At 42.0% G+C, this 142,478-nt stretch overlaps 9 protein-coding genes across 15 annotated transcripts in view; 7 read left to right on the plus strand and 2 right to left on the minus strand.

Annotated features, from left to right (window-relative positions):
- The first annotated feature begins 2,072 nt into the window (after window positions 1–2,072).
- LOC139639343 (solute carrier family 28 member 3-like) lies at window positions 2,073–30,852 on the plus strand. Its single transcript, XM_071513431.1, is given in 17 exon segments — window positions 2,073–2,134; window positions 2,859–2,950; window positions 5,643–5,832; window positions 7,451–7,595; window positions 7,695–7,808; window positions 8,073–8,150; window positions 8,262–8,272; window positions 8,274–8,340; window positions 8,761–8,841; window positions 9,012–9,137; window positions 9,390–9,520; window positions 10,454–10,622; window positions 10,849–11,046; window positions 11,997–12,078; window positions 13,442–13,540; window positions 15,606–15,720; window positions 30,822–30,852. Coding segments are annotated over 17 exon segments (1,791 nt in total).
- Window positions 30,853–34,836: 3,984 nt separating this feature from the next.
- On the minus strand, window positions 34,837–44,026 carry rmi1 (RMI1, RecQ mediated genome instability 1, homolog (S. cerevisiae)). The gene is made up of 8 exons (XM_071513496.1): window positions 43,673–44,026; window positions 41,962–42,072; window positions 40,674–40,823; window positions 39,568–39,638; window positions 38,974–39,097; window positions 38,536–38,617; window positions 37,581–37,770; window positions 34,837–37,237 (listed from the first exon to the last, which is right to left on the minus strand). The coding sequence occupies exons 1-8, from the start codon at window positions 43,832–43,834 to the stop codon at window positions 35,851–35,853; spliced, it is 2,277 nt and encodes a 758-aa protein (XP_071369597.1). The 5' UTR covers window positions 43,835–44,026; the 3' UTR covers window positions 34,837–35,850.
- Window positions 44,027–45,078: 1,052 nt separating this feature from the next.
- Window positions 45,079–60,801, plus strand: hnrnpk (heterogeneous nuclear ribonucleoprotein K). Of its 5 annotated transcripts, none has more exons than XM_071513340.1 (16): window positions 45,079–45,114; window positions 46,353–46,503; window positions 47,045–47,142; window positions 47,512–47,568; window positions 48,589–48,632; window positions 50,299–50,371; window positions 50,899–51,012; window positions 51,531–51,659; window positions 52,772–53,103; window positions 53,943–53,990; window positions 55,752–55,794; window positions 56,611–56,626; window positions 57,232–57,264; window positions 57,460–57,527; window positions 58,200–58,369; window positions 59,481–60,801. In XM_071513340.1, the coding sequence occupies exons 2-16, from the start codon at window positions 46,446–46,448 to the stop codon at window positions 59,509–59,511; spliced, it is 1,314 nt and encodes a 437-aa protein (XP_071369441.1). In that variant the 5' UTR covers window positions 45,079–45,114; window positions 46,353–46,445; the 3' UTR covers window positions 59,512–60,801. The 5 variants fall into 5 exon arrangements, with proteins under 5 accessions (XP_071369441.1, XP_071369434.1, XP_071369466.1 ...); XM_071513333.1 differs by having other exon boundaries at window positions 59,822–60,801; XM_071513365.1 differs by having other exon boundaries at window positions 55,755–55,794.
- A 642-nt stretch (window positions 60,802–61,443) lies between these two features.
- On the plus strand, window positions 61,444–71,514 carry qng1 (Q-nucleotide N-glycosylase 1). Its single transcript, XM_071513504.1, has 7 exons — window positions 61,444–61,510; window positions 64,205–64,431; window positions 65,840–65,987; window positions 67,491–67,603; window positions 68,433–68,576; window positions 69,488–69,683; window positions 70,748–71,514. Exons 2-7 carry the CDS (start codon window positions 64,213–64,215, stop codon window positions 70,975–70,977), a joined length of 1,050 nt encoding a protein of 349 aa, XP_071369605.1. The 5' UTR covers window positions 61,444–61,510; window positions 64,205–64,212; the 3' UTR covers window positions 70,978–71,514.
- Window positions 71,515–72,477: 963 nt separating this feature from the next.
- LOC139639429 (kinesin-like protein KIF27) lies at window positions 72,478–85,242 on the plus strand. The gene is made up of 15 exons (XM_071513523.1): window positions 72,478–72,775; window positions 73,538–73,738; window positions 74,275–75,305; window positions 75,438–75,581; window positions 77,158–77,334; window positions 77,861–78,054; window positions 78,428–78,527; window positions 79,275–79,401; window positions 79,929–80,143; window positions 80,462–80,524; window positions 80,769–80,939; window positions 81,574–81,765; window positions 82,120–82,347; window positions 83,792–83,990; window positions 84,611–85,242. The coding sequence occupies exons 1-15, from the start codon at window positions 72,478–72,480 to the stop codon at window positions 85,240–85,242; spliced, it is 3,972 nt and encodes a 1,323-aa protein (XP_071369624.1).
- A 1,910-nt stretch (window positions 85,243–87,152) lies between these two features.
- On the plus strand, window positions 87,153–94,099 carry gkap1 (G kinase anchoring protein 1). Of its 2 annotated transcripts, none has more exons than XM_071513408.1 (12): window positions 87,153–87,225; window positions 87,696–87,955; window positions 88,364–88,522; window positions 89,086–89,163; window positions 89,388–89,523; window positions 89,746–89,774; window positions 89,982–90,143; window positions 90,990–91,076; window positions 91,472–91,535; window positions 91,657–91,727; window positions 91,828–91,905; window positions 93,557–94,099. In XM_071513408.1, the coding sequence occupies exons 2-12, from the start codon at window positions 87,710–87,712 to the stop codon at window positions 93,596–93,598; spliced, it is 1,152 nt and encodes a 383-aa protein (XP_071369509.1). In that variant the 5' UTR covers window positions 87,153–87,225; window positions 87,696–87,709; the 3' UTR covers window positions 93,599–94,099. The 2 variants fall into 2 exon arrangements, with proteins under 2 accessions (XP_071369509.1, XP_071369504.1); XM_071513403.1 differs by having other exon boundaries at window positions 87,182–87,231.
- A 1,177-nt stretch (window positions 94,100–95,276) lies between these two features.
- On the plus strand, window positions 95,277–103,738 carry LOC139639460 (ubiquilin-1-like). Its single transcript, XM_071513561.1, has 11 exons — window positions 95,277–95,408; window positions 95,720–95,862; window positions 96,130–96,248; window positions 96,829–97,091; window positions 98,377–98,550; window positions 98,804–98,834; window positions 99,543–99,664; window positions 99,964–100,047; window positions 100,544–100,659; window positions 100,868–101,036; window positions 101,775–103,738. The coding sequence occupies exons 1-11, from the start codon at window positions 95,277–95,279 to the stop codon at window positions 101,916–101,918; spliced, it is 1,497 nt and encodes a 498-aa protein (XP_071369662.1). The 3' UTR covers window positions 101,919–103,738.
- A 2,975-nt stretch (window positions 103,739–106,713) lies between these two features.
- LOC139639234 (probable gluconokinase) lies at window positions 106,714–111,527 on the minus strand. Of its 2 annotated transcripts, XM_071513316.1 has the most exons (5): window positions 110,887–111,527; window positions 110,277–110,307; window positions 110,051–110,137; window positions 108,463–108,506; window positions 106,714–107,792 (listed from the first exon to the last, which is right to left on the minus strand). In XM_071513316.1, the coding sequence occupies exons 1-5, from the start codon at window positions 110,922–110,924 to the stop codon at window positions 107,420–107,422; spliced, it is 573 nt and encodes a 190-aa protein (XP_071369417.1). In that variant the 5' UTR covers window positions 110,925–111,527; the 3' UTR covers window positions 106,714–107,419. The 2 variants fall into 2 exon arrangements, with proteins under 2 accessions (XP_071369417.1, XP_071369424.1); XM_071513323.1 differs by lacking the exon at window positions 110,051–110,137.
- Window positions 111,528–112,576: 1,049 nt separating this feature from the next.
- The window catches only part of frmd3 (FERM domain containing 3), a 62,338-nt gene continuing 32,436 nt past the window's right edge, over window positions 112,577–142,478 (plus strand). Inside the window, exons 1-4 of the mRNA XM_071513307.1 lie at window positions 112,577–112,681; window positions 130,005–130,109; window positions 133,183–133,225; window positions 140,659–140,740. Of these exons, the coding sequence (XP_071369408.1) occupies window positions 112,577–112,681; window positions 130,005–130,109; window positions 133,183–133,225; window positions 140,659–140,740 (335 nt within the window). The remainder of the gene's footprint in view (window positions 112,682–130,004; window positions 130,110–133,182; window positions 133,226–140,658; window positions 140,741–142,478) is intronic.

Below are 142,478 nucleotides of genomic sequence, written 5' to 3' on the forward strand. Positions count from 1 at the left end.
GCGTGCGTGTGTGTGTTGTGCGTGCGCGTGTGTGTGTGTGTGTGTGTGTGTGTGTGTGTGTGCATTTAGCAGAAAGCATCACTCTTGCTCAGCCTGCATACACACAATGTTTTTCCTCTGCTACAAAACTGTGAGAGTTTTTGGCAGGTGTTCTATGGAAAAACAAAACTCAGTCAGACGGAACCGTTTCCTCGTCCCTCTTCCGTCCTTGTTTTCTTGAACTTCTTGGCTTCGGCTTGATTAACGATTTTAACATGTGGAACAGGCTACATCAAATAGACAGTAGATCTCAGAGTGGGTCTTCAGGGGCCCAGGGAGTCCCTGATATATGGTTTGATTTCATTATTTAGAACGATGGCTGAATCTGGGGTCTTAGTTTTTCATAGCTCATTAATTGTCCAGCCAACAAGCCAGCCAACTGCACAGCTTTGAAGACAGATACTTTTGAGGGCTGATGTCCCACTCAGCTGTCTGAACTGGGACACAATTGTTGCTCCACCCCCTCAAGAAAAGGCTTGAGAAGTCCTGCAGTACAAATGCAGGGCAGATGCAGGTATGGAGGGCAGGAAAAGATAACTCGTACAATACAGTGACTCCCACCGCTAGTAAAGATCAAACTAAATGTAAAAGTAAAAAGTCTTATCCTCAGATGAGGCCTGTAACAGATGAGCTGTGGGCCTTTCCCATTTGAAAACGTGAATGATTTTAAGTTGTTGTTTCTTTTCTTAGGAGTTCTGAATGACAGCTTCACCTACAGCCTGTCACCCCTGTAAAATTTAATATTGTTGTCATGTGAACGTCAACCTACTCCGGCCTCTAGATACCTGCCACGTGAGTCGTGGCTCTGAGAAATGATCCACTAGCACTCTCTAGTGGCTGCAAGAAAACAAATTTCACCCAGAACTGGCACACTGACCCAAAAATAAGTAATTTAACAAAGCAGATAAAGTGGACCATGTTGGAAACATAGTGTATGTTTCAGTGAAAATTAATTTCATTTAGACACCATCAGTGTCTTGTAACATTCCCAGCTAGGTGCATGAACACATTCATACATTTAAAAACAAAACAATACAAAGTAGAACAAAAAACAACAACAACAGCAGATTTGAGGAGTTCATCCCAAAGATATCTACGATGTGAAAAAAGAGTCTAATTGCATTGATTTCTAACAAAACAGCACTACATTTTACTGTGTAATCATAGATATTTTTGAAATATTGAGAAATGGATATAAAGAATGGATATAAACTTCTGGATCTACTAAACATTGACATTGAAGCTAATCCATTTACACACTGCAAAATGAAAGATTCGCTAACCATGCAAACAAACATATGGCTTCTGGTAGATAAACTGAGACATTGGTTATAGACACAGATTGGTTTGAGTTCTCTTGTCATGCTGACTTCTATTTGCTATCATTTTGGAATTTTCTCATTTTGGAAAATCATCATCATAATTTGTAATTAACTATTTTGAGCAGGCTGGTCCAATACATCACCCCAGTTCAGATCACTGTAACCCAGTAACCCACAAGTGCCCACAAGTATAATGACACAAGTGTGTGTGTGTGTGTGTGTGTGTAGGTGTGTGTGTGTGTGTGTGTGTGTGTGTGTGTGTGTGCATGCTGAACTAATCCCTTAATGACCTTTGACCATTTAACCTGGTGACAGATCGACGAAGCATCAGCAAGCGAAACAGAGACCTTACTCATAATGTGTGTGTGCCTGTCTGTGAGTGAACATTCCTGTAGACAGAAAGAAAGAAAGAAAGAAAGAAAGAAAGAAAGAAAGAAAGGCAAAAAGGCAGAAAGAAAGAAAGAAATGTGTGCAAATAAGCACATAAAAGTGCACACACACTCCTCATTTCTAGTAAAGATTACCTAAGGTGTCACAGAGCAAAAGAGAGAGAGAGAGAGAGAGAGAGAGAGAGAGAGAGAGAGAGAGAGAGAGAGAGAGAGAGAGAGAGAGAGGAGGAGAGAGGAGGGAAAGAGGAAATTCTGGACAGGTGTGCTGTAACAAGGCTCCCAGCAGGTATCTAGCCAGAGCTTTAACATAAACAGCAAGAGAATGGAGCCGAATGGACGAGCAGAGCAGAGCCGAAAGAAGGGAAAGGACAACAAAGCCATTGAGTTGGAGGTAGGCTAAATATCTGAATGCAGGCCAGTGTTTCTCAAGCTGTGGTTTGGGACCCAAAACACATTGCCGTTTCTTGTTGGTCCCTACAAAACATGAGTAGTAATAGATTTCAATGGACTAAAAACATTGGAGAGCCTCCGCAGTACATCATGAGTAATGTTATGAAAAAGTCTTTAATTGGTAAAACCAGCATCTTTCTGCTGCATGAGGCGTTTGCTACACCAGTTTGGTGAGATGGATTTAGGAGCTTCAGCAGTGTTTTTTGATAGTTTCAGGCAAAGAAACTTTTCTGCTGTATAAATACAATGCTACAACCTAACAGGCTAACCTAACCTGTGATGTCTTCAAATCATCGGTTTGCCTTTGCGCTCTAAGTAAATATGAGTCTTTGTGCAAACAGCCTTGTGTAAACATATGCCTAATATCAATGATCTTAAAACTGTGTGTGTGTGCGTGTGTGTGTGCGTGCGTGTGCGTGCATGACAGGAGCAGGATCAGATATACATTGATCTTGACAATGCTGCTGAGGATGCATACGAAGAGGCAGACAACCCCAAAAAAAGGTTGTTTTTTTTGCACACAATATCTTTTCATGTCAGATATTCCCTCAGTGTTTTCTACAGTAAATTACTAGCCTTTCTGTTATCTCTTTGGTGTAACATTTATTTGCTCTCTCTTTGTCTATCTCCCTTATCTTTCTCCCTTTTGTGTGCCTAGATTCTTGGAAAAGAAAGTGGAGACATTCCAGGAGTATTTGAGAGCACACAGAGACCAGATCAAGCTGATTATACTCCTGGTTTTAGCAGCAGGTAAATAGTCTTTGTATTTAGCCGTGGAGGTGAAACAGTATTGGGGGTTTTTACAGGCTATTATTATTAAACACACCTGTCTTGTTAGAATTACGTCCCGCTACTATTATGTTTTGGCATGGAGACTTGGAGAATCCATTATGTTGTTCATTCTTGACCAACTATAGTCTACTGTATACCCACAGTATTTGGCACCAGTGTGCGTCCTTTCAGCACCATGGAGGCCTGGAGAGCAGAAAGGAGAGTGAGAGACAGAGAGGAGGGGCAAGAGGGAGGCGCTGTTTAATAAACATAAATTAGACTTACTCATGTGTGATCAATCAAGCTATTATGGCTCACAATATGTAGTGGTGCATAATCGCCGTGCGTAATGATGCAATGGCTGCTTTGGCGCTGTTAGCAGACATTGCCAATGCAACATAAGGAGTGAACAAGTCTGATTTTGTGTGTGTGTGTGTGTGGAGAGAGATTCTCAGCCATTATTTATTTTTAGGCTAGTTCTTAATTCAATTCAATTCAATTCAATTCAATTCAATTCAATTCAATGTGCTTTTTTTTTTATCTGTGTGAATCTCAGCTATGTAACTGATATAAAACAACTATTACAATCTTTTGAACTGCTCTGCAAGGTAGGAAGTGAATTTCAGGTCATTCCTGGTAAACACCCACCCTCGGTTCAGGATAAACTGAGACACTAACAACTGATTACACAGTCTAATTGTCTTGGGTGTGAGTAAACTGATCACATGACAGTATTTACTTGCCTAAAGTTGGTAGCAGCAGCCACAATGCACAGGTGAGCTTTTCATGTCAATTTCAAATGCCTACCTATGGCAAGTTCATATCACACTATATTGTTACACACCTACAAGCACCACTGCATACAATGTCCAATGTAACATACACAAACATTTTTGAAATGTAACTGTTACTTTCAGAATAAGGTTTCATTATAGGCCTACTACTTGTCCACAAATGGCCATGTGTTAGGGAGAGGTAAAGTAAATGGAATCACAGTATGACTATGACTTATGACTTAATTGCTTTGGAAAAACTGCCACTAGCATAGTCAGTAAAACATTTCAGAAAGGCCAAGGAGAAAAAATATCTGATTGCCTTGCAGCATATAGCAGTTAGAAACTCAATTATGCAGCCTTTATACTTCTAAAGTAACCAAAGAACAAAATACTGCAGTAAAAAGGCATGAAGAATAAAATAGGCAGCGATGCAGAGATAATATTTTATTTATTCCGGGTAATTGCTGGAATTCCTTATCTTAAAAGCATTTCAGCTGTGGATACAGCACACAGGCTGTTGTGACTGTGTTTGCATGCATGTCTCATATTTTGAATGTGCATGTGCATGCATTGTGTGTTCTGACTGTTGAGCCATGGCTTTTGGTTTAATATTTCAGTGTAGCCATGAGAAAACATCTCGTTTGGATTATAGAGTTTCGACTTGAGTTTTTTGGTCCCAACTGGGAATCATGAAATGGGTTCCAACATTATTCTGAAGAAACTGGTGCATTAAACTATTGGCTATGTTATGTTGCCAAAGACTTCCCACTTCCCTGAAAGCAAATGTAGGCTGAATAAAATAAATAAATATATTAATATACTGAATAAGTTAATATCCAGACATGATGCATGACATGTATGAGATTTAAGTGATACCCAAACATCATATAGTATGTCCCAAAGACATATTTCAGTCAGGAACACTTTAGTCACAAGATAAACCATTAATTGCAACTAATGGTAATACAGTTGTGTTTGGTGGATATGGCTCTGCTCTAGCAGCTCTCTGCTTAGCCAGCAAGGGTGCTGAAGGTATATATCTGAGTGCTATCTCTGAATTCTTCTTTTTCTATGATCTATTTTGTATCCAAGGATATGTCCTAAAGATGTATATTTAGTCCATATTTTACAAGATATGGTATGTCAACAAAACCCCAAAATACGCACTGGAAATGGTCCATATTCTCTAGAGATTCCGGATTAATGAAATGACTCTCAGTCATATATGAACAATATAAAACTGTATCTGTTTGTGCAATGAAACATACAGATATGCCATAGATACAATTTGTATTCTAGAAGAGAATTTAGCTCAGATATTTCCAGACATGACATAAGGTCATATTCGGAACACATACATGACATATACAGTATAAGATATATGTGGTATCTTAGTATAATATACAGTATGTCCTCCTGAAGATGTATACTGACTCCATATTTGACTAGATATGGCACATATAAACAAAACTCTGAATATACATCAGAATTGGACCGTATTCTCCAAAGAATCTCAGATAGCCAATCCCACTACTTCCAGATTTTGGCCCTTTTTGCGCAGTGAGATCAGATCTCATCCTGTCTGCTGAAGCTGGGAGAATCTGCAGGGAAGCAGTCTAGACATCCAAGAAAACATTTAATCTGCGCCTTAAATGTTTAAATATCATATTTTCTGGTCTTTTGTAGAGGTTGATGCGGCTAGTGTTGAGGGTGTGGGAGTGTGTGTCTGTGTAATTTATGTACCTGCGGTGGATATAATTTGAAAACATGTTCTGCTCAGTTCTTTCTCTTTTGTACTGTTCAATTCTGTCTAATTCAAATGTATTCTTTTTCAATCTATTCTCAGCACTGTGGGATGTAATGCATGTTTTATATCAATTCCAAATTTGTTTCAGGTTCCGTTGCCATGGTGATAGCGGCGTGCGTTTTGAACTTCCATCGGGCGCTCGGGCTGCTGGTCATCTCCTTGGTAACTGCATTCTTCCTGGTCTGGGATTGGATGATGGAGCGCTATGGCGACCGGGTGTGGGAGGAGCTTTCTCCTGTCAGGGAGCTCCTCAACAGAAACTGGTTTTGGATCAGATGGTGAGAAGTGAGACACAAATAGTGTTAACCGTACACAAAATCCAGTCCCAGGTCTAAAAACCATACCGGAAATTGCAGCATGCACATGAAAACACCAAAGTGCTGAATTAAATCTTCAACAAACAACATTCAAACCTCACTGAGGCCCAAACACTGATATTGAGGGTCATGCTGTTGTTTTCCAGGCTAAATTATTTTGCTGTCGCTCACATCACACATCATTGTGGGTAGTTTTGCAGGTTTTTATTCTGTTATTTTCTGGTTAGTATTTTATCTATATCTACTCAATCAAACACAGAAGAGAGAATAACTTACTGGTCCTTTCACTAGATTGATATTGGAGAAATTTACCTGCTAAACCGTCAAGATACTAAAAAAAGCCTACTTAATAGCAGGCACGATACAATGTGCGAGACATTTCATACAAATTGAGTGTCTCCTGGAAACAGAAAGAGAAGGACTAGACAACAACATAATCAGACTGAGGACAGATTGTTCATGGAATCAGCATGGGGAAATGAATTCAAACAGAGCAGGATAAAGGAAAGAAAGCAACTAATGGCAAACTATGGCAACAGCTGTCACCTAGAGTACAGGTCACAGGTCAACTCCTTCAGATAATACAATACAACATAATATAGCAGCTTCACTCCAATGTAAATAAGACGTACATGTGTGTTTTACGCCTGTTCACGTAGCACCATCCAATTGGTGGCCTACATGTGCACACTGACCGTTTTTCTACTTAAATCCTAACACGTATGCACAATTTAGATATTAGATATTTATACAATGTGCTGATTTGGATTTGTGCATTGCTAGATATTCCTCTATCAAAAACTCTAGATGGAGGCTCCCTTGCGTACAGAAATAAAGCACAAAACGTATATGCATTATTGTGTATTCCCAGTATTACTATTTCAGAACATGTTATGGAAGGAGGTTGCATATATACAGAAAATGTGTCATATGTGCTGACTCATATGCACAGAATGTACGCTGCAGCATATGTACAGATCAGAAACTGTGCAGGCAAATGTTATATGGATTAGTTCACAGCATGGGAATACAAAAGCAATCCAGGGTAGTTTATAGACAGTGCCAGCACCCTCCCAGTTGGCTGAGCCCGGGGCCGTTTGGGCAGGAAGCATGGCGGACAAAACCATTTTGTCCATCGGAAAATAGATAATACTTAAAAATATCCTTGCAATGCCAATATTCCCACGAGTCCCGACCAATGCAAAATACAATAGATGGTGTGAATGTCCTCGCTCTCTCCTTCACCTCCGTCCCCGCTCTCCTCCCTCCCAGATGTACCAGCAGCTCAGTCAGTACAGACTCTGCGGACCGGGTCGGCTGCCAGCCTCGGGGCCAACAGCTGCTCCCAAGTGAAGGACAACAACATAGTGTATAGTCATAGTCCAGTAGTGCCTAGTCCAGTAGTGGTAAAAGAAGGTGAAGAATTACTAAAAATAGGGTGAAATGTGAAAGGAAATTATCCAATAGATTGGATTAGTTGCTGACTGAGTTATTTCTCCACTTCCCTCCTTTCCTCTTTCCTGCTTTACCTGTCTCACTCTCCCTCCATCTCCTCGACCCCCCACCCCCCCCACCCCAGGGTGGTGTATGTGTTGCTCCTGGTTGCGCTGGTGTCCTGGCTGGTATTGGACACGGCCAAGCAGGGGACCAGACAGCTGGTGTCCTTTGCTGGTCTGCTGGTCTTCATCTTCTTAATAGTGCTGTTCTCCAAAAACCCACTCAGGGTAAGGGATACACATGCAAGCACATGCACACACACACACACACACACACACACACACACACACACACACGATTATTTGATCTGTGTGTGTGTGTTGCAGGGATCTTTGCGAACTCTACTATGGGGCATTGGGCTACAGTTTGCCTTTGGTCTGTTCATCCTCAGGACCAATGTTGGCTTAATCGCAGTGCAATGGCTTGGACAACAAGTAGAGGTATACACACACACACGCACACGCACACACGCACACACACACACACACACACACACACATACACATACTATGCTGGTAATTTCTTCCTGTTTGTTTACTCTGCCAGCCTACTAGTCTTCTATTTTATACTAAAAAGTCTATTTGGCTGATAAAATATTCACACACACAAGCTCCACCTGAAGATTTAATTCTTTTTTCTTCTTTTTTAAGATTCAAAGAGTTATGTTTCAAAGAATTAAATATTTTAAAATCTCCTCCACACAGATCTTTCTGTCTTACACAAACGAAGGATCTAAGTTTGTCTTTGGGGAGAGTTACACAGACCACCTCTTTGCCTTCAAGGTATGACACACACCAGCACACGGCACGCATACATGAATGATGGTGATAGTGATGATGATGATGATTATGATGATGATGATGATGATGATGATGATAGTGGTCTCTCTCCAGGTGCTGCCTATCGATTTTTTTCAGCACAGTCATCTCCATCCTCTACTGTGTTGGCTTCATGCCCTGGCTCATTCTTAAGGTGAGAAAGTGTGAAGGAGGAATACATGGAGGGAGTGAGGTGTTTTGTTGTTGTTGTTGTTTTTTTTTTTTCTTGTTTTCTTTTTTTTGGCATTTTGGAAATTTGAGGGTAAAAAGGATGAGGCAAAAGACACATTTTGTCAGTCGTCACTTTGCGAAGGGAAAATTTTAGAGTCATGGGTTAGTGAGGTATGGTAAGGGTTACAATTCGGTTAAAGTAAGGGTAAGAGCTAAGGTTAGGCATTTATTGATTATGGTAAAGGTAATTGTTTGAGAATGAACATGACAGTGGAATGAGCACCTGAATTTAATGAGATTACTGCAGATTATTACATTCTATTGCATATAGTGTAAATTAAATGTTCAGTGATGTTCCTTTGATTTTCTCTGTCACATGTTTTGTTTTGTTTTTTTCATCTAGGTTGGATTTCTAATGCAGGTAACCATGGGAACGTCTCCAGCAGAATCAATGGCTGCCGCTGGAAACATATTCTTGGGACAGGTGTGTGATGCTTTATCAGGACTTCCCTCTTAATATAGACCTCAAATCAGTGACCTAAACAAGTTTTTCAAAGATTTCAAACAAGCAAATCACTGATGCAAGTATCAATATTATCCCCCTCACCCCCCCCCCCCCCCCCCTCCCTCCCTCCCTCCCTCCCTCTCTCTCAGATAGAGTCACCTCTCCTGATTCGTCCATACATGAGTCAGCTAACCCAGTCTGAGATCCATGCTGTGATGACGGGAGGCTTTGCCAGCATCTCCGGTTCTGTCATGGGAGCCTTCATCTACTTTGGGGTGAGGAGGAGGTTAGAGGGGCTGAGGAAGAGGATGTAAAACTTTAACTGCTCTGTCCGCAAGTGAATGATTGACCACTGAAGCTACAGTATCTCTTTCTTTCTCTATCTCTCTCTGTCTCACTCTGTCCTGCCTTGACCTTTTTTATAACTTCCCATAACATGAGGTCACACACACACACTTTCAAGAACATGTGCACATAAGGAAGCTCATTCTCTTTGTCCCCTCACTGCCTCCCCTCCAACTCTACAGATTGAGGCGACCCACCTGTTGACAGCATCAATGATGTCAGCTCCAGCCTCCTTGGCCATCGCTAAGATCTTCTGGCCAGAAACCGAGACGCCCATTATAACAACTGCTAGTGGCATCAAGCTGGACAAAGGGTAAGAGAAGACAGAATAAATAGATATATGTACGTACAAACATAATCTTCTGTTGTCTTTCTCATGAAAACCTAAATTTATAAATTTATCTTTTTGGGTTTATTTAACTGAAAGTACACAGGGTCCTTTATGTACTAAGTCCATGACCCTTCTGCCCCCAACATTTTAAATCAATTTTCTCGCTTCAAAAATGTGTTGTCGTCGACTGGGAAAGTAGCCATTTTTCCTAAAAGGACTGATTTGTATTTGTAAATTTGAAAGTTGCATTATTCAAGTGAAGGCAGAGATACATACTACAAAATGCCCCACAGTTTACTCACCCATCCCTTCCTCCATCCTTCCTTCCCTCCTTTCATTCCTCCTCCATACCTCTCTCCCTGTCTGCATCCATCCGTGGAGCTATCTATCTATCCATCTATCCAGCGGTCCCTTCTCCTCTTCTTTCACCCAATTCTGCCTCCTGCTTCACCCATCCCTCCCTTCCATGTAGACCCTACAAATTTGCAATTTGCACACTATAATGGATGTGAAATGTGGCAAAGTATATAATACTGAACAATAGATTGAAACACACACCAGTATTAGTGGGGTGCTGGCTCACAGGAACAAAGATTCAAAGTAAAAGATTGTAGCCGCACTCCCATAGCTCCGATGCAGAATTCTTTATTGTCTTAATTGTCTTTTTGTCTTAATTGTCTATTGTCTTTTTAAGACAATAAAGAACTCTGCATGGGAGTGTGGCTACAATCATTTACTTTGAAAGTATAAAGTATAAAAAGTGACTCTATTACAGTAACCAGGATAATTGATATTTGTTACAATGTCCACCCTTGGAAAGTAGGGGCAAAGATATCTCTCTTCTTGCTCCTATGTGATACTGTTCAGAAGGCTGAATGTAATGTGAACATTCAGACGGGGCCTGTGTCTCCTCAGAGAGAGTAAGAACGTGCTGGAAGCGGCGTCCTACGGAGCGTCTTGTGCTGTGGCTCTGGTGGCCAACATTGCCGCCAACCTCATCGCCTTCCTGGCGCTGGCGGCCTTTCTTAACGCTGCCCTCTCCTGGCTGGGAGGGATGTTCGACTATCCACAGCTCAGCTTCTCGGTGATGGACATGAACACACACACACAAGCACGCACTCACAAATTTAACCCAAGCTCTAACCTTAAAAATATGTTTCCCTAATGAGGTGCAGCAACCAGTGCTCAAAGTTGACTACTTTCTATTGCTACGGGGATATTTTGTCCCCCAACCACCCCACATACACATAAATATACATCAACATCCACACACACACACTAACACTCCCTCCTTTCTCTCTCTATTTTAGCTCATCTGCTCTTACCTGTTCATGCCTTTCTCCTTCCTGATGGGCGTGTCCTGGGAAGACAGTTTCATTTTGGGTGAGATGATTGGCTTAAAGACGATTTTCAATGAGTTTGTGGCCTATGAGAGGCTGTCTGAGCTCATTAGGAATCGGAAGGCAGGGGGGCCAGAATATGTGGACAACGTAAAGCAATATATTTCTGTGAGTCTCATTCATTGTATCTTGTCTCGTTTTTGTTTTCATTTTCGTTGTCGGTCTTGTGCCTTGTTCAGTTTTCAACTCTTTACTTATCTGTCTGTCTCTTTCTCCCTCTGTCTCTGTCATTCTTATTGTTAATTACTACTACTACAAACACCTAGTAACACCCTAACAATCACTATTAAATCACCTAGCTACCACCCAGTAACACCCTACCAACCACACACACATACACACACAGAAAATGTACTTAGTCTAGTTTTTCTTTTATTGCTGCCAGTGCATTTTGTTCTTGGGTCAATTAACTTGCTTAACTAATTAAGGACAAACTAAACCTTCAATTCAAATTAATACATATTGGAGGATGTTGTCACCAGTTGGAGTTACCAGGTTTTCACGCAACAGCAATGAAAAGCAACATTCATCAAGAGTCATGAATGCGTGGAGATTAAACTGTTTTATGTCTATGTGTGAATGCCTTGACCATTGGCTGAGGTGTTCCATACTGGAAATAATCACTGGATGGCCACTGGATATTGACAGAGAGGAAAGTTAGTCATGTCAAATGTGGACAAAAGAGGCATTTCCTTCAGCAACACCATGGGATACAATTCTAACCACATCACATCTCAACACACGCTTCAACAAGTGCCTGCTCACCACATCAAGCTGATTGCTAGGGTCTGTGTGTGATTGATGCCGACAGTTGGGGTTAGCTTGATTTGTAAGATTGTTGTTCTCAATAATTGTAATTTCTACATTGTATTTTTTTTTATATTTCAGGTTATCTGGTTTTCTATTCTCAGTCTCTTACACACTACATGTTGCCTCCAACAGTTTACATATGTTTATGACACATATATGTAAAACGTAATTTGTTAGAGGCAGCATGGTCTAAGAGACTAATTGTATTCACTCAAAACTTTTGACAAAAGCTGTTTCCTCCTCCTCAGGTCCACTCTGAAACCATAGCAACCTACGCTTTGTGTGGTTTTGCCAACTTTTCCTCCCTGGGGATGACGGTTGGAGCAATGTGTGAGTTCCACCTGATAAGCTGTTTCCAAGGCTCGGTCTTAATGTCAAACAGACAAACAGGAAAATGAAAGTTCAGAAAGTCCAAAGCCCTTGACTGTTTTCATGTGCTCCAAAATTCTAAAATTTAGAAAAGTATCCCCGGTCGAGTAAATATGTTTGAGTTCAAATTCAATACTTTATTGTCCCAAATGTAAACCTTTGGCTTGAAACAAGGCACACAACACTAGACATTATCACAATTTAAAATAATTTTCCAGATGGAAAATGATAAATGGCAAGAGTACTTGATTATATGAGTGGCACAAGTGGGAGCAGGGGTGAGGAGTCTGTTACAGTTAAGCAAGTTTACAATGTGGGATGAACAAGAACTTCAGTCTATTTGATTTAGCCTGTGGTTTCCTTAACCTAGGACCCGTAAGTAGCTCAAATATCCCCCACAAAGTCTCAGGATTTTTAACAGACTTACAATAACAGTAAAATCAGCAGATTTCCAAATCTCTCCTTCCTTAACAACTACTGTTGATGTGTACAGCGACAGCTCCCAGGTGTGAATGTGTAGGCTAACTGTATGAATCTGAGCTTGCATGCTCAGAAAAACCTTTCCCTGGATAAATAAAGTTGTAAAAACAAGTGTCCACCCTACACCGCAAAATCCCATTGAAAGGTAATGAAGGGTCGAGATTTGCAAATAATAGAGGTAAAATTAGACCTATTTTAAAAGGAAAATATAGTACAACATAGAATGTGATACAATGTAACAGAAAGTAATACAAGATGAAGCCAGTGGAGTAATGTAATCCAGTCCAGTGAAGCAAAGAGATTAAAAAGTTTAGAAATTAGATTTTTCTGTAATAGGCCCTTTTCACATCGTCATGGTAACAGCTTCTGCATTGAGAAACAGGTGCATTACAACTTCCTGTTGCCAGCTCTGGCCTTCACTAAATCACTCCATAACCTGCCCAAAATTAACATTGGTGAAGTACAAAGACTCAACTAAAGAAAGGCTACAAGTTCTTCGCCTCAAGTTCCCTCTTCGCAAAAATAAAATTGCCACAGGAAGTGGAATGCACTGGTTTCTGACGGCGTGAAAAGGGCCTATTACAAACTGAAAACTCACAAAATATTTTTGAGTATCCTTTAGATTTCTATTGAATAGAAAGTCCTTGATAAATGCATTTTGAAATGAAATCCCTTTTTAGTGCAAGAAGCTGTGCATGCATTAAGCTTTTGAGGGGCATTGCTGATTGTTGTTGTTGTGCAACAGAGAGGAGGTTTGACATCTCCAGCTTGTACAATACTGCTGCTATATATACTGTATATATATATATGTATTAGCATTGTAATATAGTTGCTCTATTCCCAGCGGCCATGGTTCCAGAGAGAAGGACTGAGATCTCCAGTTGTGGCCCCAGGGCTTTGATCTCAGGCAGCGTCGCCTGCTTCATGACTGCATGCATCGCAGGTGACTGTTCATTCACTCCCCTCCCTCCCTCCCTCCCATCTTTGTCTTCATCTCTCTTTCTTTCTTTCTTTCTTTCTTTCTTTCTCTGTCTCACTGACTATATATAATGACACTAGGAACACAGAATGATGATGACCTTGTCACTGTGTATTCCTAGGGATGATTTAAATGGGGACAGCATTGTCAGTCTGTCTGTGTGTAGCTATGTGCCGTTTTATAATAACATCATTATTTTGTGTTCCTATGTGTGGAAGAAAGCACTCCCATTATTTTAAATGTTATATGGAGCAAGATGTCCTTCCTCAGTGTGTCTCCGGCCAATGTGACAAACATACCTGTGTGACACAGCTGAGGTTAATATACACAGTATGTACAGTATAGGTACAGCACATGAGAACAGATCATAGAAAACATGTTAATGGCAATTCCTCATTCAGCCTCTTCTCTTGTCCCTATCTCTTCCCCTATGGGACGTCCTAATTGCTTTAATACCCATGTGTCTTAACTCAAGCTGTGGTTATGGCTATTGAAATGCGTAGCTACAGATGATTTCTCATCCTGATTGTGAATAGAATACAACATATTTAAGTAATTCTCCCCCTGACCTTTATGTCAACCCCAATTCCGGGATGGGTGCAGTCATTCCCCTTTATCATAGAGTGACATTTGCCATTTGCCATTTGCCAAGGAAAATTGGAATTTTTGACAGAAAATGAGTCGGCCTCTTGGGCCAAACTGAGCTCGCCAAATAATCACAGAAATTGGCAGACATCTAGGTGGCGTTTCGAAAGACCTGCCAGTTCAGTTTTTTGTATATACCTTTGTTTGTTCACTACTAGCTTAAAGGAGAATACTGGTGTCATATTGGGTTACAGCTCATTTACTTCTGTCTGCATCTAGTTTACATTTCACCCGGTCATTTTGCAATGCATGGCTTCTGGAATTGGAACATTTTGGAACACAAACTTTATGGTTTCAAACCTAACTTGAAATCCATTGCTGTCCCTGCCAACAAAGACTAAAAAATAAAAAGTCACGGATATGACAATACAGTTTGTAACGTATTTACCAACAAAGAAAAGGATCTCTCTCAAAAATGATTTTCTCTCCCTGATGAAGGCTAGGATGCCGAAACGCATCAGTTTTTCATTTGAGTTCATTTGAACATGCCGTTTAAATAAAGGTATTTTTAATGTACTTTTGTAGAGTGCTTTGGATCCTTTTCGTTGTTGGTAAATGCAGTTTATCCCAACCAAAGAGCACTTTTTATTTATTTTATCTACATTTTATTTCTTTCACTGCCAAAAGGCGCTCCTACCTTCTCCTCCTACTTTTTTCCGCAGCTTGTAAGGCGACATGTTTTTGAGGGAACATTTCTTGGTGGAGACTTCCATTTCCTCCTGTGGGTGTCATGTGATTGACAGTAAACAGAGCGTGACGTAATCAAGATCCAATGTTAACACTGTGACACACATCCAGTCAAAGAGCCTGAGATATCCTCGGGTCTAATGAGAGGTTTCTGAATGTGCACACTGATACCAAAACACTCAACTCAGGCACAGTAAAACAGAGAAACTCTGGCAAAAACTAAATCAAAGCTTCGCATTTACTGTGACGAATTATATACTGTATAGCTGGGCAATTTTCAAGTCTGTGGAAGTTGTTTTTCATATCATACAAAAATGAATGCCAGAAAATGGTTTCTTCTGAAGGGAGGGAAACGAGCCCTGATATCTCCGACTGCGCAGTGTGCAGTCTCCACCAGGATTAATGGAAAGGGGAGGGGCAAGCCTGAAGATTGGCACAAACTTAAAAAGACACCGGTATTATCCTTTAACCTCCTTGGATGTAGAGCTGTAAGTGGAAACTAATGTGGCACCCTGAGAGGATAAATCTGCCGCTTTGTCTGAGTCTCAATAAATCACTCCTCTGAACTTGACATACCCTTTTATGAGCGTCCTCCAATCATTCATCATCATCATCATCATCATCATTTTGAAACTTTCACAAAGAGCGTTAATGTAACTCAAAACCTGGTTTGACGATGACATCATTGTTCTCCTAGGTATGCTGTACATCCCAGATCCTCCGTGCCAGCTTTTCCTGGACACATGGTTCAACGGTACTCATGTGGCCAACAGCACACAACTAGTCACCTGCTGCACACAACTATACAACAGGTGTGTGTGTGTGTGTGTGTGTGTGTGTGTGTGTGTGTGTGTGTGTGTGTGTGTGTGTGTGTGTGTGTGTGTGTGTGTGTGTGTGTGTGTTTGCATGTTTTGGGGGATGTACGGCCTGCATCTGTGTCTGTCTGGTGTGTGTATTTAACTGTTTTCTCATAGGCTATTTTGTGTTCACATTACCTTATAGACAAAACTGTCTGCTTCAAAGTGATGTTCACGAGCATCAACAGAATGCAATTTGAACGTTTATTCAATGATTATGTTAGGTTTTCAGTTAGGACAGTTTGTAGCGTTTGGCCATAGATGATGGCTTCTTCTCGGATATGTATGACATGTTGGCTGCGGTGTGGGGAAGGCTTCGGAGAAGAAACCGCTGTAGCTCTCGGGCTCAGCAGACCCCTTGCGGACCCCTATGAGAGGATAGAGAGAGAGAGGGAGAGAGAAGAGAGGGAGGGTGGGAGGGGCACGGAAGAACAAGGACAAACAGGGGTGCAGGGCAGGAAGGCATATAATAGGTTAAGGCCGGAATGGGTGGAGTTGAGGCGTGGCCCTGCTCCTGAACCTCAGCTAGTAATGCTGCATTTCATTGGAAGTCGATCTGAGTTGGAACTACCGACCTAAATGCCTTCCAGTGCGTCTTCTCGGGAAAACATGGACGCAACAGCCTTTACCCATTAACGTTAATGGCAGCTATCTGGCAGCTCTAGTTACGTTAGCAGGCGAGTTCATACAGGAAAGACTTCTACCTAGTAACGAAGCACAAGTCAACTGAATTACGTTACACATGGAAACTACAAAGTTATTACAACACGTTTTCATAACACAAAAACTACATATCAAGTAAAATCAAGTTTTATTCAGTACAGATTGATGCTGTGACGTCAGCTGTGTTTATGTCGGACAACTCGGGCGGAAATAATTTTGTCCGACTTTCCGACTGGGAACTCCCGACTTGAACGACCGTTCCTTTGCATTTTTCCGTGTTGGAAGTCTTTTTCTCTGAGTTCCGAGTACAATGGAATGCAGCATTAGCTCCAGTTGAACTTTGGTGGTAGGCTACCTTGAGTTGTGTACTATTTTCTTTGTTCCATTGGAATAAGTTTCCTCTGACTGGATTTTGGTGTTACACTTGTTCAGACTGAAAGGTTTAATGAACATAAAGAAAGTGATTCCATTTTTTTATATATATTGTCAGAATCAGATTTGTTCGTGTTTATTTATGTGCTAGAAGTGTGATTTTGAGACCTGTTCCTCCATACAATGGCAGTGAATGGAAAGAGAAAAAAAACACAATTCTCCAATAGCCTCTGCCGTGTTTTGGGGTTATGTCATGTCCAGGAAGCTACACAACCCAAGGTCCTACCAAAGTTCAACATCACTTTAATGTCCTGATACGTCACCCCTGGCTTTCCCTGCTGCAGAATGAATACAACTGATGTGGAAGCGAGATGCGCTGATACAGTATGTGGGTGTGTGTGTGTGTGTGTGTGTGTGTGTGTGTGTGTGTGTGTGTCGTTGCAGTGTGACGGTGTCTGAGTCCTGGAACGTGATGGTTGGGGAAGGATTCAGTCAGAGCAATCTGCTACGCTGCTGCAACGTCACGCCCCCTACACACTTCAACTGCAGCCTGGTGCCTTGAACTCCACTCCACACACACACACACACACACACACACACACACACACACACACACACAACAACAACAACAACTGTACCCTCACTAAAATGGGTCAAGTGTTCTGCCTCAGTGTTTTCTCAGTATGAAGGCAACCTTTTCAAAGACATATTTCATATTTTTTGGATGAAGAAACTGGTTTTCGACTAAGAATGGCATATTAAATTAAAGGATTAATACCTCTGTTTGTTTGTTTGAGTTGTGCCTGTCTTCTAGGTTGCCTCTCTCTCTCTCTGCTTTCCATTATTCCTTATGCAGTCTGCACACAGTCAGGATAGCTGCAGATATCGGCGCTCGTTTTCCTCCCTTCAGAAGGAGCCGTTTGCTGTCATTCATTCTTGTACAGTATGAAAAACAACTTCCACAGACTTGAAAATTGCCCTAGATAATCCATCACAATAAACACGAAGCCCTGATTTGGTTTTATCAAAGTTTCTCTGTTTTATTGTTATTTCATTGTGTGTGTGAGTGACTCTTTACATATAAATGCATGCATTACATTACACTCTGCTTACTGTCAATCACCTGACACCCACAGGAAGAAATGGAAGCCCCATGTCGTCTTATTTGTGGCATTGTTGGGATGTTATTAGTTGGGACAGCAGTTAATTTCAAGCTAGGTTTGACGCCATAAATTATGTATTTTAAAAATATGTAAATGTTAAAAAATGCAGGCTAATTACATACAGCATGTATTACGAAATAATTGGGGAAATCGCAAACTAGACGTAGACAATAGTAATGGGGTTATAACTCTAAATGACACCTATATTCTCCTTTAGGCGTTGACTATTTAAGTTGACTATGTTGACGTTGCACTTTATCGCCCCCCCCCCCCCCCCCCCCCCCACACACACACACACACACACACACACACACACACACACACGAGAGAGGAGAAGGAGAAAGACAGGATAGCAGGATGTTGCTCTGTCATAGAATTGATTTTAAAATTTTGCTGCTTGTCTATAAAGCGCTAAATGGCTTAGCTCCAAAATACATTTCTGACCTGCTCCTAGGATATGAGCCACCCAGACCTCTGAGGTCATCTGGGACCGGTCTGTTAGTTGTTCCCAGGGTGAAAACTAAATCAGGTGAAGTTGCTTTTAGTAATTATTACGCTCCCAGTTACTGGAATAAACTTCCAGAAGCACTGAGATGTGCTCCCACTGTCAGCTCTTTTAAAAGTCGGCTCAAAACATTCCTTTTCTCTGTGGCCTTCTGCTAAATCATCTGTATGTAGATGTAACAGGTGTTATCTTTATTTATTTATTTTATTTATTTTCTTTGAGTAGTTTATCTGCTCTGAGGGGATCCTCAAACCTGTATTGAAAATTGAAGGATTTCTTGAAGTTTGTAATTGTAATTGTTTAGATGATCTGTGTATTGTTCGACAGGAACATTTACAAGTCCTATAGGGGCTGTGGGGCCTGCCTATAGGGTGGGGTGAGACCACTGGAAAGACTCTAGGCTCCTTCGAAGAATCCTTCAAAGAATCCTTCAAAGAATCCTTCAACATCTCATCTAAATTGATTTCCTTTTGAGAGGAAAAATTGAGGGAGTCACTCTCAGAGAAGTTATACTGGCTGACCAGAGGTGTCACCAGTGTGAAAGTTACTGCTCAATATCTTTCTTTCTTTAGTTTTTAATGTCATTTTATGTATTTTTTCTGTTTTATGTGAAGCATATTGTATTTGCCTTGCCTTGTCTTGCCTTGCCTTGCCTTGCCTTGCCTTGCCTTGCTTTGCCTTGCCTTGCCTTGCCTTGTTTGTGCAACACTCCCCTGTGGCCTTAACACACTCACTTAACATGTTTGCCAGCCCAAAATGGATGGATTAGCACTGATAAACAGTTTACAATCAGGCTCAGGGGAGCAGAGATGCAAAAAGAGGAAAGTGCGGGAAGCAATTTTATGTAATTTCTGCCTACGTATATTTTGACATCAATGAAAAAAAAGAAAGCTGGTAAAGCCCCATCTGCCTACAGCTGTCATCCCTTCTGAAAGATCGTCATAGATATTTGCGTCAGTGCAGTTTTAGTGTCACATGGTGCAGATGCTGCGTTAGAAGCCTTTCCACTCCACCAAGCAACAACAACATAAATAATTCTGCCAGAAATATTTGTTGTCCCTGCATATTTGATATACATATATGGCAGTTTTCCCCTGCCATGCCCAAAGGAACCTGTTGACAAGTAGAAGCATTACATGACTTGGCCACTGGATGTCACTGGTGTCTTTTGGTTCTCCATCTGAAACATCTAGTCTAGTGCATGCTGGATTCAAAGGGCCACCACAGCTAGTCAGTCAGTCATTTTGGCTGGACTGCAGACTGATTGTCCAAATAACTGACTCATTAATACTGACAGAAATGACTGACTGCCCAAGGAACAGCGAGGAGGGTGTCAAGAGGGGTGGGGGTGGGGTGGGGGGGGGCACTTTTACATCTGCATGTGTGAGACATGGGCGGATGCAGCATGCAATCACAGAGACGGCAAATGACAGTCTCTTCATTAAATCCGCCACAAGTAAAAGGTCAGATGGCTCTCTTCTCGGCGGGCAGGAGGTGGTATTCACATGTGTGAATTTCGCACACCCACAGAGAGAGAACATTAGACTCAGCCATCAGACACTGACACATAGGGCATTTTTAGGCATGGCGGTAGCATGTGTCCGCCATAAAAAAGCACAGTGAGCTCGTTTTCTTGTTTGTCAGCACCGTCAAGACAAACAGGGTCCCTCCGACATTGACCTGTCAGATCAGAAGCGTGAAGCATATACTGCACTCTCAGGCAATATTATGCACTCAAATAGTGTTTTGCCTATATTGCAAGTCATCTGTTTCTGTCCCTCTCTCTCTGTATATAATAGGCAGAGGTGGAAAGTAACAAAGTACATTTACTCAAGTACTGTACTTACTACTGTACAATTTTGAGGTACTTGCAGAGGGAAATATTGTACTTTTTACTCCACTACATTTATTTGATGGCTATAGTTACTGCAAAACATACAATAAGCTCATAGAATATGATGCATATATGATGAGTTTAAACTACCAGTATAACAGTATATGGAGTAGCGCCACTTAGACCACCTACAACATTAAAATACTTCTTACAGGATAATGCATCCATCTGAAAGAGACCGTTCTTCAGAACGAGTACTTCTACTTTTGATACTTATGTACATTTTACTGCTAATACTTCTATACTTTTACTTGGTATTGCTACTTTTACCTAGTAAAGGATTTTGTGCTTTTTCCAACACTAATAGGGCAGCAATACTTTGAGGGAAAGTTTAAAAAAAAGTCATTGTTGTTGTAAGTTATGATCTTCATTCTAAGGTGTTTTTGGAGCTGGTTGGCAACATCCTCAGAATATTGCTATATGCCCAATCAAATCCCTGTTCATGAATGGGAGTTTTGCTGGTAAAAAAAAAAAAAAAATGTATTCTAATGAACCTTTGGCCTCTATATTTTATTGTTGATATTTGTCATGAAAATAAACAGAGATTAACCTGGCAAAGGAATAATTTGTCTGAACATTGAAATATCATCAAATACTGTATGCCATGCTGTTCCAAATTCTAAAATATTACCGTCACCTTGGGTGTGTCAAGGATAATTATCCCGGTACAGCAGGAAGTGCCCTTTCATATTGCTGTAACTGTGCGGGGTGAACAGTGATCTAAACCAGTGCGTCCCAGGCACAGATCAGCGCCACAGCAGGAAAACATCCAAAGTGATTGTTAATTTTTTTCATGAGGACACCAAGATTAGGCTGCCGCTACTCTGCTGCTTTCTCTGGCAGCACAGAAAAGAGAAAAGGATGGAAGGAAAAGGAAAAGCGGGGAGGGAGGAAAAGCAAGAGAGAAAGACAGAAGAGCGTGAATATTAGGGGGCTGGAGGCTGGTGGATATTGGATTGTCATGTAGCACCACTCCAACAGAAGGAGAGGGGGATGGAGAGGAGGAGAGAGAAGCTGAAGGATGGAGATGGAGTTGTCATCCACCACCACTCCAAAGAACACACACAGGGTGCAGGATGGAGGGAGGGAGCGAGGCCGCTGGGACGAAGGGAGGGACGTCACCGAGGATGGAGAAACATATAGAGGTGGATGGAGGAGGATAGAAGATAGAGACAGAGGGCTTGAATGATTGAAACAGGGGTTATGAAGGATTCACAGAGGCACTTGGAATGCTGATTAGAAAAGCAAGAGACGGTAAGAACGCGGAAAAAGGTTCAAAAAGGGGCCGGACCGGAGGAGGGGAGGATGGTAAAGGGCTGGAGATGGAGCGAGGGACTGAAAAATCAGCTGAAATGTTGATTATAGTGCTGCAAGCATAACAAAATGCAAGAAAAGTATAGCCACAAAAAAGGAAAAACGATGCTGTATTTTCTCTTTTCTGTATTTTTCTGTGCAATTATCAAGAGACAATCAGGCTGTCATTCCTTCTTTATATTATATAAAACTAAAATAGATATATGTAGATAGACATTTAGATAGATAGATACATACTGTAGATATATAGACAGACACACAGACAGAGAGATAGATGATAGATACAGTAGATAGAGAGATGGATAGTTAGATAGATAGATAGATAGATAGATAGATAGATAGATAGATAGATTTTCTCCGCCCATTATCACTTCAGTATTATTGCCGCAGCAGCTCTGGAGCAAGGCATTTGTCCTCTTTGTCCAAACAGATAATCAACCTATTGACAAACACATCAAGCTGCACAAACACTGATGAGAGGTTTGCGCCTAATCAGTGTTCTCCATGATATGCCCTTTGCTTAACAAACCTTAATTGATGCTTTAATTGCTCATTGACACATAATTGCGTGGACGTGTCTTGGCGCCGGGTGAGAAATTAAAAAGGAGAATCCCTGACAAATGCGTGCAGACGGATGGAGGTAGCGGCACATTAATTGCGGTGGATAGTCAAGAGGGATGTTTCTCATCAGAATATTACCCACACAAGTAATTAGCACATTGTGGGACTACTGTTTGGCCATGTGAACATATTTTACACACAAGACATACATGCAACAACAATTCTGCTTTTATTTTAAATGGAATGAAAGTAAGGTTTACATCATGCTTTGTGATACGTCCATTCTGGAAATTCATACTTATAATTTCTGCATCTACATCTGTATGTGGGTGTGCTACTCTCCTCATCATGGATTCCTCCAGGATTTTTTGGGGGATGGACAGCTCAAACAACAATCAGACTGAAATTCTAGAAGTGGCAAAAAAACATCAAGGCACTCTCTGGTCAAGTTTAATTGCCTTTAGTTTTTGGGGCTTGTTCACTGAAACACTGTCATGTTTTAGACATGATACATTATCCTCCATCATGAAGCACCATGTTCTTGAAAGTAAGCAACGTTTAAAGACTTTTTTCAGCTGAAATTCAACATATTAGATTCTATCCTGTTCAAAATCCTGATATCAATGGGCGTTATATTCCTAATTTTTACTGCATTAGAAAAGAGCAGCACAGCTTGCTTCTACCCAGTAACTGAAAGATCCCTTTAGAAATGTGATGTAATTGTTGATATCCTTGTGGTGGGGGGGTTCAGACTGATGTCATCGATGTTCGAGTTACCATCTTTGCTCTTGTCTCCACTAACAGCCCCTTGCATCCCACTGAGGCAAATGGTGAACTGTTCAATCTTCCAAAATGGAAAAAAAGGGGTCAGAGAGCAGCAGCTGAGGGTGGCGTTACACTTTAGTAAAAATTGCCTTGGATGTCTGTTATTTTCTACTACTACTAACACTGAACCAAGGAACTCCGCATCTCAACACTATCTGTTGTCAATATCTAGACTGGTTGGTCCAGTCCAGGGGAACACCACACCCAGTCCAGTTCACACTTAAACTACACAACATGACAAACTTCTACTCAACAGATTACTTCTCCCCATGCAACCTGAAAATATCAACACTACCAGTCAAAGGTTTGTTTTTCATTATCTTAAAGCCATTTTGATCTAAAGGCTTATGCTTAAATGCTTGAAATTTGTTTCTTAGACAAATATAAATAGTGAAGTTGATGCCTGTGTATGAATTTCTTTCCAAAGCCTTTGCCTTTCCATCAAGGCAAAGGACGGCTACTTTAAAGAATCTAAAATATAAGATAGTTTTGATTTGTTTGACACTTTTTTGGTCCCTGCATTATTCCATTTGTGTCATTTCATGGTTTTGGTGTCTTTACTATTATTCCAAAATGTGGAAAATAGTAAAAAAATAATGAAAAATATGGTGTGTCCAAACTTTTGACTGGTAGTGTATTCAGTAATATGTTTAATTTACTGTAAGCTGAATCACTGAACCACTGAACCCCGACGAAGGCTTCACTGAAACATGTGGAATGAATATCTATATTTTATAGAGTGCAAATCTGTTTCTTATGGATCTACCCTGATGTTTGTGATGTGTGTGTGATTTTACTAACTAGCAAACTATTCTGAGTATGAGGCCGACAGCATTACATGGCCCCATTAAGTCTCTGATAAAAAAAAAAAAGATGTTCCTATCTCTTCTTTCTCCTTTGGATAGTCGTCCTTTGAATTAGGCTTGGTAAGAAGACTTTTTAGTCTGCAAGGACAGAGTTGAAAATCTGTGGTCCTTTTTATTCTTTTTTTTTTTTAAGCTAGGCAGAAGCGACAAGCGTTGTTGTTTAGATCAAGCTGCAGTCGGGAGTGTTGGTGATTCACAGGTCAAGGGTGTTTCCAGTTTGTTGTTCGTTCTGAGAAATAATGCAGCCCCTCTTCCCTTAACTATGCACATTCCTGGTAGCTTCTGAGAAAACCTCTGCCGCGCTCGCTATACAGTTTTATCACTAAATGTGTGTGTAGTCGCATGTGCCCTTCATCCCGTGTGCTTTCATCCCTCCTGTGAGAGCTCACACACACACACACACACACACACACGCACGCACACAAGCATGCACAAACACACTCTGGCATACATACGCTTGCTGACCCACGCAAGCTCTTTCTCTCTCCCCCTCTCTCTCTCTCTCGCTCTCAGTCACACAAACACACACACACACACAGACACACACACACACACAAACACACACACACACACACAAGTTCCCTGGAGGCGAGGCAGGGGGTCTAGCTGGGACAGAGACGGACACATGCTGGGATCAGAGCGGCAGTGTGTGATTCACACCTCTCTCTCTCTCTAGCTTTCTCTCTCTCTCTCTCTCTCTTTCTTTCCATCTATCTCCCACTCCCCTCTTTCTTCATCTTATCACCCACACTCCACCCGCACCTCTCCCCTCTTTCTGTTTACCCCCCTCTCCCTTTGAACACCTGAGTGTTTCAAATGTATTCTGCACACAAACCTGTCAGAGAACTGTTGGTATAGAGGCAATTAGATGTTTGTGGGGTATTTTTTTGCTCTCTCCCCCCTATATTTTGAATCTTTCCACCTCCCTCTCTCTCTCTCTCTCTCTCTCTCTCTCGCATTGAATCATGTTTTCTTTCTTTTTCCTCACACACTTTTTCCTCTTCCCTGCCTCACTCTCTTTTCCTTCTATCCCTTTTTTTATGTGACCTGGCTGAGTTCCAAACACCTCATTACTCCAATTTAGAGAACCTGCCTCTCTCCTAATGGCCTCAGGGGCCTGATGAATATCAAGTACTATTTAATTCTTTAATTCTGAATCTTTATTCAGTCTTTACATTTATACCATCCTTCCGCCAGCCCTTCCATCCATCCCTCCATCAATTCTGATCCCATTTAGTTTCCCACTCCACAAATAGCACCTAGAGAGATGGTCCCAACCTTTTGCTTGAGTGGAGGAGGAGAAGGATGGAGTTTTAAAAGCATATCAAAGCATCACATGTCTCGCCCCTCTATTCGATGCAGCCCGTTGTTCCAGGCATCCAACAAGTGTTTACTTGTTTTGCTGCTCTTCAGGCTCGACTGAATGCGTACTTATTAAACCCTATCGTTCGCTGAATTACTCCGATCTCCATGGCGACCAAGGTAGCGGAGAGCAGGTGGAGGGCTCTTGAGGATGCATTAGGACCTTCCTGCAACGACGGGCTGCATCTTACCTGCGAGCTGAACTGTGCATCAGGCCCATTTCAAGGGTCTATACAGTGTTCATTGGGCCAGTTTGCCCTCGCTCTCCGCTCGCTGTGCACCTCTATATGAGCTGCCTTGAGAGCAGCTTGGATGAGACCGGCTAATGAGTGTGCATATAGAAATATAATGAAAAAGTGTAAGATGGAGGTTCAATGAGCAAGAAAACTCGGCTAAAGAATAAGTATAGAGTGGACTGTTTTTCTCTTGCAACATTTCAAGAGTGGAAATTATTTATGCCCTTTGTTGTGGAAAATCTACAGAAATCCGCAGAAAAGCTTGGAAATCCATTCAAAAAAAATTTCCTAAAAACTTACATCTCTTATAAGGTAATCCTCAAAAAAAGGCACTTGGTGCTGAATAATGTATTATCATCATCATGAATTTTCTGAAATGATGAAAGCTAAAAATTGACTTTATGTAATTTCTAGACAAATGAGACTGTTAAAGCAACATTTCACTTTTGCAAAACATTCATAATTTTCAGTATTTACTTCATATCCTCATATAGTCCTTCCAGAGCATTCACTCAGTCCTGGTAACCAGTGTCATTCACTAACTTTTCATTCCTTCCGGCTGGTGGTCTGAAAATCATATTGGAGCACAGAGACCTATTAATATTATTTTATTGCTTGTTTGGAACCAAGAAAGTCATAAAAAGTCACGCTAAAGTGTGATGTACTTTAAACTAGTCCTAAGCTTTCTGGCCCACCAAGACTGAAACTGCACAAAATGTCCATTTTAACAACTGGATTTTAGGTTTAAGCTTAGTTAATTTGCACTTACAAATGATACTGAAAAGGACAGATGATAAAAGAAAAACTAAGTGTGCAGGTAAGACCGAGAAAACCCAAGGGGCCTATGAAATATCTCAACAAAAAAATCAATATAACAAACCAGAGACATAAGTGATGTGGGCAGGAGGAAATATGTGCAAAAACAACAAAATAGATAGCTAAATGACAGGTAAACTAAGCTAAAATGGCCTTGATGCAGATACAGTATTGATGAAATCACAAAATAGGTTTCTTTGAATCAAAGCAAAAATACAGTAATTAGCTACAAAAAAGAAAAAAAACTACAGTACTGTAAAACGTCAACTGCAGTGTTCCTCACCTGGCTTACTGTAAAAAGCAAAACAAAGGATTGATTACTGTACTTCTATATTTCCATCAACCCTGTCTTGTGGATTTGGCCACAGTTTCTCATCCACATCACAATGGATGTTTTCATTAGCCAAACATCTTGGGAAGAATCTTCTGAAATCTGAAAACATGGTCTGGGAAAGTGGAACATGGGACCATAGAAACAGTGTCCGATAAAGAATGATGATAAAATATTACATCCATAGATAATGTAGTCCAATTGGTTCATGTTCCATGGTAATTGGTGTCAATGGATCTCGTTATCCTGAAACTTTCAAGATCTAAACATGGAATATTGTTCGTCAGTTTCCATAAAACTATGCATTAAGAGTAATGCAACAGTTACTTATCATTTTGAGCAGTTGTATCAACTGATAGTTAGATCATTGTAATGAAATGAATACACAGTCATCTCAGATGTAATGTGTGAATTTCATTTTGAAATGGTAATGCTTTGATGTTAAGTTGTGTCATTTTGAACAGGTGATTTTAGTTCAATGAACAAATGATTTTAGGTTTATGTGTATTGTATCCAAGCAATTGGAAGAAGTGTTAGAGTTTTGAAAAATGTGCATTTTGATCATCGGTTGTGAGTTTTGTGTCTAGAGTTTTGAAAAATGACATCAAGGTTCTGAAATTAGTGGCAAAGTGATTGTAAAAAACTGTAATATAATAAAAGTAGTGAGAGTATAGTTGTGAGTGGGATGGTGTGTGTGTGTGTGTGTGTTTGTGTGTGTGTGTGTGTGTGTGTGTCTAAACAGAGAAAGGAGCAAATACACATTGTGTCACTGTGTGTGTGAGTGTGTGTGTGAGAGAGAAAGAGAGGAGAGGAGTGTGTATTGTGTTGTTTAGGGATGAACTTTAAGCAGTTTGTTTAATCAGACAGGTTGTAACTCTGTTTGAAACTGTTCTGAGATTCAATAGCAAAATGAAAGCAATTATTCCAAGGTTGAGATCCTCTATATCTAGGAAGGTGCAGGTTGATGTCTGGTGTTGTAAGAACTTGTGAATTCAATTGAAAATGCACTTGATGTATGAATCTATGAGTATAAATGCTGAAGATACAGTATATTTATGTCAAAGATGGGCATAATATTTAGATGACAAGAGTGGAGCTGAATGTTCAGTCCGGCCGTTGAAAGTCCAAAAAATCTCTTGTTGGATCTTGGTGGTAAATGTTGAAGCCCAAGCAAAGTTGCAAAGTGGGAGATATGCATAAAGAAAACTAAAATAAAGTGTTATGTGTCATGAATCAAACTACTGATCTCTCTGATACTGAGAGACTTTGTTGCAAACAAGGCAAATATATTTTTTCCAGCTCAGTGTTTCATCAATTACGACTCTGACAAATCTGGTTGATGAAACTTGTTAAATTTGTCTCATATCTTCCATCCATTTGCAACTACAAGAGTGAAAATTTGTATAGCAGAATATCATGAATAATCCATAAATCCATACTGGTTATCATACAAAATTGTCTTAAGTCTTGTCTTAACAAATTTAGTCTTAAAAAAGATTACATAATTTTTTTTCCCCTTAAAAAATCTGATAAATCTGCTAGTGGGATGACAATTTAAATTTTTTGTTTAATTTTTCAACACAATCCAACTTATTTCAGGACTTTTCTTGTAACAAGTGACATTATCTTGAGTCACATGCCTTTTATAAGATAATTTTTTCTTCTTCAAGAAAAATCTTGACACATTTGTCTGCACTGACATCTCAACCTTAGTGTCAGTGATTTTTTACATGTACTCACTGACATACATGTACAGACACACACACACACACACACACAGGCCTTCATGGCCTCTGCTCTATAGAAACGTGTACAAGAGAACATTTCAGTTAAGACCTCTTCTCATCTCCTTTGTCTCTCCACCTGTCCTCTCCCTTCTCCTCTCATCCCCACTCATCCCCTCTCCTGTCACCAAACACCTCTTCTCTCTCCCTCCTCATCCGTCCCTCCTTTATCACTCGGCCTCTCCTCCGCTTCGTCCGCAGCCTCTCCTCCTTCTGTCCCCCCCTCGTTGTGTCTTCTTATAATTTCCTCCTCCCCCTCCACCGCTTCCCTCTTCGTTCTCCCCGTACACTCCTCTTCCCCATCCACAGTTGCATTTAGGCTCATCAAATTGGATTTCAGAGTAAGAGGCATCTCAGTTTTCTCCAATAAGAGATGATTGAATCGAGTGGCTTGAGAGCAGTAGTATTCAACATGAGGTTCAGCACACCCCGGGGGACTGTGAGATGACTTTAGGGGGTTGCATAAAAGGAATGCAAATAAACACAGAGTTCAGACTTACACATCTCTTCTAAATATTGAGTTTTTATAGGGTTTGCAAGCCTAAAAGACTGAGAATTAATATGCTAGAGAGCATACAGTGTTGCTGCATGGATGTGTGATTTTGTCCAGGCCTGTGGAAATCAAGATAGAACATTTTGCTTGGGACCTTGGGACAAAGACGCAATCAACCATTTGGCCAAATAGGCTGCCATGTTGATACAAGCAGGGGTGATTAACGACAAATATTAACCTGCATCCTCCTCGTTAACTATTGGTTTAAAGGGGAAATGAGCAGAACAAAAATTTACCTGCCCACTACCCCCCTCTTGTTAAATTTGAATAAATCATCCACTGGATACAAGATTCATGGCGTCAGTAGAGAAACAAACATGGTTATGGTGCAAGACATTTGCAAGGGTGTGATAATGCATTCTAATGGATGAGCAACAGTTAGCAGCCAGCTGGTCCATTTCTGATCAGGTCCATTAATAAGACTTGATAATGTCCCCACAGACATCCAAGACTCTGTTTCTCATGACCATGTGTGTGTGCGTGTGCATAAATGAGCTACTAATTCTGATTATGTTTGTATAATTTCGCCTCTGCAGGCAACATAACCTTGCTCTTCCACAAGCGGTGTAGCTTATTTAGCGCAATTTTGTGCGTGTGTGTGTGTGTGTGTGTGTGTGTGTGTGTGTGTGAGAAAGAAAGAGAGAGAATATCAGAGAGCGCTCCGGTGGCACACTGTGCAGTGTAGTAAGAGCAAACACAATGTACCCAGCAGCCTCTCTGACTCTGCCTTGTTTATAACTGCTAAGAAACTAAGCTAAGTAAAGCTGAGATGACCACAAGTTAGAAGAACACAACAAACAAACTTACAGTAAACATGTTGTTGCCCAATACTGACCCAAGTCTTAATTTCTTTTTGAGAACGTAATGGGAGAAGGTCTTCAGGAGAAGCTTAATTCCCACAATGACAGTAGCTCAGGATATAGGCTGGTTCAGAATTTTCAGTTTGCCTAATTCCTATAGCACGCACCTAAGCCAATTAGTTTTGACTGTAATTTTGTAAATGCTATATCTCAGTATTAAGACACATCACTGACCCAAGTTTCATGATAGTCTGGCATGTATTTTCCCAGAAATTGCATGTAAGGCGAGGGCGGGGCGACAGGTGGGGGACAACATCAGACAAATGTGTGAAGAACAAATCACCTCCAAATGTATTTGGACAATGATTCTTTGAGAATATTTCATTCTGATCTACGCTAACACAATGGATATGAATAATTCACTCTCTATGAGGTTAACAGTCAGATAAGGAGCATTAATTTAACAGATGAACAGTTTGTTTACAGTCCTTTTGTAAATGGCCCCCAATTTCTAGGTGCAAAAAAGAATATTGTTCTCTCTAAAGTTTATTCATAATTTTCCCAGTTATAGCTCTGTGAAAAAAACAAAAACAAAACAAAACACTCTTGTTCAAGAATAGCGTACAGAATGCAAAGAACATCAGTTTCATTGATTATCTAGACATAATGGAAAGAGACAGAGAGATAGAGAGAAAGAAGAAGAATAGAGCATAAGGAAAGGAGGGAGGAGAGGAACAAAAGAGAGAGAGAGGGAGAGAGAGAAAGAGAGAGAGACTGGGGGTTAAGAGGAGAGGAAAACAGAGAGTAACAATAGACTAAAATGGGAGGAAAGGCTGGATGATGGGTTGTGATATACTGTACAGCCTTCAGCGGTGAATACTGTCCTTTTTACAAGACAGCGGCTGTCTGGAGGCTTATTCCTGTTTTGCCCATCACTACGGCAACAACACAGACAATCGGCAAACAGCCTTTCAGTCTCTGGGTGTATTGTGTTTGTGTGTATGTGTGCAGATACTCAGGGATGAGGAGTCATTTGGATTGACGCTGATGAGAGGTCTGTCACTTCAACCTTTACATGCCTTTTCTGTCTCTGTACAAACACACACACGCACGCACACACACACACACACACACACACAATAACACAAACTCAAGCATGCTCTCAGACACAAGCTGAAACTTAACTTTCTGACAATGTTTAGAAATTCTTTCTTACAGACTACAAGGACTCTCTCTGTCTCTCTCTCTCTCTCTCTCTCACACACACACACACACACACGCGTGCGCGCACACACACTTAATTTCTTCTAGGGGGGATCTCATTTCCTTTAATTCTTTCTTGTCCCAATGGTTTCCTGATGGTGACCTTTTATTTCATATCCTGCCTCATGTATTAAAGGCATTAACTCTACCGATAAACAAACACACACACACACACACACACAAACACACACACACACACACACACACACACACACACAGGTGCATACACCAATAAATTAACACCCTAATGGTATACGTGACGTCGATGCCTTCACCTAATAATGTGACCAGCTCACCAAAAGATCAACTTACGATTGTCTCCCAGATGGATAACACATAACAGGAATTCACTGACAGTTTGCGAGCCATGAACATCTGGCTTGACTGACTTTGACTCACTTTGACTGCCGGCGGCGAGTTCAACAAACCACGCTGAACCGCGAAGACCTGTATGTTAGACACACCGGCTGTCATTCCCCTCCCTCGCCAGTCTTGTGCAGCCTTTCGTATTCTCTCATCATTAACCGGGGGTACAGAACAAGGCTTCAAGATGTTCAAGAGGTGTAAGGGCACAGCGAAAACACTCAGCACAGCTTGTCAAATTACCTTCCTAATGGCGAGCTTGTCAGGCCGCCTCGTCTCATTGGAGAGAAAGGACAAGCGGGGGGAGTGAGCCATTCTCTTCCCTGTCACGGAGAAATCACTCACTCATTCGGCTCTCTTTATAGTTCCTTTTGGGGTTTTTTTTTTCTTTCTTTCTTTTTTTTAACCCCTGTTTCTAAAGTACATCTTGTGCATATTCAAATGGTGGTAATGACCGGAAGAGAGAGAGAGAGAGAGAGAGAGAGAGAGAGAGAGAGAGAGGGCCAGGTGTTGTTCTAATCCTGGCTGTATTGTGGGCTTGTCAATCGTCTGTCTCCACTCTTTCAGAGCTGTCTCACTGAGCTTTAATAGGCTTTTCCATTAAGTGTAGTTAACCACCATTCACCTGAGTCGTCAATAAAAGGCCAAAGACCATATTAATTATCTTTCCGTAATTGCATGGATTTCTTCTACTGTATAAAATCATTACAGCCTTTTCTCGCCTTCTACTCACATTGTTTCTGCCAGCTGTAATTCTGGATTTTTGTGTCATAACATCAGAGAAAAGTACAGATGATGTGCTTCAAATTACCATTTTATTGACTTTGAGAAAGTTTCTTACCTGTGTCTCCAAACTTTTGTACACTTTTCAGCACTTTGTTGTGTTGGTTTATTGATTATAGTAAATCTATATGTTGAAACATTGCATTAATGGCCTTAAAAAAAAAACATGACACCAAATATGAATCAAACTTTGTGGCATGAAAACATCTCCAACGTTTGATATGGGCACAAAATAAAAAGGAAGGTTGAAACTTGGTTCACTCTCTCCCTTCTTCACCAAAACCATGTTAATAATCCCCTCCATCCAGATGAACCAAAAGAAAGTGGAACCAAAAGGAAAGTACTTTACTTTTTTTACTATTGTTTCCTAAGTCCAATTTCCTCATATTTTTCAATTCCTTTAATGACTCACATCCTCAAGCCTCAGCAGGCATGCGCGCACACACACGCGCACACACACACACACACACACACACACACACACACACACACACGCACACGCACACGCACACACACACACACACACACACAGGTATGTTTTTGCCATGGAGCGAAACCATTTGCTCATCTTGGTCGAGGCCTAACAGAGAGGTCGAGCTGCCTAAGTGGATTTTTCATTAATAGCTCTAATAGGGCAAAGAAAATTACAGCTGCTACAGCAGGAGGGTATTAGTCAGGATTGCTCGTGTACTTTTTACCTCGATATTTGTGATGACCAAAGAGGTACAGTGCAGCTGTAGTATGAGCATTAGAGAAATTAGCACAATGCTCTCTCCCACATGTGCATTCTCTTCCCCTATGTCTCACTCTCCTGCACTCGCCTGCTATATGCAATTTGGAAAGGTACGTCCAAACTCACAGGGGAATGAAAAAGCTTCTTTTATCTCTAACTACCTCTCTAGACTGAGACAGAAGCGGAAGACTAACATAATCAAGGAAATAACATTGCAAATGGAAAGCTATTAGTGCGGTTGAACATTTTCTCATGCCTCCTCCCCATATCATTTATCATTTGCCAATACATGGCAAACCTTTGATGTGTGCAAAATTGTGTGATTTCCTCACAAGACTGTGCAGTCCAGCCTTTAAATGCTGCCGGAACCACAGTGCAGATGTAATAACGTAAGGAAATGATGAAGGTCATGGCTTAGTATACCATTTACCTTTCAGAAAAGGATTAATGTTATGAAAGTTGTGTTTTGGGTCGTCTGTATTTGTCCCCCTGCCTACTTCTTCTTCTACTCCTGATCATTTTCAGCCTAGGACCCAAATAAGAAACAGTTTAGCCCTGGGACCCGGGGCCTAATTTATGAAAATATTGCTTGACTTTATCCTAGATTACATTGTATAATGCTTTCAGAGAATGATAAACACAAATGTAAAGTGTGGTTAATGATAGAAACTAATTTTAGCTTATGATGCATCATAGAAGATTGGAGAAAATGAATGCAAGCAGCTAATTTTTGACATCAAAGACACAAAATTTGACTTTGATAAATGGACCTAAATGGACATAAATGTTCACCTATAGTTAAGTGAGGATGTCTAAGTGTCTAAGGATTTTCTGTCCTTCCCTCTGCAAATAGGCTTTATTTGCATGAAATACAAAGGTGCTTATTGCCAAAGTAAATTCACACCAAGAAATTCAGATAGCAATGGATCTAGCAAATCCTTGAATGGTAATCATAACCTTACCAGTTAGTCATATCAGTTTATAAACCAATCAATAATTTTGTCTTGCTTTCACCTTTACCATCCCTTCTCCCATCTTATTCTCCTTTAGCCCCACCCATGTCCCCTGGTTTATTCGCCCTTCTCTCAGTAATACAGTCAAAGGTAAACACAGGTACACAGAGTATACCCACTTATCAGCCTAATTACCACTGAAATATATAGGCTGGGTGGGTTGCAATACAACAACTGCCTTATCTACTGCTACAGCACTCCCTTCTTCTTTTATCTTCTCTATCACCCTATATTTTCTCCCTATGGGTTGCCTCTCTTCTCCTCCTCCCCCATCCCTCCGTCGTAGCGGCCTCATTAGCACATAACAGGCTAACGACATGCGTAGCAGGGCCCTGATTTAGATGTTCAACCTGATTAGGTCTTAATGAACCGAGACCAGCCATCTGAATGGAAGAGCACACTGTGGCATAGCAATAAGACACATGCATGTGCCTTCCTGAACGCAACCACACACACACACACACACACACACAAGTAAGCATGCATGCATACATACACACAAACATACCTTCCCTATATGGCACCTTTATTAGCCTGTGCTTTGCTCATTATCACACTGAAAAAAGCCTTTGTCCCTGTACTGAGGTACGACTAAGACTTATAATACATACTCCTAAAAATCTAATAACGTGACGGCAGAGAAGTTGCATTGGGCTTTATTTATCTAACAAGATACAAATTAATTGTAATGCATGTTGTAGAAACACTCCAACTTCAAATTAGTTTGTAGAGTTGATATGCATGTTTTATGATTTGATAGAATGAAGTAAATTATGATGCTGCAGGGAATGGGAATACTCATTTGACAAGCAGAAATGGAAAAGGTAAAATTAGTCGCGCGTTTATTTCAAGCAAGTTTTATTAAGTGTGTGAAAGACATTGTAAAACCTTGGCAACGGTTATATTCCAACATATGTACAGGCAAAGCATCAAATTTGTGGTATACTATCTCTGTGGTGCTGTGTTAGAAATATATTCATCACAGACAAAACACAGATGAGCTCTTTAATGAACGGAAATAATCAAAGCTCATGGCCTCTCCTTTATCGTCCTTTCCTCTCATTCTCTTCTGTGGGAGTTTATTAAAGACCCACACTGCCCTTGGACATTCAATAATTTTTCAATCGGGAGAAATGGATGTATTGAATGAATGCAAAGGCTGGCAATTCATTACAACAATCAGAGTATGAATTCTATTTTTTTTCTCCCTCTGCTCACCGTATCCCTTTTCTCATCTCAAATCGTTCACTCTTTTCCCCCCTTTATACCTCACTCTTTCCTTCAGATAGTTCAAAATGTTCCACCTCTACATATAACTAGGGATGCTCCACTCTGGGTTCTTTGAGCTGATATGATCACCATTTTTTCTTTTTTTAGAAGATCATTGGACACCAACAGAATACTGATTTATCAATATATAGTATGTTTAAATGTTTAATTTTGTTTACTTTGCTTGAACAGGTTGCAGTGCATTTCAAACAGAAACAAATAAGTTGATATGAATGATGAATGAAATCCTTTACTGACAAATGACAGAATGTTACGTTCTTCACATATAGCAGATGGGGCGCATTGCAACACGCTGCTTGGTGATCATCAGACAAGCAGTTCACACATTCTGCTCTCCAAAACCGGAGCAGAAGGGCAGGTTGATCACTCATCTCATATGCAGTTTATATCTGCTGATAGAGGTCAGCGGCCAATCAGCTGACAATACCTTAGGGTCATTATATATGGGCTAACTTTTTAAAGGCACTGCTGATGTGCGATCTTATATTGGCCACAATCCTGTCCCATTTGCACATTTTTATCCCTGCTTCCCTGCCTCTAATATTCTCATCACTCTTCCCTTGAACTCTCTCCCTTCTTGACCTCTCCTCTATTTCTATTTTCTCCTGTCTCTCACCCTCTGCTCCAGCGCCTGAAGCACTTTCTCGGTGATGGGATCTGCCTTGGTCACCACAGCTTTCCTCCCGTGTGGTTCAACCACGATGGTCATCACGCAGCACATGTCCACCAGCTCTTCCTGACACCTCTTCATCCCGGCGTCCAGCTCACCTCTCCGGGTCGGGTCACGCTTCAGAACCCCCTTCTCTGCGACCGAGAACCCCAGCAGACCCGTCAAAACCTCATCTGACAGCTCCACATCCAAGTAGCCGGTGCCGTCCGATATGGTGGCGCAGATCCGCCAAACGCCGCTGCTGCCGGTCAATTTCCCCAAGAGAGTGACGATGAAGGCTTTGACGCAGATCTCCGTGGTGTGGGGGTGTGGTTTGGAGATCAACTCTTGAAGGAGGCACAGGTAACTGAACGGCGGGGAGGTCAGGGTGAGAGTGGGAGCAGCGCTGTCACACTGTGGATCTTTTTTAGCAGATGTTCTATCCAATTCTGCAGCGCCTGAGGAGTATCTTAGCCCCTGAGGTGTGGTGTGTGTGCTCTCAAACGCAGGCTCCGTCTTACTAGGAAATGTATCCGTTACACTTCTTGATGACTGGCTGGTAAGTCTAGAATTGGGCTGACAAAGGCTTTTAGGTGTCTGATACACCTTCTCCAATCTAAGCCCTTCTTTAGCTTGGAGTCTATCTTCCCCTACAGCCCTCGAAGCTCCGGCAATTTCCTGAGCTGTATTGCGTGTGCTCTGGAGCCCAGTTTGCGCTCCATACGTTTCCATCTCTTTGAGAAAGCAGGAATCCATGTCTTCATCCATGAAATCCCCCTCATCATCTGTTAGGAAATGGCCACCGTCGTGTGATGGGGGTGAAGCTGAGGGCAAGTCGGGTTTGGAAGTCATTGCCGCTAACTGCCCTCTAGCTGCTCTAACACAGCTTTGATTGTCTCTTTCTTCGTCTTGCCCGGTAAATCTGGAGTTGCCAGAGCCCAGCCGTGATCCAGAGCCGTTCAAAGTCTGCTGTTGTGGCTCTCTGTCAAACTGATCAGTCTGCGGTTTTGTTGTTCTGTCAAAGCTGTTGGGATTTGCTGTTATTCTGTTGTTGCTTCTGTGACTGCTGTCAGACTGTTGAGTGACGTTTGTACTTTCCTGAAAAATTACACTGTCCAACTCATCCAGCGGGAGGTCATCAAAGTCTTCGTCGGGAAAGTCTTCATCTGCCATGTTGTGATCTGTGACGTCTCGGTGAGTCGAGTGGGTGGAAGATAAGGGGGCAACAAGGTCAGAGTCTTCCAGCTCGTTACCCCAGCGATGACCTTGGACTGAACCACTTCTGTTGTTTTGGATCGAACCACTTCTGTAAGACGGTGTGGAGGCTTCACTTCTGGAGGACAATAATGTTGGACTGAGTTAATATAGCTTTTAAACCAGCTATTATTTCAGTAGTGTCTATTGGTTCATCATGGCAATGGAAATACTACGCTAAGAAGCTAGATTATAGGTTTCGAGTGACGGGATGGCACTAAATTGCATTAATTAAAATATCTTCATAAAACTGTTACAACAAGAATGGATGTGTTTCATCATAAAATTGCCCTGAACACTGATTAACAGCTCAAAAAAGTGAGTTTAGGGTTTCATTTCCCCTTTAAGTGTATGTGTCCGAGAATAGAGACTGGGGAGTTCTAGAGTCAAAATGTCAAGGTATCATATTATCAACCGCCCACCTGGATGAGGCAGTGGAGACGTGGCTCCTGACAGAGGAGCTTCTGGACGATCGAGCGGAGGCCTCACTGAGCGTCCCATAGCCACTCTCCACACTATGCCCCCCCTGAACCCTTTCCACCTCCTCCTGGGCCTCCAGGCTGGCCAACAACTCCTGGTCATCTAGGTCCAAGTCCTCCATTTCCTGGTTCCCTAAGGAGAAAACAAAAACAGGTACAAAGACATGAATGTGTTCAATTATACAATGGGTAGTTCTGGTCAAGCAATGTGATCGATAAGTAGGGATGGGACGATATGCTAATCTCACGATACGATTCGATACGTGATATGGGGTTCACGATACAATACAACCAAGATGCGATGTAATAAATAAAAAGTTCAATGACAGCAAAGTATGACTGTGCAGATTTCTTTATTTTTGAGACACAAATCTTTCTACCAATGGGATTGGCTTGCTAGAATGTAAATTGTAATTTACAAATGTAATTACAAAGTGCAAATGGTGATGGGCAAGCCATCTCATTTGTGATTACTACAGCAGAATAAAATGTAGCTAATATCGTGATTCATTTTTCTGCCCCACAATATGTACTGCCACATTTTGCACTGTGATATACTTGAATTGAAAGCATGCCAGCCAAAACAATAAAGAACATCCTCAGAGATAATACTGCCATATTTCAGTGAGGAGAAACGCATGCAGTCAGTTGTTGTGCTGTTCATAACAAGGGGAGAGATGTGGAGTTAATTTGTTTTTGTTTTTTTTATATATATAAAATGGCATGCATTTCATCTTCTGTGTTAAGAAAGGGGACGCGATACCCTCATCCTTCATCTTCAAACTGCCCTTGTTTCATTTAGTACATATTCCATACTATCAATGACCATTACAGAATGTGATCTACCAACAAAGCCACACAAGCCCTCATGGATACCCCAATATGTCCATAGATATACCTTGTTGTGGTGCAGGTGGACCCTCTTCCCCCTCCTGCTGCTCCTCTTCAGGAAGTCCCAGCGCCCTACACAGCATCCTGCCCTGGTTAGAATAACACAGAAATTACCTTTCCTATTGTATACATTTTTGTATGATATTCACTATAACCAAGGCTGGAATAATGTCTTTATCCTTGCTTCAGATGCAGTACAAACATATATAAAAACAATTACTGGTCCTATACACCTCCATGCAGTGTTGAATGTACTATAAACTGGTATCATCAAATGATTAGGTGCATATAACATTTACACCAAATCTGCACAGGTGTACCTAAAATTACAGAGGCAGAGCACACAAATAAGCATTGCTCTAAGTTTGCTTTTGCGTCCCCAATTGAAACAAACTAATTTGGTCTTCCCTGAGAGGGATGCAAAAATCAAAGAAACCGAGTTTACCTGGTTGTTCCTGTCCACCAAGTCTTCTACCTCTCCACCCAGGACCTTGACGTTGGCCGGCCCCATTAGCAGCACACCCAGCCTGCAAACCATCTGCCCCTGCAACTGCAGCTTCACACCAGGCCTGGAGAGAGGGGGTTAAGGGAGATATGAAACACATTTACTGTACATACTGTATCATTTTGAAAATGCATAGCTGTCAGAGAACCAGGCTGTTAGGCGCTTAATGCTTGAAAAACTGCCAGTGAAATAGCAGTGACATGGTTGTTTATTAACATTTATTTTGATTCGATGCTTGAAAAACTGCCAATGAAATAGCAGTGACGTGGTTGTTTATTAATGTTTATTTTGACTCAATGCTTGAAAAACTGCCAAAAAGTAAACCTTAAGTAAAATAGTACGATTCTACAATAGTCTTCCCATTTCCCTAAAAGTGGCTTGATGATAGCATCCTTCATTTTAAAACTAGAGGCACAGCTACCTGCAAGATAAATAAATCACTAAAATATTACATTTCAAGGTTCCCCTGTCAAAGTAGGTTGCAGCCAAAAGACGTCTCAATGCAGTTAAGTATTGCACAGACTTATCCTTCACCTGAGAGCTGTGCTGAGTGCCGGGATAGGCTGATACTCCATGGCTTCCAAGCTCTGGACTCCATCTGTCACCTGTTCAACAGATAGAGATTGAGATAGAGATAGAGATCTTACATATTACACAGAAAATGACACATTATCACCTTGTTTCTCTAAAATTCTTTTAAGGTTTCAGGAAATGCCCCATTGATGCCACAGTGCATTTTTAAACTGCCATGGGTCTTTGCATCTCATGGGTACTAGAACTGTGGAACCTACTCAAAAGGGCTAAGTAACAGTAAAAAATAAAACCCAAAAAATTTGAATTGCAACGTTTCCAAGCAACACCAGCACTATGCTTGAGTAACCATGTGGGGCAGTGAACAAGTGCATTACTTAAGGTGAAAATTATACAGTCTGTGTATTATATTCCAGGAATATACTCTTTCTCTCTCATGCCCTCACTGACTGTACTTGACAGCTCTGATTCAGCTGGGAAGAGCAGAGCAGAGACAAAAATGAAGCCTAGTCCAACACTAGTGCTGGACAACTAATTGCTTATAATTGTACACCAGGATTTTAGTTTCTACAGTTTATAATATTAGAATATTGGCATATCGGCAATACTGAAACATTTTAGAATAGAATAGAATGTCCACTATAGTTGAAAATAGTCAAGATGTTAATATATTATGCAAAAAAAGCCATAAAAAATGTGTTCCTGAGATCATCAAGACTAATAATCATGACTAATAATTGTAAACAAATACAGCAAAATAACCAGGGCTATCATTTTAGCCATAATCATGCAGCTTTGTCTTGCACTAAACTTTAGTCTAGCAGTAAGCTCAATACATGACTTGAAAACCAGTCCACTGCGTGACATCTGTCATGAGAGAATGAATGGGAGGGAACATAATTTTTCCACAGCTGAGTAATAGACCTTATTTCCACTGTCTAGCAAAAATGACAAGGCATACTGAGAATAAAACCACTATGCCACAAAATACAACAGGCTGTAATAGTTGAGAGGCTGACATAGGCCTCTGAATCCTCCATTTCAGGAGCATAACATGGATATTCTGTGGATTATTTCCTAATTTGCTCTACTTTATAAATGCCTCTGACCTGCAGCAGCAGCATGCGAGTTGGCTTGGCCTCCCAGGGCCTCTGGGTAGCCTGTGTGACAGCAGACACTTCTTCATTGGTGCGGTCTGTGCCCCTCCATTTCTGCAGCTGACCATAGGCCGGCTGGCTGATGTCCAGTAATGAATCAACCTAAAACAGAGTGGGCGAGACCTTTGATTATATTTCTTTGTCTCTGCGTATAAAATTCTTGCAAAACACTGTACTTTAGAACATGTTGTGAAACACTTGATATACGGAACCTAATGGCATTGGCGACATGCATATTTTCATGAATTTAGATACACAATACACTACAATTGTTAATTATAGGCTTAATACCCTTTAATCATTTGCTACGAGTTCCATATATGAGTGGTGTGCGCTTGTGCATACACACATCCTATGGCTATCCTCATAGTATAATTGGCCCCTACTACCATCAAAGTGACCCATCCCAATCTTAGGGTCCAGTTAGGTGCTTTTTCTGACCATCTAAAGGAAAACTGGAATCCCATGTGTTTTTGGCATAATTTGGTTTCTGACCTTATTCCTTGAATATTCTTTTCCTTGAATTGTTGCCCTTCAATTGCTTCCAATAGCATTATTTTTGCTAAAAAAAAAAAAAGACTGCTGTGTGATTTTGTCAACAAGACATCATCCACCCCACCAAACCTGCACAAAACCCTCCCCATTTACGACTTTCCACCTAAGCCTCTCCAAAGGCCAGGGAAAAGGCCAACCTTAATTTTCTCTCAGTCTGTGGTTTTCACCTAGTTAGGTTTCATTATTGGTTGGATTGTGATAATCTGTATTACATAAGACAACGCAGACCCCACCATGAACAAACCAGTGTTGAAACGGGGAAAGGGAAAGGTCTTCTATTCCCTCTGCTTATGATACACTGTCAACGGCACATTGACGCCTGGGGGGGGGATTACTACCATCAACCAAATATTATTCAAGTATTCAGGTGGCATTTGATGGTCCAAGTTATATTTCAGGATTCGACATAATGTCCGATGAAGGTCTCTGAACAAAATGTCACATTTTTAATGTAGTGCCAAAATAAAACGTCTTTTTAATGGAGAGAGTGTCGTGCCTAGTCGTCGTCAAGGATTCGACACAATGAAATACGATAAGACCGCTAACCGATAAAATGATAGCACCATCAACCAAATGCAATAGGAATGTTCTGGTGGCACAGGCTCGAGGTCGGGATATGACATGATATTGGCCGATATGATGCATATACTGTATATGTATGATGCAATACGATATTAGTCTCCACCTGGACACAGAACGTGCCGCTGAGCTCAGTCTTCTGGGCCTGGGAGAGTCCATCAGGGAGAACAGGGTGGTCCAGGTCCCTCAGGTCTGTCAGCAGCCACTGGTCCAGCACCTAAAATGATGATGGGTTGGTTTCAAATTTGTCATACAATGCCATTGAGGCACATGAGTTTTTAGGCTGCTTGCAATTTTCTCTACTGTTACACTTATTTTAAGTCATTCTTGGTATGAACTATCAGTTAAATGCCTAAATTGTGATAGTTGTAAGATTCTGTGACATAACCTGAGATTTTTATTTTCTTTTTTTTCATGATATATGAATGGTCATCAATCCATGATACAATAAATTAAGTAAGCGTATGAGATCTACAGTGGCCACCTTAGGTATACCTAACTAGTACCGGGTCAGACTTCCCTTTAGCCTTCAGAACAGCCTGAATTCAACAAGGTGCTGGAAAAGCTCCACAGAGATCTTGGTCCATACTGACTCGATAGCGTCACACAGTTCCTGCAGATTCTTTGGTGGGACATTCATGCTACAAACATCCCGTTCCACCTCATCCCAAAAGTGTTCTGTTCGGTTGAGATCTGGGGATTGTTTAGACATGGCGCATTTACCTCCTGGAAGTATCCATTTGATTGACGTCATGACGGACGCACCTTTTCAGCAACAATGTTTAGGTACACTGTGGCATTCAAATGATGCTCCAATGTAGCAAAACATTCCCCACACCATGACAGCAGCACCACCAGTCTGTACTGTTGACACCAGGCAGGACAGGTCCATGGATTCATGTTGTTTACACCAAATTCTGACCCTGACTTCAGCATGTCGCAACAGAACCTGGGATATGTCAGACCAGATGATGTTCTGTCACTCTTCAATTATCCAATTTTGGTGATCATGTGCCCATTGTAGCCTCATCTTCTTGTTTTTAGCTGACAGGAGTGGAACGGCATGGCAGCTTCAAGGTTCAACTAGTTGTGCTTTCTGAGATGCCCTTCTACACCATGTTTGTAGTGAGCTGTTATAAATATTTACATATTTGTAGCCTGCCTGTTAGTTTCAGCAAGTCTTGCCATTTTCCTGACCTCTCTCATCAACGAGGCATTTTTGCCCTAAGGACTGCAGCTGACAGGATTTGTTTATTTATCGCACCATTCTCGGTAACCTCTACTGTAGTACATGAAAATCCCAGGAGATAAGCCGCTTCTGAGATGTTGAAACTAGCGTGTCTGGCACCAACGATCGCACCACGTTCAAAGCTGCTTAAATCATGCGTCTTGCCCGTTCTAACGTTTAGTCAAACAGTAACTGAACCTCTCAACCCTGTCTATATGCTTTATACATATGCTATATACTGTATACATGCTTTATACATATGGGCAAACTGTAAACGTTTGTGTACGTGTGTGTTTTCATATGCAACAACACCAGATTTCCCTCCATACCACAGGAAGAAACTATAAAGCTTTTAGTGGCTGTTGACAAATACTTCTCCTTTCAAAATAAAAGTTAAAGTAAATGCCAAAGTAAGGCAATATACTTTACCGTTTTCACACACTGAAGAGATACACAAAACCAGACTTCCTAACTTATTGATTATTCTGCTGCTGTGTCAATGGGGCTAATCACTTCAACCTGGGTTATGTATCCACCTAGAGTCATTGTTTTGTATTAAACTGCAGAAGTAGACAGTCAGACTTCCTACCTGTTGGTTGATGTGCTGCTGTGGCAGACGGCCTGCTCCTCCTCCCTCCTCCTGTAGCCACTGTACGCAGGCCTCCAGCCAGGCGAAGGGCACCTGGACGTGCCAGGAGGACTGCAGCCAGGCCTGGGCGGCACGCACCGCTCCCTGGGTCTCAGGAGCCATCCACCTCCTCTATATGTGATCTCAACCTGGGTCACTTTATGCTATTTTCTACTCTACTGTTATCTACTACCATGTAAGGTGTGCAGTGTGCACAACTCCAGCTTCCAGTAGTTGATTATTGTGCAGCTGCTGCAACCTAATGATTATTCTGTGTTTATCGACATTAATAACTCAACTCTAAATTATAGACATATGTTTTATTTGTAGACTAATCAGTTTATTCTGCTTTTTCCCCAGTAAAATATATATATTTTTTTTAGCTTAGCAAGAACTCTAAAAGACATATCAGCTTTCAAATTTTAATTTTAAAGTCAACAGTGATACTCTCACTTAAAAAAAAATGATTGTAAACCACTGTTTTAACACTCAGTCTACTGAAAGTGTAACTTACAAGCAGTGGTTCAAATGCTACATTCCATCTAATTCAAGACAAAGCATCCAGCACTCCCTGTGGGCTTGGAAGGTCATTCTCTATCTGTATCTCCTGAACCTCTGAACACCAAAGCCAGGGCAGTTTTATCAACAAGACAGATATAATACAAGAAGATAGAGTATTGCCTTCACCTATCTTTCTGTGGTCATATCAATCTGAACAAGCTATATCTTTGAACAGCTGATCACATCTGGGAATAATAAGGGAGGAGAGAAAGAGATAGGTGAAGTGAGTTGGGGTTTCTAACAGCTACTGAGGCAGACAGACAGAACTACACAAACTGGAGGCTTTTACGTTCAGTTATTTCTTCCTTATAACGGTTACCTGAGAAACGTGGAAGCAAGCTCTTCAACAAAGCATTTCTTTCATACATAAGTGAACTGGTACTCTCTAACGTTACAGTGCTGATTGGTAAACATCCAAGGCGCCAAAGTTGACTACCCCAACTTATTTAGCAGTATTAATGCTAGCTTTAAGCTTAGCTTTGTTTCCATATACTTTGACCATGGGGGAAATGGAAAATACAAGAACACTTGCTAAACAGACACTCGTGCCTCCACAAGTTATTAGAAAGACGCAAATAAACGTTACCCATGCAGATCATAACTGAAATAGTTGAGTATCTTGAAAGGCAAGACTGAAACCTACGGGTATATTTCAACCAAACTAGTGGGGCGTACAGCTTTGGAAACGCCTTATCTGTCTGATTGCTCTGTGTTCTAGCCAATGGATGCACTCAGTTGTTGATTAGCCTTTACTTCCACCAATCAACGCGCTTTGTCTGACGTTGACCATTTCCAGGTTTGGTAGAGGAGGAAAGGGGAACGAGCGAGGTGTTGCATCGCAGGTTTGTGTTTTCAGCATTTCTTTTTTCATTCTCCGGGACGCATTCATCTTATACAGTTCAGATACGCAGGTACTATACAAATACATACGCCTGTACTGTTTAGATAGGAACTCGGTGTTCGGAGCTAGATAACCAGTTAGCTCTGGTGTGCTAAAGTTACCTAATTAGCTGACTTGGCTAGCTCCGGTTGTGCTTTGGTGATCGCAATATGGCGAAATTAGCTAGCCGCTAGCTTGTGCTGTAGCTTAGCGAGCGTTTGACGTTAGCAGGCCTGTCTTTGTACTGCTCACTTGATAATGACTGTAAGCTAATTGTAACACTCGATATTCACGCCAGCTGGGTGGAAAGTGGTCGCATATTACTTATTGTGTCTTCGGTGGGTTATTTTGCAAGAGTCTCGTCGATCATGAAATCGCAAACTCGAATCTATTCGATGAAGCTCGCATTTCTTTCTAGGCGAGTTAGCTAGCTACTTTGCTAGTTACAGTAACGTTAACATTAGCTAACGTTAGCTACTTCCAGTAGGGCCCATACAGGCTTTGTGAGGGTGTAACTAGCAAGCCCCTCTAACGTCATTTCATCGATTGGCCAAAACATAGACCATTATTCTTTTCACATTATACTTTATTAACGTTGTCCACCATTAGTCATTGCACTGTTTCTTTACATTTCGAATTCACACTCAAATCGTTTGCCAAAGATAACTAGCAACGTAATGAGTGAGACCAATCCGTTGTCGTTGGATGGTTATCTTGACTGTATGTCCTCAGAAACCGTGTACATCGTGTTTTGATCTTTCCACTCAAATTTCTATAACTAAATGAATTTGTTGTGTGTGCTTAGTCAAAATCTCTACTGCTCGCTGGATGTCCGTTCTGACCAGTTGACCATCTGTTGTTCTTATCCACCGATGCACATACAAGAATGAATATATAATTTTGAACATGGACAGAATTGGCGCGTTGCAAATTTTGCTGTCAATGAAATGCTCTTTTATATTATATTCCAACTAGTCTCTCCCTCCACCGAGAGGTTGCAACAGCTGTTTGGTCCTTGCTTATTTACATTAGTTCCGCCTATCATCACGCCCTTGTCCTTACAATAAATATCGGTGAGTGCCAGTCTTCTGCCAGTCTCTTACTCGTTTTCTTACTCTGTTGTTTCAGTCTGATCTCCAAAACACTACTCGAATTTCTCCATTTTTTTCCCCCTCTTACAATGCTGACCGACTACCGCAGCTCATCAGACCCAGTTTGTCGCTTCTCTCTCCTGGCTGCTGCCTGTTCCCTGGACCGAGGTGCCCACCCTATCCTGCCCGCTGTCAGCCGACAATGGAGACAGAAATTGAACAGCAAGAAGAGACCTCATTCAGCAACACAGAGACAAACGGTATTGATATTTTTATATCACTCTGCTGCTTTACCTTGTAGGTTATCCTTTTAAATAATGTATTATTCAATATTAAATTTGACAAATGTATATGTATAGTAGGCACTGTTTCGTGTTTAATAAAGGCTAGCAGTGGCAGTGTTATTGCGGCTGATTATGTACAGCTCGGCTTTTAGAAATTAGTGTAAGCCAGCCAGTAGGAAATCTTGCCACTTAGTATTCCTGTCAGAGGCAGATGTCAGTAAACGCTTCTGTGCAACAGTTAGGCTACATAGCCACATAATGTCATTGCTCTCTTTTCTCTATTGGTTGTGCAATCCAGGAAAAATCTTTTTACTTTCTAAATTGGCATACAGCAGTGAAATTGTGTAGATTTGGCCTGTAATATGAAAACAAAATCTGAACAACATCAGTCTTATGGTGATTCTCTGCTCCACTGTGGTTTCTGTGCTTTTTGTGAGTGTTGTAGTTTTCCCGTGGAAGGTTGTGCGTGCAGGTTTCTAGTGTGTGTGTTAAGTGTGTATTTATCTCCTTATGCCAGGAAAGCGCCCGGCCGAGGACGCAGACGAACAGAAATCGTTCAAGCGCTCCAGGAACTCAGACGAGATGGTGGAGCTTCGCATTCTCCTGCAGAGCAAAGTAAATCAGCTCTCCTCATCTATTTTTTTTCTGTCATTGGTTTGTGTCATCTTTTTATGTGCCTCTATTCTTATTTGAGAGGCCGTTTTATTCAGGATTTCAGGCTGTTTGATTGCTGATTTCCTGCGCTTCCCACAAAATTAGTTGTTTTTTTTTTGTCTTGCCCTGATCACATCCCTGCCTTTTCAATCTTTAATTTCCACATGTTATTCCACGGTTATTCATTCAGTCATTACTTTCATCCTGATCTTGTCAGGTGAAATCTTCTGTTCTACCGTCAAAAATGTGTGTGTTAATCACAATGTCATAGTTCCCAGTTTCTATTTTCATTTGTTTGGTTGTACGATTTCAATTTCTGTCTCTCTTTAGAATGCAGGAGCTGTGATTGGGAAGGGTGGCAAAAACATCAAAGCCCTTCGCACAGACGTGAGTACATCTATTTCGTACACCCATAATAATTTTTTTATTTCTTTTTTTCCCCACTGGTGCGCAGCCTGCCAACAACTACACAAACTGCCTCTATAGGACCACAATTTTGTTTTAGTACATTTATACTGGATAACTGGATAAATATCATTATGGTATGTAGCAGTGGGTCTCTTGATCTGTGTAAACAAGGGGTGTGGTTAGCTGATAGCTGTGTTGATATTAGCCTACTGTTCATGAGATCTTCTGACAGACCCTTCGGGGTTGGTTCTATCTTTTGCTTGTCACATGAACATCATCTGATTGTCTCAGCTAAAGTGGCCCTAGGCGCAAATGTCCAATTTCAAGTCCATTTCCTTCTCCATAATATTTATTGTAATGAGTTTGTCGTGGCAACACTGATGCTCTTTTTAATTTTACAATGAGCTCAGTACAGTGTGGATGAGGTTACTTGTAGCGCCAAACTGCCATTTATCACTATTCTAGAAATGTTTAAGCAACCTGGCCAATTCTCAATTCATTCAATGTCATTACCTCTCTTTCTCTGCCCCTCTACACTTTTTTCTTCCCCTCTCTCTCTCTCTCTCTCTCTCTCTCCAACTGCTGTCCCTCTCTCTCACTGTCTCTGGTCTCTCCCCCAACATTGACCCCCCCTCTTAATCTCAATATGCCATTACCCATTTTCCAATCTCACCCTCTCTTCTCTCTTTGACAAACCAATCTCTGAGAGAAAAACAAATAAAATCACATTTGACCAGTGTAGAGCCTGTATATTAAAAATGTATTCCTCTTCCCCCCCCCCCCCTCCCTCTTCCCTCTCCCTTGTTTATTATTTTACTGTTGACTTTTTTGCCCACTTCCTCCTCTGTTGCCCATGTTCTGGATGGCCCCTCCTGCGCCCGCCCACCTGACACCCCGGTTGGCCCTGCCCATAATCGTGCCCTGTCCCTAAATGGGCGCCTTACTTGATTGACATCTGTGTGCTCGAATGGCCCTGGCCCCTGCCCATGCCACGCCCAGTACAATGCCAGTGTGTCAGTCCCAGACAGCAGTGGGCCTGAGCGGTATGTCCCTAAGCTCCTCCCTCTCACTGCCTGACTACAGGACAAACAAACAAGCAAAGATGAATAATAAATAGTCATCCTGCCTCTATCAAGTCACTGTATTTTAACCTACCTGTTCTCACAGTATTTTAGCCTGAAACAAAATGCCTAAATGCGTTCATGTCCAAATCTGCCTCTTCAGCCTGTAAAAGCCATGTCAACATCCTTTATATGCCTCCATTTTAAAGTCACGTCAGCATTGAGCCTTAGGCAGGTGTTGTCAGGGTTTTTCCACAATCTTCCACAGTCTGTTCAAATCTACACTATGATATGTTCCAGTGCCAGTGTTTGCAATATGTCTGTGTTTTTATATTATTTTCAGTGATGATTATCTATCCTCTATCTTCCGCGTTCCTCACCTCCCTCCCCCTCTCAAAATGGATATACTGGTGGTTGTTTTTTTTTTTGTTTCGTTTTGTTAGTTTCACAAACATGCTCACATGCTTCTCGCACCATCCCATTCTTTCCTTGTGATGCCCTCATTATTTTGCTAGACCAAGATTGTGCGTTCAGTCTGCAATGCAAAAGGCCAGCTAGGATTCAAGTGTTGTGTGTATTTTTCCTTTCCTGTCTTCCGCTTCATCTGAGCTTGGTTATTGACTGTTGGAGCTGTTGAAAGATCTCTCTCTCTATCTCACTCATCTCATCGCGCCGTGGTTTTATGTTTGTCGCTTCTCCCATTCCCTTAAAAACCATTGATTCCAGTGGTGGAACGCCTCATTTTCCATGGTATAACCTGCTCTGTTACTCTTCCTCGGCTGTCTGCCATTCTTCTCCCATCTACAAACTGCACTTAAGTTCTCTTGATCAGGGAATTCATTATACATTTCTTTTATTAATTGAGTCTCACTAGTTTTCAACCCCCAGTTTTTTACCCATGTCTTGCTACCTTAGGGTGGATGCAAACAACAAGATTATTTTTTTAATGAATTAAGCCTTATTGAGCACCAAAATTGTTGTCCCAGCCAAATTTTTAAGACTAGGATGCCTCGAGAAGGATAAATCTAGATGGATTTATACCACGATCTTTGAAATTTGTGTGGGGCAGCCTAGTTGGGGCGGAATCTAGTCAAAATCTTTGTAGTATGCATCCACCCCATTTGGCTTCAGGTTTTTAGAGCTCTCTCTGGCACCATTGGTGCTTATTACTGCCAGATCCTCCTCAAACTCCCCCCCCCTCCTCCCTCCCCCGCCTTGCCCCTTCAATGGTCACCAAACACAATCACTTTTCTTTGGGTTCCTTTCATTTTGTCTTCTATTTTCTTCCTTTCTCTGGACAACAGACAGAATTTTTTAATATATATATTATTGTTTATGTAATGGTTATTTACCAGTTACAGTGTTGGATTACCATTGACCTCGAGTCTACTGCCATGTTAGGGTTAGAAAATGTAGGATTTCAGCTGTTGCTTTAGCCTGGTTAGTCTCAGTGGTGAATGGGTTAAATGGGGTTTGGTTTGTTCTCTAAGGTTAAGACTCTACTTAGGGGGTGTTCTGAATTCTCTGATCTGAAATGCTATTCCCTCCCTCCTCGGGATGGCACCACCTGACTGGTCCCCCCTTGGCTTGTCTCTGGCGGCTCTGCGTGGCTGTGCTCTGGCCTGTGATTGGTGGGTGTAATGTGAAGCATCCTGAGCATCAGCGCCGACATCGAGACAGTCGGAGAGATCCTGCTGAAGATTATCCCAACCCTGGAAGAGGTGAGAACTTGAGCTATTTATTTATATTTTAAGCTCTTGTCTTTTTCTTTCTCTTGCCCCTCTTTTCCCCTGCACCATCTTAAACACCATGGACTGAGTTGATTTTTAAAGTCTGTGTTGAATGTTAACCCCTTTACAGTGTTCTCTACGCATTACCTGCAGTACAGTAAAATATCCCGACCCCTTTTTACCTAATATGTTGCCATTTGGTGGATGCTTCGACATGAATTGCCTTTCAGTACCATGAATGCAAAGATTTGTAACACGGTGGCTCCAGTGGGAATCAAACGCTCAGCTTTAGCAGTGCTGGTGCCATTCTCTACTCACTGACCTACAGAACCACTATCAGTACATACCACAGTTATTGTCATAACACCATAAAAGAGCTTGAGAGGAAACTTGGTACCAGAATGGAAACATTAGTCCTGGGCAGGTTTGAGCCTTTTTCTGAAATGTCTTTTGGTATTGATTTACAGGATGCATGTCTGAGCTGTACCATAGTATTAATAAATTGTTTACCCCGCCAGTACCAGCAGTACAATGGGATGGATTTTGACTGTGAACTGCGTCTGCTGATCCACCAGAGCCTGGCTGGCTCAATCATCGGGGTGAAGGGAGCCAAGATCAAGGAGCTCAGAGAGGTATGTGGATACCAGGGTTGGGGTCAGTTTGCTTGCAATTAAATTTGTTACAAAAGAACTACACACTGCAATTTGTATGCTAACTGTAGAACACTCATTCTCAGATATTTCTTAATAGGGCAGATATGACAATCTTCTTTTGCTGCCAGTTTTTCAGTTTTAACTGAATGCACTCCCTGATTTGACTGAATTGAATCCAATCGGAGATGCCTAGGCAGGATACAATTTTTCCTGCTCTTCCTCTTCTGTTCGTTCTCTTCTGTTTCACTAATGTTTGTCATTGAATTGATTTCTGAACTGTTCCACTCGACTGAGTTTCCATCTTCTGTGTCCTGCAATACTTACCACCAAGATGGGGATGTCATTCCCATAGCAATATCCGTTAAATGACAGATTTGTGACTTCATGCGGAAAATGCTCAGAGGTTTTTTTCAATTAATATTCAGTCGCTGCATCCATGTAATAGCCTTCTGTGTTTCTGTGCATGCTCATGTGTGCCTGTGTGCATGTGTCTCCAGAACACCCAGACCAGCATCAAGCTGTTTCAGGAGTGTTGTCCTCAGTCGACAGACCGGGTGGTGCTGGTCGGGGGGAAGTCGGAGAGGGTGGTGGAGTGCATCAAGACAATGCTGGAGCTCATCGCTGAAGTAAGTTGTGTTTTCTCATGGATGAGAGGTGTTTTTTGAGATATGCCAGGCATTAAACACACAACTCTGAATAATAATGCTAATAATATAGTGGGGTTGGGCAGTTGGACAAATACAGCAAGGATCAGCGATGGACTGAATCCATGGAAAGTGGCTTTTTTTTCTGATTTAAAATACCTTGATCTTTGGTGATTTAAAATGTAGCCTAGTGTAAGACACTCAAATGAAGGAAGACACACAGGGACAAAAAAATATGTTCACGTATATTTAAAAATGTAGTATTTGGAGCCTGCACAGAAGGCATCCTAAACACACCCAACATTTCATAAAGCCTTCCTCATGGTATTTTTGTTCCTCCATGTGCTTCTCCATTTGACTGTCTTGTGATACTGCTTCCTATTGGGAATGCACTGCGACTTGGTACTTGTTCAGTGGTTTTTTGTTGACTTGCAAGTGCGACTGCAAGGACTACATGGGTGCTTATGCTATAATTTAAAGAATAATAATGCTCCTGCGCTGGGCATTCAAGAGCTGTTTTCATTTGTCATCACCTACGACACCTACAACCCGCACTCTGTTCGTCTGCATTGGGGATCAGCGACGTATGCAATTACAATTTGATTGACAGGAGGATGGACTCACCCAACCCTAAAATATAGCAATAACAATAATAGGTGTTATTTGTAGTGAACACACCACTCTAGTTCTTTTCTGATCATGATTCCTGCCGTATCCCAGAATCACTTATTTTTTCTGTGTCTTGTGTCTTTTACCTTTCCATTTCGGTTGAAAGGCTGTCATTGCACTTAAGAATTTGTTCTTAATTGCCGTGCCAAACTACTGCTTTTGTCTCAAAAATAGACATTTACTAAAGAGGCGCATAATGGTATTTTATTGTTCAGTCTTCAATTCTACACATTTGGATGCCCATTTGTTTTGTTTTTTTTCAGCAGGATTTAAATTTTGTTCTTTTTATTTCAGAAATATTGTACTGTTGTTGTGTATTACACTTTGGAGACTATACACATTTAATACACATGTATTCTTGATAACTTTGCAAGCCAAATGCTCTTTGCTAGGCTAAAATGTGTCTTCCTGTTTTCCTTCATCAGGCTCCCATAAAGGGACGTGCGCAGCCCTACGACCCTAACTTCTATGACGAAACCTATGACTACGGCGGTTTCACCATGATGTTCGAAGAGAGGGGGGGCGGCCGCAGGCCCATGGGAGGGTTCCCCATGCGCGGGGGCAGGGGTGGAGGTGGTGACCGCGGGTTTGACCGAATGCCCTCTGGCAGAGGGGGGCGGGGGCCCATGCCTCCCTCCCGCCGGGACTACGATGAGATGAGCCCCCGCAGAGGTCCCCCTCCACCCCACCCTGGTAGGGGGGGCAGGGGGGGTGGCCGTGGACGCAACATGCCCATGGGACCTCCACACAGAGGAGGGTAAGGGATATATACATACAAACGATGTACAATATATTGCTGTCTCTCTCCCATCCTTAGCTTTTTCTGTCCAAGTACCTTCTACTCTCACTGTCAGACATGCATAAATTGGAGCCCTGTCTCTGGGCACGACAGCTCAATTGTGTTGTTTGTTTAAGATTTATTTATTTAAACCACCAGTCTTGCATAAAACGGGGCATGCTATCTATCTAATCCGTAAACTGAAATTGAGTGTGGGAACATCCTTTGTTTTACTGGAGCCTGTAGGTCCCAAATGTCTGCATGGTCCTACTCATCACCGCGTGTGAGAGAGCCATACTCGGTTTTATTTTTAACACCTACTGCTTTCCTCTTGAATTTTAAGTGTTGGACATTTGAGACATATTGGATTCTATTCTGTGATGTGGTCTCCTTTTCTAGAGCACTGTTTTATTAAAATGAGACCATCCATTTTTTTTGTCACAGTTTGCTTCCATCCTTGATTAAAAAAAATGTTTCTTTGTATTGCCGCAAATTTGTGTCGGCATAGGTAAAGCCTACCGCCCCTCCATCTGCTTACTTGTGCATTCTGAACATGGATTCACCGAACTTGCTTTCCATTTTGTCATTCATAGGATGAATTAGATCCAATATTCTGCATGTAATCTAATGTCATACTATGCACGCCTCCGGAAGAATCATTGATATTCCATGCATAGAGGAGTTAAGAAGTCATTGTACTCCCATTCCATAAAGTGTATGTGCTCATATGTGTGTGTGTGTGTGTGTGTGTGTGTGTGTGTGTGTCTCTGCGTGTGTGCGTGTGTGTGTCTGTGTTTCCATCTCCACCTTGCCCACAGAGATGATCGTTACTATGACTCGTACCGCGGCTCAGATGACAGGTCAAAGTAAGTCTCTGCCCCCAAACCTCTGCTCTCCTCCTACCTGGGTTTGCAGCCCAGTGCACTGTCTTAACAGGGATACTTTGACATTTTGATATTCTGTCTGTTATTTGATATTATCATGCACTTGTCACAATGGGGGCGGACGCTCTGTATTGGTACCTCTCTTCAGCAGAAGATGGCTCATTGTCATTGAAACCATCTTCCTGCAAGCTAGCTTGTTACCATTGGTCTTCAAGAGGAACCATAGTAAGAATTGAGAGCTGACAGGTGCTCAGTTTACTTTCCCATCATGAATGTGACAATTGCTTGGCCAAGACAGATAGCAAACTTAAATTCAAAGTGTTGAGGTATCCCTATGAATCCCATATTGCCTTACCCTATCTTATCAGATGTTCTGCTGTGCCTGTTATTCATCACTTCCCACAGTTGATGGAAAATAACTCTGTTCTCTTTGTGAACCTGTTCCCACTCGTATCTTTAAATCTAATACTAATGCCCACCTTGCAAGCATCCATTACTCTCCCACCCGGTCCCTTCGCCCGTAATACCCTGGCTTGCAAAAGTCCCTTAGCCTGACACCATCCACCTGTTCACAGTCTCTTTATTTGGAGTGTTTTGGAGGGACCCTGAATTAAATAGCGTGGCCTCCTCTGCCCTGTGTAATCTCATTTAGTCAGCTATTCACTCCCCAAATCCAGAATAATGTTATTAGTGTGTTATTAGTGATGCCAAACCTGCCCTGGTTTGGCATCCCTTGTCCACATCCAAATAGTTTGCGCAGCCAAATTTCTCTGTCAGCTAGTCTGGCCATATGCTGATCCCCCATACGCTGATCCTCTGGTCATTTCCTTATCACCAATTTAAAGTCAGTTGTTAATAAGGCTGTCACTGTTATGCTCAGAATTATTATTAAAACTATCGAGGCTAGCTGGAATACTCAGTAGTCCATTGTGGGACATGGGGTTTCAGTACTAAATGTACAGTATTGTGCAATACTGAGTGATCCATTATTGTTACTGAAAAATAGATATTTTCAAGTCTAGCCTGGGGTTACTGTAGAAAAATGATCAAGATGGAATTCATGTTTTTTCTATTGAAGAAATCTAAAGTCAATATGCAAAATTTGTCCTTTTTTAGATTTTTCAAATGAGGTGAATTTCAATTACTGATACCCCTCTTTAGCCTGGCATCAACCTCATGTCCAGTGCCAGTATGACTGTCAAGGCATCCTTCATGGGACACTGTGCTGTAATGGGTTGGTTTTGGTCAATGCCGACCAGGCGGGATGCAAAATGGCTGCAGAGGGAGACTGCCAAGCAAAAGCAACGGATAACATATTGAGTTATATCGTGGCTATAGTCAGACACGGCAGTGACACCCAAGTATGTTCTTTTTGGAACTGCAGGAGTATCAAATAAGCCTAAACACATTTCTTCCACTAAAGGCTTCATTTGAGCTCAGTTTTGGGGAAAAAGCAGCAGCCCTAGGCTTTCATCATCATCACCACCTGTCACTCCTCTCACCATAACACTGTCAGAGCTGTTCCTGTTACTGTGTGGGTGGATGGTTGGGAGGAAATGTGTTTATACTGTAATCTTGCTCAGCGTGTGTGTGCAGTTTGACCTAGACCAGAGATTTTCTTTGGAATATTGTCAAGCATTTTATTCTAAGCATTTTGTCTTGTCTCGTTCTACCCCTCCTCCCCCACTATCTCTCTCTCTCTCTCTCTTTCTCTTTCCCCCTCTCCTCCCCCTTCTTCGTCAGCAGTGACAGAAGAGGCAGACCGGATCGCTATGGCGATAACATGGTTAGTGACCCTTGGCTAAATGCATGCAGCTCTGTCTCTGGCATCTCATTGGGCGCCGGCATCCTCAGGCTGGCATGCTGATTGGTCCCAACACCAGACAATAGCTATGATTGTCCGATGTGGTTTAATGACAATAGTGGTTTATTGACAGTATTGCCATGGATGGCCACTCGTGCGCATGCATGTGCACACACTCATCCAAGCCCTGACCATGCATACAAGCTCGCTCTGGCTTGGCGTAAGCCATCCCACCAAATGACCATAATCACCACAGCCGGAGACACCCCATAATAATCAGCCATAATTGCCCTCTACCGTGTACTTTCACGACCAGCCTGTTTTTCCTGCAAGGAGAGGGAGGATGTGGGGGGTGGGGAGGGTGGGGGTGGCCGTGGCTGGTTGCTAGGCAATAATAACGCTTTGTTGACAGACTGGAAGGTCTCTCTCTCTCTCCCTCTCTCTCGCTCTCTGAGAGCTGGCAGGATACTGCCTGCCGTTGCTCAGCAACAGCTTTTTGAATCGCCTGTTGCCCTGGTGACAGCAGCAGCTGAATAGCAGGTGAAAATGGGGGCTGATGGAGATGCAAGGAGAGACAGGAAGGGGGGATGGAGGGAGGGAAGGAGAGAGAGGAGGAGTCTGGCTTATGGATGAAAACTGGGTGGCTTTCAGTTGAGTCTACTCCATGGAGGAGGCTGCTGCATCACCCATACATTTATCCTTCCAGTCTTCTATGCATTCATCAGTGATGTATAGAAAGATGAAAAGAGATGGGTTAGCTCTGTGTAACCCTTCTGTCTTTGTCTTTTTTTTCTACAGGGTGGAGGAGGATATGGTAAGTGTTAAGCTTTCTATCTTTTGTGTGGCATTATATGGATATGTGGTTGTAATACTGTTAGCGTCTTTGTTAATTTGCCTATGAGTGCGCAGGTGCCCGTGTTTTTTCTACCACACTGTGGTGTCCGGCAGCTGAATGTTCATTTCACACTGTTGGCACTACAGCCACCAAATACTGTCATAACAGAGCTGCAGTCAGTGAGGCATTTTGTTTATGAACGTAATCCAACATCGTGGAAAAAAACATTTCTAATGTTGGCTGAGCCAGGTGTGACATTTTTGCAGTTGCAAAGGTTGCAGTTGACATAAGATGTTTTGGCTATTTGCAGTGATATTGTACTTCAAATAAATGTTAAACTAGCTAAATGACATTTTATTTTAGAATAAAATTGGTATGATTGTGAGGGCTGCTGCGGACGCATTGAATGTTTATTATATATCATTCAACAGTTCAAAAGGCATTTTTGAATGCAAGTGAGATTAATTATATTTTTATGTCTGAGCTCAGTATTGTGAGGAATAGTTTACTGATGTGTTGTTTCACAAATGTCAGAAATAACTTGTATTCTGTTTCACTGAGTCAGTGCTTGCTTTCTCTCTCAGATAACAGTTCCTCCTGGGACAACTACCAGTCTGGTGAGTCTCTACTGTTTTAAATCATTTGATGTGATAAGAAAAAAAAATTGAGGCATGTACCTCCCCCTTTCCCCTCTAACTGTACTTTCTTTATATCGACAGCCAGATAAATATAGATATTTTTTGCCTTTCTCTCCCCTCTCCTCTCCTCTCTCCCTTTTTCTCTTCAACTCTCTTTTCCTTCCCTCTTACCAGGTGGACGTGGCTCCTATAATGACATGGGTGGCCCAGTCATCACCACACAAGTGACCATCCCTAAAGATGTGAGTAAGCAACACCACCACATACACACACATATGCACACCAAAGGAGGATCCATCTACTTCACCCACTGTCCTCTCATGAGACATGAATGACTTTCAGTCAGATTGAGTAAAAGCCCCAAACTGCCATGTGTGTGTTCATGTCATCTGCACCCCCTCATATCTTAGCAGCCATAAATCATAACATTTTGTCATGTACATCGTATTCCAACATTTTGACATTCATTCATTATACATGCAGTGACTAAAATGTCTGTTGGGTGGTGCATTAATGATGTAGCGATCAATAAATCATGTTGTCTCCCACACGCCAACTTTATTCCTGATATGCACACACACCAGACAAGGGCATAGTAGTAGTTTAATGTTTGACATAAAAATACAACTTGAGGAGCACTTGAGCTCATATTGTAAGTAATGTTTCCACCTAAAAGACTATTGAAGTGTCACAGCGTAGTCAGGTGTACCTGAAGTAGTTGAAATTGTTTTCAAATATATTCGAGCATATCTGACACTCATGCTTTACTCTATTGTTTTTGTGTCAGTTTGCCCTTTTGTTGTCCATGTATTTTTTAAAAAAAGCTTTATACAGAGATTCCCCATTGCTAAAATGTTTGTTTTCCCTCTTTTCCCCACCCCACCCCTCCTCTCTCCTCAATACCCAACCTATAGCTGGCCGGCTCTATCATTGGTAAGGGAGGCCAGCGGATCAAGCAGATCCGCCATGAGTCAGGAGCCTCCATCAAGATCGACGAGCCTCTGGAAGGTTCTGAGGACCGCATCATCACCATCAGCGGCACCCAGGACCAGATCCAGAACGCCCAGTACCTTCTGCAGAACAGGCAAGTCCTGAAACTGGCTCTGTCACTGGACTAACTTGCACCACATCACATTTACCTGGGTCTTAATGGATTTAGAAATCCTTGGATTTGATTTGAAGTACTTGATTGAGATTGAGCAACCAAGCTTACCTTGTTGCAATTGAACCATTTGTAATCCATTCAGATTGCTCTGTGAGTTTACTAGCTTGCCTTGGTAGGGTGGAACCCTTTGAAAACCCCATGAAATCATTCTGTGAGCTGTTAACCCTGCCTGAGCTTACATGTGATCTGTTGGCTAGCATCGTACAAAGTCAGTTAAATGCTTATCCCCATCTCCAGGCAAGCTAAAAGAACCATGACAAAATTTTCAAAGGATTTGATCTGGCTCTTAAAAAATAGATGCTTTTGTCTTTACCTCTCTGCACATCCTCTGACTCCACTCATTCATAGATTTGATTTCTTGTCTTAAGATTGGAAATATATATAGATATATTTTTATATGATAATGCATCCTGATCCTAGTTAACCCACTTCTTGTTGGGCCATGCATTTCTGTTGCCTGCTGTCTCTTCTATTCACTAACCCCTTCCTTTCCTCCCCATGCAACCTGCAACTAGTTCAAACCTTCCTCTTACATGAAATGGCTATGAATGAGTAGGCAAACAAAATATTTGTACATATATTTACATTTTTCTCAATTGATTTAAAAACAACGGGTCAGTATCATTGACATATGTTTCTTAAACTGTCATATTTGTCCAATAAATATGATCGGTAGAAGGAAACAACCAGAATGTGTAATTCTTTTGCCATCCAAGCCGTTTCACTGTGAAGCAGGGAGTGGATTGATTCTTCCCCTGGCTGCTGCTGTGTGGAAGACTAGTGATTTTGTTGTTTTTAGTTAGATCAACCGACAACAAATCACAGTCTGCCAAATAGCACAGGCTCCTCCTCTTCTGTCTCCCTTGGCAACCAGTAGGCACGTATAATATACACTACTTCCTTGTTGATGCTATCCAGCTTAGCCCAAATGCTAATACAGCTGTAGAACTGCCGCCGCTGTCTCATAAGTAGTGTAGTGTTGCCATGGTAACTAACCCTGCCTCCCTCTTCCTTCCTCTCCTCCCCCCAGTGCGCTGCACCTGCTTGGACACAAGGACTAACCACACCCCTCCTCCTCCTACTCCTTCTCCTCCTCTCTCCTCTCCCGCCATCGATGCCACACATCCCCCCCAACCTCTCTCTCTCTCTATCTATCTGTCTCTCTCTGTCTCTCTCTCTCGTTCTCTCTCAGTTATCCCCCCCACCCACCCACCCCACCGTCCCCACCGTCCCCATCCTTTTTGTCCAAGATTGACATCTCCCAACAGTTGCCTAAATGTACTATACATAAATATATATTTTCACTGACTCATGTGAATTATATTTTTATTCTCCTGTATTTTGTTTCTTTTTTTACTCTTTATATTTCAGTGTGAAGCAGTACTCTGGTCAATTCCTCTAGACCCAGGAGACTCAGATTGAAGCAGACTCAGATTGCCCCCCAACCCCTCTGTCCCTCTCCAACACAGCCCCCTCAGACTATTATCCTGGATTGTGGGTTTCTTTTTGAATTTTATTTTTGTATTTTTTAAATGAAATAAGGTCCAACATTCCTGTGCGTAAAAGAAAATGTAGATGTTCTGCATTTTTTTTTTTAAAGAGTGTAGTCCATTACTTATCTCACACACTCTGTGACTGTTTTTTTTTTTTTTTTTTTTTGGTTTTGTTTTTCAACACTCACATGTCTATCAAAATATTCTTCAGAGTCTCCTGACAGACAAAAATAAACATAACCTTTATTTTTGGATGGATTTCATTTTTTTTTATGAATTGTAAGTGTATGTTTGTGTCTCTTGAGTGAATCTGTCCTGTGTGTGTGTGCATGTGTGTGGGTGGGCGTGCTTTCTCTCGTTGTCTGTATTGGTCTCTCTCACACAGTTGTACCCCATTACCACTCAGTGCAACGTGCAGAATGTAAGCTACTTTTCTTTTTTATATGGAACATTTTATGATTATTATTTTTAAGAGATGTAGGAAATTGTAGTCTTCTTTCAAGTGGTTTCAGTTTTGGGGTGTTGTGAGTTCAGGGCTCTGAATTTTGTGGAAAATAATAACCCTGACAAGCTACTCAGTTGTAAAACTTTAAGATACAGGACAGTCTGACTGTTTTCTAAGCATATTCATGGTAGTTATTCGAGATCAATCTGAATTGTTTGAGTAACCTTCAGAAATGGAAACATGTAGCTTGTAATTTGTTATGACGACATTGTATGGGAGACTTGGCAATGATGTGGAAGTGGTCTGTTTTGTCCCTACAGTTTCCTGTGTTCTACACTTGTTTGCTCTCCATGCTGTAGACTTCACACTGTCAAATTGTAAAATGAATAAAGATAATGCCACTTTTTACTGAACCGACTTGCGTTGTTTTAATAAGCTTGCTGATTGAAACTCCCTTTGGCATTTTTTGCAACTGTTTTTTATGAATTCTGTGCGGAGGAAACATTTTGTTAAAAGCAACTAGAGGGAAGTGATTGTTTTTGGAGAATGCCTTGCTGCCATCATGTGGGTGTGTACCAAGACAGTTATGGCTGCAAGGCTGAAAGTACAAAGTGACTTCCACATGACAAGTTAATCACTGTCTTGCTTATAAATTAGAAACACTCAGACCTCATAGGACCTTTTGATCATCTTTTTTTTTTATCCACAATGCATTTTTATCTCTGAATTATGCTTGGAATTTGCACACTTGAGATTTAAGTATAATATTTTAATCATTTAATCATTAAGGAGATGTATAGACACATGGATGTGATATATGCGGGTATGTGTATTTGATTTATTATCGTTACACTGTAAAGAAACGAAATAAAATTTTGATCACAAAAAATATTTTAATCATGTTTTTCCATAGTGTTATATTTGAGAATTGCCTGCTCAAGAATATACCATTGTTGTTTTCCGGGTTTTCTGTCATGACTTCACATGATTGGTCTATCAGCCAGTGACGGTTCCAAAGGAGAGCCTCTGATTGGCCAACAGCGTGAAACCAGGTAGTGGAAAGTAAGCGACGAAGCACATGAGCTTGCAGTCTGCAGGAAGTTTTCCTTGCCTTCAGTAAATGTAAGTCAGCCTTTTTACACGATAAAGCACAAGTAGCTTAATTAACTGAAATCCCGTTTAACAGCGATTAATTTAGATGTGATAGCAGGTGATGTGTGTGTGTGTCGAACAAGACATGCAGGATTGTACAGCAGAGTGAAAGTACATTGGCTTGTGAAATACATGGGACAAAGTCAAGGGCCAAAGTAAAGTGTTTTTTCCACTCAGTTCTTTATGTGGGTTTCTTGCCCAGATGCGCTTTTTAATTAATAATAGTAATAGTGACAGCTGCAGTAAGGCACTATAACTGGCCTACTGAATGACCCACGGACAATACTACAGTGCTTTTTCCAGACAAAAAGCGTGAACTAAATAATTTTCTTCAGACTGGAGAGTGGCTGTGATTCACCACAGCAAGAACAGTGAAAATGAATTTCATTCAGTGGGCCGCACTGTGCTCCATTATCGGTTTGACGGGGAACATATCATTATTCGCCACCATATGACACTTCAGATGGAGGGGGAAAAGGCCAGAAGGCTTTTAAATGAATGGAAGAAGGCAGAGAAGGATATAATTTAGTTCTTTGGTTTTAGTAATGGGCATTAGAAGCCCCGGCTGAACAAACCTCCAGCAGCACTGTGAGCTCGGTTTAAAGCTGCGCGCAGTCTGGTTTTTGTGCGTAATATGTGCAGGGCTTTAGTGCATGTGCATGCTGTGTTTAATTATATTATCTGTACACAAGATGACAGTGTTGCACAAGCCGTAGAGGAAGTCTGGAACCCGGTGCCATGATGGTGGCTGTGTAGCTACTTATTTTTTACGGTCTATAAACTGTGTGGCACCTTAAGGTCTGTGTCCAAGCATGTTTGCATCCCAAAGCTCCAAAAAAATCACTCCTCCTTTCGCCCATTATCGCCTCCTTTACTCCGTGACCCGGAAATTGATGCTGCTTGCTGTCCCTCCCAATCAGAAGCCGCTCCCGAAGTCTCCTTCAGCGGAGGAGGAGGCACAGGTGTTTCCTTTCCTCCACAGGAAGTCTTTTCAATTTTGGGGGTGGTGACGTCAGTGTGATTACACCCAGAATATCATAATAGGTAAAACTTGAAAAAAAAAAACAACCTAAGGGAAACATACGAGTGTAAAGGATTATGATATGTAGGATGGGCCTATTTTAATTTATAATATCTCACAAAAGCAATATGTTGCAAGATTGTCAGATTTGTTGGAATTGGGCCCACTGAGGAAAATGCATTGACTAGTGTAGGCTGAGGAAAAAGGTTCCTCCATGAGCACTGACTTACTTTATAGCCTGTGTTGATTATCAAATGAACATTCAGCAGATTAATATGAATATGAGCTTGGTCTGCACAGAAACTTTGATTGGCTATGAGGCATATTGTGGGCTTGGGCTACATCAGTTATGATAGGGCCACTTCATCAATGGCAGATGTCCATTTTTGACGATTGAGTAGCAAATAAACTGTCCCTCCTTGGTCCCAAATGGCCTCCCCTCGTCTCCTCCATGGTGCATCCTGGCAGGAGAGGAGTGGTAGTGAGGGAGGGGGAGGAAAGGGGGAGGAGTAAAGATACTTTTAAGGCGATTAGTCTGTTTTGCAGCTGCTGCGTGGCTGCGTAGCCGATGTGCACCTCTCAGATGTGTCTGTGCATTTAACTACGCATTGTCACACAAACTACGAAACGGGGTGCGTCCCAAAGCTTTTTCACTATTCCTAGACTGCATCCCATTTCTCCAAAAATGCCTCCTCCTTTCCTCCCCTCCCTCACTACCACTCCTGTATAATGAAACGTAACACGCACCTCTCTGACCAAACTTCTAAGATTACGCCAAGAATTTACACAGACTCACAGTGGAGGAGACGCAGGCGTTAGACACATATCTGCATTTATTATTTGGATTTATTTGCACTGTCTCTATAGTTTTATATTATGTACATTCCCTTTATTTTATTTTATTACCTCTTTTCTTTTATTACCTTCCTGTACTTGAGTTCCTTGGCATTGTTCCACCAATTGCTGCGGTGGCACCTGAATTTCCCCAAGGGGATCAATAAAGTGCAACACTCCTAGAACACGCTAGATTTATTTTGGACACGTTCGTGCGTTTACATGTCAGAGGATATCACTGCTTTCATAGTTACCTCGTCAGAAACGTCTGCAGGTGAATGCCTGCTTTGACAAATAACGTGTAAATGCATGAAAGTATAACCAATGTAGAGCAGACGCTCCAAGTCGGAATTGTGGGTACTGGTTCTCTAGGACAGTGGTTCTCAACATGTGGTCCGTGGACCACCAGGTGTCCTTGAGGGGGTTCCAGAGGGTCCCCAGCAAATAACACATTTAGAGAATGTAGAAGAATGATTATTTTGGTCAGAGTTTCACTGTTATCTCTCCTGTACCTACAATACAGATAGTCAAAGAATTCTGGACAAAATCGTATCTAACAATAAAAATATTCTCAGATTTGGGTTCGAGAGACAAAATCTCATCAAATGGAGGTTCGTGGCCCTAATGTGGACTAAATTAGCGGTCCTTGATATGAAAAAGGTTGAGAATCACTGCTCCAGGAAAATAACGGACATCCAACTACATAAACTCCAACCACACGCCAATGTGTGGGTGTTTGTGTGTGTGTGTGTGTGCATGCTTGTACGCCTCCATGCGTGTCCCTTCAAGTGTATTTCTCTTCTGTACAGTCTTCATCATGGAGCCGCCTCTCTCTCCCCGTGAGTCTGGCCGGTTTGTGGCGGAGCGCAGTCAGGATGTGTTTGTGGAGGAGGAGGGGGTGCGGAGGGTGGCGGAGATGCTCTACACGCTCCGCCACAGCGAGGATCTCACTGCCAGCGGCTGGAAGAAAGCCAATCCGTTGGCCCCGGCACCCACCTCTGACCAGGGGAGTCTCTCACTCTTCACCGCATGCAGCGTACATGAATAGTGAACCGCTGCTGTTCCTTCCCACATGAAAGATTTAGTTCAAAATATCAGAGTTTCTGTTCTCTTTTCAGCTGTCAAGACGGTGCCAATTGGATACCAAGTGAACAATTTGGTATCCAGAGACTTTGTGTTACAGTTTTGCCCGTTTTGACTTCTACTTTTACAGCATTTGTGAAAAAAGCAGGCAACAGCAACACTGCACTAATAATGCAGAATAAGTTCACGTTTGTTTATTTATATAGCCGTTTATCACATGCACGTCTCAAAGGGCTTTACAGAGAATGAGCCTAACTAGATCTAAATGATCAATAATCAACCATTGAACAATTATATATGACAACCATCAGGAAAAGCCCAAGACACACTAAAGCAGAACAGATGATGGAGGGAATTTTAAGACAAATTGCAAAATTAAACACTTATGTTTGTGTTTTCTGTTGTTGTTGTTAGTGTTTTGTAGATGCAGACAATTTGTAACGTCACATGTTGCTGATGACAGTGAAAAAGGTTGATGTGTAATTGTTGGTGCTTTAGATAACATTTAAAATTAAACCCAAGTTATAGATTTGAAAATAGGCAAGCTTTATAAAATTTGAGAAGAATTTTATGATTAGTAAGCTTTGGTAACTGCTCCCTTGTGACCCGTGAAACTCATGATCTCCCAGTGAAATCTGTCGCAGAACCAATAAAATGATGCCATCACATCTTAGAAGTTCACTGTTTATGGGAACTACAGAGGAACCAGAATTATTTTTTAACTGTGTTTATTCAGACATTGGGGAAATAAATTGTGTTATTATGAGTGCCGGTCCCACATTGGCCCACTTAGAAATTTTACTTCCACAAAACTTGAAAATGGAGAGACCATTATACACACTTGATGGAGTCTTTTGTCCAAAGTGTCTTACAATACAACGAGTGCCTACTTTTTCATGTGTTCCCCCATGGAAATCAAATCCCTAATTCCGACAATGAGAGTGTCATGCTGTACCCACCGAGTTACAGTGGACCCACACCCACACCTGTAATTGACTCCTGTGTAATTTATTTGTTATAGAACAGTGTGGTTCAAGATGGAAAAGCCACAGTATGTTCCATTGTCACTTCTGTAAGGGCCATGTCGTCTGGCTGTCTTTAATTATTTCATTATACCAATTTCAGAATACCAATTTTAACATTTTGTCTGTCAAGGTCTGGGTCTGGTCCCTAGTGACCCACCTGGATCCTTGATGAAGGCTGTAATCGCCGAAATGTGTTGGTTTATAATAAACGTTCCCCCTTACTTGCTCACCAATGGATGCATTTTTCAGTTCACTACACAGCTTCCAGCACCTTAACTGTGAGGTTGTGCCCTTTTCTTCACTCTGTCTTGACAAATTCTGTCTTCCACGCTGCAGGCCCTGAACTGGGTGTTTGTGGTAGATACCATGAACTTCTCCTTTTGGCCCGAGACAGAAAGCCAGCAGTGTGAGGTGACCTACAGAGGAACCACGTACAGAGGCTACATGACTCTGTGTGCTGCCATCACACGGGCCATGGAGGAAGGTGAGAGCCTGTAGGGACTGAAGCCCAGTCTTTCACTGAATGGAGAGGCTGTGAAAAGGAGAGATGATGGTGGAAAGAGTACTAGATTTTCCTACTCAAGTATACGTATTGTTACTTTGCTGATATTTTACTTAAGTAGAAGTAAAAGTACCGGTGTAAAAATCTACTGAGGTAAAAGTAAGTAAGAGTAAGAGTAAGTTACTGATACTGATTACTTTTTAGAAAAGAGAACGTTCCCATGCAATTCTAAAAGGATGAGCATTCACATTTGATTCTTTTAAACAGAAAATTTGGAAATTGCCAAATTACAAAAATAAAGTACAGTAAACACAGTAAAGCCGATCGTTCACTGAATGGCTTCACAATTTGTCCATTTATGATTGTCCAGTTTCTGTTGCTTACGGAGAGAGACACAAAATTTTCACTCTGTAACGGATGTGACTTGAAATGTAGTGAAGTACAATACTTAAGCAAAAACGTACTTAAGTACAAGCAAAATTACTGACCTTAAAAAAATACTCCAAAAAGTACAGGTACACAAAAAAGCTACTCAATTACAGTACAGTGAACATTCCCCCAGAATTCTTCTTTTCACGGTGGGCGGAAAGGCTTTGACAGCATTTGAATTAGGTAAAATACAATTATCAGAATTTAAAAATGTATTGATTTACTTAACTAAAAATTGATTTAGCTTGCACACATCTGGCCATCTTCTCCCAGGTCCAGGGCACAAAGTGGAGGTGATGCACAATCGCTGTCCCGCTGCTTTTAGTGTGCAACGTTTTGACAGAATTTGTCACCAAGCTTACATGATAGCTGCTATTAAAACCAGGTTCTCTTCTATTCTAAAAAAACCAAATCTGGCTTGTAAAGTAGTTAAATTTACCACTACTTGCCACTGTGACTGGTTCCTGCCCTGAGGATAGAGTCTTGTTTTTAGATTGATTTAACATTTTTGTTGGCTTAGTCTCTTGAGCAATAGATGCCTATACAAGCCCCTTTTTCAGTGGTTCAGTTCTTTTGTTGTCTTATGCATTCCTATTGCTCATTACTGTGTATATGCCCTTCACTTACACTTGGACTGCTGGGAAATTGCTTTTAGCTCTGCATGTGTCGGTGCACCATTCATAATTAGCATGAATGACTCTGGATATGAATCAATTATATCTCATATGGAATGGTGTTCTCCATGGGTGTTCACTGTGGCCTTTATAATTACAAGACATTCTCTCAGAAAAGCACAGGTAGCTCGCTCCAGAGTGTGAATCTTAGGGTTTTGACGGTATGAGATCAGAATAAATAATAAAAAATCTTTGTGCCTCTCAGCAGAAATGGTCACTGTGGAGTTAATTTCCTGTCATTATAGCCAAGTAGAACTTTAGAACTTTATACCATTATTAACCCTGCATACCCTCTTTTTTCTGATGTTTTTTCTCTGTAGTAGTTCCTGGCTAAGAATAAATCTCATTCCCATCCGTTCCTTCTCTTCCCTTCGCTCCTCAGGTGTGCCCATCACCGATCCGAAGTACTTCTCTCAGATGAGTATGGAGGAGTTGGGACGTGTCCTGCGATCAGACAACGCCACATCCATGCCCATGCTGCAGGAGCGCCACCAGGTACTGACACTGTCTTTTTAAGTCCCGCCTCCATTTTACATGGTCTGCAGGACTTGATGTTGTCATGTCTTGTCCGTCTCTGTCACATTCTTGTGAACGCAATAACTCCAAAACAATACATGATAGAAACTTCATACTTACACCACAGGCTCCACCCATACAGTAGATGTTCTGGTGGAGCACCTTGCTGCATACATTTGCATATTAATGAGGACAAACTGCTTTTCTTGAAACTACTATAACTCCTTAATGCTTTAGGATACAGAGTTCATATTAATGTAATCACAAATGAGACATTACACTTTGTAATGACATTTTAATTTTTTTTTTACATTCTAGCAAGCCAGTGCCATTGCGAGAAACATCTGTGGCTCAGAAATAAACATAATTCGGCACAATCATACTCATTGAACTTTTTATTACATCGCATCATGGTTGTATGGAATCGTGAACCCCATATTGCGTATTGAATTGTCCCATGGTTATATTAATGGTGATTATGGCGGGACATTAGGCAGCTCAAGTGCCTCTTGTTTTATAACTTCATAAGCTAGCTATGCCTTATCAAAAATGGAATTGTTTGTTATGCTAACTCCTGCTCTAACTAGGGAGATGGTTATCGATCTTTCTTTCTTCTACCTTGCCTTGTTATCACCGTCATTTCCATAATTACATCCATAACAACATCCTCTTGTGTGTTATTGTTACATTATGACCTGAACTGTATTCCCTTTATTACAAGGGGAAATTGAGCGTATACGACGCTTAACCTCCTACCCATCCTTGTTGTTAAATTCGAACATATCACCTACTGGATATATTTAACAAGGTGCTCACTGAAGGCGGCCGTGTTCTGCTGGAACACGGAGGAAGCTTCCGGAGCTTTATCAGCCAAGCCGGGAACGACGCCCGGAAGATGGTGGAACTCATCGTGGAAAAGCTGCCCTCCTACCGGGACGAAACGACATACAAGGTTAGAGTGACAGGAGTAAAAACGGAGAGAAGAAGTACAGCATTGCATGAACACATAACGCACACATCCCTCTGTTGACTTAAATTTGTCCCTTTTATCCCAGTCTTAACCGTCATCACAACTTGTCCAACTTAACCCTTAGTCTAACCTTAACCGATCTCTAATTCTAGTACTAATCCCTTACCCTAAAAAAAAAAACATTTCTTACTGAGGTCTAGAAAAGCTGTGACTACTTTTCAGTGTTTTCTATAATTGTGTGGACATTTTTGAATCCACAAGGTAGTAAAAACATAGATGGCACACACATTCATAGCATAAACAATACTTTGAAAGCACATACTAAGTGTATGTGATCCATGCTACAGTCATGTATTGATCATTCAGCATAATGTGAAACAAAGAACAGCAGTGATGTGAGAGTTCCATCTCCTGGCCAAAGAGAGAGTGGCAGATAGTCTAATGCTCTCTCTTCATATTATTTATACAACAGTTCTATAAACAAAGCTATTTATTATAGTCATGATTTTTGTCTTTTATTCGTCTCCGCCAGCAAAACAGTTCCCTCACGATTCCACTACCAAGCGTTGCCAAGCAATAAACTGTTTGTGTTAGAACAGCTGTAAAGTGGAGTGATACGTATAGTAAAACGTCCCAGTGCTGTTATACTGTATATCAGCCTCCTGTCCAATCATATTACTAGACTGGAACTAACTGTTGTATAAATTGCAACAATCTATGAAGGAATACATTATATTCTCTGCACACACAAGGATGCCATGATGTTAATTTCGCATGAGAATATCTGTCTGTCTGTGAATAGCAATAACTTTTCCACCAGGTTAGATAGGCAGAAACAACAAACAAACAAACAACATGTGTAAACAGTGGAGCCGCCCTGCTGCTTGTTTCAGGGTCAGAGGATCTCGTTCTACAAGCGAGCTCAGATCCTGGTGGCAGATTTCTGGGGCATCATGGAGGCCAGAGGAGAGGGAGACATCCCCAACCTGGACTGTCTCACCATGTTCGCCGACTACAGGGTCCCACAGGGGCTGGTCCATCTCGGGGTGCTGCGATACTCTGACACGCTGATGCAGGCACTCAAGAATGGTGAGACTGGAGTGTGTGTGTGTGTGTGTGTGTGTGTGTGTGTGTGTATGGGTGTGTGTATGGGTGGGTGTATGGGTGGGTGTATGGGTGGGTGTATGGGTGGGTGTATGGGTGGGTGGGTGGGTGGGTATGTGTGTTTTTTTCTGTCTAGTAGTTGACAAATGAAATTGTCCGAGAGCAAAATAATAGTCAAGAACAATTAAGAAGAATAAGAAGATTAATTAATTAAGAAGAACAATAGCTGAACAATTAATCAAAATTTTATCGAAATCGCAATATGACCTACTGCAATTTTCAAATCGCAGGAGGCGCAATATTTGTTAAAGGCGAAATGTGTGTCAAAATACCATTTTAAATTAAATATTGTCGTGCTGCAGAGATGTCCTGGCCTACACATCATATTCTCCAGACTTAAGAAAACATCTTTGTTTGGTACAGATCCCCGCAAAAATCACACCATAATCATTTTAATACGTTTTTCAATGAAAATGAGAATAATGATGTAAAAATTATCATTCCCTCTTATTTCGCAAATCATATCACAATTGCAATATCAGTCAAAATAATCGCAATTAGATATTTTTTCAAAATCGTTCAGCCCTAGTCAACTGGTGTGTTTGTGTGTTAATTCAATTCAACTCAATTCAACAAGCTTTATCGTACTGTTCTGTAACAGTATTGCCAAAGCAAATGTGCACCAACAGTGTTCGAGAAAAACGAAAGAAAGGCAAACAGTACATTTCTCTCCCACACAGACACTACAGCAACCCATCATTACATGGAATAACAATATACAGTATGTATTGTTAGTAATATTATCTATCTGTCTGATAGAGAGAAGGTAGAAGAATGTGTGAGAGAGAAAAAGAGAAAGCCACCTTCCATACATGTGTATATTATGCGGTCTTTCTCTCTGTTGTCTCCCCTTCGCTTCCTCTTTGTCTCTTTCTCTCCCCTTTTTCTTTGCTACTTTGTGCCTCCCCCTCATTTCATCCTCCCATAATTAAGCTTTTAACTAAACCCTTTAACATCTCTCTCTCTCTCTCCCTCTCTCCCTCCCCCAGGTGAGCTGCTGAAGTCAGGAGACAGGAGAGAGGTTGAGATCCGCGGTTGCTCTATTTGGTCAGTGGAGCTGATCCAAGCCCACCTGTGCAAGCTGGTGCAGGAGAGAGACGGACAGACCTGCAACATCAACTCTGCAGTCATCGACTTCTACCTCTGGCCTTACGCCAAGCAGCACCATAAAGAGATGGCCCACATCCCCATACACCACACGCGCTGTATTTACTACTGACCAGCTGGCTGGCAGCAGTACGTTCTCAGTGTCAGGCCCGGGCAGCAGTGCCTCTCCCTGGGATGAAGCCAAGCAGCTCCCTGTGCCAGTTAGCTGATATAGAATAAACTTCTCTCTCGTTGTAATATAAACAGGTTTAGTTTGGTTCAAATGTAGCTTGCCCATGATGGTAGTAGCACTATCACCTGTCTCCAGTGACAAAAAGTAAAGTGTTTCGTGGTGTTGAGATTGAAATTTTTTTTTATGTTTAAAGCATTTTGCCTTAAACATATCACATCAGATGCTTCACATCACATCAGATGCTTAGAATGAGTGAGCAAGTCGTGGTTTGAAGGACACTTTGACAGGACACATGGCTACGTCTGCAGTTACAGGGATTTGAACTTGTGAACTTGCACTCATGGGACAGTCTCGCTAACGACTAGGCTCCCTGTCACCTGAAAATGACTGACAACTCTGCAGTGCTATACACTTTGGTCCTGCACACACCAGTTTTATAATTTGATTAAAAAAAATAAAATAAAAAAAAAAAGGTAATTAAAGGTAAACAAAAAATTTAAGATGTTTGTGTTTCTTATTTTAAAAGAATGAGGGGAGATCATATTTCCACATCATCCATTCTCGCTTGACATTGCATACTCTGAGAGCAGTGTGTGGGTCAGGTCCTAAAATGAGTCCTTGGCTGTGTGTGGTCCTGACCTGGATACTACAGTATGTTTTCACAGGAGTACCAGCCAGTGTAAAGCCTGGGCTGAACAACTTCAAGAACCTCAGCTTTAGAGAGGGCTTGCCAGGTAACAGATAACTTCTAGTTCTCGTGGATCGAGTGGATAGAAAATATGAATGAATAATGAATGAGTTAAATACTTAGAAGTATAAGGAGTATCAAAAAGTTGAATAGATCTGCACATATCTCTTCAAGTGAACATTTTAAAGTTGGAACAGAGTCTCTAGCTCAAAATGTGTAAGGGTTTGGGAGATGAGGAGAAGAAACAGTAGAAGATGATGAAGAAGAAACAGTAGAAGATGATGAAGAAGAAACAGAAGAAGAAGAAACAGTCAAAAGCTGAAGAAACGATCTGACGGTGGCGCTGTCGCCTTTGTTTACCACTGGCACTACGCTTCCTGACTCCTCTTGAATTCCCTGCTCGTGCTCTCCTTGACTGCTGCTGGCATAGCGGCGGCGGTTTCCCGGGCAACGGAGCAGCGTCAACAAACGGGAGATGGGACAAAGTTAACAACACACTAAATGACAACGGTAAACAAGAGAAAGGAAATATCAGACGTTTTGTTTTTGGCATCTGTGGATCACAAGTAAACGCAGATCCAACTTGTATGCTGGCTGACACAATTCCAACAACTTTTTGACAGCAAATAAGAAGTTTCACCTGAACTCTACATGCGATGCTGCTGCCGCACTTCTCCAGAGAACGTGATGAAAGTGAAACACCGTAGAAATGCATTAACATAAGCAAACCTAAACATATTTCCATAGTCATGATGAGCGAAGTGTGTGTCCGAGTGGCGGTCCGGATCCGCCCCTTGCTTCCCAAAGAAGTTCTCCACAACCACCGAGTGTGCGTGCGAGTGGTACCGGACACCGCGCAGGTGATGCTCGGGACAGACCGGGCCTTCTCCTTCGACCACGCGTTCGGGCCGACAGACGGCCAGGACCAGGTGTACGAGTCCTGCGTCCAGCCGCTGGTGGAGTCCCTCGTCGACGGCTACAACGCCACGGTCTTCGCCTATGGGCAAACCGGGTCAGGCAAGACATACACACTAGGAGGAGGGCACCTCGGTAAGTTGCTGGAGCAGAAGTGGAAACCATGTAGTGGAAACCTATTTACTGTAAGGCAGCAGCTGATCTGGTGCCTCCACCGCAAATCTGCTGGACCTTTAACTTCCAGTCTGTCAGCTTTTACCTGTAGCAAACTTAGGAAGGATGCAGGCATTAACACATGGAAGCTGCGCCGTACCTTAGTTTTGTATTGCTGGCCACTGAGCAGTAGGGCTGCAACTAACGATTATTTTCATTGTCGATTAATCTGTCGATTATTTTCTCGATTAATCGATTAGTTGTTTGGTCTATAAAATGCCAGAAAATGGTGAAAAATGTCGATCAGTGTTTCCCAAATAACCCTAACCCTAACCCTAAAAGCCCAAGATGACGTCCTCAAATGTCTTGTTTTGTCCACAACCCAAAGATATTCAGTTTACTGTCATAGAGGAGTAAAGAAACCAGAAAATATTCACATTTAAGAAGCTGGAATCAGAATTTTGAATTACTCAAACCGATTAATCGATTATCAAAATAGTTGGCGATTAATTTAATAGTTGACAACTAATCGATTAATCGTTGGGTGCAGTGTCTGCTGTTGCCCCATTGTTATACATGACAGCTGAACTGTACTAGGGGCAGCCACCCTATTTGGTTGTCATTCATACAGTAATGAGTTGAACAGTCTGAACTCTAATGGCTGGCCTCACCAGACCTCATTCTGATATTTCACTCTATGGTCATGCCTCTCCCCATGCCTCTCAACTCCAGCATCTCTCTCAGACGAGGAGGGGGGCATTATCGACCGCATGGCCCAGGATGTGTTCTCGCTGCTGGGGGAGAAGAAGCAGAGGAGTGGGGGTGTGCAGGCCACAGTGCGGGTCTCATACATGGAGCTGTACAGGGAGGAGTTGCGAGACCTGCTGGAGCTCCACACCAATCACAAAGAGCTGCACATTAGAGAGGACGACAGGGGGAACACAGGTAATGAGACCGGACAGCGTTTTTGGCAGTCAGTTTTGATAAAATGTGGACCTGTATGTGTATTTCACATGAATTGTACATGAGGGAGGATGATAGAGGACAGACAGGTAGGTTATGGGAGTTCTTCAAAAGGCAATGATGCACCTATTTTCAAGCAGAACAGATATTGCCAAGTTTGTCAACAATTCTGACGACTTTATCTTTTTTATTATAGTGTTATTGCCCACTGTGTTACCTATGTGGATTTTGTCCTCATATCCAACCTCCATTCCTTCTGAAGGAATAGCCCATCACTGCTTCACAAAGTTGTTGCCTGTGTGCCACTGCCATTGCTTTCACCCTTGATGATGTATTGAGAGTTTTAATGGAATGAACTCATCTCAGAGAGGATGAGGAAACAATGGTAATACAATAAGACTTGACTCTGTGTTGTGCTGAGTATATTTGATAAGTGTCTACTGATGGAAGTTACTTACTGTGTTTGTGTTTCATTCAAATGGATTTGGAGTACCATCATTGTGTGCTTGTGTTTCCAGTGGTGGTGGGAGCCAAAGAGCTGGTGGTCACCTCAGCAGAGGAGCTCCTCAGCATCCTAGAGGCGGGCAACACCCTGCGGCACACCGGCACCACGGGCATGAACGAGCGCTCCAGTCGCTCTCACACCATCCTCACCCTGCAGCTCACCCAGCGCTGCCATGACAACAGCTCCTCCTTAAACTCAGTACGCTCCTCCAAACTCCACCTGGTGGACCTGGCAGGTTCGGAGCGTGCTGGAAAAACAGGCAACACTGGGACCCGGCTGAAAGAGTCTGTCTATATCAACACTGGCCTGCTGGCGCTGGGCAACGTCATCCGCGCCCTCTCTGACCCTGGCCGAAATCGCCGTGGCAACAGCAGCAACAGTGCGCACATACCGTACCGCGATGCGAAGATCACTCGTCTCCTCCGCGACTCATTGGGAGGCACCGCCCACACACTGATGGTGGCGTGCGTAAGCCCCTCCCACCACAGCGTGGCCGAGACTCTGAGTGTCTTGCAGTTCGCAGCCAGGGCGCGTCATGTACGCAACCGTCCCAGAGCAGCATGTTCCCGCACAGAGGTTAAATCCTGTCCCGCTACAACCTGGGACCCCGGGGAGGCTCGACTAGGGGAGCTGGAATATGAAGTGCAGACGCTGAGAGAGCTGCTGAAAGAGAAGCAGAGAGAGATGGAGAGAGAGAGGGAGAAGACAGGGGGAAGGGCCGGGGGGGAGGAGGACGGGTTCAAACAGGCCAATCAGATTAGGGTATCTGACAGGAAGTCTGACCCAGACAGGAAGGGGAGCCAAGAGGAACCACCACAGTACCGCCTCCTGGCCCAGGAAGCTGCAGCTCTACTGGAGGATTTCTCTACCTCTACATCCACCCTCTGTCCCTCTTTTAGGCAGCGACTGCATGACTGGCAGGAGAGACTGACAGCTGTCAATCACTCACATCAAACTGATGACAAAGACTCTCTAGAAGTGGAAGGAGACCAACCCCACCATGTCACCATATTACAGCTCAGCCGAGAACTCAACAAATGCCAGGTAACGGTCACAGCTTAAAAAGAAATGTCAGCTCACTGTCAATTTGGGAGTAATAAAATAAAGAAGGAAGCTATCACATCAGATGCTTTTGATCTCTCCCTCTCACTTTCTCTCTCTCTGTCTCTCTCTTAGGAGACTCTCGCCATAGAGGAGCAGGTGTTGGAGCAGAAAGACGAGGCGCTGCAGCAGCTAACGAAGGAAGTAGAGAAACTTCTCCAAGAGAACAAAACCCACCTCCAGGCCTTACAGGAAGAGAGGGAGCGTACTCGTATACAGGTGAGGAGACAAAGAGTCAGTCAGTTAGTGCAGGTGACAGAAAGCTTTTTAAACAGATGAAAAGGATCTGGGATCTGCAAATAGGACAAAATGAAAGTAGATAAAATAGTAGACTGAAAAAATTTGATTGAAAGCTACTTAACGGTTCTACATTCTACAATCGAACTCACTACCTGAAAATTCAGGTACTGACTACCGAATTTGAGAGCGGATTCGGTTAGTCCAAGTAGTGTGTACCAGAACCGGACTGGACAGCTGGTTGTTACGTGACGTAAGGTGCAACACCCGTTACGTTATGTAACATTATCATCGTTAATTAGACGGAGGTAAGTGTGAGCACAGAACATTAATGGATAGAACGGTCATTCCCATTCACATGTATAGTTTCCTTGGATGGTCGGAGCTGCGGCCATTTTTATGTGTACCGTTGGGCTAGCTTCTGTATAAACTGACTTACGAAAAGTCGCACCAGAGGTTTTGCAGCAAAGACCAAAGGAGCTTCTGTCGGGAGCGTGTCTATGTTCCCTCAGCCCTATCCCAACTTACCTTCTGACAACCTTGACCGCAAGCTTGCTCTAACCTTAACCTCAGTGACCTCATGCCTCAACCCAACCACCTCATCTGCCCTGGAACCACTCGACCTCAAGCAACCCTAACCCTAACCTCAACCATACGAGCTCCTTGCCTAAACACATAGGGCTGAGGGAACATAGGGATGAACCCCTTCTCCTTCTGTCTCCTTGCTGCCATGGATTGTTAACATGTTAATGTTGACTAGAAGAGATAGAGATAGAAGTACAGTCTTTGATAATGCTACGTTAATCTTGTTGCTCTCGCTAGCTTTCAATTGAATTTTGACAGTTTGCTAAGCACTTGTGTAACAGACACATCTGCACAGTTCTAAGTGTGGCACACTTTATGGCCTAATGCCTAGACTTGCGTTGTCACCATATCAACTAACCCTTCAAATTCCATAATCGCCATTTTATTGTGTACTAGCCAAATTGCCATACCAAACAGTGGAAGGACCGTTCTATCTATTTAAGTTCTGTGGTTGTGATCAAATTTTCTATCCAGCCTGTTTCCTCAACATTGCGGTTGTTCCTACCAGTTCTAGTCTTGGCCCGGGCCAAATGTTGCGGTTAAAGGTATCAGATTCATGCGATAAAAAAAGAGAATATGATTTATTAAGATCTTATGGATAAATTGACGCCTCTGGTTACTGGTGTTACTGGTGTCAGGTAAACTGAAAATACAGGCAATGGTAGCCGCCATATTGGTCAGAAGTAAACGTTACTATAGTTACAGACATCATTTACAATGATCACGAGATCGGAGGAATGACTCCTGTTACCCATACATACTGGTCTGTTCCAGTGTGTACCATACATATGCGGTTTCACTCTCATTCATAAATTCGGTTGTCACTACCAAATTCTGGCAGTGTGTACATGTGTATTTAAAATACTTCAAAATGTTCCCTGCATTTAATTGCATTAATGACATGATTCCATTGTTATTTCACTTTATGTGTGTGTGTGTGTGTGTATGTGTGTGTGTGTGTGAATGTCTTCAGACTGAACAACTGGTAGACCAGCAGATTCTGATCGATCGTCTTCGCAGCGACCTCATGACCTTTAGGGGTGCAACCTCAGGACCATCAGTGGAAGCAGGGGCTTCTGGGAACTCGGCAAGGAGACCGCACAGTGTCCCCCTCATCAGACACAGCTGTGGCCACGGGCCTGCCAGGAAGGTAGGCGACTTCAACGTTTGTTTCTGTGAGTCTGTCTGAGTTGGTGTGTTTGTCTGTAGCCCCAGTTGCACTTGAGTCTTTCTTGTGACTTTTGACAACCATGCCAGGATGTGTTGGTTGAAGGCTGTGATTAAGAGTGAACAAACTTAAATGACATGCATGAGTTCCTCATATAAGACAGGAGATATGCAGGGAAAGATACCAGATTTGGACTGTGCCTGTTGCTTAACCATCACCATCCAATCATCCAAAATTTGGAAATCAGCCGTTTTCACCAAGATTTCATGCCAGATTGTCACATTTGCATTTTAACTGTATTTCCTAATTGTGTAATTTGTGTTTGTGCGTCTTTCTGACTGCCTCCTTATTTTTTATGTACCTGGATTTCTTGATTTGGACATATATAAATAATTCAAGTGTGTATATGTATGCACCCTCTTTTGTGCATGTTTGTGCGTATGTTTGTATGCGTACATGCGTGTATGTGCGAATGCGTGGATCTGTGTGTGTTTGTGTGTGTGTGTAGATCCACACCAGTCCCCCAGCCTATTCATTGGAGAGGGTGTTGGCAGCCTTTAAGATGCGTGGTCATCTCCTGCTGGCTGAGATTGAAGAGAAAGACGAGGTGTACTGCCCATTCATAAAACAGCAGGCGGAGAGCAAAGACAGGGATCAAGAGGAGGACGAGGACGAGGACAATGAGGGCAGAATGGGATTTAGGTGAGAGCCTGTACAATACAAACCTACTGATTCTTTTTCAAGCCACCAATAATTCATTACAACAAACACAATTTCAGCCAGTACCCTTTAAGACATACATTTTTTGCTAATGTTTTGCTTTTGTTTCAAAAAATAAAAACAGTTTCACAAGGATTAATTCAAGTTCAATAAAAACATAATTTCAGAATCCTCAATGTTCAAACCTTTTTTTATATATCGTCATTGGAAATTCACTCTACATGACAGATTAAGTGTGTAACAAGTTCACACAAAATCATAATCTTTCATTTATCTAATTCTTTTTCCTCTCAAAAGTGAGTTAACTCTGGAGCTGGAATAATCTGTCTAATCAAGTAGTGTAATGTCACAACAGGCGTTCTTTGAACCGCACATGGACGAGCCGACAGAAGACATCGGCTCAGAAACAGAACAGCGCTGGACTAGAGCAGAACTCCAAGATGGAAATCCAGTTAGCTCCGCAGCCCCAGCTCGCCACAGGTACCTGAATATCTTTGAGTGTAAGGCCATATCCCTCTGGGCCAACTAGACAGACATACCTCCCCATTTTTGCCTCTTTGGTCACATAATAATGGAAGTAAGATCCAAAGCTTTGTCCTTTGTACACAAAATTGTACTGTTGTTTACATTCCACATGGGAAACTCACTTCCAGTAGGAATGGCATATTTTTTTTTGTCTTTTTTTATGACCAAATAATTTCAACCAGGTACTCAATTGTTCAGCTAATTAAGGCCATTGTGCTACATGCTGTGCATACTGCTTCACTGTGCACACTGTGTTCTTTTTTTCTTTTTTTTATTTTATTTCCTCCTCAATGTCCCCCTACAGTCTATAGTTAACAATAAGGATGCATAATATAAGCTATCCAATAACTATATCCGATATCCAAAACTGAATATTGTGATGCTGTCCCACCAAAATATTACAATATACGATATTATCACTTCGTTTTCTTTTTCTTTCTTTTTTTTCTTCAAAATTGCATCAAATTTCTTGGCTATTATAATTATTATTATGCGATACTGTGGAAAATATCACAATACGGCCAAAGCCAAATGCACATCATGTCACAAGGGAAATGTCATCCTCTTTCAAATCTCTCCCATGACTGTATCTTTCCAAGGAGTTATTTTATATCCTGGCCAAGGAGTTGTTTCTTTTTCACATTGTCAGTTATTATGTCCTCTCAGGGGCGAAGGAGATCGATGCCAAGCAGTGCAGCCTGAGGAAGGCGAAACTAAGAGCCAGTGTCACTCAGAGAAGGATCCAGGAACTGTCAATCAACATGCGCATGAAAGAGGAGCTCATCAAAGAGCTTGATAAAACTGGTGTGTTTATATAGTTACACGTGTGAGTCTGCCACTGTGACTGTGTCTGCTTGTTTTTTTAATCAAACCGTGTATTTCTGTGTGATGATATCGCTCTTTTATCTGAGAGGTGAATATTGTTGTGTGTTTGTGTATGTGCGTCTACCTGTCTGTCACTGTATTTGTACATATTGCTGCTGTCAACTGAAAACCTTGTATCACCAAATGTGAGCTTTTCAGGAAGTAAGAAAAACTTTATCTGTTTTATTTTTGAAAAGGTTTCATAAACCTAAAGGATTGTAGAATTTTCTCAACCTGTAGAGGAGCATGGAATCCTTCAATTGAAGCTTAAGCATGAAAATAACCACAATTGGAGTTACAAGGTTTCCACCCCACAACAACGATATGTGACAGACACAGTGTCTAGAAAGATAAATCATATTCACTATAGCCGGTTAAAACCTTTGAAACAGTATTCACACATGTGCGTGCTCTGATCCTGATCCATATTTGTATCTCTACATGTCTTGTGTGTTTGTGTGTGACAGGCAAGGAGACCCAAGCAGCGGACAGACATGGCAGGCACAGCGGTAGCAGCAGAGACACTGGCGTGTTGGCGAGGCTCTCCCTGCAGAGCCAGCAGGCCCGAGCTGAGCTCCACCGCAGCCTGCAGCACATGAGGCTGCAGAGAGCGCAGCTCCAGACCAGCCTCGGGCAGCAGAGACAGACCAGCAGCACCACCGAAGACCCGGACCAGAATGGGGTTTGTTGCACAGTGTTTAGAAATGCACTCAGTCACATCAAGCTCACTGTCTGGTCAGTGCAATAAGGACGTATTAAAGCAACAACACAACATGACACCCACACAAAACATTTGCTTCTTTGAATGTTCATGTCAAGCACACAGCAGCTCATAATGTACCACTCAAGCACAACATACATCCACTCAACACACACTTTGGGGAATATAAAATAATGTAGCACTCAGATCCTATAGAGAATGTAATAGCTGCCATTCAGGATAGGTGAATTGTTAAGAGCTCCTTTGGTTAAGGATGGTTTGATGCTCTTTTGTTTGTAGGAGCTAAGGGCAGACGATTTGACTGTTTGGAAAAGCAAACTCCATGAAGACTCAAAAGAAAAGGTAAAGTATGTTTTAAAATTTAGAATTATAATGAACTTGGAAAAGTTCCTTTACTTTTACTATCTCCAAAATAGCCTTTTTATTGGTGTTTCTTATAAAGCCTCTCCTCCTGTAAATACCTCTTTTCCTTTCTCTTTTTCTTCCTGTCATTTCCCCCCTCCTTCACCTCCACCTCCTTCTTTTGCTTCTTTTTCTCCCTCATCACACTTCTCCCTCCTCCTCCACCTCCTCCTCCTCACTGCAGGAACATGACAGAGGCTGGCTGGAGGTGGAGGAGGACCAGGCTCTGTGGAGGCGAGTAGAGCTGCAGGAGCTGGAGGAGGAGCTGAGGAGGAGAGAGGAGGTGCTGCAGCGCAGGGAGGCCTGTCTGCAGCAGAGAAACAACCTGGAGACCAAGAGGCTACGCTCCAGTCAGGTGTGTGTGTGTGTGTGTGTGTGTGTGTGGTGCACATGTGTGACTTTGTGTAAGTGAATTTTTACCCTGTCTGACAGGTATTTGAGTACTACCTAATGAATATATACTGAAAAAAATATGAATGGAACATGTAATGTTTTGGTCCCATGTTTCATTACTTAAAATAACCCATTTATTTTCCATTAAAATCTTGTTTCTCTCAAATCTTGTGCACATTTTTTTACATCCTTGTTAGTGAGCATTTCTCCTTTGCCCAGAATTTCTCTCAAATGATTTTCTTATATGAACTGTAACAAAGTAAAATCTTGAAAATTGTTGCATGTTGCGTTTTTTTTGTTTTTTTTTAATAATAGCAATAACAACAAGTGAAAACTAGGTTAGCACATGTTTGCCAGCTGTGAGTGCCTTGGCAAATCATGTGACAAGTCTAATTGTTTTTCTATGACAGTCATGGATAAAGACAACACCTTTAATATTAAGAGAGACAACTAAGGGTTTGGAGTAGAAAGTCATTTGATTGTCGTCTTGGATAACTTGACCACTGTGATTAGATTAAAGTTGAAATATATTGTGTGTATATATTGAAAGATATTTTAAAGTCTTTGCATATGCTTTTTGTCTGTCCTGTTCCCAGGCTCTGAGTCAGGATCTGCTGCGTGTGTCGGTGCGGCTGGAGTCCCTGGAGGAGCAGCTGGAGAGCAGCAGCCGGGCGGGGCAGACCGGAGGAGTCACCACAGAGGAGCTGGAGAAGGAGAGAGATGCACTCAGAAAGAGGAGAGACGCTCTGGACGCACAGCTGAAAGACAACCGAGTGCTCACTGCACAGGTCAGAGAAAAGGAATGTGTGTGTGTGTGTGTGTGTGTGTGTGTGTGTGTGTGTGTGTGTGTGTGTGTGTGTGTGTGTGTGTGTGTGTGTGTGTGTGTGTGTGTTACTGAAAAATTACTGCTGAACACCTGAGATGTTAGGGTTGCAAAGGTTTGGAAAAGTGTCATGTTTTCATATCTTTTCTCATGTCACAGGCCTTTTTCTTTTCCAGACTGTTCAATCTTGATGTGTTCATGCATTTTCATTACTATGCATTTATGACTTATGTTCACTTTTGCGCGCGTGTGTGCGTGTGTGCGTGCGTGTGTGTGCGTGTGTGTGTGTGTGTGTGTGTGTGTGTGTGTGTGTGTCTAGGAGGAGTATTCCCTGCTCCAGCTGGAGGAAGCTATAGAAGCTCTGGATGCTGCTCTGGAGTTTAAAAACCGCTCCATACAGGACAGACAGAAGCAGCTGTCAGTCACAGGCTCCTCCTCCTGTCAGTCACACAGCGCTGAGCCCGCCCACCTCTGTGACATCATCAGGAAACTGAAGGAGCTCTCGCCATCTGAGGCCTCGGAGCTGCTGGTCAAATACTTCAACAAGGTGAGCTAGAATACACGCATACGCATACGCATACGCAGTGTGTGTGTGTGTGTCAGACACACACTCACCACTGACTCATTCATCTTGTCTTGCATGCTCTCCCTCTCTGTCTCTCTCTCCTACACATTGCACTGTTACATTATCTCTGCTTGTTACAATGAAACAATAAATGTCAACTTGAACTGCTATAAAAACCATAGCAGTTCAGTTGATAGCAGTTCGTTTGAAAAGATCATTGATTTCAACACAATTAAAATCACGCTCATAATCACATGCTTTTTCAGGGCATTGAAATGCAAAGGATGATTCATAATCAGTGCTGCATACAGCAAGACAAGACAGACTCACCATCGTCAAACCCTCTTTGACCCTATTTCTTTTTCTATTCTTTTTTCAGGCAGTTTAAAAGCTCACCAATTTCAAACCACTTCACAATGGACAACAACGCAACCATGTCATCATGGTGCAAGAATGAATGTTCAAATGAAAGTAATCAGAGGACGCCTCAGTGAATACATTTCAATCTTTTGTTGAACTGAGCAAGTTCCTTTTTTGACTGCAGTTAAGTTTTGCAGCCACTGTGCAAGCTTTATTTGAGAACATCAATTCAATTTCATTGTTGTTAGTTTTTCACACAACATAATCATCCTTGGTAAGAAAAGGCTTTTTGTCGGCACTTCTCCTCTCCAAGTGCCTTCAAGTTCAGTGTCGCATCCCTCTCCTCCCGTCATCTGTCCAACCCAGGCGTCTTAATTCTTTGCCTTACTTCTACATCAGTGCCTGAATGGTATCTGTCTGTCTTCCCTTCCTCTTCACTCTTTTCCTTTTTCCTTCCGTCTTCCTTCCTATTTGCAAGTGGCGTGCATGTGTGTGTATGTGTGGTGGCTGCAGTTAGCTGAAAACAGCTGTCGTTAATTTGTGAAAAATTGATTTTACCATGGTCGAGCCAGAAACTGAATGCTGTCACACTCTCTTTCTGTTCCAGCTGGTGTATTATGTTTCTCCTTTTCTCTTTCCCTTCCTCCCTTCTCTCTCCAGGTGGTGTGTCTGTGTGAGTCAGAATTGCAGCTGCACTGATTATTTCTGTAATGCTGATTAAACTATACCTCTCCTCTCTGTCTCGCTCCCCCCACCTTCCTCCCTCTTTCTAGCTGATATGTCTGTATTACCATATTAAACTATGTCTCCTTCTCTCCAGGAGGTATGTCTGCAACATGCAATGCTATTGTAGCATGATAAGCTAAATTAAAATTGAAATTGAAATTAAAATTCTCTTTTTCTCTCTTCTCACATCCTCCCTCCCACCTGTTTTCCTCCTTCATTGTCTTCCCTCTCCGTAGGTGGTGAGAGTAAACAAAATGACAAGACCAAATGCCTTTGTAGTCATATTGTGTATTAATTTATGTCTGTCCTCTCTTCCTCCCACCTCCTCCCTCCTCTCCAGGTGGTGTGTCTCCGCGAAACGGAGCGGCGTTTGCGGTTGCATTGTGAAGAGCTGCAGCTCCAGGCCGGAGAGCAGGAGGTGGTGCTGAGGGAGATGGAGGCCGCCCTGCAGCGCCTCGCCCTGGACACAGACCGCAGGCTCACCCAGCAGCACCGAGTCCACCAGACCAGCATCCAGCTCCTGCTGCAGCAGCTTAAAGGTGAGAAAGTTAGTTGGGCCTGGACAAAACCAAACTGTTGTTAAATATATATATTTTTTTATTTCCACATGCAGCAAGCCTTTGGAAAGAACATTAACACTGGATGTGTCCGCCAGTAAAGGTTTTCTTTTGGTGCTGGCGTGTGAGATAGACACCTCCTCTAAAAGTGTTCTCCAGATTTGTCTCTCAAGAAGTAATTGTGTCAAAGAGTTACTTTAAAGGATGATTGGCCACTAAAGTTTATTCTTGCTATAATGCTATAGCCATGTCTAAAACAAAGAAGAATCTAGGGTGTATACTAGGGTATTGACGAATATTACTTTTTGTCAAAGGTTTAGTGTAAATGTGATTTACCTGCCTTAAAATGTAGTTATAAGTAGTGTTTACACTGATCTTTAAAGATGTCAAAATGACATCTGTTTTGCTATCCCTCTCTATAATGTCCCGCTTTTGTGTATTGTCGTGATGACATGCCTGGTCGATGTTATGATTGAGAATGTGAGTGTGAAACAGAATGAGTGAATGAGGAAAAGAGTGTCTATAAGTATGTTTGCTCTTGTCTGTCCGTCCATCTGTCTGTCTGTGTGTGTGTGTGTGTGTGTGTGTGTATGTGTGTGTAGAAGGCGGCTCAGGAGAGACAGAGCAGGCCGTCCAAGCAAGACTACAGCAGCTGGAGAAAGAGTTGTTTTTCTACAAGAGCTCCAGCCGCCAACTGAAGAAGAAACTCAAAGACCTTCAGCCTGCCGCTCGTCCCTCACACACACAGACACACAATATGCTGATATACGCAAAGGCAAACGATCGCCACACGCACACTGAGCAGGTACAGACAAAGACACACATTGACAAGACATACACAAAGCTGCACACTGAGCAAATACACAAAATGACAAACAACGACCAGGCAAAAACGAGCCAGATACAGACTCACACAGAGAGACATGCGCACCAAAACTCCTGTGTCTCCTCGTCTTCTGATCTCCAAACACACAAAACGACAAAGATGACTGCGTACCCCCAGATACACACACACACACAGTCCCAGGGGGGGAACGGAGGAGGGGTCGGTCCCAGTGGGGAAGGTTTGGAGATGACGCCAATCCGTCTGTCTCGCAGAGAGCTGAAACAGATCTCCCCTGCTGACCTGCAGGTCTTTGGTTCTGCCACAAGAAGGCGCCACTCTGTAGTGGAGGCCAGCACAGAGTCAGAACTGGAGGACTCCATAGAGATGGCCAGAAACACTGACAGATGACGCAGCATCGATCGTGGAATAACAGCGCATTCATGGAAAGTGGGAACTGCAGAGTTTATGACCAGACGACAGGACAGTGTTTTTTTAATAGATTGAAATGTTTGTTAATGTTGAAATGTTTAAAATGTTTTCAGTGTCCCAGGTCAGACACATAAACTTCCCAGATCCTGTTTGTCCTGAGTGCAATTTTAGCATGCAGTAAGAGGAGGAAAAATGAGGAACAGTGTTGTCATGACAACAGTGAAAATTTTCAATAACTTGGCAGTGTTTTTCGTACTTAAGAGTAAAGGTTTCCATGATGCATGGCTAGTTCTCTCAGTTCTAGGCTCTTGTCTCATCCCAAGACAGAACTGTCCATTCCATGTTTTTTCCCCTTAAACAATTTGAGGATCTTAAGTTTCAAGATCCTTGGGATAAAGAAATAAGAGAAGTTGAAATTCCAGTCCTATTTCTAAATCTATGAATGATTACAAGAGTGATGTATGAGCGGCCCATATGCAGAAACATTATCACCAGGCCTCTCCTGTTATAAGATACCATAGACAACATACTAATGTTGCTGACTGATGGGTAAAGTCTCCATATGTTGAAGTGGAGGGTCCTTTGAAGAGGACTGTAAGTTTAAGTGCCTTCACACAGTCTGATTGTAATGGAGCAATATTTGAAACTAGGAGCGATTTGATTTAGTAGGAAGGGATTGGCAACCCCTTGTTATTTCAGAATATGTAATACAATTGTCCTGTCACTCAGTGGCTACAGTATGGCATCAACATTGCCATGGCTAGGGGTCGGACTCCTACTGTCCCACCCATACTGTAAACTTTATGCACTCATGGTAATGTAAGGTACTTTTGGTCAGAGCAGGGATGTAGTGGAGGGTAAACCCACATAAAGTCCATCTTTTTAGGCTGATATAAATCTTTATACCTTAAATATAAATTATACATCACAGCAACTCATATCAAACTGATGACCATTATATGAGGATAGGGTCTTTTAGGGGAAAAGCATACATTGTTACTTTTCTGAAAATATTATTTTTTAATTTATAGTGATGATTACCAACTGTAGGTTTTATCCACCATTTTATTTACACCACTGATTAAAAGCATCACACTGTTGTGTTTGAGGGATGGTTTAGGGAAAACCTGTTTGTCTATGCATATTAGAAGTAAAAACAAATAGTGCCCTGTAAACAGTAGTGCTTTGGTGTGTACCATTTGATTCTCAGCACTTGTCATATCATAGTGAAGTGGATAAAGCCACTCACAGTAGTATGACGCAAAACCTGTTTTTTGCAGAGCTCAAACTGTCTAGCACTTAAAATGGCCAGTACATGAGTCTGATCTGTTTTCTGCACTGTGACAATAATATCAAAATTGTGTAGAGTAGGAAGTTTCTGTGCACATTAGATGTTTTTGATACTGTAATTTTACATCTACACTATATGCTGTAGTTCATATTACTTAGCTATATATTGAATTCTGTGTAATTTATTTTATATTGGTGGCTCTTATTAAAATCAAATGCAGTAAACATTCCATTAGTGATCTGCATCTCTCACTTTCTATTCTTCCTTGTGTGGGTGGATCAGCTTCTTCACTCTGTCTCCCCACCCACGCCTCCCTCACCCTCACTGGCCACACTTTTCCAATTCACCGGCATTACCTTTCCTAAATTTCTCACCTAGAGTACAATTACAAGAAAGTGTGAGGCGGTTTGGTATTTGGGTAGTCAAGATGAGCCATTTAACTCATCATTCTACATTACACAACCTTTCCTTCTGCATCACCACTTCAAGGTCTTTCTGTGTTGACGACAGGCACATATAAGGAGGTACGTCTTCTTTCAAACTGGAAGTACAACGCTCAACGGCGATTACGAAGCGCGAAGCCCACACCTTTTTGTTACGAACGGGCTGCTGTACTAACAACCGCTAGCGGTGAACGTGCGGTAATCAACGGTACCTATCTTCTTGAACAGGTGAAAGTATGTTTTGACACACGTTTTCTCCGGCATACTGCCTCTTCAACATATGCCAAGAAGTACATTAAGAACACAAATTCTGTGTGAATTCATGAACGCGTTACTGACTGTCATACTTGATTAGTTTTACACTTGTTTGGAAGCTAACGAAAGCCGGCTAAGCGGCGTTAGCAAAGCTAACTTACTGCAATGTAATGCTAGCTAGTTACATCTGTCATTTGGCTGTTAGCAACGCCATAGCCTAGTCCGAAACACTTTAGCGTTAATGGGTCTTTTGAAGAATAACGGTACATCAAACACAGTAACTTTACAGTGTGTTCCTTTCAGTATATTTAGAAGTCAAAATATGATTGCTTGTTGAACAAAGATTGCAAATGGCAGCTAACTTATTGTTTTATGACCGGCTTCAAGTTATTTCCACTGAATTGTTTGTCTAATAGAGGACTGGCTTCTCTTTTTGCCATCAGTTATTTTTTTCTCAATGGCATCGTCTGCAATGATCACCGTCCCCACCACCGCCTCCCGGTTCGCCCTGCTCCAAATCGACTCTGATTCGGACTCCGACAACTCCGAGGCGGGGAAGACCACGACCAAAGGCGGACGGGACTCATCCGGGAAGAGTCGGCAAGGAAAGGCAGCAGCCGGGGGGAAAACCGCTCAGAACAACGACAAGAAGAAAGACAAGAAAAAGAAAAAGAAAGAGCAGCAACAGAGTGAGGCGAACGAGGTGAGTGACTGACCTGCATTTGTGTTTACAGCCTCCTTCATGTCCAACCCTCTTGTTTTGGTGTTTCACTTCCCCTTAAGTGAAACTGCAAGTGCAGAGTGGAATAGGACAATGAATAGTGAGATAATGTTCTGCAGCTTGTAATGGTTTGCTCTCAGCTAGAGGTTATGTTGCTTCAAGTGACATTTTTTCAGTGAAATCAGTTAGGACTGAGGGATGTTGTAGGGCCTGACCACCAACTTCAGGTACCATACAGTAATTAACCAAGCTGTTAATACTGGGGAATAAAAGATAGTTGCTACTGTCCATGCACGCACATGCTGACATTTTCTATAGCTAACACTAGAGCAAGTTGGTCACAAAAATAATAGTCTCTGTTTTGACAAATTTTTGTTTCTCTTCTGCCAGTTACGAACTCTGGCCTTCAAGAAGATCCCTCAGAAGTCTTCTGTGCCACCTCCCATCACATCGCTTCAAGGAGTAGCCAGTGAACTTCTCAATCCTGCATCAGGGGACCACAATACGCCCTCAGAGGGGTGGCAGCAGTGGAAGCAGAGGGATGAGCAGGTAGGAGGACGCCAACCCTCACATATCAAAGGGCAAACTTGTGAGCTGGTGATGAGTAATGTTTTCCGCCCTCTCGATAACTACCGCTGACCTATGCCGCTGACGTGCCCTTGAGGAAGGCTCTTTACTTAAAGCTGCTCCGGTGGAGTTGTTGTTCAGAGGTCAACAGTAGAAGTATTTGTACTGGGCAGCTTCCACGTGTTTAACTGTATGAGTGTGAAGCAGAGTGTTGTTGGAAAAACAGCAAGTCTGCGCTGTCAAGCTAACGTTTATTTTATTCAAATAAAAGTTCTCAGTACAGTATCACCTCATTCCCTCTCCTTTTCCTTCCGAAAACTTGTTGGAGGAAGTGCAGATGGGATACTCTGAATCGTCTCTCTTCAGTTGTAACAAACATTAGAGCAGATGGATGGAGGTTTTCACATGATAGCAGCAATATGTTTGCAGATATTGGTACATATTGATATCAAAATGCTGTGATTAATTTAATATTAATTTTGTCCATATCGCCCAGCCCTAAGTGGTCTCCTTCATCATCTCTGTTTTCCTCTTCCCCTCTGTAGATAACCAGTGAGCTGTATGAGGCAGACTTGGAAAAGGCCTTGATTCTTAGCAAACTGGAGTACGAACAACAGAAACAGGTACACCACGCTTATAATACATTGGTTGCCCAGTGTTTGTCCCATGAACATGGCAGCCTGGCCTGTGCGATTCTCTATGTAATGTTGGTGGACACGTTCCAACAAAAAAAAGTATGAAAAAAGTCCCATTCACAGCACGGATTTTTTTGTCACTGCTTTTTTTTTTTTAAGTTGTAATTAATTATAAGATATTTAAAGTAAAATTATATGCTTTTCTTAAACAGAGTAACACACACACATCTTCGCCTAAGTCGCGAGGAGGGAAAGAGGCAGGAGGGAAGAAGGAGAAGAAGAAGAACCAACAGGGAAAAGACAAAAAGACTGTTTCTCTGCAGGACTTCCAGGCAGAGGGCAGTGCAGGTGAGAGACACGTGTTTGCCAGTTGCACAGGAGAGAGAGAACTAGAAACGAACCTTCTGTGGTGCAGTCCATAGGGTTAAAGGCTCTCAATCCTCAGTCTGTAACCAATGCTACTTTCCAGTACTTTCCAACTCTAGAAATTAAATACTGAAATTAGGAAATTTGCATGTTCTTTACAACAATCTGTTTAATAACATTTATGTTGAAATACTCTGTTTGCAGAACATCTGAATAAGAAACAGGAGAAAGAGGTGAGGAAAGTGCCTCATTTTCACTTCTTAACTGTGCCGTTCATCTGTATTGTCAGGTTGTCAATGTAACACATTTGGAGTAACATTATTTAAATCTGCTGTATGTAAATCATTGGTACAGGGTTTTATTTAGAGAAGAAATGTTATGTATGACATGGCACATCACTATTGAAACACTGAACCCACTGACCACATGATCCCATCCAGGAAGCCAGAGTAGCGAATCCAGCACCCGGGACGGGGCAGGAGGAGCGGTTCTTTAATAAGCTGGAGGATGACGTCAGTCGGATCGTCCAGCGGGAGAAGAGACGTGAGCAGTACACCAGCAGCCAGGGACAAGAGGTCAACACCTCCACAGAGCACGAACCGGTGAGATGGACTGACAGAAACACACATGCATTGAGAGACTGCTCAGTACTAGGGATGGGAAGATATGCTTATCTCACGATGCGATTCGATAAGTGATATGGGGTTCACGATCCAACACAGCCACGATACGATGTAATAAACAAAACTTCAATGACATCAATGACTAACGGTGGCATTGGTTTGCTAGAATGTGAAGAACAATTTAAAAATGCCATTACAAAGTGATGGAAGGGTCACCGGTTCGTTCCTAGCAACAGATCTATCCCATGTCAATTTGTCTTGTTGAACTTAACCTTGAGCTGAATCTTGATGAATCTTGCTCACCAGTGCCTGCTCACTCATAGTCACTCAGATAAGAGAAACATGAACAAAGCTTGCACACATAGTTGAATTTTATTAGGTTTTTTGACACTGAGCAGTTGTCATGTGGACCCTTTTCATCTGGTCTATCTCGGGGAGAACACAGAGCACCCATACATGTTGAAATGCCTTTGAAGGCCCAGTTAATATCAAAGGTGAAATCTTTCTTTTTACCTCAGGATTTCAGGCTTTTGAGGAAACACTACTACTTTCATTTCCTAAGGCGATTCCAATTTTGCTGCTCTTGTCATGTTGTAAAATTTACATCCCTCTTCTGCCCATTTTTCCAGTGATTGAATAAATGTGAGATCATCCAATTTGCACGTTTTGTAAACTACTCACGACTTGAGCCCACAATAACTTACAGTATGAATAGTTTAAGAGTGAAACTTTTTTTTCCCCTTACTTATCTGAATTGGTGGTAATGTATGAATTTGTCTTGCCTCGCTCTCTTGCCACCCTCTCCTTCCCCGCCCCTCCTTTCAGGACCCCCGAGCAGAGCAGCTGAAGTACGACCTGGAGAAGAAAGACCAGGAGATCGATAAGCTAAAGAAGACCATCTCACAGTGGGAGGTCAGCGGTCGTAAGCAGTTAACTAATCATTCTGTTATTTCACTGGATGGTCTCATTTTCTGGTAATCTCAATTCATGGGTAGTTTATCTTTATTCATTAACTGTGTACCCAGAGCCATTAATACAGCCTGTTCAGGTATTTTCCTGTATGGGTACCATGCTGCCGTCCCTTTTCTAAAACTAGCAAGTGTTGACCATGCATATCTAATAGTGCTTCCCTTTACATTGTCACTGGTAAGAAAAATAAACTCTTTTTCAGTAGTTCTCACTCAAGCCTGCTTAATTTAAGGCAGAATGCATTTCACTCTTGAATTTCTGTATGTCTAAATACCTGAAATCATAACAAAATAGTTTCTAAACCCTGGTTCTTTCTTCTTGCTGCTCAACTCCTACAGGGGAAGTACAAAGAGGTGAAAGCAAGAAATGCCCAGCTGCTTAAGATGCTCCAGCAGGGAGAGAGTGAGTTGTACATTGCCAAAACGGCAACATAAAAACCCTTTCATTCCGCTGTATAGTGGAGGTTTGATATGATCAGTCTAATTTTAATTTCCTGTTGTTTCTAATCTCTCTCCTCCTTCAGTGAAAGATAAAGCAGAAATCCTTCTACAGGTGGAAGAGCTACTAAATATCAAAGAAGAACTGTCGTCACAGGTGTGTGAGATTAGAGTTGTGCATATGCATTAAAAGTTGCTAAACCCCAGTAAGCATTATCGGTTGACCTCTGACTGAATAACTGTGTATTTTTCTTTAGGTAACATTACTGCACGCTGCCCTTGAACAAGAGAAGTCTAAAGTCAAAGGCCTACAGTCAGAACAGCCAAAACATCAGGTAAGAATACAAATAATCACTTGCTTGCTTACTCACTCAGTTAATTTATGGCTAGTGTCCAGCAATGTGACCATAACCGGTAATAACTGGACTTTGATTTTAGTATCATGTCTGCATCCAAATTCAAATCAGCTTTATTGGCTTGCCAGGAAAGAGACCTGTGTTTCCAAAGCAATACACTCCTTCACTTGTAGTAACATTGCAAACATTAACCAATAGTTTTCAGCACATAACCTATAATATATCAATATCAACAATTATAACAATGACAATATAATCAAAATTCTAACTTTGCTGCCAGTGGCATGGGTTTCTCATGTTCTCCAAGAACAAATGGTAACTTATGTTCTTGTGGGAGGAAACCAAAGTTTGGGATTATTATTTTCTTCTCTGATTATCTGATATTTTGGGCAGGACAGCAGGAAATATGTCTCAGTTTCTATACAGGATCTGTATCCATTTAGTCTTGTGTTGAGGCCTTGAGTTGAGGTGTAGAGAGACAGGATGCTGCTGTGCTTCACTCTGTGAGAAGCCATGATGCATCCTGTTTACGCAGTGTTGATCAGTATTGTGTGTGTGTGGGATTGCCTGTGTACATATCTGCATCTGTTTGTGTGTCTGTTTGCTAACATTCATGTGTGTGAATACATGGTGGCGTGTGTGTGTGTGTTCCTTCCTCCCCCCTCTCTCTAGACCAGAGAAATGTCAGCCAGTAGGTCAGGAGCCGTAGAAAGTTGGCCAAGGTAACTAAAGCTGCAGCTACAGGACAGCAAAGCACAGAAGCACAGTAGGATGGAGAACATTTCAGTGTGTTACTGTATCCAGCAGAGGTCAGGCTTGGTCAGTCTCAGTTCCAGACAATTTTAAGTTAAGTGTTCTTTGCTTTTTTCTGTACAGTTCCATGTATGGAAATAAGGTATTTCATTGATGATCTGTTGACCAAGGTTCATTAAGAACTTTCTTCACATGGACACCTCAACAATATGCCAGAACTCGCTTTTGGTCCTGACCCATAATTCCCACTCTCTGCATTAACGTTTTGCAGTTTTTTTGTTTTTTGTTATTGACCGAATTGACCCCAAACCTGATTGAGTCATCCATCACTCTCTTCCAGAAGAGCAGGGACAGACAAACTGTATCAGATAAACAAACAGATACAAGTGGTAAAACACAACTTACTGTAGTAATTCCACTATTCTTCATTGTGCTTTTCATTCTATGTGTTGCTAAGTAGTTGAGTGGTAAACCAAGCAAAAAGTTTAGTTTTTTGTTGTTCCCCAGTGTGCTCTCCCCTGGTCTTAACCAGACTTGTTTACCAAAGAGTCAAGCTACTTTGACGTAGCGAACAACCCTGATTCGATAATGAGAAAATAGGATTTGATCTGATTAGAGCACCTGCTTTGTGAATCCAGCAACTTGCAGGTCATCATTTGTTGATCTCATTCAATTGTGTCAGGCCCCGTAATGACTCTGATTCAAAAGATTTACCAAACAATTAGTCATAAAGCTCTGTATTTGTTGGTAAGTAAATGTTTGTCCTTTCAAATGTATGATACAGTATGTCAAGTGGCTTGATTTAAAAAAATATATATATACTTCCTTGGATCTCCATGGATAACTAATGCTCTTCCTGATGTTTTCTGATCGGCAGGGAAACAAGAAGGGGAAGAAAGGTTCGGAGTCAGATCTATGAAGATTCCAGCAGGAAGAGACATTAACTGCAAAATGAAACAAATGAGTGAACAAATGAAGAAAACCACTGCTGATTATTGTCAGGGTTCCCTCCCTTAGTTTTTAAGGTTTCTCCCCCAGTCTCCATGTCGGCACACTATGCATGCCCCCTCCCTCCCCCGTCAGCCCAGACACACACACACACACACACACACACACACACACACACACACACACACACATTTCAAGACACACTCCCGACTTAGTGGGATGTATTCCGCAGCTGATTTAATAAGCTTTTGAAAATGATGCACTAACAAAGCGTGAAGTGTCTATGTGTTGAGGTGATGGCTTGGTATCCAGTGCTGCCTCCTACAGGCGAAAAGGTGCCATTGCCTCTCCAGTAGGCCTCTGTCCAAGCTGCACTGTGTACCCCAACTTCCCCTGGGTTATAATGCCAAAATGACAGATGTGAAATGTATGTTTTTGTTTGTTTGGGGTTTTTGTTTTGTTTTTGTTTATCTCACTGTTAAGTAAATAAAGTACTTTTCCAGTGAAATCATTAGGTCTCACTTTTTTTGCATACCTTATCTCTGTATTTCTGTATTATTACATGGGTAGTGTGGCCATTCACAGCTGCTGGCGCCTCAAAGGGATGGTTCACCCTAAAATAAAAATTCAGTCATTATCTACTCGGCCTCAGTAGAAACAAAGTTAGCACAGCAGGCTACCAAACACAGCGAGTTAGTTCCATCTAATCCTTCTACCAAACTCTAAGTTAATCAGTCTTTACACCTCAAATAATAAAACCATGAAATGTCACTTTAAATGATAAACAACCAGAGGTGGAAAAAGTGTTCATATCGTTTACTTAAGTAAAAGTAAAAATGCTTCATTAAAAGTAAAGGTTCTGCATTCAAACGTTTATATAAGTATTAGCAGGAGTATCAAAGGTAAAAGTAGCCTGCTCATTATGAAGAACGGTCCCTTTCAGAGTGTTAAATTATTGATGCATTAACGTAAGAAGTATTTAAATGTTGTAGGTCTAACTGCTCCATAGCCTACAGGTGGGGATTTTAAACTCTAAAAATGCAACATATTTTATGAGCTTATTGTATGTTTTTGCATGTAAAACATTATTCTGCAAAGTAATTACAGCCGTCAAATAGATGTAGGCCTAGTGGAGTAAAAAGTGCAATATTTCCCTCTGAAATGTCCTACTAGTGGAGTAAAAGTATAAAGTCTCACAAAATGGAAATGCTCAAGTAAAGTGCCAGTACCGCAAAAATTAAGCCTACTTAAGTAGGCTACAGTACTTGAGTAAATGTACTTAGGTACTTTCCACCTCTGCAAACAACCTTAATGGCAGGTGACTGATGAAAGAATTACAGTTTGAAATGTTTAATGACTTAATTTGATCATTTTGGGGTAAACTAGGCCTGTATCTTTAAGTTGACTCTGGCTACATAATGAGCCCAAATGTTTAAAGCTGTAAAGGATAAAAGGTAACGGGGAACAGAAACTGTGACATAACGGGATCTGTCCGCCTCCCTGCGCAGTCGGGTCAGACTCGGCATCCATCCGGACAACTTTCTGCCTCGTCATCGGACAGACCGGACGCACCGGGACCACGCGCTCCTCTCCTCTCCCAAGTCCTCCACTGTCCGTCCGTCCGTCCGTCAGCCCGGGACGGGACGGAGATGTCCGGCGCGGTGAGGGACGAGCCGAGAGCATCACGTGAATGTGAATACTCTGAAATGATCCGAGTTGCTGTCAAAAGTCTCACAGAGAGGGAAGACTTCACCGTGAGAGGAGACTGCACCGTCAGACAGGTCGGCACGGTGATGGTGGGGGCAAATATAGGCCTAGTGATGCGTCACTCCCTCTAATGATATGTTTATTTATTTATTTTTGTATTGATTCATTTTATTGTATGCTATTTTGTAACAAAGGTGGCTTGATTTGCACCTTTAGCTGTAAAGTCTTTTAAATAACATTCTGGATTTCAACATCAGTAATTCATTGTTTGCATGCTGCTATAAATAGTGCTGTCCAGAGCCAGAGATTAGGCAAACATTAGTGCTATTATTGCCTGCTAAATGTTTGGCTGACACAGTGTGTTTGTGTGTGTGTGTGTGTGCAGCTGAAAGTGTGTGTAGCAGAGCGGTTGGGGACCCGCACAGGGCGGCTGGTGCTGATCCACTCCGGCCGGGTCCTCAGTGAGTCAGAACTGCTGAGTCAGCTTAAAGGACAGGATGGCTCAGTCAGCCTCTGCATGGTCCTCAGGTACACACACACACACACACACACACACACACACATATACATACATGGGGTAATAGATATTTTGAAGTGATAAACCGTTTTAGTTCAAATAGTTTTTATTATAACCCTTTATGTAATGGACAACTAAAATGTTAGTAGTTAACAGCAAACAGCAGACCCCAAAATTCTCACTTGAGCCCTAACACATAGATAAACATATGCATACATGGTTTTAACAGCAATATTAGAACTTTAGATTTAGATTAATTGGTGGTCCTTCTGTCCCAGGCCATCTGCCACGCCCACCTGTGATCCTGCTTCAGAAACCGTCCAGTCAGAGATGACGGCCCTTCTTGACCCCGGTCCTGATAACCTCACTCCATCTCCCACCTCTCCCCTGTGCCTGGGTAAGAGATGTAGAACACAGGCGCCTGCTGCCTCCATATTCATCCCTCCTTCTCTCATCCCATTCATCCCTCCTTCTCTCACACCTCGTCCCATCTCACCCCCATCACACCACTTTTGTGTTTTATATGTGTACCAATTATTTTTTTTTGGTCTTTCCCTGGCTGTCTCTGCCCTCTCTCCTTCTATCACTCTCCCTCTCTTCCACTTGTTACCTCTCCATCGCTCTCTCCTTCCTGTCCTTGCCCTCTCCCACCATTCCTCTCTCCCTTCTCTCCTTCCCCACTCTCTCCTTTCCCATTTTACCCCCACATTACTGTTTATTTTTGGTACATCAGCTAATATTGCCAATCTTGAAATAAACAAAGATAGCCTGCACTCTGTTTCTTCTTATTTTATTATTTATTTTCTTTTTTTTTTACGTTTCGACTGTCAAAGCCGCTGAGGAAGACTTGGCAGCCAAAACGTCCGTGCCAAAACATAATTGTATTGTCAGATCACCTCCCCCTTTCTTATATGCTCCTTGTTTTTTTGGCCTGTCTGATTTTTGCCTCCGCTGTTTTTCCTCCTCCTTTCCCACAGTGGAAGGTCTGGGCAGCCTGGGTCTCACTGCCAGCGGTCCCGGTTTCTTCCCGGTGCTCCAGCAGCAGATTGAGAGGCAGCTCCTGGCCGACCCGCAGATGATGTGCCGTGTGCTGGGCAGCCACCTGGTGCAGAACACCCTCTCCACCTCCAGCCCCCAGCTCACCAGACAGCTCATCCTGTCCAACCCCCAGACCCAGCAGCTCCTGCAGACCAACCCAGAGGTGGGCGACATGCTCAACAACCCAGACGTCATTACACAGGTGGGTGTCGGTCGGGTTAAGAAGGAGTGTGTGTGTGTGGTGATGTACGGGTGTGGTGGAAGTTGTGAGTGGCAGGGTGTGTGCTGTTTGTATATGGCAGAGCAGGGGCATGTGTGTATGCAGTAGGACTGGCTGATATGGCCAAAATCAAATATCACAATATTTTTGACCAAATACCTCGATATCAATATTGCGACAATATTGTAGGGATGACTATTGGTGCTTTCACAAAATATTTACACAATGAGATTTTTGATAAATAATCATCAGTAATGTGGATATAATGACTAAGTGGGTAAAGGCAAATAATAGAACAGCTAGAACAGTCTGGTAAGTTCAGAAATTTACATCACTTTACTGTAATGCAGCCTTTAAAACCAGGAAAAGACAACACTTATGCCATATCACGATATTACGATAACCAAAATCTAAGACGATATCTAGTCTCATATCACGATATCGATATAATATCGATATATTGCCCAGCCCTAGTGTGCAGGATGGGTGCATTAGGTTAGACTGTGCATTTGTGTAGCAAGTGTGGTCAATTTAAAAACTGTATCAAAATAGTTTCTGTGCAAATAAGTATTTTGTGATAAGCATTTGTGTGTGCGTGTGTGTCTGTGTGTAAGGGAATGACAGAGTTTGAATACATATCTATGCTAAAGTCTCATGGAAACAGCATTTCGATGGTGTCTCACTTCAGTACTCCAGCATATTTCCAGTTGAAACAGGATGTTGGGGAGGGGGACTGCAGGGAGGGATTGTTCAAAAAGTGGTGATGAAATCCACTCTGAAATTCTTTGCGCATAATCTTGAGCTGCCACAAATTCCAGATTCTTCAAAATGAATAGATTCCAGATACCAGGAGGCAAGCACAGTGTCTTAGGAAAATGAAACAGAGTATTTGGGGGGTGAAGACCCAAAAATGCACCGCTGTACCATGTTGCCACCCAGTCACTTTATAAGTTGTGAAGGTCTTATATGATGGGAGGGTTACAGGGGGAGATTGTTAAAAAATCTGTGATGGTTGGAATTTTTATGTATGTCTACTTGTACGCCATGAAGTAAAAAAAAAAATGTCAAAGAAATAAAAGTAATGTGATTTTGATGTAAACATACAAGAAAACAAAAAAAATTGACAAGGTGAAAAGGTCGTTTTGTATTTCATTGTGATTTAAACATTGTTATTCCCTCCCCAACTGTCTCTTCTCTCTCTCTTCCCCATATCTTCTTCCTGTTTCCTTTCCTTTCTCTTTCCCTTGATTGATGTGTCTTTCTCCAGATACTAGAGCTTGTCAGGAATCCTGACATGATACAGGAAGTGATGCGTAACCAGGACAGAGCATTAGGCAACCTGACGCCAGCGCAAGGAAACCCTGAAACCATCACTGGTGATGTTGATGGCCGTCAGAAGACTGATGTGAAAATACAGGAACATAGTCTCAACCTTCCGCAGGTATAGGTGCATAGACACTCTCTCTCTTTCTCTCTCTCTCACACACACACACACACTTGATTAATCTCATGATAGAAATGATGTAAGTTACCAGTATAAAGGTAAAACTAATGCAGTATTTCTAGCTTGTCCTTCATGCTCTCTCTTTCCCCATTTATTTTTTCTCCTCTTTTCCACTCCCTCTCCCAGATCCAGATAGGGTCAAACCCACTGGCAGCTTCATCATCTGGGAATTCCCAGCCAACAAGGAGAGACAGAGAGCAGACCCGCCCCTCCAGCCACTGGCCAGATCCTCCCACAGACTTGACTGCCACGCCCGTACCTGACCCCACCTCTCCAAACACCATTACTGGAGGCAAGAAAACACACAGCCATTGCTACACAAAATAACCAAATTATAAATTCTGGCCACACTGATCCATCAGAAAACTAACATAATTGTTGATGGATATATTTCTGTCCACTGGGTTGGGTTGTTGGAATGTGAAGGTGATGGCCGTGGTAGAAGGACAGTGAGAAGAAAACATGGATGCCAAGAAGGCCTTGCTTGTAGCGGTGCTACTTCATAGAAAAAAGAAGAAAAAGACTCAGTCCCATGAGTGAGTTCATGGCATTAACTCGTATGGAGAATATCAAACCGACCTGGCAAACCTGCAGTCATCCCAACGTTATACCAGGCTTTCTCAGTTTTATCTTTGTTTTTGTAATCCTTTGATGATTCATACAACATGGTGTATATTGCATTGCCACAGTTTTTCTCAAAACAAACCAAGAAATACTTCTGACGGAGACCTGTCATTGAAAATGAATTGAAAAATTACATATAAAAACAGACACAACGGATCAGTGTGGCTGCCCCTTATTCTTCATTCAGTCATCTTGTCATCCCTCCCTTTCTCCTCTCTTTTCTCTTTGTTTTCTGTGTTTGTGTGCATACACATTTCTACCTGCTGTCCTCTGTTGTGTCTGTGGCTTCCCCCCTCTCGCCCCAGGCATGCAGTCTCTGCTGGAGGAGATCACAGCCAATCCAGGCCTGATGGAGAGTCTGATGTCTGGGCCATATGTAAGCTGTCTACTGAACAGCCTCAGCCAGAACCCTGACTTGGCCGCACAGGTAATACACGCATCAGTAATGGATACATAACACACAAATACGCACAGGTACATGCATGGAGAGGCAATCAGATCACTTTTGGTTCACTCTCGTTTTCATTGGGCAACTTCGCAGTATTGTCTGCTTCCCCCACCATGTAGTTTGATAGTAAGGTCAATCTATGAGCCTCAGAGTGACTATAGGCACAGAGTTTTCATTGAAGCATAAATTACATTTACACACACACACACACACACACACACACACACACACACACACTGTAACACGCTATAATTCTTGTCTCTCTGATACTGTTTCAGATGCTGTTGAGCCACCCTTTGTTCTCAGGAAATCCTCAGCTGCAGCAGCAGATGAGACAACAGCTTCCTGTCTTCCTACAGCAGGTTAGTTTATCTCCTCACTATTAAACACTCCACCTTCTAACTAGACCAGGTAGGTGACCAGGTTTTCTTGTATGATGGTTTTCTTGTAAAATAGCATGTTCCTCATTGCTCACAGTGCCACTTGGGTTCAGCAGATGCTTTTGTTATAAACAGTGTTTTTTTCTTTATGAAAATGAATGCATGAATAATGGAATTTGGGATTTTTTTGGGGGGGTTTTAGGGTTTTTTCCAGTCAAAGTGGTGGTGTTCTTTTGCTCAGGTGGCCAACCATGACTACAAAGCTACATGGAAAATCCTAAACCACACATCTGATTGGCCCTTTTGTACAGGAAGTGCAGTAATAATGTTTGTGTTCACTTTACCTTCACATACAGTAGCCAGAGGCAGTAATCAGCCTTAGTGAACTACAGAGCCACACAGGCTCTGTTCAAGCTCCAGTACCAACAGTGTTGCCAATCGGTCTCCCCCTCATTAATGGTCAGTGATAACTCTTTAGATGCAGAGTCCGGAGCTGCTGTCAGCCATGTTGAACCCCAGAGCCATGGAGGCTCTGCTCCAGATCCAACAGGGCCTGCAGACGCTCGCCTCAGAGGCTCCTGCCCTCATACCTGCGTGAGTAAACACACAAAGGCAGCACACTCCAACCTGGAGATAAAATACTCCCATGATGGCTGTTTCTCTGCGTTGAAGCAGTGCTGTTGCCAGCTTTGTATTCAAGATATTGTGCAACATTTCATGAGTTTCCATAAGTTTAGTGATGCGGCCAGTATGTTGTGACCTGTTGACCACTAACTTATCTTCATACATGCCTGCGTTATAGGGCCGGGCTCGGAAGCATTGAAACAAGTGTTAACCCCGCCCCTGAGCTACCGCCTGACTCTGTCCTTAACAACCAATCAGGAAGTGGTCCTCACGTTGCTACGGTTACAGAGCAGCAGCAGCAGTTTGTAGAACAGATGCTGCAGGCGTTGGCTAACACCAATGTTGAGGTACCTAAACTTTTTCAGTGTTTCCTCGTAATTTTTCTTGTTTAACTTGTCTTAAATTTCTCTTGAATTTGAAATACCACCAGTCAGGTTTTCTTCTCTTTACAGTGCTGCTGGCTTCTTTTTCTTCTTACTAGAAATGGAAAGTACATGATGCTGCTTGTTCCTAACAGCGCTCAGAACTGTTTTTAGTGCACCAAGCTCTACAAGTTAAATATATTTCATTTTTTACAGAGAGAGCTCCGCACTTAAAGTGATTTTTCAGTAGTCGCATATCAACAGCAGGAGCCATGACCAGTGCTTCCCACATGCATTTGTTCAGTGCTGTCAAATTAGAAAAGAAGTACCACTTTCTTCTAATGACTAAATCTCACTAAACACATTTTATGATCTCCGGTAAATCCTTGGATCTTTTAAAAGGAGAGTGGGCAGTCTACTCACCTTTTTGTATCATTTATATTCTTTATTGATACAGTGGGAAAACAGAGTAGATGACAGAGTAAGGGAGAGAATTTCCCCCCTGGGCAATGAAAAAAGTAAATCAAAATTTGTTTTAAAAAATCAACCCTGTGGCCAGTCAAAAAAAAGCAATAAGTAATGAAAAATCAGTTAAACTCTGCTCAATGTTTCTCTTTATCAAGATGTTTTACTTGTGCACCCCCCCCCCCCCCCCCCCCCCCCACAAACACACACACACACAGAGGATACACTGGCTTAATTCATGTCTTCTCATCCTCTCAGGTCCATGGTGAGGAGGATGAGTTCCAGGAGGAGCTGGACCAGCTGAGCTCTATGGGCTTCACGGACCGACAGGCGAACCTTCAGGCCCTCATTAACTCTGGAGGAGACATCACAGCTGCTGTAGAACATCTGCTGAGTCTCTAACACACACACACACACACACACACACACACACAGACGTTGATCCAATCACATATGCGTAAACACACACAAACCTGAATGCACATGTAGGTTTAGACACATATTGGCACATACACAGTCAAATCCTCTCACACATGCATGCCAGTGCACATGCACACAAACCAATGTGTGTATTGATGTGCTTTTGAAGTCATTCCATTGACTTACATTCATTCATTAACCTCCAATACTAACTTTAGACCTCAGCACTAAATTCTATTAAACCTTACCCTAACAATCACCCTAACTCTATAACAGTAACACTCATCCCATAACCATAAAATGTTTTTTTTTTACAAAGTCAGGATTTAGTGACTTGCGCTGGCACCAGTCCATACAGGGACTTTTTCACCCTCACATAGATGTATAGCAATAACACATACATACATATTCAGAAGCAAGTCATGTATTTTTAATGCATTTGCTGCCACGCTCTGAAGCTCAGGCCGCTTTTACCTTGACACCTGGACCGAGTCTAATGAAAGCTTTTAACACCCAGAGACACTCAGATGTCCTGGTAGCACATCATGTTTTTGCAATGTCGAAGATTTGAGCCTGGAGCACAAAACTTTGCTGCGTGTCATTCCCACTCGCCCTTCATCTTGTCGCTCTTGTCTCTCTCCACTGTAGGGTGTCTAGTAAAGCAGAAACACCCTATAAATACACTCAGCTGGAAAGGTAAATTCACAGTGGAGGGGATGGCTAATATGAAATAAAGACACAGGGTTTTTCCACAGAACTGTAAACATGAGCATTTTATTGTCAGACCACAGCCCTATCTAGTTTTAGTGCTACCCAAACACAGAGTGTGGATGTTCATCTAGAGGCTACACAGGCTCAAAAAGTCTGATTTTTTGCACATGTAATCTCACCGCTTCCAAACAGAAGAAATGTTTTTTTTCAGCGATGAAAATATATCCAGCCTAGGACTAGGAGCATACAAGCGTCTCTTGTTTTACTTTGCGGAGGTGAGCTGGTGTCAACTCAATACATCAGTTCTAAGAAACCTGATGAGTATGTGCCTATCTACAGCTTTTACACTTACACTTCTAATCTGCTCTGACTACTGATGTCTGGAATTTGCTGCTCTTTCCTTCTGTTGCTTTCACGACTGTAAATCCACCGTGTTACAGTGTTTTGTGCTTTAATGAGTGGGAGCATTGTAAGTATATCCCTTTGGATTTTCATTTTATTACAGTTGTATGTATCTTAGCTCTGTAATTTTGCTCAACTAGCTAACATGAATGTGAACTAACATGAAAGCCTGCTTAATTAAGCCCTGGTCAATCAAACCTGTCCGACAGTGTTTAATGCCATTCTCACATGCAACACAGTGGATTGCTGCTGCTGTTTAATTTTCTGTGCCATCTATAAAGCATCATAGACTAGGACTGCTAATCTTGTAGATCGGAGACTGTCAATCACTTCTAATCTGCAGGTCTTGATTAATAGGAATCCACATAATTCTGTTGTGCCTAAAATGTCTTCTATGCACTGTTTGTCAAGAAAATATTAATTCATGTTGATGACAATCAACATCTCCAATTTATGCCAGATTCTCTTGCTGCTAATTTATTGTAAGTATAAAGCCTAAGCAGTGGTGTTATATGGCTTGGTGTTCATTGTATTATTTACAGTTGTTTTGCAACTAGTTTTAGGATTAGGTTTAAGAAAATACTTAATTCCACAATTATAGAGGGCTACACCAGTGGGGAACAGTTAGTTTAACACATTCTCTAGTTGGTAAAAACATTGTTGAGTCCAGAGATGGTGTAAAGGTTAAGAGCCCCACCTTAGGATCACATATCTCAACTGTCTCAATAAAGATGAAAAATAAACACGGACTGGGCTGCCATCTTTTCTGATTAACAGAAGCATCCCACTTTTTCTTCATAAATTGTAGGAAAAATAATTAACCTACTGATCTACTGGTACAAAGCCTCTGGGAAACCCCAGGACTGCTGAATGAATGTTGGTCTGGTCAGGTCAACTCTATTACTGTACAAATTTATAATTATTATTGTTACCGTTGTGGTTGTCATCATATTTCCTCCATATCTCAGAAACTGGTGGCTTAAGTAAATCAGATTTCATTCACATATGGTTTATCACATCTCAGTGGCTAGTGACTTAAATCAGTAAATAATGCAGGTAAATAATTTTAGGGCTTTTATACCAGTCTGTCCTCCCTATCTGTTGTACTATAGTATCATGAACACAAGAGGGCAGCTACGCCCAAGTTCTGGAGATACACTAGATATGTAGGTTTCCATGGCTGGATTTATGCAGGCACAAAAGATTTGACTTTTAACTCTTTGTAAAAACAGATCTGATCCATCCGTGCCCGTTTAAACTGGTAGAAATTGTAATGTAATTGTAATTGAAGTTTTCTTTATAATGACAGCCATGGAATTGCATTTTAAGTAAATGCCATAATATGTTTGACAACGATATTCTTTACTTTATTCTTTACAATGATAACTTAACTCCATGACTTACTAGTGTGCACCTCCACACCTGCTGAGCTGTTGTCCTGTGAGCAAGCGCAGGAGAAAATTATTTTGTCACAGGGAGCCACAGTGGGAGTAGGAGTGGAAAGTGCAGTTTGTCATAGGAGAGAGGAGAGAGGGATTTATCATACACACCCTGAATCCTGCTCCCTCATGATGATTTTGTCCTGACTTGATGTTCCCCTTACACTGTGTAGTTCATTTTGTATCAGGAACAGGAAAACAGTTTTGTTTCAGACTAAATAAACTAGCAAACAGAGTATCAGGTAAAGCTGCGATTAATGTAATGATGAAATAGTATAACAAGAAGTGTGTGTGTGCATGTGAGAGTGTCGTCCCCTATTTGTTCCACTCCTGTGTTTGTGTCCTTGCTCTTGGAAACCTACTGGATTAACTGACACACACACGGGACAAGTACTCTCGTCAGATATCTGTGTATGTGACACACTTGTCAACCAGTGTGCGTCTAGTGCTTGCGTGTCTGTCTGTGTGTGTGTGTGTGTGTGTGTGTGCGCCCACGTGCCTGTATGTGTGAGATATGAGAGTAGCCGAGGGGGTTTGTCTGGATTAGAAGCTCCTAAAATATTCGGGTTGAGGTTTGAAGATGACTCATGCCACAAAAACAGCTCTACAGTGCTCAGTGGAGGTGTGTGTGTGTGTGAGTGTGTGTGTTTGGTGGAGAGAGTGGGGTGGGGGGTGTCATGGGCATGGTCGGCTGTGTGTGTATGTGTGTGTGTGTGTGTGTGTGTGTGTGTGTGTGTTGGGGTCTTCTGAAGATCACAAAGCCCTGACCTGACCTGTAGCCTGGGTGGAACCTTTTGGTGTAACAAGCTAAATCTTTAGCAAGAAGGGATTTAATCTAAATCCCTTTAATCGTTTTGCCTTATCGTATTCTGTGTAGAGATTGTGCTTTATGACTAATTGGTTGGTACATTTGCATGCAGTGGCAGCTGGTGTTAGAGCTTGGCACGAAGTGTGACAGACCAAATGATATCAACAAACATAATGTGAGACTCATCTGTTGAAACAGGGGCTGCTCCAAAACCATCCAAAACCATTCCTCTTATTACACTTCCAAGTTGTCAGCTACTTCGGCAGAGCGCCCTGAACTTTTAATAATCTGGTTCAGACCAGGAGAGAAACCTCTAGTGCTGGAGGGAAAAACAGAGAAAGGTCAATGGGAGTCATCTGGAGAACCTGAATCAGTGGAAGTAGAATCTTTCAACAGTCTGGTAAATCATCATGCAGTTAGTGACTAAAACATACAACATGTCTGCATTTCTGGGCTCATCCTTTGATGCTACTGTCCACCTAGTTACCTCCGCCAAGGAGGTTATGTTTTTGGTGCCGTTTGTTTGTTTGTTTGTTTGTCTGTTAGCAGGATTATGGAAAAACTACTGGCCTGATTTCATGAAACTTCGTGGAAGGGTGTAGCATGGGCCAAGGAAGAACCCATTAAATTTTGGAGCGGATCTGGATCCGACGAACAAGCAATAATAGCACGAACCTTGGCGGAGGTCTGCGCTCTCCGTTTTTATGTTCTAGGTTTTTATGTTTTTTCTTCCAAACCTAACTTAATCTTAGACTTAATGTTTATTACTAACTTTTGCTGGATGCGAATATTTGATCAAGAAAACTTTTGTTGCCAAAAGTCAATTTTTCAGGAATTAACAGCATTATTTTCAGAGATATGAATGGTTTTCCTGGATCATAGAACTGTCAGCACATACTTTAAATCAGTGGTTCTCAACATGGGGTCCGTGGACCACCAGTGGTCCTTGAGGGGGTTCCAGGGGGTCCCCAGCAAATTGATGAATTGTTAAACTTCACCATTACTTAATTTACAAGAAGTTAACACGATTAGAGAATGTAGAAGAATGACTGTTTTGATCATAGTTCCTATGTTATCTCTCTACCTACAATACAGATAGTCTTGTAATTCTGGACAAAATCACATCTAACTATAATAAAAATATTCTCAGATTTGGGTGTGAGAGAAAAAATCTCAATGGGGGACTGTATAAATGGGGGTCCGTGGCTCTAATGTGGACTAAATGAGGGGTCCTTGATATGAAAAAGGTTGAGAATCACTGCTGTAAATGACCATGTAAATATTCACTCAAACCAAAACAAACTTAAAAACACAACTGGAGTAAAAAGATTTTCAGCCAAAAGCATCAATCTGCCAAAACTTCATTTATTTGTACTGATGCAACTGCAAATCATTCCACAGCAACATCAGCACACGGCACTGTGGGCATCGAAAGGCAAATTCAGGTCAGTCAGTCAGGCGAGACATTGCACTATCAAACCTGATCATGGTTTACAGCACTTGAGAAAATGATTTACTAGAAATCATGTCTGTTTTTTATTCAGTGGTATCTACTTAATATAAGGAATTAAAAGTTCCATTATTGTGATAAATGTAAACTTAAAGATGCAAAGTTTCACAATACTCTTCTCGTGTAGTAGTATCTTCACTATCTTCGATTACTCATGTCCACATCTAACCTTTTTCTTCATACTATTGTAAGTACATATCTCACGTACAAAAATGGTGAGGACTTTTTGGTCACAATTCACAACCCTGTGAGATATAAATTTCGGCTCATACTGGCACTTATAATGTGTTTTGAAATTGCTTTTAGCTAGCTGTGGCTTGTGAAATTGCAAATAAACTGTGGGACTGTACAGATTCTGTCCTCCTTTTAACGTCCTGAAATGCTCGTGAGTGGACCAAACCAAACTTCATCACAAATCATCAATCAATCAAATCAACAAATCATCAATCACTGTGCGTCATTGGGATTGGATTATGGATTTGTGCTTTACTCTGCACCTGTCCACAGATGTGAATTTGGGATTAGAGACATGAACACATCTCCTGATCCACTTCACAAAATTACCAAAATGTTCCCAATTGCCGTTCTCATTCACAGATGATAGAAGCCATCTCTACGTCTGTCTGCTGCCTTGGTTACGACTGAGGTAGTGCGTCTCTATCTCCATGGCGATTTCAGGGACGCTCCTCCTGATGTCCAGCGGCAAAACGTTCTCCTCGTCCAACGGAGGCTCTAAAACGTCAAACTGGGAACGCAGCAGGTCCTCTCCCATAAAATGTCCCCTCCGGGCCACCATCCTCTGGTGAATGAAATCGTAGTCGCCGTAGAGGAAGAGGAAGTAGACGTCAGGGATGGCGAGAGGCTCCTGTTCCTGGTCTGGACTGGAATAGGAAGGGAGGGCTTTGGAACCATAGAGAAGGATCTGTCTGTAGATCCGCTTCAGGGCAGAACACACAACGAGAGCGTCAGAGCCTGAACTCCTTTCTCTGTGACGGGAAGACACACACACACACACACACACACACACACACACACATAAACAAACACACACAGCCAGTGAGGATAGGTGTGAATTAATAATAACTACTTAAATGTACACCGAGATGTGATCTAAACAACTCAAAAAAGCTAAAAAGTAATGGGAAAATAAAGTGAAAAATCACATCCTTTTGTGGGAGTTCAAAAGTGCAGCCCTGTCACAAACAAGTAGAGATGCTGGAGGTGGAGAGAGAAGGAGGGATACAAGGGCGAACGGATGGGGAGAAGAAGGGAGGGAAGTGTGACTAACTGGGGAAGAGGAACTCTTTGATGTCGCCGCAACACGTTTTAAGAAAGAGCTGTCACACTTTCAGCTTCTCCCTCCCTGCTCCCGCTCACTTAATCTGTCTTTACTCTCCCCAAAATTCCCCTTGCCCCCTCTCTCCGGTTTTCATCTTAATTTTCAAAACCATCTTTGATATTTTTGATCTATTTTTTTTTTTACATTTTCATGCCAGCGTGTCCTTGCTTCTCTCTCTCCCTCTCCTTCTATCTTCATCTCCCTTTCTGCCATCTGTGCTCACGACTGGATCTATGCATGTGTGTCTGTATATGAGTGAGTGTACATATTGTGTAGATATATAAAGGGGTTTGTGCTGAGGATGTGTGTATTCTTACTTCACAATGACATCATGTAGTTCGAGAAGCCAAGGCAGTCTGTCCTAAGAGTGCCAAACAACAAAAGAACGACAGCGGTTACATTTTTTGTTGTAAACAGACTGTAGCATATACAAAAGTGAGCTTAGGTGATGTTAGAGTGGTGGCAACTGAAAACTGAAAAGCAGAAGCTGCACACTGGAATAATGCTCCAAGTGGTGGATTTACTTCTCAACCTGCAGGTCGGAATTCCCCAGGGAGTTGCGAGATATATAAAAATAAAAAGTATTTTGTTTTTAATCCTGTGATGAATGTTTTTTTTTTTTTTTGTGAAATAATGACTATTTGCAGCCTCTTGTTTTCTTCCAAAGGATAAGTCTAAAGTTAAATAGCCAGAAATAGGAAGATAAAAATCCTCATTTGGTGTCAAAGGTCACAAGAATGCAACACTTCCGTTTTTTACGGATCACTGGCTGAAAAGACTGAGAGGCACCAGGCAGACTAGAGATTGTTCCAGAAATTCATTATCAGTAGTATTATATCAATGTGCAGATTCTGCTCTTCTAAGACAAAAATACATCCAAATATTAAAAAAAAACAAGATGGTTTCTTTGTACAGCAAAAATAAGATGTTAAAAAACATTGTGTTGATTGATTGTGGTATGAAGCATAGGTGTTCATATTGGATCTGACTGTTCACAGTTACATATCCAATATTTCCAGTGTGTAACAGCCTTAACATGCAGAGTCTTTCAAATAACCAATCGGAATCAAAGCATCAGACAGAGACAAGAACACAAACAAATGTCTCATTACACGACAATCAGAAGTAGAATCAAACTTAATTTGGCTACAAAATGAACTGGAGTCATATTCACATGATGCCACAATGTCTTGATATAAAGAACTGAACCTGAATGAGAGGAATCACGTTCTCTTCTATCCAGGCTTCTGAAAATACACACGTCCCGTTTGGCTCTGCCAACCTCAACCTGCCAACTCTGATACTGGCATGAAACTCACATTTCTTTTCCACGGCCTGACAGTAATCCTGAATTTACATGTTTGCTTCACTTCATCATTCATTCTCAAACTGCCAACTGTGGTGGAGTAGTTTTAAAAGATGCCAAAGTAGTGGAAGGAGCGAGTCCCGGGGTAATTCTCCCAGAGACTCAAAGGAAATTTCTGAGTGGGAAATTATCACCAGCCGCCAAGCAGCGCTACCGGCCAACTGCTGGTAGCGCTGCCGAGTTTTGGCTGCGGCTGCTCTGGTTGTTAAGCTTGTGTACTCAACCAGCTACTTTGGCAGATAGCCAGACATTTTTTGGAGGTTTCCCTCTATCTTGAAAGCCAACGTGGACAGGGAAAAAAGAAATTAAACAAACAAAAAATAAATGAATCAACTGAATCAGACTGTCCAGCTACTTGTTGAAGAAAACGGATTCCTCTTGCTGTAAGTCTGAGAGGATGATTTACTGGTGACAGAAGTGAAACGGTGCAGCACTCCACAAATGATTGAAAGCATTCAGTTAAGAGCTGACAACACACCTGCAGGGACTTCGGCCCACACACACACACACACACACACACACACACAAACTGGGCTAACCTGATCTGTGAGCGGCTCGCCACGAGACATCTTCTCAATGTTCTCCTTTGGGTGGAAGTTATCTCCTTCATACAGGGGCCAGCCCAGCTGACGAGTGGATACAGACGCACACGCACACGCACACGCACACGCACACACACACACACACACACACACACAGGTGAGAGTTAAGTCATGAGAGACTGTGTGCAGAGACAGGAGAAGGGGGGAGGGGGGGTCCAATTACCTTTTCTGAGAGGAAGGTCCCTAGTGTGCTCCTGTATGGGATAAGAGACAAGGCAGAAAAGACAGATATGATTATACATGTGATTATTTCAAGATACAATAAAAAGCAAAGCATTGATCTGGAGGCTCTAGTGCAAGAGACTGCAATATTATAGAGATACTGTAGTGTATTTTGGTGTTAAATAACACTAGGCTCTCTCGGGACTGTGGTGCAGATGGCTCACTGTTTTCCCCGGGGTGTGTGTGGACCAATAGGAGCCGGAGCTGTGGCGGCTTTAGCCTACATACATGGATCTATTATGTGGTTACTGCAGCCTAAATGAGCGTCACGGTGACCCTGTAACAGAAACCAGTGTTTTATAGCCGGTGATGAAGTGGTAAATAAAAACGTGGTGGCAAACACAAACACTTGGCAAACACCCACCAATATAGACAAAAAGCAATTTTATTTTCTCAAAAGCATTAATTTATATCTTTATATCTTTTTCCTCAGAAGACCCAGTCTTTATGTAACTGAAATAGGTGTGATACTATTTAATATTCTACGTGATGTATCCTTGATGTGTGAGATGCTTGTAAACTGAACCACAGATTATATAAACTGCACATACTTTCCACAGCCTGAAACTCCCATGATGATGTAGATCATCCTGCCCGGGCATACAGGGCGAGTGTTGTCGCTCCCAAACACTTGAGCTGGATCAATAATATCCAAAGACCTTGGATTTAACTATCGGGACAGTCCTATTCCAGCCAATGGAAACAGTGGAAAAGACTGGAACAGCGTGGGGTCAGGACATCATCGCGCACATGCGAACAACTGTCTTAAATTGGAGAACTAATAGTACAGGCTACTTAATCATTACCTCAGTGCGCAGTCGGTATGTTAGCATCCCATTTAAACACTATAGGTCTGAGTCAGCTGCCAGGTTAGCTATTATGCATACAGCAGCTAATTTATGCGAATATCTTGAAACATCGCCTTACCACGCATGCGTCAACTGCAGCACCTGCTAAACAATGTTTTTTGTACTAATTTAAAGACATTACAGTCTTACGTTATAGACGTTATAGTTCCCACAACTCTGTCAGCAGCTTACTAACACCTTAACCGTTACGCTGTCAAGTCAAATGCTCATCTGCTAGGAAACAAATATATTGGTCCGAATATAAGACGCTCTCATTGACTCCCAGCCAAAAGAGAAGCGTCAGCCTCGTCTGCCTGCCGGGATCAATAATTCTCTATTGGAAATCATCAGGAATCGTCGGATTTGAGCGAAGACGGAAGTTGGCAGAGGCGCCGCAAGTTGTTTTGCTAAAATACGTAATGACGCACAGAGCACGTTCAGAACGTTCGGGATTAAAGGGACAGTGCGCCGCATCATGAGCACATCTCAATAAATTACACTGCAGCTAAATAATCTAATTCTTCTTGATAATATAAAACTTCGCCTGGTAATGTCAAGCCTCGAACATTGTTACAGTTTTAACGGTTTTAAAATAATGGCTTGTTTGTTTTTTCAATCGCAAATTTGATTCCCTAAAATGTTACGCAATAAAAAAAAGTGTGTGTGTGTGTGTGTGTCTGTGTGTGTGTGTGTGTGTGTGAGAGAGAGAGAGAGAGAGAGTACGTGGATTTTTGCATAATTCCACCAATATTTTGTATTCCATCAATCTCTATCAAATTACAAGACATCATAAATTATGGAAAGATTGATGAGTAGCATATTAAAACAGGCAATTTCCATGTGAATACAGCAATCAAAACCTACGAGTGCATCAGTTCTTTTTAACACGAACTTAATAAAGCTATTTAAAATTAAATTATGGATACCAGCTAATTAGGTAATCTGATACCACACGTGGGATAAGTAGAATACCAAGGTTGAAAATTGAATTGAAAAGAAAAAAAAATAGTAGTAGGCCTATCAGACACACGCGAGAAGAGCGCATAGTATGGATACACGGCCACGAGACACACACACAGAGAGAGAGAGAGAGAGAGAGAGAGAGAGAGAGAGAGAGAGAGACATTCCCCCTTCTCGAGGTATTTCAGCGGGCAGGCAGGAGACGGATGCAAGCTCTCCTCCCTGCCGCTCTTAGTGCATCCATCCATTCTCTTACCCATCCATCCATCTCTCCATCCATCCATTCACCCCTAAAGGCGTCACAGGCGGCGACGAGACCAGCGATTGAAGGCGTGTGTGTGTGTGTGTGTGTTAGAGAGACAGAGAGAGTGTGTATGTGTGTGTGTGAAGCCTATCCGCTGACATGAGGAGCTGAAACCGAACCGACAGAAGAATGAAAATGCTCCGGTTTCGCAGCCCCAGCATCCGCTCCTTGGACCAGGAGATCCTCTGCACGATCCGGTTACTGGACGACTCCGAGATCTCCTGCAGCATCCAGGTACTCCAAACCCCCGCATGCCTCCTCACCCACCTCCCGTCTCATCGTCTGTGATTATCGCAAACGTCCACGGAGACATCGTTTCCCCGCGAGACATAGCCTAACAAGTGGACGCATCAAAGCAGCATATAGTCTCATTCCCAAGACTATATATCTCTAACCTGTTTATTGCTGCGCTACCCATATTGTGTTTGTCCTGCTTTTTCTACATCGAAGGCCAATTTTGGACCCATTTTTCTAGTTTTCACCCCGCTGTGATTTGCTGGCGGAGGGCTGCATGTGATGCTCAAGACATGTATATGTAAAAAGAAAAAGAAAAAAAGCCACCTGTCAGACCATTAATCATAGTTTCTTCTATTTATTGGGGCTGTGTGTGTGTGTGTTGGGTCTCATTGGAAAAGACTTAAAAACCGATTTTCTTCATGCAACGCACACAGAGAGAAGTTAGAATGAAGTTTTAATCACAGCGCAGGAGATGATGAAGCTCCATGGGTGTGGTGGTGAGGATAATAATGATGAGGGGGAGGAAGAGGGCTCCTGTTTGGGATATTGATTGCAATCATTCACGTCAGGCTATGTGTGTGTATGTGTGTGAGAGAGACAGAGAGAGAGAAAGAGAGAGAGAGAGAGAGATTCCTTGTGTTTCCTTGTGTGTTTATGTTTCTGTTGGCTGCGACTGCAACGCTGATAAATATTGTTTCCAGCCAGCCAGGCTGGAGTATCACTGCTGCTGCCACATACAGAGAAACAGACAGAGAAACCTCGTGTCTGTAGCACCCAGCGCCCTCTGAGTGAGAAGACAGGCTTATGATAAGAGGCTGTGTTTTGACTGCCAGCTGTATTCTGTATTCAGGGTTAAGCTCAGTGGAGTAGTGCTGCTTGAGTGGGTGGATTCATAGCTGAGGGGAAGGTGGTTTACTGTGAACTCTCATCATGGAAATTTCAGTGAATCTTGGGTTGATAAGCAAGTCTAGTCTCAATATTCAGAGAAAAGCTGTGTACAACCTGCATATACTCTAGACCAGTGGTTCTCAAGCTTTTTCACGTCAAGGACCCCTAAACTGACACAAATTAGACCACGGACCCCCATTTGATAAGATTTTGTCCCAGGGTCCCCCATCTGATAAGATTTTTGCTTTCAGATGTTTTATTACAGAAAGTATATGAAACCCATGACCAAAATAGTCATACATTCTGTCATTCTGTTACTTATGGATGGAATTATAGTGAAAATAAATTATTCCCCTTTTTGCTGGGGACCCCCTGGAACCCCCTCAAGGACCCTTGGGGTCCCCGGACCCCACTTTGAGAACCACTGCTCTAGACTACTCCTCTGGTTGGCCTCAGAAAAACAATGAAGTTAAATGATGAAGTGTCACCCACCAGTTTCAGAAAGCTGTGTCTATGTTGAGAAATATCTGGTTCCAAACTAACCCAACCTTTGACCTATGGCATATACTGTATATACTGTATGGCATATGAGGCGTAGAAGAGCTGTGCGGCTGATGTACGATCAGTTTTGTGTAGAGCTGCAATGTTTAATCGATTAATCGATTAGTTGTCAACTATTAAATTAATCGCCAACTATTTTGATAATCGATTAATCGGTTTGAGTAATTTTTTAAGAAAGATAAGTCAAAATTCTCTGATTCCAGCTTCTTAAATGTGAATATTTTCTGGTTGCTTTACTCCTCTATGATAGTAAACTGAATATCTTTGGGTTGTGGACAAAACAAGACATTTGAGGACGTCATCTTGGGCTTTGGGAAACACTGATCGACATTTTTCACCATTTTCTGACATTTTATAGACCAAACAACTAATCGATTAATCGAGAAAATAATTGACAGATTAATCGACAATGAAAATAATCGTTAGTTGCAGCCCTAGTTTTGTGTTTCATTTCATAATGAGATAAGATGAGATGGTAAAAGTCGCTTGGTCATTGACTCCAGATCGGCGTTTCCGCTCAGACACGGAGCCTTGGATGTTTGAAACATGGGGAACTTAACACAGGTCAAAGGGGAAGCGATGCACTAACCCTAAAGCACCACAAAAGTGCAGCGCTTTCTGATTGACAGCTGGAAAACTGTCATAAGGCCAAAGGAAAAAAAAATAGAACAAATAGTTTGAGGTACCTTTTCCCTTGACCTCATCATGGAATTCTTCTACATAATGGATAGCAGGCTTGTACTGTCAGCAAAGATCTGATATTTAAACCTTTTTTTTCTCTTTTCATGGCTGTTTAAACAGAGGAAAATCTAGCTTCTCCCTGTTAAGACATGGCCTGTGCCACAAAGAGTTAAAAATTTGTTTTTTTGGGGGGCCTGTAGTGCCTCTAGTGACTGTGGAGGTGAGAGAGACTGGCCAGCTGCTGCCCTTAACTCAGCCCGGCCTTGAGCTGTAGTTGCCAGCTGCTGCCAGAGCAGTAAAGGTAAACCCAGGTATCTGCCTAATTATGACTGACAATTACAAACAAGCACATGTGCGATACAAAACAGTGAGTAAAACATGTGCAGTACAAAGCAGCATTTGCACCGTTCTCTTCAAAAGTATCCCAACCTCCCCACCAGCACCGCCTTTCTATCGACAACATGCTTTGATGTCACAATATTCAGTTTAAAGGGTTGACTTGGTCCTGTTGTCTGACCCTGGGAGAAAAGACACACTTACTCCATGTCAAACTACCTGTCTTCTACATCTACAACAATCAATGATTTACAGCATTAAGCACACTGAGAGAAAGAGAGAGAGAGAGAGAGAGAGAGAGAGAGAGAGAGAGAGAGAGAAAGCATGTGTCTGTGCATGTTTCTTTGTATTTTAGTGCTCATGTATACCTGTGTGCCGGTGTCTTTGAGAGCACAGAAGTGTGTTAACTTCTGTGTATGTGTCCGAGACCATTAAAGTCTCTTTTCACCAGAGGATGAGTGAATGTAGGCATCCATGTGTGTGTGTGTGTGTGTGTGTGTGTGTGTGTGTGTGTGTGTGTGTGTGTGCATGTGTGTGTGTCTCCTTTTAGCTGTGTTTCTGCGAATCTGTGCATGATAAGGAAATGGACATTTATGTTTCTAGCTGACTGCATTCTCCAGTGCTTTCTTTAATGGCTTTGTGCTCCGGTGCTGCGCTGCTCCTTCCTACATATTTCATGACATCCTGCGCTCCTCATGCTACACTTCTGCTGCTCGACAACAGCGCTACTCCTCTTTCCTCTGTGCGGAGCGACACTTCCCTTCTCTTACTTTACTTTACTTTCGCTGCTTCATCCCCCTTCTCTTATTTTTCTCCATTCTGCTCTCTGGTCTGATCTCCGTCTCTGAGTCTCTGTGTTGTGCTGAATATGTAGGTCAGGATGAGGAGCGAAATATAGATAGAGTGGCATCATAGGAATTGTGTTTGTGACAAATTTGCTCTCAAATTGTGCCTGTGAAGACTCACTATGGAATGGTTTGCTTAATGTGAGTTTTGTGATCCTCAGGTTTGTCTTTAAGTTTTGCTAAAATGTCGGTTCTTTTTCGTTGCATAAAACATGCGTGCTTTAGCCAGGGTCCCTTGGGAAACAGTGTTTGGTGCTGAATGGATTATCCTGATTAAATGAAGACTGTAAAATATCTCTGAAAGCCATGATAAGTGAGGAAATGTCTGAGGCAACAGAGTATGCAATCTTGCTTGCAAAATGGATGAGGATTTACAACTGGGAGGATCATTGTGTTGGTCATGTTTCATTGCTTTAAGTGCAAGAAATGTCTCGGAAAGTCTCCAGAAAGTCAACATTACTGAATTGCTACTTTATTATGTGTTTGCACAGACTTACGCTTGTGAAATCATCCACTTAGGACAACAAGCCATACTGTAGGCAGTTAAAAACACTGGACACAGTAAATAAAAAGACACAATTACAATACATTGGAAAAAAAGGTGCAAACACAGGTCTGTGCCCCATATAAAAGACAATATGGCTGTGATCTACTGCATTATGGTTATACACATTAATACTCATCCTGTTTTCAACTTACATTCCAGACACTTACTGACATACAAGTCCACGTAATTTCCTTACGTCAGAGTGTGTGTGTGTGTGTGTGTTGGAGTCCTGGTTAGGAAATGTTATATAGCGGGGACCAACTTATACTTTTCCCTCTTACAGCTAGACACCCTAAAACATTTGGTATTCCTCATGTGGAACGAGTGACAGGTCTGACAGATCCTGGGTGAACTTAGTGCTCTTGGTAAAGCCTGGTAAAAGTTTTTTTTGATTGATATTTGTACATGTTTAGAAGGATAACATGGTTGTTGAATGGGATTCTGGCTCCCCAGGGCCACGAAGAACAACAATTAGCCTACAGCACAGTGTAATTATTCTTAAGTTGTTTACTGTTAACTCCAAGTACAGCTTGGCAGCAGAATATGATGTAGGTAGAGAGTGAGTGTGTGTGTGTTTTATGTGATTGTGTGTGCAATATGCAAGCAGAGTGTGTTTGTCTGTGTGCCCCTGGGAGTGATTGTGTATGTGTGTGTGTGTGTGTGTGTGTGTGTGTGTGTGTGTGTGTGTGTGTGTGTGAGCCTGGGGGTGAATGTGTCCAGCCTGCTGCTCTCATGTTCAGCCATAATGTTAAGTCAGACCTGCTGGAGGAGAGACACGTCAAGATCAATACACACTGACCTCCTCTGCATCCTTCTCTCCCTCCTTCCTTTCACCTCTCTTTCTCCCTCTCTCCTTCACCATTGCACTCTTTCCCTTCTATTCTTTCCATCTGTCCTTCCCCTCTCCTTTCCTCTCTCAGCTCCTCTCCTCTCCTCTCCTTCCCTTCCACTTCCGCTCTCTCACCCACTTATTCTCTGCTCCAGTTTCAGCTTCTTACTCTACTGCTCTGTCTCTCTCATCTGTCCAGCCATTCTCACTTCCGCTCTATTTTAATATCTCCCACTCATATTTTCTCTCTGTCTGTCTCTGTCTCTGTCTCTCTCTCTCTCTCTCTCTCTCCCCCCTCTCTCTCCCTCCTCCATCTCTGTGACAGATCATGTATAATTAAGGGAGATCACTGTCCTTCATGAGGCCAACATCAGTTGGCTGTCACTGACGCCCTACACTGTGTGTGTGTGTGTGTGTGTGTGTGTGTGTGTGTGTGTGTGTGTGTGTTTTAACTATGGCTCTCCTGCATGAAAGATTTAAAAGTCCTCACTGAGCCAAAGTTCTGCAATTAAAGACATTAATTCACCACCCTTAACATCAAATTACTACATGGCGCCGAAATAGTTGCTTAGAAACAGCCTGGAATAACTTGAAATATTTATAACCCCAAATATATCCTGCCGATGTGTCTGTTTCTGTTCTATTCTGGTGTAAGTCACCTTATCAATATGTTACTGATACGGTCTATTTAAAGACGCGGATGGACGTTAATATTGTTTTTCACTGCATCTGCACTTTAGAAGAGGTGTGCGTATGTGTGTGTGTAATACTTGTCTTTCAATTACGGGCATTTTGTTGTGTGGGAGGCTAACTGTGTGCGCGGGTGTGTGTGTGTCTGTGTTACAAAGGTATTGTAGCGTGTGTGTGTGTGTGTGTGTGTGTGTGTGTGTGTGTGTGTGTGTGTGTGTGTGTGTGATGCTGAGGCAGTGCTATTGTTTCGGCTAGTAGGCATTCTTTGTAGCAGGTTATAAATAGCTACGCTTTTCTATTCTTGTCTCGCTCGCCGGCGCCTCTTTGATGCTGCTCCAAGGATGACTAAAGAGAATTAATCCTTCTTCTGACTTCTGGCTGGAACTGAGAGGAAGCAGCGAGACGGAGATGGAGGGATAGAGGCGGAGGGGAGGCGGGGGAGGTGGGGGGTGTTATGGTGGGAGAGAGGGAGAGACGAGGAGGGTGGATGTGAGAAAATATAAGAAGACCTGATTGGTCACGGTGTATGACTGCTAGGATGACAGCGAGGAATCAACAGGGTGTAGGAAGGAAGGGAACAGACAGAGGGAAGGCGAGACGGAGTGGCAGCGGGAAAAAGAAAACAGATTAAACAGATTAAAACATGAAACAGATTTAAAGTGAGACTGACAGACAGGGGGGGAACGGATTCTGAAGAAGGGAGAGGAGGTAGAGAGGAAGAGGGAAGGAGAAGCCAGGACAGGGAGAAGTGTGGAGGGAGAGAGAGAAAGGAGGGGAAAGAGAGAGAGAAGAAAGAGAGGGGAAGGTCATAAATGGAAGGAGTGAAGAAGTGAAAGCAAGGGCTAAAAAGAGGAGTGGAAAGAGTGGAGAGATATAGTAATAACTTGATATATCAGTGATCCCATAGGGAAATTGTCTTTTTGCTTGCCCTCCTCCACAGGGAGGTCGGAGGTCAGGATCTGCTCCAGAACAGCATCCATGGATCTAGCAGGGATTCAGCGTCTTGCTCAAGGACACTTCAGCAGAGTGGATACTTGAACCTGGACCCATTAGTTGAAGGACGGTCTCCCGCCTCACTGTGTCACCCGATCGCTGCTGAACACATCGCAAAATACAGGCTGCTGATAAGATATTTCCATGTAACAAGCATGAGCAGCAGTCTGGCAATTTCATTTTTAAAGTCATGTATTTATTTACTGCAGAGAAGTATATGGTCTATGTGTGAGTGTGTGTGTGTGTGTGTGTGTGTGTGTGTGTGTGTGTGTGTGTGTGTGTGTGTGTGTGTGTGTGTGAGTGTGTGTGTGTGTGTTTATCTGGTCCATTCCTGTCATGCTAGCTGGCATGTGGCACTGCAGTTTACTTTGTTGTAACAGAATCATGTGACTGTCTTGACTCTCTTGACTTTCATCATCTGTTCTGACATAACTACTCAGATGTACGCACACACACACACACACACACACACACACACACACACACACACACACACACACACACAGACACACAGATAGACATGTGGGACACAGCACCTGCAATCTACGTGCATGCACAAATTGTCTCTCCATCTCTCTGTCTCTCTTTCTTTTCACTGACTCTCTCTCTCACCCTCCCTCCCTCCCTCTCTCTGTCTCTCTCGCACACACACACACACACACGTTTTTTGCAGTACTAAGACGGTGTGCGTGCACATGTGTACTTGCACATGTCTGTTACCTCTAGGTTTTTTTTACTTTGCAGAAGAGCAAGTTGAAGATCTATGGTAGACTAGTAGGCCCATTATATCTACCACTTCTAGATCTAGATCGAGATATTTGGTCGGTACAATTTTGCTTGAAAAATGGACAAAGAGAAAGTTAAGTATGTGATGACATCTGTATGTTTTCGTCACCATCTATGTTTTGCGTCACCACATCTTGTACATCTTGTGCGTGTGTGCGTGTGTATGTCTTGTTGTGTTAACCTCTTTCCTCGTAAAGTACACACGTCATAGCCTGGAGGCATGGTGTCACACTGTTAGACGGTAGATAAATAATTAAAGAGGCTGTGGCAAGCACACACACACACACACACACACACACACACACACACGTATGCCAAAAAGAAAACCCAAACAAAGACACACTCTCACATTTCCCTTCTCTCTTCCCAGCAGGAATCCTCATGCACAGTCACATCGTCTCTCTCCTCTTCACTCTCTCTGTGTCTCTCGCTCATTCTGTCATGGATTGTTTATCTCCTCCACAAAATTTTGAACATCCTGTGGGGCAAAGATAAGACAGCTGCCTCCATGCTCCCACGCAAACACACACACACACACACACACACAGACAAACATACACACACATACATATCATCGACAGTGCCGCTGCCACCATGATCATGCCTTCATCACAGTTCTCCTCCTCTCTCTCTCTCTCTGTCCTCTCATCCTGTGAGTTAGTGGCCTGCCATGTACTGAGGGAGAGTGATGAAGATCCATTTTAATAGAAATTGGTTCTGCACCATATATTGATAATTTATGGCTCTCCCACTAAGCTTATTAGGTTGTGTGTCCAGGCATGAATTGAACGTGTGTGTGTGGGGGTTGTGTGTGTGCAAGTGCATGTGTGCAATGCTGTGTCCATATTGTGTGTGCTTTTGCCTGCATGCCTTTGTGTCCATTTTGTGTGTGTGTGTGTGTGTGTGTGTGAGTGAGTGTCTCCCCAGCATGGCAGATGATGATAAGGTAATTGGTTTGTCTCCTCCCCCAGTGGGACAAGGTCACAGTCACCATATTATGAGCTCCTCACAGGGATGGGAAGGATCACCGGTTTATACTTCATAAATGGTTTAAGCTGTAAGAGTACAACAGCCAGTATATTGATATATAGAGACTATAAACAATTACATCACACTTCTGAGTAGAGCTGAACAATTAATAGAAAAAAAATCTAAATTGGAATATGAACTTCTGTAATTTCCGAATCGCAGAGGCTGCAGGTAATTGCTTAAGAGAGAGCAGATAGAAGTTTTGCTTATTTGCTTACAAGTTCAATAAAGCTAACTATGGTATGTAGCCAGCTAATGTTAGCTAGCGCACAAGCCGTGTCCAAAAAATATGTAGTTGGCTATGTCTAACTGATCTCTATGGCCGTGACCATACCAGCTAATGTTAGTAACTACTAGCTAACAGCTAACTTGTTTACATAACCAGCAAACTGTTACACCTGAGCACTTGTCTCTTTAACAGGACAGTTAATAAATTGTGAATTAAATACAAATAAAAAAACATTTGTGTTAGCTAACTTACCTCTGTCTTTGACAATGCCAGCTCTGCCCGTCACCGTCCTGTTTGACCTTTCAAATTGGCCCGCCTGCTCTCTTTTTTTGATTGGTCGGCAGTTTCTGCCCTGAGAAGATGTTTTTTTAACAAATGAAATTTTCTTTAAACAATTGTAAAGTTCTAAAACATTTATGACAAGAAAAAACTTGTGATGATGTGAATCGCAGTTGCAATATTCTGTAAAATAATCGCAATTCGATTTTTTGTCAATATCTTTCAGCCCTACTTCTGAGCTCACACTCTGCTTCTCTTTCATTTGCCAAGCAGATAAGTGCATCTTAAAGTTATACTGACATCGGTTTTAACTCCACTTTACACCATACAAATAGAACATGGATAAATTTAGAAGAAATAAATGAGGCAATGATCATTGATCACTTGCAATGTTTACTGTCTTTTCTCTGGATATGATAAGGCAAGTGGGCGGACTCCTTCTTCTTGAAATGCAGAATGTGAAGCTTACAGCAAATTTAAGTCCATTTCTCATGTGAATCCCTGGTTGAAGAGGTTAAACCCAACACACCCTCATATACTCTGTTACCCAGCTCATGTGATCGATCGGGTTTGATTCTTGTATATTGCGTCCTACCTTGGCTTTCCACACTGCTTCTCTCCTCTTTCATCTTAGGTATAAAACAAAGACAGCATGGATTTAGTAATCTAACAAATGGTATGATGAAGCAGCAGCTGATGCTCTCTCCCTCTCTTTAAGAAGAGGGATGGTGGGGAGGTCAAGCATCGCTATCTGAGGTTCTCTCTCTAATATAAATGGGATGCATGCCATAATTTGACTCCTGGCTGGAGGTGTTTGATCCTCTACCTCTCTCTTACTCACTGTAGCCTCAGAGGAGGATTTTAATATGCCTCCTGCCTCTCTACTTTACTTTTTTTAAATTATTGTATCCCAGTTTTTCTGAGAGGTTTCTTGCAGCAGTCCAATCTTTAAAAAAATGGCAAAACCTGCAGCTTTATGCGTGCAAGAAATGTGCAGGAAAATGTGTTGTGTTTATGCCGGCCTTGGAGAGAGAGCGAGATTTTAGTTCACATCTTATCTTCTACTTTGATCCTCGGCTCTGCTTCCCACACGTCGCATCCAGCACATTGATTTGTCCCTGCTGTATCCGGGTCAAGCTTCTGGATAGATCCATTCACTGGGTGGGGGGTTTTGGGTGATAAAAACAAGCTGGCTTCGAAAATATTGACGATGTTAGGAATAGAGGACAATATTGTCACTCGTGCACAAACGCACACATACACACACTTATGGTTACTCGCTAACAAATTGGCAAATTGGTCCTCTTTCGTCTCAAATCTCTCACTCCCTGAAGTGTGCCATCGCTTGCACAGGGAAAAGCCCTGGATTAGTGTCGCATTTGTCTTAACAGCAGCCCCCATGCCTTTAGATTGGTTTTGTGTAGAGGTGAAAAAGGGCATATCATTATCTTTTAAGTCCCACTCCCCTCTCTCCCCTTTATTTCCTCCTTGGCTTCCCCTTGTCTCCTCCTCCCTCCATCTCTCCTCTCTCTCTATCTCCTCTCCTTCGCTCCCTCCCATGTGAGCAGATAGGACTGAGTGTTAGTTTCCTCACTGGGGGATCCAAAGAATTAAACGCTCTTTCGTCTCGCTGCGTTTCAGCCCGGCCAATTAGGTATGGCGTGTCATGAAATGAATTGCGTTGAAGGCGATAAGGACCAGTCATAATTGAGCTGGCATGCATATTAATTAAACAACAAGCGGTGGTTAACTGGGCCAGGGGACCCAGGGTCCTAGTGCTTGGCTGATAGTGGGACAAAGCTGGGACAAGTGACACTCTGCTGGCACCGATAACACCGATGATCAGCAGTTGTGTTGAATAGAGCAAGTCATAGATGTGGTTATACGGTTAGTTCATTAGCAATTAATCTGACAATTATTTTACTGATTCATCTACAACAACTAATTTACAATAAAACGTTTGCAATTGAACATTCATTTTTTAAATAGTATAGTTCATTGGACAGTTGATTATGGCTCAATTTGATTTCAAATCCTCAATTATTCCACTCCTCACTACATGTGTCAGTGTATATTTTAGGGGTTTTAAATGTAGACAAAACTCATCCAGACAAGCCATCCTAACTTGATCCTAACACACAGAAGCAAAGTTTTTGTGAATACAAGACAGATGTAGAAATAAATAATTGATTGTATGTGTGTTTTTGTGCTGAGCATGCTGATGTTTCTTTTGGGGTTTTTTTTTTCTTTCAGTCTGGCTGCAAAAGGCTGCTTTATCCAGAAAAATGTGACTGCTTAGAGATGGATAGAAACACACACATACACACACACACACACACACACACACACACACACACACACACACACTTCAAAGTGCACTTTGCTTCTGCTAAACTGAGTACACTCTGAGGCTCTATGTAAAGTGTGTGTGTGTGTGTGTGTGCGGTGTGTGTTCATGCGAGGCAGAGAGAAGAGCACTTTGCTGTCATTAGGTGGGATCATGTAGAGACAGGATGACCAGGTTAATTTTTAATGCCCAGCCCTTGGAAATATAAAATATGTATTCCCCCCTTGTTGGACATGACATGGACTCTTTCTGTCTCTCTCCCTCTCTCCCTCTCTCCTCTATGCCTCGCTCATCTTGTTCAATCTTCCACTCTCTCTCTTCTACTTACTATCTTTATTCATTTTTTTGCCGCTCCATCTATCTTTGCTTCCTTCTCTTTGAATCTTTGTCTTGATGTTTCTGTTTCTTGACCCTGCTTCACTTTCTGTCTGGCGGTCTGTTCTCTCTCTTGTTTCTGCTTCTCTCTTGCTCTCTCTACCTTCAGTCTGCCTCTCTCTTCTCTCTGTTCTCTCTCCATGCCACTCTGAACCAGACAGAGGAAAAAGTGCTGTTTGATCTTGGTAGAAATGGCTTGCAGTACGGCTGTTTCCATCCGTCCTGTTTCTCTCCTCCTTCCTCCCTTCTTCTTTTGTTTCTCTCCTGCCTCCGTGTGTGTTTGTGTCTGTTTGCTCTTCACATTTAACAGCTTAGCACCACTGTTGTCACGGATCAGCCGAAGAGATGTAGACAGACTCACACAAGAGCACCTACATGTACACACACACACACACACACACACACACACACACAAACACACAGAAATATTGATGGAGACAGGCTCCTTGTGGAGAGGGAGACTGAGACATATTTTATCTAATATCTACTGTTGTGTCTCTAGACGTCTGGGCTATGGTGTTGGACACACACAAACACACACACACACACAGTGAGAGAACTGCTCGCACATAAAGGAATATGTACACCCCCACATACACACAGGCTTATTCCTGCACAAATGCATAACACACACACACACACACACACACACAAATACCAACCACAGACAGATCAGCAGGAAGACACAGAACATCACAGCTACTGACACACCCATAGGGACACACTATTTGATTGACAGCTTACTTTTGCCACAGTGATGCAACAGTATCCATCTCGGAGTTCACTAACAGCTGACTGTTGCCGTGGTGATGCAACTAGATAGGGACGTCTGACTGACTGTAATGTTGGTTTTGATAATGAATAAACATACGCTCACCCTGCTGATGGGATTATTATACACTGTTTGATTCTGAGGCAGACAGTCTACAGTAAAAACGGCTGAACAAAGATGGCGGCTAATTAAAAGTTGATGACTGTGCACGGTGTTTTGTGAGAATATTGTGTGCATGTGTGTGTGAGCAGCCTATATATGAACTCCCTTTGTGCATTGAGTAGGCTACTGCGCACTTGTTTAGTTTTCATTCCTCTTAATTTTTTATTGCACTGACCTGGAAAAGTGAATTCCCATGCTTTTGGACAAATACAGTATAATAGTGTATCATATGTGCAATTACTGAAAATTTGTTTGCTCTTGCTGCATTGTCATCTAACACACAAAGCAACTGTGTTGATGCTGTCTGGCAGTTTATAAAGGGAAAAACAAACCGCCACTGCACTATTTCTGTTTCTATTTTTGCCATTTTTAAGTTATTGTGGCGACAGTTAAGGAAATTGCTTCTTTTTCAGTGGCTATTCTGCTGATAACTGTAGAGCGATTATATGTAACAGACGAATAGCTTGTTTACTGAGAAATGGAGCAAGAATCAGCTAAAATGGCATCGTGCTCTGTATTGTTTCTTCTTAACGGGTTCCCTTGGTGATCACTTGTATTCACCAAACACAATAAATGCACAGGAATTTGCTGTGGTGTGATTGAGTGGTGAAGGGACATATCAAGAAATAAAGTGCGATTACAGACACACATGGCACAAGGACAGGATCTCATGCATGCTGCTTTTTCAGAATCAGAGTCATACTGCAATCATGATGGCTCTTTTGGTGAACTTGGCAGGCTTTAGCCGTTGTGGAAGTTTTACTGCTACCTTTTAGCAACACGCATTGTACGCAAAATTACTTCAGTAATCAGTACTACTGCCCCAAAAAAGGAAATCATTTTTTAAGGAATAATCTGGCAATTGACAACATTTGATAAAAAGGTCAGCTATAACAGTTGCTGCAGTATTGTTGGTGATGATAAAAGAAGTAAAACCATAACCTCAGATCTCGTTTACAGTCAAGATGATGATGACCTCACTCGTTTCTTATTGAACTTTTTGAAGATGAGTATGGTCTTGTCCAAGAGTGTATGTGATTTTTCATGTTTTTCATTTTTAATTGAAGGATTACATGCTCCTCTGTGGGTTGAGAACCCTCTCTTACCTCTTGAGCTTATGAAACCTTTTTAAAAAAGAGTCAAAAATACATGGTGTGATAAAGCAAAAAAACAAGGCAGTTTTTTCCTTGCTCCTGAAAAATTCGGCATTATGGAGATGCAACAGCGATGACAACATGAAAGGTTGCTGGGCCAACTGACTGTTGACTGACAGTCTCCCAGTCGCTATGGAGACCTGTCATGATTTCATGGCACCACCAGCATGCTGACTCTTGATTGTCAGTTTGTTTTTGTTTGTGTGTGTGTATGTACTATGTGTATGTTTATGTGTGGCAGTGTGTGTGTGTGTGTGTGTGTGTGTGTGTGTGTGTGTGTTTGTGTAATGGGGGGATGGGTTTGTTAGGTGGGGGGGGTTAACTCCAGGGTTGCCCATGCTGTTGAGTAAATCACAGAGGGATAACAACAAGGGCAAATGGCCAATTTCCAACTGGAATCAATCAGTCCTGCTCAGTTGAGCACGGATTCCACCAACATCAGCAGGTTACAGAGGAAGGACAGACATACACACACACACACACACACACACACACATATTGAGACACACACACACACGCGCACATGAACCCATACAGTCACACATCCACACACACTCACAAGACTTGAATGAATGCAGCAGAATAAGCTCTGATCTAGGACATAGGAGATAGCAGTCGGTCAGTGAGGGTTTGGAATCTTTGTTTCTGGGTTAGATTTGGACTTGGGCTGTTGTCAGGCTTTGTTGTGGCTGAGCACTTCCTGGGTTCACTCTCTGAGTTTCGATAGGTGGGTCAGCTGATGCGGGTCACGCCCTCTATCTGTTGCTTTGTTGTGGAAATCTGAAAGGGGCGGGTTCAGCCGTGGTAACGAGCTGTGACTGGGCACAGCTGTGGCATTTCCTGGCATTTAAACACGTAAGCTGCGCTGTCGCGTCAGCAGAAACGTCAGCCCTTGTATGTAAGTCCTTCTTGGGTAAAGACCTTAGAGTTTACCTGTGCGAGTCCACTGAGCAAGGGCACTGATAAGTTACTCTTATCTACTATTTACTCTCTTGGCCTGCCTTCTCACTCACCATGTGCTACCAATATATCCCTGTCATCCAGGGCAACCGAAAAAAGCGCATCAGTCATAAAAGACAATCCTGAGAACCACTACTCTCTCAGAAAAGCCTCAGCTACTTCCTCCGCTTTTTCCTTTGGCTTATGGAATTGTCAGTCTGCTGTAAATAAAACAGAATTTATCCAAGCACTGGCAAACCTATCTGATATTCAGGTACTAGCCCTGACCGAAGCCTGGATCCATTCAGAAAACACAGCCACACCAGTTGTGCTTTCAGCTGACTCTACTTTCTCCCACACACCTCGTTCCGTTGGGGCGTGGAGGTGGCACGGGTGCCCTCATTTCCAAAGACTGGAAATTCACTAAGCTTTCTACTCTAAGCAATAACTCATCCTTTGAATACCATGCAATAATGGTTACCGTTCCTGTTAAACTATTTGTGGTTGTCATATACTGCCCACCAGGGCTACTGGGGAACTTTGTAGTTGAACTGGATACCCTACTCTCAGCCATTCCTGAAGATGGCACCCCACTGATTGTCATGGGGGACATGAATATCTATCTTGACAAACCCCAAGTGGCTGACAGGCCTCCACCGCTCCCACACACAAAGCGGGCAATACACTTGATCTGATTGTGACTCGAAACTGCTCCACGGCAAATCTGACTGTCACCCCCTTACATCTGTCAGACCACTTTTTTATTCAGTTCACGGTTTCCTCACATTCTGTCCCACTGCTTGTCCACAGGGGTACCTCAAGGGTCAGTGCTTGGACCCCTTCTCTTTTCAACATACACCACCTCACTTGGTGCAGTCATCCGCTCACATGGCTTCTCATACCATTCATATGCTGACGATACCCAGCTCCTCCTATCATTCCCGCCAGACGACCCCACAGTCTCGGCACGGATATCAGCATGCCTCGCTGATATCTCGGCATGGATGAAGGAACGCCACCTTCAGCTTAACCTGTCAAAGACTGAGCTCCTTGTCATCCCAGCCAGTCCCTCTGTACAACAACAGATCAGTATCCAGCTCGAATCAGCTCAGCTCATTCCTGCAAAGTCTGCCAGAGACTTGGGTGTCATGATTGATGACCAACTAACCTTTAAGGAGCATGTGGCTTCTGTTGCTCGGTCATGCCGATTAGCTCTGTACAACATCAGGAAGAACATGCAGCACAACTACTAGTACAGACGCTTGTAATATGACGCCTTGACTACTGCAACTCCTTACTGGCAGGGCTCCCGGCATGTACGCTCAAACCTCTGCAGATGATCCAGAGCGCGGCCAAAAGAGCACATGTCACTCCGCTGTTCATATCCCTCCACTGGCTCCCAGCTGCTGCCGGCATCAAGTTCAAGTCCTTGATGCTCGCCTACAAAGCAGCAACCAAAACGGCTCCAACCTACCTGAACTCCCTCATTCAGGTCTACACTCCCTCCCGCCCACTACGCTCTGCCAAGGAGCGGCGCCTGGTGCTGCCACCACAACAAGGCCCTAAGTCTCTAGCCAGACTCTTCTCTTCTGTGGTTCCTCGGCGGTGGAACGAGTTACCAAACTCCATTTTAGTCCCTCTCAATCTTTAAGAAAAGGCTAAAGACTCAGCTCTTTAGTGAACACCTTCTCACCTGATGGACTGTGTAATCCAAAAAAAAAAAAAATCTTTATCTGCCTCTATGCACTCTATGCACTGCCTCGTAGCACCTATGTCCCGTTGGACCAGAACTTAGCTTTATGGCACTTATTCTCGTTGTTCTCTCCTGACTAGATCCTTGCTTGTGTTGTACTAAAACTGTACGTCACTTTGGATAAAAGCGTCTGCCAAATGGGAAATTGTAAATTGTAAATTTTAATGCATAGATGCACATGATGTATAGCTCATATAAGCAAAAGGACATTCTGATGAATATTATTAGCTTTAGTCAATAGGTCAGGTGGGTGAAAATGGAGAGCATAGTCTTCCGAGAAGGGATAAGTGTGTGTGTGTGTGTGTGTGTGTGTGTGTGTGTGCGAGTGTGTGTATCTGTACATGAGCAAACATTCCACGCATGTGTATACGTGTTACACACATCTGTAAGCGTGTGTGTTAGTGTGTGCGTGAGAGTCCTTGTGTGCGTCTGTGTGTGATGAGTAGATATTGACTGAGGTACAGGTAATAAATGCAGAGTGATTATTGATCTCTCTGTCTCTGTGGTGTGTTTATGGACTGCAGATGAACTTCAACTCTATTCTCCGGTTGTTTGAAGGTCCAGTCCTGACCACAGCAGATATACTGTCACCTTGGGAGCTGACATATTACTCTGTGTTAACATTGTTCTGCCCCTCACAAACCTGTGTGTATCGTAGAAATTATACCCAAGAGGGCATTCTTTACTGTGATTATGGGTAAGAGGGTGATGCTTTGCTTTTTAGTTATGTTTTTATATAGCGCTTTTTAAAACAACAGTTAAGATATACAGTATAAATACACTGAGTATACATAGAACAGAAGACAAGAGTAGATTAAAAATGAAACCAGACATGAAGTAAAGACAAGATAAGATAAGATGAAATAAAATAAAATAAAATAAAATAAAATAAGAATATACAGTGACAGGGTTACAAACTGGGATAAAAAATATGACATAAAAGACAAATTGCAATAGGTATAAGACGCAGCCGAGAGGTTTATGGGAATTATAAGCATGGTTGGAATCTGTATTTGATCAGATTGCTTGGTTGAAACTGTCTGTATGAATATTAATAGCTGATCATACTAAAAAAAAACTGCTGAGTTGGGGTTTTAATGTGTTGTGTGTTTTATTCCTTCACAGAGAGACACCAAAGGCCAGTTCCTGTTGGACCATGTGTGTAACCACTACAACCTACTGGAGAAAGACTACTTTGGCATCAGATATGTGGACCCAGAGAAGCAGAGGGTAACACCCCCCCCCCCCCAACACACACACACACACACACACACACACACACACACACACACACAAATTAACCCAAGGCGGTACATAACTCAGTCTGTGATCATGATCAGGAGGACAGCAGTCTCTCACACCTCCTCTCCTGCTTCACACCCAGACATGTCCTCACCTTGAGGCAAAAAAATGAAATTTTATATACATTTTTCAAATTTGTATTCGTTGAGTTTCCACTAAGTGTATGGCAGTGAAAGGAAATGTTATAATGATCAATATTTCATTCTATCGTCTCGGCAGGTTTCGTATTCCCCCCCTCTGCTGCTTTGGAAGCAAAACTTACCAGTCAACCTGGAATATTTCATTAATTCATTCAGTTCATTCATTTTTTACCTCACACCCCATTATATGGCTCTTGCAAGCATTTTTCTGTTGGTGAATTTCACTTTGGCCCCTTCAGTTGCTTTTGATAGAGTAGGCTGCAGCCTATATTTACTTAAAAAAAAAGATAATAAAAAAAAAGACTGCTCATAATCGCAGCAAAACAACAAAAATAAACAAATTGATGGTCTCACCCTTTAAGAGAAACTAGCAGCACTAAGTCAGCAGGGCCAAAATGGAAATGTCTGGTTAGATGTTGTTATCGATCAAATTGGATATCAATCAGAATGTGTGGTCAATAGATTACATTACAAGTTCAAATGACAAACAATAACAATGTTAGCTGCCATACGGCAAACAGCCCACACACACTAGAGACCATGTGTCCAGACGCCTTGTCTCCACAGTAGCTTTGCTGGCTGCCAGCTGTATTTCAAATGCAAAATGAGAGTGTGATAACAACAGTGTGATAACAACAAACACAAGAGGCAAATATCAACAAGAGGAGATACAACAGAACACAAAACCATGAGCATGAATACAGTGCAGTTTTGTGTCAGTTAAAGCGACGCATTCAGTGGCAAGGCAATTTAAACACAAGCTGCCACCCTCCTTCTACATACACACATTTTGTTTTTATTATGTTGTTTTTTCAGTGTTGTATCATGTACTTTTAATGATTGTTGGAGCATGTCAGACAAGATAAAGTATTATCTTATCTTATCTTATCTTATCTTATCTTATCTTATCTTATCTTATCTTATCTTATCTTATCTTATCTTATCTTATTTTATCTTATCTTATCTTACATACATGAGCCTGGTCTCCCGAAATTTTGTGAAATGAGCATGATGTTTTAAGAGAAATAGAGAAATAGTGTGGTGCAAAGTAAAGGTGGTCAGCGTAATGGATAGGCGTAAACATTTGCCTCCATAAGTCTTCTACTTTGAGTGAAGTGTTAATTTTCGGCAGAAGTTTTTCTTTCTTCACCATGACCAAAAGCTCACCCTAACCTTAAACAAAGTTGGTTTAGTTGCCTAAACTTAACCGTTAGCTAGCCTTTTTCATGTGGTGAACAGGTGAAAATGTTGTGTCCATTTCGTGCTATTGTCACATAATGCTTCTGTGGTGGAGGAATGTAATGTTTGCATAATTTGTGTCCACAACACACAACCTGCATTTCAGAGTTTGTGCTCTTTTCACAGAATTTTATGAGACACAACACAAACACAAACACACACAGGCACTCCCATGTATTCATATGTTTGTTTATGTACACACATGAAAACCCATAAAGAAACACACACACACCCTCCCCCACCTGCACTGATGGTGTTGCCATGGCAACGGTCTACCGGTTGTTTACATGATCTCTGCCATGGTGGGAAATATCACAGAAACCAAGGCTGTGAATTATTGAGCCCACTTTATGCTGTAATATTTATAAATAAAAACACACACACACACACACACACACACACACACACACACACACACACACACACACACACACACACACACACACACACACACACACACTCATAGAGAGTGGGTGATTTGGGTGATATGTCCAAATTTAACAAAGGGATAGAGGGCTAGGAAGTTGTTTTTCCCCAAAATTTCTCTAAAATCTATAATTAACTAAGAGAGGGAGCATTTCATAATTTGTGCCATCAAGAGGAATGCTATCTTCCTTCAAACCTACTCAAACGACCTCCAGCACACACACACACACACACACACACACACAGACACAGCGTGTCTAACAGCATTATGTCTGTATTATAATCACAGATATAGAGAGACGGCCCTGCAGGGTCAGAATAATCAGATCATGATATAATATGACATAATATGCAAAAAACACAAACTCTTTCTGGGTTAACTTTATAGTTAATAATAATGCTGTCAGATTCATAAGATCTGCAATGATGCCTTTTAATAAATGTATTTTTTTTATGTGATTTTAATGTAAGAATAGTTTGTATTTATCTTTAATACACTCTTATGTTGCCTCACATTGCATTTTAAGCAAAGGGTCATTCATTAATTCAATAGAAATGTGAAGTGCTTTTTGTTTTAGAAAAACCCTTGGAACTTTTTGAAAATGGAGCATGTTCTTAAATGCAGCGCTCTGAGAAATGAACATCCTTACTTTGGGGTAACGTCTCTCTCTCTCTCTCTCTCTCTCTCTCTCTGTTTCTCTCTTTCTCTTCATCTCTCTCTCTCCCTCTCTCTCTCTGTTTCTCCCTTTCTCTTCATCTCTGTCTCTCTCCCTCTCTGTTTCTCTTTCTTTCTCTTCATCTCTCTCTCTCTTTCCCTCTCTCTCTGTTTCTCTCTCTTTCTCTTCATCTCTCTCTCTCTCTTTCTCTCTCTCTCTCCCTCTCTCTCTCTCTGCCCCCCTCTCTGTTTCTCTCTCTTTCTCTTCATATCTCTCTCTCTTTCTCATCTTTCTCTGTTTCTCTCTCTTTCTCTTCATCTCCCCCTCTCTCTCTCCCTCTCTCTCTCTGTTTCTCTCTCTTTCTCTTCATCTCTTTCTCTCTCTCTTTCTCTCTCTCCCTCTCCCTCCCTCTCTCCCTCTCTCCCTCTCTCTCTGTTTCTCTCTCTTTCTCTTCATCTCTCTCTCTCTCTCTCTCCCCCCCCTCTCCCTCTCTCTCTCTCTCTCTCCCCCCCTCTCTCTCTCTCTCTCTCTCTCTCTCAGCACTGGCTCGAGCCCAACAAGCCTGTGGTGAGGCAGATGAAGTGTAAGTGTCCCTTCTGCTGTTTTTGTCTTGTTCTGTGTGTGTTTTTGCATTGGTGTGTGTACATACAAACATGTAAAGTGTAAAGGCATGTGAGTGTGTTTGTGTGTGTATGTGTGTGTGTGTGTGTGTGTGTGTGTGTGTGCGTTGCTGTGTGTATTTGTGCAGCGGCTGAGGGAGGCCTGGCCCATGTTAGTCTCCTGGGGGATGCGTCAGTGTGGGGGGTCAAGCTCTACAGCAAACAGACAACACCACAGGGACACGAACATACACAGGGTGCTGATGGAACAAACGCAACAGTATTACAGACGCTTTGTCACAAAAACATCAACTGTGATCTGTGTACGTATTGGAACAAAAATCATCATCATCAGTCATTAGATACTGTAGAAAAAAACAGGTCATTATATTTGTTGGATTACGTGTTCAAAGGGATTACAGTGATTAAGATTAGAGGTTATGCTTGCAGTAGTTCTACACATGTTAGGTTATAGTGGATAACGTTGGTAGATATTCTGTAAATGAATTAGGTGGCTTTATTTAATTTAAGGGTGGACAAACTAGACCTATGACAGGTACCAGTAATTCCCCATTTTCTCCAACTGTGGTAGCAAACGGTGCAATCCAAGATTATGTATTTTTCTTTCATTAAAAAGCAGTTGGCAGTTTGAGTGACTTTTCAAAAATGTCAAAATTAATGTAATCTAATCTGAAAACTAAAGAAAGTAAAGTAAAAAAAAACAGTATCAAATATTCACATTTTAATCACATCAGAAACCAAAGCAGATTCTTTAGTTCTTACAGTTTTTAATTTAATAGCAAAAATAATGGGAAATAGGTAAACAGCTATTCATTATTAATATTTTTTTAATTATATCACTCTGTGCAAAATAACCAGCATTTATCCGTATGTGTGTATTCAGTGGTTTCAAATTAAATTTTCAATTATATGCTGCATTTTTTATAAGAGTAAATGTCCAACAAGGCTACCTTTTAGATGCTGCAGCCCTTTCAGAATTGCTATCACTTTAATAAATAAATAAATAAATGTAGGTTTATGATTAAAATTGTATTTTCAGGCTTTGGTTGATAGTTTCTTCTGGTATTCCTTATTTTGGTGTGATTTTGTTTTCTACAAAGATGAATTTTCTTGCACACATTGGATAAGAGAAAGTGATTGATTTTATGTTTTTATGAAGAGACAGGCTGGGAACACAGTAATCTGAAATGGATTAGATTTGGAAAGCAACCTTCCCATCCTGTACAAACTGAACAAACACTGAACATAAGAACTGAGGACAAACAGATCAACCAAACCTACAGTTGAAGCAGTATAGGCCTTCCCACCTATAGGAGCTGCCACCTCACCTGAAACCATTTCATTTCTCTTGGTTCCAGTGGGATCCCAGTGGGGTACAAGGTTTCCAAAATGATCTTACTCAGCATGTGACACCCATTCATACAAAATGATAGATAATAGAAAATGGAAACAAATTCTGGTATTTTTGAAAGAATAGCATAGGAATAGGTAGAATAGAATAAGTATCTCAAGTCGTTGTGTATCCTAATGCTACAACTTTTACAGACAAGATCCGCTATATTTTAGAAATAGTTAAAGATGAACTTCAGGTTTTGTTTTTATTTGGGTTTTTTTTTCCATAGCGGACATATATAGTGTTTAGTAAATGACCTCTTCGAATACTGTTTTCAAAGGCCTTATCGCCCCACCATATCTGCAGGACATACTTCTCAAATTAGCATAAGACATAAATAGGGAGACACACAGACAGAGACAGAAAGAAGAAAATAGAGACAGACAATGTCACGAGGCAGAGACAGTCTCTCAGGAATGCCACAGGGACACAAACAGAGAGACACAAATGGGAAATAAAGATAGACAACGCCACGAGGCGTGACACATTCAGAGATAGGCAAATGCCACAGGGAGACAAAAAGGAAATAAATGAACAGAGAAACAAATAACGTCATGAATCGTACGATGTAAAGCCACTGGAATTTAGTGTTGGTGAAATTCTCATCACTGGCTCCATTGAAAAAGAGAACGACTGGTTTCTCCTAAATGCCTCATATATTGCCTGCAAGGGTTCAGTTGGTAACAAGCAGAGGAGTGACCAAGTCAATTTTGCTCAAGTCCCAAAGCCAGTCTCAAGTCTTGAGGCACAAGACTCAAGTCTAAATGTAGAAGTCAAGTCAGAACAAATCAAGAGCCCAGTACCAATTTAATATCTTAAAAAAAACCCCACTTTTTTCAACGCAGTGTCATTTTAATAGTATAAAAACTTGGTTTGATTTTTATAATCAGTTTCAGCTTCAATAAATTCAATCATTCAATACGAATTCAGAAAACAGAATTTAAATTCAGTCGTCTGGTGGAACAAATCTCATCACTTTCAATCCAAGTAATTTACACAAACGCAAGATCTTTTGTCAAGACTTTAGAAACCTTTTCAAGTCATCAAAATACAAGTCAAAGTCAAGTCCCAAGTCGCCAGAACCCAAGTCAAGTCAAGTCTCAAGTCTTCTCTTCATGCATCAAGTCAAGTCTCAAGCAATTTAAACTGTGACTTGAGTCTGACTCGTCTCCACCTCTGGTAACAAGTATTATAATGTGCTTGTGTTCTTTTAAAATAATGACCTGACAGACATTATAGGGACATAAATATATAGACAGAAATATATAAATGCCATTTAGTGGATGCTTTCATCCAAAATGTCTTACAGTAGTGAGTGTATCAGTACAGATGGCCTCAGAGGAAAACTGAACCCTTTATCCTGACAGTGTTTGTTAGTGCCATGCTCTGCTCTTTGAACTTCACAGGACAGACAGTGAAATACACAGAGATGGCATAGAAACACAATAGCTTAAGACAGAGAGAGATCAATAGAGAAAAACTAAAAAGACAAACCTCAAAGGGTCAAAAATAAGGCAAATAAACAATTAAGGTGTGGTTCTGTGTTGCTCGATGTGTAGAGACTGGCACCAACACTTCCGGGATTAATTAGGTGTTTTATTCCCACTGGTGCTGCCCGTGCTAAAACTGTGTCCACTCTTGGTACCTGGTACTGAATAAAATACAAATGGCATAACCTGTGCTGTGATTATACCAAAAATATTGAATGTGGACGGCCAGGTCTGCGGATGTAAAGGTCAGGAGGATGGAACATGCAACATATGTAGAACAGTAGGTCAAACAGACAAATGGAGCTCAGACAGAAATCTGATGAACTCGATCACTGGCATGGACCAAACCTCTTGTACAAAATATTAGAATAAGTGAATCTGAGGAAGCAACAAGCGAAATGCGTTGCTCACTCCTTTTCTAAGCCTATTTGCTGTTGTGTTTCTTCTCTTACACTAACAGCAATAAAATGAGTTGAGTCACGAGATACAGTTTAGGGTCTTTACTGTTCAAGTGCAAATTCAATCACACAGGTATCCCTACGCTGACGTATCACTTAACGTATTAAAGGTATACTGACCATTGTATCACTTAACAAAAGTAGTGCCAAATGCCTATTCTAAATACGGAAATAATGTATTCTTTTTCCAAATACATAACATTTGCAAATGCTGTAAAAAAAATCAAAATAGATGTTATTACAATTTCAGCAAAGCCTCACAGTGTTCGGTTGGTTAATTTGTTTATACAAAATATTAGACTTGCTCATTCGTGACACTACAATAGTTGTGTGTGAAAGTGATGCTCTCTCTGCTGTGTTTTAATATCACAGGCCACAGACTCAAGCTCATGTGTGCCTAAAGGTGCTCTGTGTCGCTTTTTTAAACATCAACTATATATTGTTGTCAAATGAATTGTGATGCCTTGGTGTATCCTGTAAATACATGAGACCATGGTCGAGATGATTGGTAACCTCTATCTCATGCCAGTGGTAATGTTAGTGCTGGTGTTTCTCAAAATTAAGACCACATTTCTCGTGAGCACCATTGCTTCCTGATGCAAATTTATAGCTCTTCCTCTTCACCTTCTTTTCAGAGGTTTTCTCTTTCGCTTTACTGAAGAGGATAAACATATTGGAAGTGATTTTTCCATAGGTCTTTCACTTGTTTCACCATCTGAAAGCTGTAGCTCCATTTGTGCTGGAAGAACAGCACCCTCTTCCTGTTTTGTGCCATAAAGCAATCTAGACGATTTCCCGCAAAATCTGACCTGGTGGCACACGATGTAAAATGCACTGTGGGCTGCCAGTCTTCTCAGCGATGGTCTCGTTTGTTTGCAGTAATTATACCAATGTCTCAAAATGAATGTGGTAATAATTTCTTGATATTGAAATGCTACACGTAGCACCTTTACCTTTGATGAATGAGCCATCAGTCGGTTCCTTCTGTGCTTTTTGTGGAAGACACTGTTGCTGTTCCTCTGGTGTCTTCAAGGTGCACAGAGGAGCCAGAACAGGATCCTACAGATTTGCATTTAAAGTAAAAATCCATCCGCCCTGGGACACTCTTACACTGTTAGATATCAATCTGTGATGTTCAGCGTGTTCCAGGAGTTATTTCGCGATGAACTGTTATTCACTTTTTTGGTGTTTCCACTTTCCTTCAACCTGCCTCTTCTACTTCTACTTCAGTTAGTGATTTCATACATTTTCCCAGAATGCCTTCCCGACAACCACAAGAGAACAGACGTGAACTTGTTTCATTCAGCTGTGGGTCATACATGCAGGTGGAGCGAGCGATAACCGATAACGTAGTGAGCTCCAGTCAAGAAAAAAATGAGATTGGAGAGAGAACAATGGCATGGTGTGTTGTGCCCGGTTGTTCAAATTACAAAAAAGCTATTGAAAGCTGTGGCTGCATTGCATTATGGACTATTGAGGCTACTGTTGGTGAAGAAATTGTAATCTTTGTCTCGTCTGCGATGGATTTCTCAGTGCAAAATAGAAAAACACACCACCAAAAACCAAAATTGGCCTAGAAATGCTTAATGGATGGATGGATAATGGATAATAACTGTTGTTAAAATGTTTTAAGATGGATTTTTCCTTTAATTCGTCCTCTAATTTAAACCATGGTATTTCTCCCTTTGTCTTGCTCTTTACATATCTTTTTCCCTCCCACTCTCTGTTCATCCGTCTCTGTCTGAAGTTCTCCCACCCTCTTTCTGTCTGTCCCGTTCTTTCTCTCCCAGTATAAATTAATAAAGAGAGCTATTAGTGGTGCGTTCCGCTTCATCAGAACATGTGCAAGAGGACAGGGGGAATGAAGAGGGGAGGGAGGAGGAGGACAGAGAAAATTAGGATGAGGGATGAAGAGGGAGAAGGAGAGAAACGGGGGGGGGGGGGGGGGGGGGAGATGATGATGAAGCGTGGGGGGGGGGGGGTGAATGAGAGGAGGAATGAGAGGAGAGAGAGAGAGAGAGGGGACAGTGATAGATAGCGTGGCTAAAGAAAGAAGTCAGATTAGGGAAGAAAAGTGTAAAAAGAAGGAAAGAGGAGATCAGAGAGACAGGTTGAGATGAGAGAAGTTGACAGAGTGTGGGATAGGGAGAGAAAGAGAGAGAGAGAGAGAGAGAGAGAGTGTTAGATGGATCTGAGTCGTACTGACACATCAGTTCTCCCTGTGGCAGGATTTATTCTCACATTAGGGTGTGTGTGTGTATGCCTGTTTCTTTCTGTTTGTCTGTCTCATCTTACGTGCGTATATACGTCAGCTCACTTCTGCATGTGTGTGTGTGTGTGTGTGTGTGTGTGTGTGTGTGTGTGTGTGCACTTTATTGGGCCCATCCACATGTTATCAAAAACATCTCGGTCCCCTCAGCCAGTGCAAATAAGCAGCTCAAGTTCTTTGGAGTGGGTGGGAGGGTTTCATCTTTTCGTATTGCTCAGCATGTATTATGTAGCTGTGGGCTGTTTTCCATGGCTAGATTAAACCGCTGAGGATCAGACCAGCAAAGACCAGAGTACCACGGGCCGCTCTGGAAAGATTCACTGTCCCATGCTGGTGTCGGATGATTCTCCTTCTCTTCCTCCTCTTCATCATCTTCTCCCTCATCTTCTTGTTCTCTGTCTCTTTCTCTCTCTCTCTCTCTCTCTCTCTGACTATATTGTGGCATAAACTACAGATCACTATGAAGAAAATTCAAGGCGTACACTCTTCTCTTTTCTTTTAGTTTCACGCTTTGCTGATTCCACCAACGTTTTCGGCTACATGGGCGAAAACGTGCAAACGTGTGCAACTTGGATTTTCTTCATAGTGGAGTTTTCACAGACGCCTCATGTCTGCACCTCACTGCCTATGCCTTCTTCCTATTGAAGTATAAACTACAGATCAGACAGACAGGCATTGATATCATAATTTTGGGCCCATGTTTCATATAATTCTCTCTATTTATTGCCGACTCAGTGAATGTATAATGGATTGCTACTTTGACCTGTAATAATTACTGCCGATGTTTTTACTCAGTCAGGACCTGACAGTGTTTCTGTGTGTCTGTATCTGCACATCATGCAAATGTGTTAACTTCACCGAGTCAACTTTGAATGTGTGTGTGTGTGTGTGTCTGTGTGTGTGTGTATGTGTGTATGATTGTGTGTATGTGTGTAGATCTGTTCCCCAGGAGGGGATTTAAGCTCTTGCTGTCGTTTGATCCAAGCCCCACAGCCGATCACTGACTGTGTGTGTGTGTGTGTGTGTGTGTGTGTGTGCGTGTGCGTGTGCGTGTGCGTGTGCGTGTGTCTGATCTATGTGTGTTTGTGTGTGTCTTTTCTGTGTGTGCATGTGTTGTTTCTTTTCTGTGTGTGTGTGTGTGTGTATGTGTGTGTTAGCGTGAATTTTTTTCTACTATTCTAAGCCCAAATCCCCTCCCGGAGCAGTTCTCATGCAACTGCTACTACACAAACACACACACACACACACACACATACACACACACACACACACACACACACACACAAGGAAGTGCTCTGGAACTCAGATCAAACGAAGAGAAACAGACGATAGTTCAAGTCAGGCCATTAGAGCAGTTCTCTCATTTGTGTATGCGTGTGTGTGTGTGTGCGTCTGTGTGTGTGTGCACGTGTGTGTGTCCTGTATGAGCAATTACTGTAATTATCAAATGACTAATCAAAAATGGAGGCTTACTGTGATCGCTTTCTTTCTCTCACACTCTCCAACTTCTTTTTCTCTTAACTTTATCTCTCTGATCGCTCTCCTCTCTCATTCTCCCCCTCTTCATTTATCTCTCTGCTCCCCATCTTTCCTCTTCTCTCTCTCTCACTTTTAGCAGATTTTTTCTCATTTCTCTCATCTTTCTCTGACTGTTCCACTTCATCTCCATTACCCCTTTACTTTCTGTGTCTGCACTCTCCTTCAACTCTCCTCCCCGCTTCCTTCCACTCTCTCTCTCTCTCTGCTTCTGAAGTTTCTTCTAACGCCTGTCTCCTGTGTTGAACAGCTCAGCAGCCCTACACCATGTGCTTCCGGGTCAAGTTTTATCCCCATGAGACAATGAAGATCAAGGAAGCTCACCAGGTAAGGTCTAATGACACTGATTGGTCAGGAGTGCAGTGAAAGCCTGGTTGCATGAGTGACGGAGAAAGAAGGGAGGGAGAGAGGCGAGAAGGGTGAAAATGTGGGATAGGAAGAGAACAAAGTTGAAAACATGATATCTTGATAGATGGTCATATTCACTTTCTCTGTTCCAGTGTTGGGGAGTAGCTTCACTACATGTAATTTAACTAGACACATTCTGCAGTAGCTTGGTGGTAGTTCAACTACATTCAAATCTGGATAGAGTTTTTAGCAGTTTATTACTTTTTTGTTACGTTGACTGCAGGTTGGGTGAAAACTTCATATCTCTAAAACATAATCTTTTCAGGAAAATCAGCCTTATTTTTATTTTTTTTTGGCTTGACAACCATGAATTTTGAGTTTATCCAATGGGTTTGATATGGTTTTATAAACACAAGGATGGTAGATATTTTGTCAGCCCATAGAAGAGCATATACAACTTAAATTTAAGTGAAAACCAAAATTGGAGTTACAAGGTTTTCACATCAGTAATAGAAAAAAAGGGGGTGGGGACAAGTTGAATTTTGTATTTATGTCTTTAATTGTCAAGGTTGTCAGATGTTATAAAAGCCCTTTTATTTTTCATTTAAGCTTACACACAACAGAAAGTTAACATTCCTTCCACTGTGAAGAACCCAGATTTGGTGGTCTGGTTTGGGTTTAGGTCCATACAGCCTCTGGCAGACAGACAGGTGAATTCTGAGTGAAACTATAGGAGTGACGGACATTATACATTATTGCTCTTCTTCCTGATAAAATAACCCTAATGGAGTTATTTGGTTTGTGTCAAATTTGTGACACGCAGCTGTCTGAATGTTGCCATGATGAACACAGTGAACATTCATTGTCACTAAATAAAAGTTTTGTTAACATCCTAATCAGTAGTATTTTTGCAGTCATCTGATTTTGTATTAGAAGGCATTGCAGATGTCGATATGATACAAAGTACTTTCTCTCTGTAATTTTAGTGAACAACACTGTATTTTTTACAATGTGAAATAACTGGTAGCTTATAAAACTATAGTTTTAAAGCAGCTTCTCCAGCACTGCACTTTAATTAGCTGCAATACATGTGGACAGTAATACACAGCCACTTGCTCCCGTTCCCCTCTTCTCTCAGGCGAAGTTTACAGCGTGATAATTAGCGCTGCTCACTCAGCAGGGACTCTGTTTTCATGTTCTCCGTCCCATCTGAACCGTCAAGTCATCATCCCTGCTTCTCTTTCTCTCCTCCCTCTCTTGATCCCTCCTTCTCCCCTCCCTCCCTCCCTCCCTCCCTCCCTGCCTCCTTTACTTCTCTCTCTCTGTCGTTTCATCCCTCAACGTTTCTCCTCCCTCCCTTCTGTTAGTCGCACTCTCTCTCTCTCTCTCTCTCTCCTCCTTCCCCTTCTGTCTTTCTCCCTCCCTCTCATCACAGCTCCCTCTCTTTCCCTCCCCTCTTCTCAAGGGTCCCTCTTTCACTCCTGCTCCTCCTCCTCCTCTCCGACTGCCATATCTCCTCTGTTCCTCCTTCCTACTGTTCCTTCTTCCCTCCAACACTCTTCTGCACCATTGTCAACCATCCCTTCTCTTTTTTTCTCTCTCTCTTGTTTCTTGCTCCATCATCCACTCCACGCTCTCTCAGCCCTCCTCCCTTGAGTTTTCCCCCACTTTCTTTTTAGGCTGTCTCTTTTTCATTTATTATCTTTTTTTTACACCCCCCCC

Source organism: Centroberyx affinis, unplaced genomic scaffold (genome assembly GCF_046629955.1).
Source record: "Centroberyx affinis isolate AG114_WGS23_722 - 3 ecotype Tasmania unplaced genomic scaffold, CSIRO-AGI_Caff_v1 ptg000281l_1, whole genome shotgun sequence".
In the NCBI taxonomy this organism is placed as follows: domain Eukaryota; kingdom Metazoa; phylum Chordata; class Actinopteri; order Beryciformes; family Berycidae; genus Centroberyx; species Centroberyx affinis.

What these genes read in the sequence shown, in the direction of transcription:
- rmi1 (XM_071513496.1), bottom strand. Translation starts at nt 43,834, where the DNA reads ATGGCTCCTGAGACCCAGGGAGCGGTGCGTGCCGCCCAGGCCTGGCTG. An exon ending in AGCAGCACATCAACCAACAG is followed by an intron (nt 42,073 to 43,672) that starts GTAGGAAGTCTG and finishes TCATCATTTTAG; the next exon opens with GTGCTGGACCAGTGGCTGCT. An exon ending in TCCACCTGCACCACAACAAG is followed by an intron (nt 37,771 to 38,535) that starts GTATATCTATGG and finishes TTTTCTCCTTAG; the next exon opens with GGAACCAGGAAATGGAGGAC.
- hnrnpk (XM_071513340.1), top strand. Translation starts at nt 46,446, where the DNA reads ATGGAGACAGAAATTGAACAGCAAGAAGAGACCTCATTCAGCAACACA. An exon ending in GACAGCAGTGGGCCTGAGCG is followed by an intron (nt 48,633 to 50,298) that starts GTATGTCCCTAA and finishes TGTAATGTGAAG; the next exon opens with CATCCTGAGCATCAGCGCCG. An exon ending in AAGTGACCATCCCTAAAGAT is followed by an intron (nt 57,528 to 58,199) that starts GTGAGTAAGCAA and finishes CCCAACCTATAG; the next exon opens with CTGGCCGGCTCTATCATTGG.
- qng1 (XM_071513504.1), top strand. Translation starts at nt 64,213, where the DNA reads ATGGAGCCGCCTCTCTCTCCCCGTGAGTCTGGCCGGTTTGTGGCGGAG. An exon ending in CACTCTTCACCGCATGCAGC is followed by an intron (nt 64,432 to 65,839) that starts GTACATGAATAG and finishes TCCACGCTGCAG; the next exon opens with GCCCTGAACTGGGTGTTTGT. An exon ending in TGCTGCAGGAGCGCCACCAG is followed by an intron (nt 67,604 to 68,432) that starts GTACTGACACTG and finishes ATATTTAACAAG; the next exon opens with GTGCTCACTGAAGGCGGCCG.
- LOC139639429 (XM_071513523.1), top strand. Translation starts at nt 72,478, where the DNA reads ATGAGCGAAGTGTGTGTCCGAGTGGCGGTCCGGATCCGCCCCTTGCTT. An exon ending in CAAAGAGCTTGATAAAACTG is followed by an intron (nt 79,402 to 79,928) that starts GTGTGTTTATAT and finishes TGTGTGTGACAG; the next exon opens with GCAAGGAGACCCAAGCAGCG. An exon ending in CCTGCTGCAGCAGCTTAAAG is followed by an intron (nt 83,991 to 84,610) that starts GTGAGAAAGTTA and finishes ATGTGTGTGTAG; the next exon opens with AAGGCGGCTCAGGAGAGACA.
- gkap1 (XM_071513408.1), top strand. Translation starts at nt 87,710, where the DNA reads ATGGCATCGTCTGCAATGATCACCGTCCCCACCACCGCCTCCCGGTTC. An exon ending in AGACCATCTCACAGTGGGAG is followed by an intron (nt 91,077 to 91,471) that starts GTCAGCGGTCGT and finishes CAACTCCTACAG; the next exon opens with GGGAAGTACAAAGAGGTGAA. An exon ending in GATGCTCCAGCAGGGAGAGA is followed by an intron (nt 91,536 to 91,656) that starts GTGAGTTGTACA and finishes CTCCTCCTTCAG; the next exon opens with TGAAAGATAAAGCAGAAATC.
- LOC139639460 (XM_071513561.1), top strand. Translation starts at nt 95,277, where the DNA reads ATGTCCGGCGCGGTGAGGGACGAGCCGAGAGCATCACGTGAATGTGAA. An exon ending in ACCCTGACTTGGCCGCACAG is followed by an intron (nt 99,665 to 99,963) that starts GTAATACACGCA and finishes ATACTGTTTCAG; the next exon opens with ATGCTGTTGAGCCACCCTTT. An exon ending in TGGCTAACACCAATGTTGAG is followed by an intron (nt 101,037 to 101,774) that starts GTACCTAAACTT and finishes TCATCCTCTCAG; the next exon opens with GTCCATGGTGAGGAGGATGA.
- LOC139639234 (XM_071513316.1), bottom strand. Translation starts at nt 110,924, where the DNA reads ATGATCTACATCATCATGGGAGTTTCAGGCTGTGGAAA. An exon ending in GGACCTTCCTCTCAGAAAAG is followed by an intron (nt 110,138 to 110,276) that starts GTAATTGGACCC and finishes TCCACTCGTCAG; the next exon opens with CTGGGCTGGCCCCTGTATGA. An exon ending in CTACATGATGTCATTGTGAA is followed by an intron (nt 107,793 to 108,462) that starts GTAAGAATACAC and finishes TTCCCGTCACAG; the next exon opens with AGAAAGGAGTTCAGGCTCTG.